The sequence below is a fragment of the Theobroma cacao genome, chromosome 2 (assembly GCF_053813885.1).
Source record: "Theobroma cacao isolate CCN51 chromosome 2, ASM5381388v1, whole genome shotgun sequence".
NCBI lineage: Eukaryota > Viridiplantae > Streptophyta > Magnoliopsida > Malvales > Malvaceae > Theobroma > Theobroma cacao.
The window spans coordinates 49,060,970-49,188,480 of record NC_142640.1 but is presented as its reverse complement, the minus strand read 5'-3'; the positions used below and the strand labels follow the sequence as shown (position 1 = coordinate 49,188,480).

General features: G+C 35.4%; 17 protein-coding genes, 1 long non-coding RNA gene, 2 other non-coding genes and 1 pseudogene across 30 annotated transcripts; 14 read left to right on the top strand and 7 right to left on the bottom strand.

Annotated features, from left to right (window-relative positions):
* The first annotated feature begins 4,524 nt into the window (after window positions 1-4,524).
* LOC18610257 (ureide permease 1-like) lies at window positions 4,525-7,561 on the top strand. Of its 2 annotated transcripts, none has more exons than XM_018114504.2 (8): window positions 4,525-4,644; window positions 4,899-5,203; window positions 5,749-5,887; window positions 5,984-6,158; window positions 6,372-6,415; window positions 6,497-6,594; window positions 6,727-7,101; window positions 7,236-7,561. In XM_018114504.2, the coding sequence occupies exons 2-8, from the start codon at window positions 4,967-4,969 to the stop codon at window positions 7,386-7,388; spliced, it is 1,221 nt and encodes a 406-aa protein (XP_017969993.2). In that variant the 5' UTR covers window positions 4,525-4,644; window positions 4,899-4,966; the 3' UTR covers window positions 7,389-7,561. The 2 variants fall into 2 exon arrangements, with proteins under 2 accessions (XP_017969993.2, XP_007045871.3); XM_007045809.3 differs by having other exon boundaries at window positions 4,534-4,644; window positions 4,783-5,203.
* A 13,419-nt stretch (window positions 7,562-20,980) lies between these two features.
* Window positions 20,981-26,934, bottom strand: RUS3 (root UVB sensitive protein (Protein of unknown function, DUF647)). 2 transcript variants are annotated; one of them, XM_088804037.1, is made up of 16 exons: window positions 26,713-26,934; window positions 26,570-26,627; window positions 26,329-26,388; window positions 26,195-26,233; window positions 26,021-26,083; window positions 25,810-25,866; window positions 25,646-25,709; window positions 25,098-25,181; window positions 24,761-24,843; window positions 24,520-24,649; window positions 23,577-23,669; window positions 22,982-23,120; window positions 22,653-22,693; window positions 22,375-22,562; window positions 21,641-21,739; window positions 20,981-21,246 (listed from the first exon to the last, which is right to left on the bottom strand). In XM_088804037.1, exons 1-15 carry the CDS (start codon window positions 26,826-26,828, stop codon window positions 21,641-21,643), a joined length of 1,314 nt encoding a protein of 437 aa, XP_088660163.1. In that variant the 5' UTR covers window positions 26,829-26,934; the 3' UTR covers window positions 20,981-21,246. The 2 variants fall into 2 exon arrangements, with proteins under 2 accessions (XP_088660163.1, XP_007045867.3); XM_007045805.3 differs by having other exon boundaries at window positions 20,981-21,739; window positions 25,098-25,142; window positions 26,713-26,933.
* Window positions 26,935-27,690: 756 nt separating this feature from the next.
* On the bottom strand, window positions 27,691-27,764 carry TRNAN-GUU (transfer RNA asparagine (anticodon GUU)). Its single transcript has one exon. It is a non-coding gene; the product is annotated as a tRNA-Asn (tRNA).
* Window positions 27,765-27,829: 65 nt separating this feature from the next.
* On the top strand, window positions 27,830-39,476 carry LOC18610251 (putative inactive purple acid phosphatase 1). Of its 2 annotated transcripts, none has more exons than XM_088803392.1 (13): window positions 27,830-29,563; window positions 33,616-33,801; window positions 33,974-34,065; window positions 34,218-34,284; window positions 34,398-34,520; window positions 35,458-35,550; window positions 35,787-35,916; window positions 36,430-36,511; window positions 36,888-37,020; window positions 37,444-37,649; window positions 37,746-37,871; window positions 38,275-38,584; window positions 38,769-39,476. In XM_088803392.1, exons 1-13 carry the CDS (start codon window positions 27,878-27,880, stop codon window positions 39,072-39,074), a joined length of 3,540 nt encoding a protein of 1,179 aa, XP_088659518.1. In that variant the 5' UTR covers window positions 27,830-27,877; the 3' UTR covers window positions 39,075-39,476. The 2 variants fall into 2 exon arrangements, with proteins under 2 accessions (XP_088659518.1, XP_007045863.3); XM_007045801.3 differs by lacking the exon at window positions 27,830-29,563 and adding an exon at window positions 33,020-33,372.
* On the top strand, window positions 29,847-32,647 carry LOC18610252 (uncharacterized). Its single transcript, XM_007045802.3, has 3 exons — window positions 29,847-31,727; window positions 31,835-31,891; window positions 32,303-32,647. The coding sequence occupies exons 1-3, from the start codon at window positions 30,746-30,748 to the stop codon at window positions 32,335-32,337; spliced, it is 1,074 nt and encodes a 357-aa protein (XP_007045864.3). The 5' UTR covers window positions 29,847-30,745; the 3' UTR covers window positions 32,338-32,647.
* Window positions 39,477-39,962: 486 nt separating the features above from the next.
* Window positions 39,963-46,401, top strand: LOC18610250 (putative inactive purple acid phosphatase 1). 2 transcript variants are annotated; one of them, XM_007045797.3, is made up of 13 exons: window positions 39,963-40,257; window positions 40,632-40,814; window positions 40,984-41,075; window positions 41,224-41,296; window positions 41,407-41,529; window positions 41,930-42,022; window positions 42,259-42,388; window positions 42,818-42,899; window positions 43,744-43,876; window positions 44,181-44,386; window positions 44,481-44,606; window positions 45,062-45,371; window positions 45,969-46,401. In XM_007045797.3, exons 2-13 carry the CDS (start codon window positions 40,644-40,646, stop codon window positions 46,272-46,274), a joined length of 1,845 nt encoding a protein of 614 aa, XP_007045859.3. In that variant the 5' UTR covers window positions 39,963-40,257; window positions 40,632-40,643; the 3' UTR covers window positions 46,275-46,401. The 2 variants fall into 2 exon arrangements, with proteins under 2 accessions (XP_007045859.3, XP_007045860.3); XM_007045798.3 differs by lacking the exon at window positions 39,963-40,257 and adding an exon at window positions 40,358-40,515.
* Window positions 46,402-46,961: 560 nt separating this feature from the next.
* On the bottom strand, window positions 46,962-51,842 carry MGT3 (magnesium transporter 3). 3 transcript variants are annotated; one of them, XM_007045792.3, is made up of 7 exons: window positions 51,525-51,842; window positions 50,354-50,972; window positions 49,838-49,908; window positions 48,302-48,430; window positions 47,868-48,212; window positions 47,380-47,427; window positions 46,962-47,239 (listed from the first exon to the last, which is right to left on the bottom strand). In XM_007045792.3, exons 2-7 carry the CDS (start codon window positions 50,784-50,786, stop codon window positions 47,009-47,011), a joined length of 1,257 nt encoding a protein of 418 aa, XP_007045854.1. In that variant the 5' UTR covers window positions 50,787-50,972; window positions 51,525-51,842; the 3' UTR covers window positions 46,962-47,008. The 3 variants fall into 3 exon arrangements, with proteins under 3 accessions (XP_007045854.1, XP_088659519.1, XP_007045855.1); XM_088803393.1 differs by having other exon boundaries at window positions 50,354-50,965; XM_007045793.3 differs by having other exon boundaries at window positions 50,354-50,841.
* A 2,044-nt stretch (window positions 51,843-53,886) lies between these two features.
* Window positions 53,887-57,539, top strand: LOC18610248 (suppressor SRP40-like protein). Of its 2 annotated transcripts, XM_018114785.2 has the most exons (4): window positions 53,887-53,969; window positions 54,790-56,174; window positions 56,429-56,629; window positions 56,859-57,539. In XM_018114785.2, exons 2-4 carry the CDS (start codon window positions 54,877-54,879, stop codon window positions 57,046-57,048), a joined length of 1,689 nt encoding a protein of 562 aa, XP_017970274.2. In that variant the 5' UTR covers window positions 53,887-53,969; window positions 54,790-54,876; the 3' UTR covers window positions 57,049-57,539. The 2 variants fall into 2 exon arrangements, with proteins under 2 accessions (XP_017970274.2, XP_017970276.2); XM_018114787.2 differs by lacking the exon at window positions 56,429-56,629.
* A 1,331-nt stretch (window positions 57,540-58,870) lies between these two features.
* On the top strand, window positions 58,871-62,824 carry LOC18610247 (LRR receptor-like serine/threonine-protein kinase RPK2 pseudogene; annotated as a pseudogene).
* A 523-nt stretch (window positions 62,825-63,347) lies between these two features.
* On the bottom strand, window positions 63,348-67,661 carry LOC18610246 (glycerophosphodiester phosphodiesterase GDPD6-like). 2 transcript variants are annotated; one of them, XM_007045789.3, is made up of 8 exons: window positions 67,547-67,661; window positions 66,414-66,592; window positions 65,802-65,985; window positions 65,488-65,562; window positions 65,274-65,383; window positions 64,854-65,072; window positions 63,862-64,017; window positions 63,348-63,765 (listed from the first exon to the last, which is right to left on the bottom strand). In XM_007045789.3, exons 1-8 carry the CDS (start codon window positions 67,557-67,559, stop codon window positions 63,511-63,513), a joined length of 1,191 nt encoding a protein of 396 aa, XP_007045851.3. In that variant the 5' UTR covers window positions 67,560-67,661; the 3' UTR covers window positions 63,348-63,510. The 2 variants fall into 2 exon arrangements, with proteins under 2 accessions (XP_007045851.3, XP_088660021.1); XM_088803895.1 differs by lacking the exon at window positions 67,547-67,661 and adding an exon at window positions 67,257-67,512.
* A 608-nt stretch (window positions 67,662-68,269) lies between these two features.
* LOC18610245 (ninja-family protein AFP2) lies at window positions 68,270-73,133 on the bottom strand. Its single transcript, XM_007045788.3, has 2 exons — window positions 71,980-73,133; window positions 68,270-68,937 (listed from the first exon to the last, which is right to left on the bottom strand). The coding sequence occupies exons 1-2, from the start codon at window positions 72,713-72,715 to the stop codon at window positions 68,531-68,533; spliced, it is 1,143 nt and encodes a 380-aa protein (XP_007045850.3). The 5' UTR covers window positions 72,716-73,133; the 3' UTR covers window positions 68,270-68,530.
* Window positions 73,134-77,158: 4,025 nt separating this feature from the next.
* LOC18610244 (Nuclear transport factor 2 (NTF2) family protein with RNA binding (RRM-RBD-RNP motifs) domain-containing protein) lies at window positions 77,159-81,033 on the bottom strand. The gene is made up of 9 exons (XM_088803894.1): window positions 80,888-81,033; window positions 80,189-80,368; window positions 79,796-80,087; window positions 79,471-79,718; window positions 79,179-79,329; window positions 78,941-79,062; window positions 78,782-78,847; window positions 78,504-78,555; window positions 77,159-78,189 (listed from the first exon to the last, which is right to left on the bottom strand). The coding sequence occupies exons 2-9, from the start codon at window positions 80,366-80,368 to the stop codon at window positions 77,954-77,956; spliced, it is 1,347 nt and encodes a 448-aa protein (XP_088660020.1). The 5' UTR covers window positions 80,888-81,033; the 3' UTR covers window positions 77,159-77,953.
* A 374-nt stretch (window positions 81,034-81,407) lies between these two features.
* On the top strand, window positions 81,408-86,770 carry LOC18610243 (Asparagine synthase family protein). Of its 2 annotated transcripts, none has more exons than XR_001926656.2 (13): window positions 81,408-82,187; window positions 82,328-82,521; window positions 82,631-82,766; window positions 82,911-83,168; window positions 83,422-83,501; window positions 83,789-83,903; window positions 84,333-84,438; window positions 84,556-84,649; window positions 84,874-85,067; window positions 85,172-85,271; window positions 85,342-85,469; window positions 85,738-85,794; window positions 86,273-86,770. XR_001926656.2 is itself a non-coding variant. In XM_007045784.3 (13 exons), exons 1-13 carry the CDS (start codon window positions 81,818-81,820, stop codon window positions 86,384-86,386), a joined length of 1,935 nt encoding a protein of 644 aa, XP_007045846.3. In that variant the 5' UTR covers window positions 81,418-81,817; the 3' UTR covers window positions 86,387-86,770. The 2 variants fall into 2 exon arrangements, 1 of the variants encoding a protein (XP_007045846.3); XM_007045784.3 differs by having other exon boundaries at window positions 81,418-82,187; window positions 85,353-85,469.
* Window positions 81,629-81,700, bottom strand: TRNAT-CGU (transfer RNA threonine (anticodon CGU)). The gene has a single exon. It is a non-coding gene; the product is annotated as a tRNA-Thr (tRNA).
* Window positions 86,771-86,939: 169 nt separating the features above from the next.
* On the top strand, window positions 86,940-92,446 carry CDC48B (cell division cycle 48B). The gene is made up of 12 exons (XM_007045783.3): window positions 86,940-87,452; window positions 87,540-87,584; window positions 87,753-87,808; window positions 87,943-88,092; window positions 88,487-88,594; window positions 89,069-89,168; window positions 89,351-89,635; window positions 89,701-89,870; window positions 90,576-90,704; window positions 91,315-91,402; window positions 91,560-91,637; window positions 91,961-92,446. Exons 1-12 carry the CDS (start codon window positions 87,267-87,269, stop codon window positions 92,420-92,422), a joined length of 1,857 nt encoding a protein of 618 aa, XP_007045845.3. The 5' UTR covers window positions 86,940-87,266; the 3' UTR covers window positions 92,423-92,446.
* Window positions 92,447-98,705: 6,259 nt separating this feature from the next.
* On the top strand, window positions 98,706-105,027 carry LOC18610240 (RNA helicase family protein). Of its 2 annotated transcripts, XM_018115600.2 has the most exons (13): window positions 98,706-98,842; window positions 98,944-98,990; window positions 99,083-99,163; window positions 99,268-99,484; window positions 99,681-100,098; window positions 100,497-100,700; window positions 101,202-101,362; window positions 101,660-101,845; window positions 102,705-102,936; window positions 103,065-103,264; window positions 103,475-103,609; window positions 103,841-104,046; window positions 104,298-105,027. In XM_018115600.2, exons 1-12 carry the CDS (start codon window positions 98,745-98,747, stop codon window positions 104,022-104,024), a joined length of 2,163 nt encoding a protein of 720 aa, XP_017971089.2. In that variant the 5' UTR covers window positions 98,706-98,744; the 3' UTR covers window positions 104,025-104,046; window positions 104,298-105,027. The 2 variants fall into 2 exon arrangements, with proteins under 2 accessions (XP_017971089.2, XP_088660170.1); XM_088804044.1 differs by lacking the exon at window positions 99,083-99,163.
* A 635-nt stretch (window positions 105,028-105,662) lies between these two features.
* Window positions 105,663-108,960, top strand: MES15 (methyl esterase 15). Its single transcript, XM_007045777.3, has 5 exons — window positions 105,663-106,299; window positions 107,376-107,612; window positions 107,732-107,875; window positions 108,242-108,373; window positions 108,497-108,960. Exons 1-5 carry the CDS (start codon window positions 105,847-105,849, stop codon window positions 108,827-108,829), a joined length of 1,299 nt encoding a protein of 432 aa, XP_007045839.3. The 5' UTR covers window positions 105,663-105,846; the 3' UTR covers window positions 108,830-108,960.
* Window positions 108,961-110,116: 1,156 nt separating this feature from the next.
* Window positions 110,117-113,234, top strand: LOC18610238 (protein SPIRAL1-like 1). Its single transcript, XM_007045776.3, has 3 exons — window positions 110,117-110,477; window positions 111,768-112,065; window positions 112,891-113,234. The coding sequence occupies exons 2-3, from the start codon at window positions 111,802-111,804 to the stop codon at window positions 112,978-112,980; spliced, it is 354 nt and encodes a 117-aa protein (XP_007045838.1). The 5' UTR covers window positions 110,117-110,477; window positions 111,768-111,801; the 3' UTR covers window positions 112,981-113,234.
* Window positions 113,235-115,340: 2,106 nt separating this feature from the next.
* Window positions 115,341-117,632, top strand: LOC18610237 (coenzyme Q biosynthesis Coq4 family protein / ubiquinone biosynthesis Coq4 family protein). The gene is made up of 3 exons (XM_007045774.3): window positions 115,341-115,498; window positions 115,601-115,785; window positions 116,767-117,632. The coding sequence occupies exons 2-3, from the start codon at window positions 115,603-115,605 to the stop codon at window positions 117,259-117,261; spliced, it is 678 nt and encodes a 225-aa protein (XP_007045836.1). The 5' UTR covers window positions 115,341-115,498; window positions 115,601-115,602; the 3' UTR covers window positions 117,262-117,632.
* A 591-nt stretch (window positions 117,633-118,223) lies between these two features.
* LOC148764380 (uncharacterized) lies at window positions 118,224-119,809 on the top strand. The gene is made up of 2 exons (XR_016024803.1): window positions 118,224-118,918; window positions 119,157-119,809. It is a non-coding gene; the product is annotated as an uncharacterized LOC148764380 (long non-coding RNA).
* A 1,187-nt stretch (window positions 119,810-120,996) lies between these two features.
* On the top strand, window positions 120,997-123,195 carry LOC18610234 (cytochrome P450 78A5-like). Its single transcript, XM_007045771.3, has 2 exons — window positions 120,997-122,089; window positions 122,189-123,195. The coding sequence occupies exons 1-2, from the start codon at window positions 121,139-121,141 to the stop codon at window positions 122,792-122,794; spliced, it is 1,557 nt and encodes a 518-aa protein (XP_007045833.3). The 5' UTR covers window positions 120,997-121,138; the 3' UTR covers window positions 122,795-123,195.
* The last annotated feature ends 4,316 nt before the right edge of the window (window positions 123,196-127,511 follow it).

Here is a 127,511-nt window from a genome sequence, read left to right as displayed (position 1 = left end):
CTCCTCATGTAAGTGAATCAATGAATTCATCATAATAGTCTTATAGCATTCCAGAAAAGTTGTTTGTACCCTTGGGTGTGATATTTCTTAAAGAAAGCAAATTTCTTTCAGTTGAAAGTGTGTGTAGAGGAATATAATTCTTTCCGTTTTAGAGGTTCTGCGAAACAAAATCGAGATGCTGCAGCCCCTGATCTCTCCTCCTAGTTCTTCAGTTAAAATGACTTTATATATTCTTTTATATATAATCATGAATTTACAATGCAGTAGCCATGCTTAGGTGATGGATGGCTATGAATCAGTGCCTAGTAGATCAGTTTAGTGATAGAATAAAGTGGGGCAGAGAGCAGAAATCTGGAGGTTGAACTTAGCTATCATGTAATGCTTTGTTATGGTAAACTTAACAGTTGGAATTGTAGATATCTTCCTCGGTCTAAATTGCAGACCTCCTAGTCTCATTTGGCCTTTTACAGAAAGTTGGTTACTTGCTCCCTAGAGCTGTCAAACCATGGTTCCAATTTGGTGGTGATTCTTGGCTTGCAGGAAAGATGCTTTCAAGTAAAGCCTGTAGGACCAATTATCATACATTTATTATTGCACATACTGATTTTATGCACTACACGGTTATCAGCTTCTAAAGTGATGGATGTAGCATTCTGTTAAAGGCATAGTATCAGTACTTTCAACTTGTTTCATATTTTCATGGTAAATGATGCAGGACAGTAGGCTGGTCCTCTGTTATGTGCAACTTTTTAAACAATAACATCAATTTGTCCCATGATGTTGACTTGTAAAGTCAAACCAACCAATCAACCAAAAAATATAGGTGTAAGGTTCTGGAACAAAGTTTTATTCAAAAAGAATCTCTTTTTCCTTTTCCAAGATTTCCAATAAGGACATCATTGACAACTATCAGTTCAACTGCTCTAAAAATTGATACAGCGGATTACTGGAGGCCTCCCCTTTACATTGTTATGTATTGTTTACACTTTGTTAAGGCCTCTCTCAATCCGCAAATGATGCACCTCTATTTTTTAAGGCAATCTGAAATATTCCAAGTTCGAACATTAAACTGTGTATACTTAAAAAAATTCATGTATGCTGTGAATTTTTTTGTTCAGTTGACTTTTTAACTTTGTTCTGGATTTGTGTTGACTCAGGCCATGCTTTCTTTACTGTCCTTTTGGCTTGCATGCTCTATACAGTCTCCTTATCTATATTGGCTTTTCTTTTCTGAGAATTTTGTTGCCTAATCTTTTTGAAATGTGAGCTATCAACCAGTGATTTCTTATGTGGCCACTCTACTTAAATGCTTCTTGTAATCCAATAATGATGTCACTTACAAATTCAGTAGTGTAGTTAAGGTGGTTGATGGCCCATAGTTGAATACTTAGTGGGTACTTGGAAAGATATCATAAAGTTTATGCAAAGAATAAGTTGCAGGTATGTTACTATCTCATAGGATCATGAAGCAGAGAGGTGGAGTGGAATAAGATGTTATTGTTTGAATAAGATGAAAGCCAGCATAAATTTTAAGTACAGAGTAATTTGCATTTATGTTACTATTACATTGAATTCACGTAATGCCAGGGTCAGAAAAGTACACCCTGGCAGACAAGGGTTGGAGCAGGATCCCAAATGCCATTTTGACAGATAGAGATCAAGCTGAGGTTCTTTGTCTTGGCTGCTAGAATGATCGGCATTCATGATATAAACCATAGGGTGCACTTTGTTAGCCCTTTCTATGGAGGTTTGGTGTTCTAGCAGATGTATATAAACTAGTTCTATAGCTTGTGTCTTGCAAATGCTAGCCTTCTGCCGGTCAAGTCCATCTCCAGATGCCTGTAAATACTCTGTGATGCGCAAACGAGAGATACTTCATTAACCCTCCTGTCACCACTCTATACCTCCCTAAATCACTTCAGCTTCACTCCAAGAAGAATTTACTCTTGTACATCTTTCCAATTTATAACACCAAAGAACGACAATAGAATACGGTATCACGTTTAACACCTTTATTGCCTATGTATACATTATTCATTAGATTCTTTTTGCTTCCACAGAGAAAAATGCCTATGTATACATTATTCATTTTATTCTTTTTGCTTCCACAAAATTTCTTTCTTTCTCCAGGGCTGGATATTCCTCCACATCCAAAGATACACTTCGAAATCAAGGTATGAAGTATCTTACCTTGTTAGTTACTGCTCACTTCACTTTTTAAGACCCCTTTTGTTACTGAACAGGATTATAGGATCTGTTAAATGGGAATGGCATTGAGAGAAGGCAAATGCAGGAACCGCTGACTTCCTTGTACAGCTAAATAACAGAAGAGCAAACTAAGGTTGGAGGTTCTTCTTCGTGGTTCCAGGGTCTTGGATGCGTATGTCCTTTCCGCCTGCATTTTTATACAGTAATGTCGGCAAAACTATACAATTTCATGGCTGTTAAAGATAATTCCATTGACAGTCCATTATGCCATGTTATGGCTGTATCTTAATTTTTTTTTGTTAAACTGTAAACGCCAATATAAGAACTGTAACACCATATTTTGATAAGAAAACAAAAAAAATTCTTTCTTTTTTGAAAGGCAAAATTATATTGAGCATTGTCTCATAAAAGAGACTTGAACAGCAGAGCCACTTAAGGCTTAAAGCTACAAAAGGTCCTCCAGATGAGGACTGGCAAAACATCAGAAGTACTTGATGTGCCAATAGAACAGAAAGGATAAAAAAACCAACACAATAACCCCATAAACAGTCCATCAAAAGGTTTGCTCAACATGACGGTCAACCCCATAACCGCTTATAAAAGATCTTCAGGAGGTTCCAAATTTTCATCCCTTTGGTGAAGAACAAGTAGGCATTGAAATTAACATCCCTTAAGACTCCAGCTTTGGCCAGACCGTCTGCTAGTGAGTTCATTTCTCTTCTGATGTGGCTGAAAGTAACCTTTTTAATGGTTTTAAAGAGAGCTTCCATAGCGTTGGAGATGAGTTTCATACACCAAGGATCCTTACTGTGATCGTTTACCCAGAGGATGGCACTGGAAGTATCCCTTTCAACTTCCAAATTGTGAGTGGCAGCCCATGGGGAAGCAAGGAAATATCTAATTCCTTGGAGGATAGCTTAAAGCTCTGCAAAGTTGGAATCTTCGATGCCAATTCTTTGACTTGGCCATAATTTATAGTATGTGAAGATGGTGTTAATTTGTCTTTGAAAATGCAAAGAGCAATATACATCCAAGATGAGCTCTTCTCTCTTCCGTCTCAAGTTCAGTCCAATATCGGTGCAAATTCATTAGTTTGGTGTCAGGATCCATATTAATCTGTTTTGATTTATTCGGTTTCACGGTTTTATTTTTACAAAAGATATTTCACAGATTGAAATATAAACACTTAATTACTTAGTGACCCCTAGGAAAGCTGCATTCATGAATCTGGTTTTTCGACCTCTGCAGTCTTACTTGCAAGTACTAACATTTAAGAATGGCGGACTGTCCTCTTCTTGCAGCACTTTCTGATAGTCGGCTAATGATATTGATAACCTTAAAACAACTTGCCGTATCTGCTTTGTCATGTTTGACTTAGGTGTAATAAACTATTTGGACCGCTACCTTCTCAGCCTTTGCCTATAAAATTACTAGTGAGCTTTCAAGTTGACGATGGAGCACCTTTTTTTTTGTTTATTTTATTTAGTAATTGATTTAGTATTTATTATCATCAAAGGGTGATAAAAAAAAGTTTAGCTTCTTTTAAACTAAGGGTATTTTGAAAATTAAAAAATAATAAAGATTTTCATTTATTATCAATTAATTTTAAATTGAATGTATATCTTAAAAATTCAATAGAGTATTATAGTAAACATCGTTTCTATTTATTAATCTCTCTATTTCTTCCCAAGTTTGGTTTTGAGTAGGTTCAATGTACATCCATCGGCCACGGCAGAAAAATCCATTTTTCTTTGGCTGTTTTTGATATTCTACTATATATGGCCATCATCAGATAAACTATGAACTGTCATGTCTCTTTCTTTCCCACTTTGGTCCTATTTTTAGATTATAGTCAGCAGCGTAAGAAGTAGAAATGCAGTAATTAATGCAAAGGCAAATCGCAAATCATTGTTTCATAAACTCTTTGGTTGGTTTCAGCTTCAATGGGGAACTTTTTCATCAGTCAAATGTGATTATGGAAGCTATCATGACTAATATAAGGTTCCCAGCTGAACCCGACTCCCTAAGAAAAATTTCCCATCTCAATCATGACCTGTTCCTCCAATTATGAAGCATGATGTAGCTATCCAGGCAATATTGTTGTTTGTATGGACTTGGATTGCCGTAGGCCAATAAGTTTGGATTGATCAATGTATGGACACACGTACACGTATACGCACATGTACATATTGACTTGCAAAGCATTGAATTTGTTGACTTTTCAACACTATGGATGGTGACAAGAAAGAAGAAACGTGCAAATATTTGGAACAAGTTGCACTCAAATGAATCTGCGTTCACCAAGTAAGCTATAAACCTGATCATTGGGAAGTTGGAACCATCGTATATTGTTTTGAAGAAGCTGTTCAACACATACTTTGGAGCAGCCGCCTGAAATATTCCGTAAATTCTTTTGCAGTAGCTCCTGTGCTTGAGGTAAACCTTGAAAGATACCATGGGATATACAGTTTTTGGACTTTTTTAAGGGTTTCTTTCAAAGATTCCAAACTTCTTGCTTTGAAATTTAAAGTAGTAGTGGGGTCTCTTAAAGGGTTCTCTGTTCTCTTTTTTCAGCATTAGCCATCTCAGAAGACTTTATCGTTTCTTTGAGATCAGCACTCTAGTGGGATTTGGTGAACTTTGTGAGGGACAATACCAGCTTTTAGACTAACATGTTTTCATGGTTGTAGGACTTTCAGACATTTCTTCTTCAATTACCCTTCCAACTTAGAGGATTGTACTTTTTGATAAATTGAAGATGTATCTAGTGGAGAGTAAAGGAGGTGCCATAGCTTGCATGCTGCTTGCTCTTTTCTTCTTGGGCACCTGGCCTGCTATTATCACTCTGCTAGAAAGACGAGGACGCCTTCCTCAGCACACTTACCTTGATTATACAATGACAAATCTCTTGGCTGCAGTCATTATAGCTTTAACGTTTGGTCAGATAGGGGAGAGCACGGTCGAAAGACCCAATTTTTTTACTCAACTTTCTCAGGTGAGTTTCCCCTTTGGCTTTTGAGTTTTGAGTTAGGCCTTGGACTTTTATTTTTAAATATCATCATACTATTCTCATAGTTATAGCAGTGCAGGAAAAGTTTTAGTTTTTAGAATTTACAGCATCAAGTATCGATTCAGTACTAGAATGAAATGGGATTTGTCAGAGAGCAGAAATCCTGAGATTGAACTTGGATGTCATGTAGCATTTTGTTATGCTATCTTCCTCTATCTCACTTGGAGGTCCTCTAGTTTAGTTTTCTCTTTTATGAACATAGAAAGTTTCTTACCTGCTCCAAGTTGACTGTCAAACTATATTCTGAATCCTGGTGGGTGATTCTTAGCTTGCTGGAAAAGTTCTTACAACTAAGCTTTGCAGGAACCTTGTATCATTCCACATATCTGAGTTTATGTAATGAACTAAATTGGATATATTTTTCAAAAGTGATTGATGTAGCATTCTTGTCTCTATATATATTTTTGTTTAAAATGGCATAATATTACCACTTCCAACTGGTTTAATATTTTCCATGGGAATTGATGCAGGAGAATTGGCCCTCTGTTCTGTTTGCAATGGCTGGTGGGGTGGTTCTCAGCCTGGGAAATCTTTCCACACAATATGCTTGGGCTTTCGTTGGTTTATCAGTTGTACAAGTGATTTCATCAAGCATGACTGTTGTCATAGGTTACCCATTGAACACTCTAAAAGAACTTGAGTTTTTGGATCTCTTTGTAGACTGCAACATTTCTGACTTTTGGTTTCTTTTTTTGATTGTAACAGGCACAACCTTGAATTACTTCTTAGATGACAAAATCAATAGAGCTGAGATCCTTTTCCCAGGTGTTGGTTGCTTCCTGGTAGCTGTTTGTCTTGCATCAGCTGTTCACTCATCCAACGCAGCTGATGATAAAGCAAAGCTTAGCAGTTGGTCAAATGAGAACAAAACTGGGACGGGGTAATGCTTCTTTCCTTCACATACATGGCTAAACATATCATCTGATCTTTTCATATTGATTTGATTAATTTTCATGTTACTGTTCATTGGTTTGTTTCTGTGTACGATTGCTGGAAAACTGTTCAACTGCGTTGATACCTTCCAAATACCGCCTTCCTATTTATTGTTTATCGAACAACTTCACCTGCTTCACAAAATCAACCATTTTGCCAGGGCTGTGCTTTCCTCGGTGCCCGAAGAAGCAATTCCAAACAAGGGTAAGAAACATTCGGATCTCTTGCAGAGCACCTCATATTTGTCTGTCTTTTGTTGATTTACTAAGCCTCCTTATATAACAGTAACAAAGGATCTAGAGAATGGGAACGGTCCTGTACACAAGGCAAAAGCAGGAACAGCAACTTTCCTGATAGAGCTTGAGAAAAGAAGGTCAATCAAGGTTAGGAAGTTTTCACTTCACCAATTTACTTGGTCTTCACATCACCAATTTACTTGGTCTTCACAACCCAAGAAGCAAATGGTATTGTTCTCTGCGCAACTAGTCTTTGGCTTGATTAACTCTTCTTTGCAGGTGTTTGGAAAGAGCACTTTCATTGGACTGGCCTTAACTTTCTTCGCCGGTGTTTGCTTCTCCCTCTTCTCCCCAGCAATTAACTTGGCAACAAACGATCAGTGGCACACTCTGAAGGAAGGGGTTCCTAAGTTGGTTGTCTACACAGCATTTTTCTACTTCTCGCTCTCTTGCTTTGTGATTGCTCTCATCCTAAACATCAGCTTCCTTTACCATCCAGCTCTGGGAGTACCCAGATCAACCTTTAAGGCCTATCTGAAAGACTGGAATGGCCGAGGCTGGGCCTTCCTGGCTGGCCTTCTCTGTGGCTTTGGGAATGGTCTCCAGTTCATGGGAGGTCAAGCTGCAGGCTATGCAGCAGCAGACGCTGTTCAGGTTTGATTTCATCCACAAAAAGCACATTGGTTTACCATCACATTTGAATTCAAAAGCTTAAATTTTCAATTCCCCATCATATCTAAATTCCTTAACATCAAACACATTCCATATGTTTGCTGTGATGGGATCAGGCACTTCCTCTGGTGAGCACATTCTGGGGAGTAATTCTGTTTGGAGAGTACCGAAGATCATCCCGAAGAACATATGTGTTACTATTCAGCATGTTGTTCATGTTCATTGCGGCTGTCGGAGTACTCATGGCATCAGCCGGGCGTAGGAAATGAAGATGCAGCTTTCCAAGGATTGGAGTACATATACCTGCAGGAAGATGACTATCATATACTCTTGCATGTATTTATGTGGTTGCGATTTGAATGTCAAAGATATAAACCTATTTAATTATCCAATGATCAATGTATAATCAAATATATGAAAATTAGAGATATTCATTAGTCAAGTAGAGATTTTTTTATTAAAAAAGTCGAGTTTAAGTTATAAGAAAAGTTCATTAAAATTACAGAACTGGACGAGTACATGTATTTATTTTAAAATAACTAAAGTCACAATTACATTGATATAGAAATAATACTAATATTTATAACATCTTAAGTAGTACTAATTCGATTTTACTTTTTACTAATTAACATATTAAATCTAATAATATACTCGTACTAATTGAGTGTTTAACTCAAAGATAAAAGTGTATGTATTTTTTATTCAAAAAGTTAAACTCGAATCCTCTTGTTAAAAAATTGTATCTTATATTACACTTACACTCATGAGTTTCAAAATCATTTTCAAATTTATATCAATTTCTTCAAAATAGTACTTTGTATACACTTTTTTTTATCTATATCTATGCTAAATCAATACAAATCCGAGTCTAATATACAATAAAAGGCCTTAGTAATAGCATAACTCTCAGAGGTAGATTGAGTGAGAGAAATGAAATACCGAGAGTCATGTGTATGTAATTTGTATATATGTATAATATATATAAAAGTACCAATACTGAAAAATTTTTAAATGATGAAAATGATCATATATGTTAATAGTATTTTTATATATAAAATGGATTTAAAAAAATTACTAAATATTTCAATAATATATCATTAACAAAGTCCAAAATGCCTTTAGCTTAACCTTGTGTATATATGTATTTAAAATATTAATAATATTTTCTATATAAAATATATTTAAAAAATATATTATTAATGATTAATTTGGTTATAAATTTTGGATATAAAAAACCAACCGGAGGAAACTATTTTTCTTACCGAAATAAAAAGAGCAAACCAAATTAACTAATTCCCTAGGATTTAGTCAATTATTTTGATTTACGTCAATTAATGCTCACTCAAGTAACAGTTTCAAAAGGGATTTATCTTTATTTCACTTCATTTATTGACCGGTTTTTAAAAGTCGAGTTTGAGTTAAAAGAGAGCTCACTCAAATAATAGAACTAAATGAGTGCATGTACCTATGTTAAAATAGCTAAGGTCAAAATTACATTGATGTAGAAATAGTACTAAATATTTATAAACATCTTAAATAGTATTAATTCAATTTTAGTTTTTACTAGTTAACATATTAAATCTAATAATATGCTTGCACTAATTGCGTATTCAACTCAATCATAAGTGTGCATGTATTTCTGATTCAAAAAAATTAAATTCGAATCCTCTTGTTAAAATATTGTATCTTATATTATATTTATGCTTGTAAGTTTCAAATCCTTTTCAAATTCATAACAATGTCCTCAAAATATTACTTCGTATACACTTTTTTAATCTATATTTATGCTAAATCAAAACAAAATTAGAGTTTAGTATACTATGATCTTATGTAAAGGCTTTGGTAATAATAAAACTCTGAGAGGTAGATCGAGTGAGAGAAATGAGAGATTGAAAATCTAGAATGTTGAAAAATTTTATATTATTAATGATTGATTTGGTTATAAATTTTAAACGTAAAGATTCAACTGATATAACGAAATAAACCATTTTTCTTATCATAAAAAAAAAAATCATACCGAATTAACTGAATTCAATAAATTCTGAACGGTTATTTCGGTTTACGTCAATTAATGCTCACCTATAGTATTAATCGAAGCTTGGATAGCATAAAATGATATGGAAATTTCACAAGTAGAGTTTGTTATTCAAAAGGGTTCTATCTTCAGTCCACTTCACTTGTTGATCAGTGATGGGTCTTTCTTGGTTTTGCTTGTGATGTTCATTTTAAAATAGTACATAAGTTGCAGGTTTAAGGTGGCTTTTGAACATTTTGTGAACAATAATTATATCAATACATTATTTCTTAACACATCAATATATATTTATATATGGGGTCTCTCTTAACACATCAAGAACTGCCTTAACTCTTTCTTTTGCTCTTGGACGATCTATCTTAGTGCTATCCCCAGATTTTTCTGGAACATTCTGCTGTCTTGTCTTAATCGGCTCATCTGTGTTTTGCACTTGGTCTGAACGAATACATGCATGCATGAGGTATCCCTACCTGCATATCTAATGTAGATATAGAATTCTTCTCCTTGATGGTAATAGCATCGTTGATTACCATAAACAGGTCTTTCCTAAATTGTTCTCCTGGTGTGTGTGCGCAAATGTTTAAGTAAAAAAGGAAAGATGAAGAATAGAAAATGAGCAAACAAGGTATCCAGACAGAATATGGTCTAGATTCTTGCCATAAGTGCTCCATATCACACTCTAGCAGGTTCCTGTGCTTTTTGAATTCTTATCAAGTTCTTTCAAATAAAAGGATAGGTCACTCCTATCCATCTTCACAAACCCAGCAGGTTCCTTTGCTTCAGAATTCTATAGCAAGTTCTTTCAAAAGGATAGGTCCTCTCTGGTATGCAATTACCTTTCAACAGGCATTTTATGTTGTTTTCCTTTGCTTTTGCCACTTGTTTTTCCTTGATTTTTTGTTTTGTTGCAGACCTGACGTTGGACCATTTGCCTGTTTGTGTAATGAATCGATAGAAATACATTCAAGCCTTTCAAAAAATATAAAATAAAATAAAGATGTTGGTCCAAATTTGGTACTTCATAGATTTATCTTCTTTTAGCCTTGAAATTGTCTCGCCATCTTTTTGTTTTTTGTGTGTATGCTTGGCGTGCTAGGTGTTTATACCATGTAATCAGGTATGCATATTCCATAATTCCTTCAGTCCAATTTGTTTCTATTATTGATATTTTAATATCAATATCGTACGTAGCACCCGACCTTTTGACTCAATAATAATTACATGTATTTTTTATTCAAAAAATTAAATCGAAATTCTCTCTCCTATCTTAATAAATTGTATTTTAATAAATACCATATGTTTCCTTACAACTTGTTGGTCCTCTTGTTATCAGATATTGTTTGCAAGCTCGTTCAATGGAGGTCCCAAGAGAAACGTAAGATGAGTAAAAAATAGTTTAATTAAGACCTGGTGCAAAGACGAAACTTTTTAAGACTCCAATATTGTCCTAATCATCTACGTACAATGACAAATAAGGAAGGCATAGATTCTAGTGCTGTACATTCTCCAGGACCTAGGAGATTCAGTAAATATAGAGCCTGGCAAGATCCTTTAAAAGTTAAAAAAAATTCAAGGCAGTCTAAAGTGAAGTTTCTTGCCGCAGACGAAGTCGTGACCCTAAGCTCTGGCACTCCAACAACAAAATATGTCGGACGGATTAATCTGTGTTGTAACAGGAGTCAAGCTCTGACTAAACCTGCCGATTCCAAGTGTCTCCCCACAGCAGAAAATGCAAATGCTTCCTCTCCTGCTCCGCCAACACACTCAGTTCATGTAGCAGATAGTGAGAAGTTGCATTTGACTTCTAAAATTAAAAAAACCCAAAGTACAACTGAGAAAGGAGATGGCCCTGGAAGTAATTTTGCTCTTGCTGTCAATGCTGCATCAAGTTCCAACTTGGTTTTGTCTCCAAAAAAGGACTTTGGGGTTTCCTCAAAACAAATAAAACAAAAGAATACAAGTGATGGTAGGTCTAAGCAGAAGGAGAATTCAGGATCTACTCAGGGAGAAGCAGGTACGGATGCCTCATCTCTGAGAGTATCACTACAATGTTATGTTGTGTATTTTCTTTTCTTTTTTATAATTTCTCCTTTGTTGCTCTTATGCTGTTAACTTACGATGTATCTCAGTTATTGTGCCAGGGAAAGAAATTGTGAGCCTAAAAGGTCTTTTTTCCTCGGGTACTCTACTCAACAAACTAAACTGCGGCACTCAAACAGCAAAACAGATTGGACGGGGTAATCTGGGTTCTGAGAGAAGTCAAGCTCTGACAAAGCCTGCCGATTTCAAGTGTCTCCCCACAACAGAAAATGCAAATTCTTCCTCTCCTGCTCCACCTGAACAGGCAGCTCATGTTGCAGATAGTGAGAAGTTTCGTTTGACTTCTAAAATTAAAAAAACCCAAAGTTCAACTGAGGAAGGAGATGGCCTTGGAAGTAATTTAGCTCTTGCTGTCAATGCTGCATCAAGTTCCAACTTGGTTTTGCCTCGAAAAAAGATCAAAGTTTGTAACTCTGACTTTGGGGTTTCCTCAAAAGATATAAAACAAAAGAATACAAGTGATTGCAAGTCTAAGCAGAAGGTGAATTCGGGATCCACTCAGGGAGAAGCAGGTAACGGATGCCTCATTTCTGAGAGTATCATTGCAATGTTATGTTGTGTGTTGTGTATTTTTTCTTCTTTATAATCTCTCCCTTTGTTGCTCTTATGCTGTTAACTTACGATACATCTCAGCTATTGTGCCAAGGAAAGAAATTGTGAGCCTGAAAGGTCGTTTTTCCTCGGGTACTCTACTCAACAAACTAAACTCTGGCACTCTAACTGCAAAACAGGTTAGACGGGGTAATCTGGGTTCTACGAAGAGTCAAGCTCTGACAAATCCTGCCAGTTCCAAGTGTCTGCCGCCAACAGAAAATGCAAATTCGTCCTCTCCTGCTCCACCAAAACTGGCAGTTCACGTAAAAGGTAGTAAGAAGTTCCATTTGACTTCTAAAATACAGTCTCTAAAAAAAACCCGGAGAGCAACTACAAAAGGAGATGGCCCTGGAAGTAATTCAACTCTTGCTGTGAAAGCTGCATCTCGTTCGAAATTGGTTTTGCCTCGGAAAAAAAGGAAAGTCAGTAACCCTGACTATGGCATTTCCCTAAAAGATTTAGAACAAATGAATACAAGTGATGGTTGGTCTAAGCAGGGTGATGGTTGGTCTAAGCAGGAAGCGAATTCGGGATCCACTCAGGCAAAAGGTACGATTACCTCATCTCTGAGAGTATCACTGCAATGTTATGTTGTGTGTTGTGTATCCTTTCTTTTTATAATTTCTCCTTTGCGCTCATATGCTGTAACTTACGATTCTCACCTATTGTGCCAGGGAAAGAAACTATGTTCCTAAAAGGTCCTTTTTCCTTGGGTACTCTACTGGGCCTGGAGAAATTCAAAGCTTCAAATGCTGGTGAAGACCTGGTACATAAATGTGGACCTTCAGAACCCAGTAGTCCTCCACTGATCCACTCTTCAGGCAAGAAAAATTTCTTCATTTTAGTCTGTATGATTGGATAAGTTGATTGTGACATGAATTTCTTTACCTACATTTCCTTTGTGGTTCTTTTTCGTTTGTTACCATACATTGGTTTTGATACAAGTTAGAAGTTACATATCATTTCTTGGTGGTTGCGAATGCATGCCGTGCCTATCTGCTTGACAACTTGTAATGCTCTTTGTCAACCAAAGATTCGTTTCGTTTATATCATGTGCCTCAAACGTAAATAATGTTTGCTCTTTTCTGTGCAAAACAAAGGACAAAGGGTAAAGGGAATTGTTTTTTAGCTGAAAATTATCAAAACAAAGTGAACCCCAATGCATCAAGAATCCAACTTAACTTTGGTACACAGTTTTTTTTTTTTTTGGTATTTCACTTAATTGTAATAATGGTAATTGCTTTGAATATTCATATTTTTTATTTGTAATTAATTAAATTCTTGATTGATTTATTGATATTTTTTAAGTTATCTTGGAGAACTTTATCCACCCCTCCTAAGTAAATTGGTGTTTTAGTTCATAAATTGCATTTTAATGATCTAATGCAAATTTGCTTTCGTTAATTTTTTTATTGGAAGGCGGAATATCAGCTTTCATTACTAAATAGGGTCATTACAAAAGACTACCCATTTGAGGTAATGATGCAGTAAACACAGCAAAAGGGACAAGATCCCCACCTTGGTGTGAACCGCGTAAAGGAAACAGAAACAATTCAATCTGGTTGCACTTGGGATCAAACTTAAGAAAAAACTACAACCCACCCCAGACATACAATCCGAAATCTCAAGAGAACCCTGTAGAATCATGCCATAACAACTAGAAATCCCACAAGATTTCTATACACAGAAGCAGCAAAAAACAAAATCTGCACTTCTGTAGGAATTCAGGTTAAGCTATACCGCCCACAAACCCTGCACACAACCTCCTCACTAATCGTCTAACTCATAGTTTAGGCAAGTTTTGTTGGAAAATAGTATATTTGATAAGGTTCAAACATCCCACGTAGCTAAGGTACAAAAGAGGTGAGTGCTTTATATATGAAAACTCATTATGAACTTATTGCAAGTAAGAAAAAAAGAGTGGGTTCACGTGTATACAAGATTAGATTAGGTTTTGAGAAAATGTAGATTTTTTCTTTTGCGGGTTAAGCTCAAGTGAACTTTTTGTATCTTGATTTAATTTTTTTCTTCTCACTGAAATATTTTTTAAACATTATCTAACTAAGTCTGTTTCTTCTCACTAAGATATTTCTTAAACGTTATCTGACTAAATTTATTTCTTCTCACTAACATATTTCTTAAATGTTATCGGACTAATGTCTTCTCACTGAGATATTTCTTAAACGTTATCTGATTAAGTCTGTTTCTTCTCACTAAGATATTTCTTAAACGTTATTTGATTAAGTCTGTTGCCTGAGTTGAAATAGTTTTAATGATTGAGTTTTTACGCTTATATGACTTAAATCTTATTCTTAAACGTTAGAATCTTTAAGCTTATCTGATTCTCACTGAGATATTTCTTAAACGTTATCTGACTAAGTTTGTTACTTGAGTTGAAATAGTCTTAATGACTGAGTCTTTAAGCTTATCTGACTTAGTCTTATTCTTAAACGTTATAATATTTAAGCTTATCTAACTTAGTCTTATTCTTAAGATATTTCTTAAACGTTATCTGACTAAGTGTATTGCTTGATATTTTTAAACGTTATCTGACTCAAAAATTTGTTAAACGTTATTTGACTCAGCAACTTGATTTCTTCTGATTTTATGTTGATTTTATGTAACGTTAGCTCTCTACTCTACTTTGCCTAGCATTCGAACATTTGGCTAATTGGTTGATGCATTATCCCCTACCTAAAGCAGGGTTCGAATCTCCCCTCCCCTAATTAAAAAAAAAAAAACCTCTATGCTTCTAAGCTTCTCTGCATACTCTTTCTTTACTTATCTGACATAGTCTTATTCTTAAACATTAGAATATTTAAGCTTATTTGACTTAGTCTTATAGTCTTATTCTTAAGATATTTCTTAAACTTTATTTGACCAAGTCTATTGCTTGATATTTTTAAACGTTATCTAATTCAAAAATTTGTTAAACATTATTTGACTTAGCAACTTGATTTCCTTTGATTTTACTTTGATTTTATGCTGATTTAATGTAATGTTAATTCTCTGCTCTGCCTATAAATAGAGTCTACTTGCCTCAGTCACAAACACACTAATCCTTTCATCTCCTCTGAAGATTCCTCTAAGCTTCTCTGCATACTTTTTTCTCTGTTTTCCTTTCTTTTCTTGATGGGTTTTATTTTTCTTGTAAAATCTTTTTGCTGTTCTTGTTATTTCTTAATAGTTTGTGCAAACTATAAGGAAATGGTCTATTGAATCTTGGAGGATAACCGCTACAATACTTTTGCATTGAGTTTTGTACTCTGAAGAGACGAAAATTATCTTTAAAGATAGTAATATCATGCCTCAGACTTTTTACTATTTTACTTACTTTATTAAATTTTTAATTCTTTCTCAGTTTTTTTCTAACAAGTTTTACCTTACTATCAACCACATTCCCATTTGTATGTTCTGTCAACCCTCTTGCTGTAGCTAGCTAGATTGGTGCTAACTTGCTTTAGAAGACCAAGTACCCATCACCAGTGACATGCAGCAAATAACATCATATCAAACATTTTTTTCTTGATCAGTCTTGCCTCAAGCCAATGCCTTTAACCTTTAATACACGATGTTTACTATTGTTATGCCCTCAAATTTTTGTAGCTTTTCCAAAATCAAGCTTTTACAGAATTTGTTGTGAAAGCAAGGCTTTTACCTAGCTTCCATGTCTCCTTAGCTTCCTCTTAAATCACCTTTTGAAAGTGACTCGTTCATATCTCAACTTTCAAATTTTCTTTCATTTTCCACAATTCACTTCTGTTTCTTGCCTTTCTTGCTTTTATTCTTACTTTTTTGTATTTTGTTTTCCCATAGCTTATCCTACACCTCCTCAGTAATCTAAATTATTTTCTTTTTTTTGGTGTGGTGTTTTTACTCACTAAGTCTAGTAAGTTTAGTGGAGATGTCTTGCTGAGTTGAATTTCTTAAGGATGTGCTCATACCAAGAAACTTGAAAGTCAAGAAAAATTTTCACCGAACATTATATCTAATGAGCTTCACTTTGGTACACAACTTTTTTTTTCTATGTCATTTACTGCAATAATGATTATTTGCTCTGAATATCAATATTTTTTATTTATAGTTAATTAAATTCTCTATTGATTGATATCTTGAAAGTTATCTCAGAGATCTTTATCAAATCTTCTTAAGTAATCTATTCATGTAGTAGATAAATTACATTTTGATAACTTAATACGAGTATTGCTTCAATTTAAGTAGGTGTTGATCTCAAGAATCTTGAACGTCAAGAAAAATTTTCACAGAAGATTATATATGATCAGCTTAACTTTGGTATACAATTTTCTTTTTTATATCTCACTTATTGCAATAGTGGTAATTTGTTCGAAATATTAATATTTTCTATTTATAATTAATTAAATTCTTGATAGATTGATATTTTAAAAGTTATCTTATAGACTTTTATCTAATCTTTTTAAGTAAACTAGTGTTGTAGTAGATAAATTTTTCTAATATAAATATTACTTCCATTTGAGCAAGTGCTGATCACAGCAATCTTGAGAGTCATGAAAAAGTTTCATTAAAGATTGTAGCTGATCAACTTAACTTAGATATATATATATATATATTTTATATTTCACTTATTGCAATTTTTTTTTGTCCAAAATATCAATATTTTTTATATAGAATTAATTAAATTCTCAATTAATTGATATTTTAGAGGTTATCTTGGAGACCTTTATCCACTGTTTCTAGGTAAACTGATTATATAGTAGATAAATTGTATTTTGATGGCCTAATACAAAATTTGTTTCTATTTGAATAGGTGTTGATCTCAACAATCTTGAGAGTCAAGAAAAATTTTCACCAAAGATTATATATGATCAACTTAACTTTGGTACATAATTTTTTTTTTAATCTCACTTACTATAAAAATGGTTATTTACTCAGAATATCAATATTTTTAATTTATAATTAATTAAATTGTTCACTGATTGATATTTTAGAGGTGAAATTGGAGAACTTTATTCAATTTTCTTAAGTAAATTGGTGTTTAATAGATAAATTATATTTTGATGACTTAATTTAAATGTTACTTCTATTTGAATAAGTGTTGATCTCAGGTGTTTTGAGAGTCAAGAAAAATCTTCATCAAAGATTGTATTTGATCAACTTAACTTGGATATGCAATTTTCTTTATTATATCTCACTTGTAGTAATAATAGTTATTTACTTGAAATATCAATATTTTAAATTTATAGTTAATTAAATTCTTGATTGATTGATATTTTAAAGATTATCTTGGAAACCTCTTTTTAATTCAAATGTTGTTTTCATTTGAGCAGATACTGATCTTAAGAGTTTTGAGAGTCAAGAAAAATCTTCATCAAATATTGTATCTGATCAACTTAACATCGGTATAAAATTTTCTTTTTTTATATTTCACTCACTACAATAATGTTTATTTTTTAAAATATTAGTATTTTTTATTTATAATTAACTAAATTCTCAATTGATTAATATTTTAAAGATTATCTTAGAGGCCTTTATGTGCTTCTCGTAAATAAACTAGTCATGTAATAAATAAATAACATTTTGATGACTTAATGCAAATGTTGCTTCCATTTGAGCATATGCTGATACCAGCAATTTTAAGAGTCATGAAAAATTTTCACCAAACATGATATTTAATCAACTAAATTTTGATACACAACTTCTTGTTCTATATTACTTACTGGAACAATAGTTATTTGCTTGAAATATCAATATATTCTGTTTATAGTTAATTAAATTCTTAATTGTTTGATATTTTAGGTGTTATCTTGGAGATCTTTATCTGCTTTTCCTATGTGAATTGGTGATGTAGTAGATAAATTATATTTTGATAACCTAATGCAAATGTTAATTCAATTTGAGCAGGTGTTGATCTCAACAATTCTAAGAGTTACAAAAAATCTTCACCAAAAATTGTATATGATCAACTTAACTTTGGTACATAACTTTTTTTTTTGGTATCTCACTTATTGTAATAATATGGTTATTTACCTAGAATATCAATATTTTTTTATTTATAGTTAATTAAATTCTCGATTAATTGATATTTTAGAAATTATACTTTTATCCACTCTTTCTAAGTAAACTGTTACTGTAGTAGATAAATTATATTGATAACATAATGCAAATGTTACTTTCATTTGAGTAGGTGCTGATATCAACAATCTTGAGAGTCAAAAAAAATTTTCACCAAAGATTGTATATGATCAGTTTAATTTCGGTAGACAATTTTCCTTTTTATATCTCACTTACTATAATAATATGGTTATTTACCTTGAATATCTATTTTTCTCATTTATAGTTAATTAAATTCTCAATTGATTGATATTTTAAAGGTTATGTATAGATCATTATCCATTCCTCCTAAGTAAACTAGTGTTATAGTAGATAAATTGCATGTTGATAAACTAATGCAAATGTTGTTTTCATTTGAGCAGGTATTGATCTTAGCAGTCCTGAGAGTCGAGAAAGATTTTCTCTAAAAATTGTATCTAGTCCTAATGCTCCTACTTTGGAAAAAATATGGAAGTAAGTATCCCTACCCTCCTTAAGGGTGTGATGTATTTGTGTACTTTAAACATGTCATTAACATTTGATGTTCATGTTTGCTTTGAAGATAAAATTTAATCTATCTAGCCATGGCTGAAAACAACAACAAACCATTATTTAACCATCACCCACATTTATTTATAACCAATCTAAGAAGTAGTATGCTCCATTTATGCTTTCCAGTGACTACACTTGATTTCTGAATTAACATTTCAACCAATAAGGTAGAATTAAACATTCATCTCTCTTTACTTCTAATGAAGGATGCAATTTATCATTTGTGGAAGCCTTATGATTATGTAGAGTTTCCCGGGAGCAAGTCCTATTTCTTGGAAACTGTTTAATCTTGTTGAAGTTTTTTCAATATTTCACATAGTTCTTGCATACTCTCTCTCTCTCTCTCACACACACACGCACACTCTCTCTCTCTCTACATATATATTGCATTGTTTTCAGGGATTCCCTGAATGTTTGTAGAAATGTGCAGGTAAGGGACTTACTACATGTATACGCATGTCTGCATGGGCATAAATCTCTCGTAGAAAAGCGTACCATTTAAGCATATAAAACATTCAAATAAAGATTTGTGTTACAATTGAACAGTAGCATTGGCATTTCCCTCTTCCTATACTGTCAATGCTCTCTTGCTAGCTCTTTTACACAATTATGGTCTGTCAAATATATATCTGCTTACCTATCAAGCTCGAATGTCTCAATTGTTAGTAATTCATTGGTGGTTCTTTTGACACTAATTCATCCACTTTGGTCTGTGATGATAAACTGAATTTGGGAGTGGTCTGGCCCCAGGACACCCTACATTTTATGTATATTTCATTAGTTTACATTTAAGCTTTATGTTGTTATTTTCACTGTTACTGTTACTGCTGACTGTAGGGGTTTCTTTGAGATCCTTGATATAGATACGCTTCAGGGCATCACCGAAGAAATCAGATTCTGTGAAGGTTTTTCTGCTCATCCTGCAGCAACTGCGAACCCTAAAGCTTATGAGTTCACCAAACAGATCGCTGGTCTCATGCAGTTCAAACTGTATCCTCGCAGTGATGTATGGCATGAGATTTTCAAAACCGATATTGCTGATCCCAATAATGTAGCTTTGTATTTCTACCCCTCAGGCATTGAGAGGTTTGTTCTCATATTTTATCAATCTTACCAGAACACTGTTAACAGGTTATAATATTAGTCTCAAGGATGCTTTTTTGGTTGTAGCTCCAAGAGGAAGTATTCCACCCTTTTAAAGTACATGGTGAAGAATGATATGGTGATGAAGAGTCGCATGGGATCTGTGGAGCTGATGGTTTTAACATCTAAACTGTTGCCTAGTGATTTTCAGAGTGAGAAACCTGTTCTTGCTGTTTTGCATATCTAATTATGCTGATCATCAAGTCTAGTATCCTTGCTATTAGTTTTTCTGAAGGAGATTAGCCGAGAATGAACTTATATCAGTAGTTGGTCTGAACTTATACGTACTTTTATGCTATTAATTCATGCAATTAATAGGTTGAATCACCCATTATATATACAATTAATAGCCTGAAAATTTTCCATTTGCTTTCAATAAATGTTAGCAGAAGTATTTATCATGCGCAATGACCTGATTGTTTTTTGAAAAATATTGCAACAGAAATGAGAGGCAGTTTCTTCATGTGGGGAACTTTTCGCGTTTTACGTGCTGATTACGAGCAATCAAGCATCATAGCCCTCTCGCCAGACGGCCAGATGCTCTGGCACTCTATGATCTAAGGAGAACTAGCAACTTACACGTAAAAAGAAGGTAGAAAATCACCAAGAGATTGAAGAGAACTCCACTGATGAGCTTTTCTTATAGGAACCACTGTAAATATAAAGTCTGTTTCCAGGCTAGTATGGAGTTTACTTGTTAACGAAATAATTCCTCAAAACCCTTTTCTCTTTTCAATGCAAAATAGCTCAAGTAGTAATGTGAGGTTAGTTTTATGCTTTTGTAAAACCCTTTTGGAATGGAATGTTTCTCCATGGTTCCCCGACAACATGAAAATACTCATCGACCCTGAACCTTTGCCAAGAGATCTTGAATGGTGTTAGCCATTCAACGAAACCACAGGATTCTCTTCAAGTCACAAAGGATGCTCTTAATCCAGGTATCCTCTCTGGACTTTTACAAGAGCCAGAAGCAAGCTTTATGAGAAGTATGGCCTGTGGCAGAAGTGGCTTACCCTTGCCCTTGCCCTTGAGTAATAACTGGTTTAAGCTGCAATGCAGCTACCATCCTCGTAAATCTGAAGAAGAAGCGTGTTGAACAGGACAACAAGTAGTTATGTGATGGCAAATTTGCCAATACACTTGCTTTTGTTACCCTGGAGAATCAGTCACCTGAAGAGATCCTACTAGGTTCATGTCTCCTTTACAAGTCGGTATAATTCAGGAGCCCACTCTTGCCTCTTTTTCAAAGATAATATTGAAACTGGCCCAGTTCTCTTCTTTCTCAGGCCTTTTGCGTCAAGAGGGGCTCTGTTGTAGTCAATTGCCATTGACTACAAGCTTAAAAGATACTACTGGAAGAGTTAAGAGTGTGTAATTAAATATAAATTTACATACATTTAGCTACATGTTTCAAAGCAGCTAAAAGGGAGATATTACACTCATAATGCACTTTTTCTCTCATCATATGCTTCCTATAGATCACTGGCGTCCATCATGTGTGCTTCTATTCAGTTTCCACATAACAGTGAATAATATTTTACGATAAAGACAAAAGGAAAGAAATACCTGATGAGAGTACATTTTGAGTTTACCAAGCACTCAGAAAAAGTGCATCCAATGAATCTAATCCTTGCCTGTAGTTTCACAAAGGACTTAGCTTATTGAGTGATTCAAAAGTGATAATATGTTCAACCATAAGCAAAACCAAAATAAGTTTCAAATAAATGGTTGAACTTTGGTAATATCTACTTAATACACAAAGCATAATAATTAAGTGATTTCTGTGTCTCCAACTTGTACCCTCAACCTCCTGTGATTGGACCTGAAACTTCCTCTGCTGGATTCCATATCCTGAACTCAGTTTAAACCTGTTTCTTTAATTTGCACCACAGAAGCAGTGGATGAGAAAGTGATGTAATTATTTCTCAAACTGAGTTCAGTCTACTTCATTTTTCTCTAACTTATTCCAATAGGACAGCCATCAATGACATGTACTCTAACCATTCTCGAGAGAGAGACTGAAGATACCTAGTCAGTTTTTTCACCCAATGACTCACTGTACCAGTGTGCCTTCCAGATGATTGAGGGAGAAAGAAGCCTTTGTGTTTTCCAACCTGATGACTTTAGCTGCAAAATGGAAACAAATTAAAAGAGAGTTGATGTATCTTGACCGGAAAAAACAAAGAGCCCACCAGAAAGAGAAGCAAAGCAGCCCAACTATCACAAAGGAAACACTAGTCTCCAGATGAGTTTAAATCCTCTAATAATTGTGGTCATAATACAACATTGATAAGCATTATATTTTGCCATTTAATGAAAAAAAATTTCATCTCCAATGGCTGGAGCATGTGGTACACCAGGTATAGATGCTGATGCATCTGAGATAGAGCCCAATATACAATGCAAGGGTGTATTGCATTGTCCCAAGTACTGAAGATGCTTTTCAAACAACGCACAAAGAGCTGATATTTCATAAAAGTTTGGTTCCCCAATTAAGGTGAATTGCTGCTGTGATAATTCTAAACAAAAGCCAGAGTTAAACTTTGCTTACTGCATTTCAATATCATTCAATCTTTGCAAAGTCTACCAAATTTCTGTTTCTATAGTTTGGCTAATACAGGCTCAGGGAGACTGAAAAAACATTTGGGGTATTTAACTTAGCAGCTAATAAAGTTGGAAAAAGTATATCCTACAGTCAGATCCATGTAGGTGTTCCTTGGAAAACTATTTAAAGTTGAGGACAAACTTCATGGAAATAATACCTTCTGAACAAAATTTTCATACTGCTTATCCATCCATGATTGGCTCTCCAAATGTAGAGATCTTTTTTCATCCATAAGATTGGCCATAACAAGTGCATGAATATATGACTTCAAGATATCTGCAGCTGCTGAATCTTTGTGCATGATGACACTGATGATTCCCTTCCTCTCCACCAGGAAATACTTAGCTAGATAGACCAACGAGAATATAGCTAGAATGAGTGAAAACGTTAATATGAATAAAAGTTGAGTATTACAATGGATGAGTATAGTTCAACCTTTCTTATAAAATGATCCAGCTGAATTCAGAAGGTTGGCCCTGTTTGAGATTATCATTAAACTTTTCAGTTTCATACAGAATCATAAAACGGACTAAGAGCAGTAATCTTGAAGGAGCAAGTTGAAAGCTGATTTTTATCAAGATGCATCATGATCAAGTTATCATGATAACTCATGAACTCTAGAGATATGCAAAGCAGCAATATAAATTTTTTCATGTTGCCTAAAGTAGTTACAGCTCAAGCACTATTAAAACATCATTGCTATCAAGACAATGCAGATGGTAGGCAACCCTTGTTCCCCAACAAAAATAAACATAAATACTCACATTTCTGGATGATCAAGAGAGGAAACCCTTAACCCTAGTTTTACACGTGTGTGCAGGAACTTAGTACTCTTCGACGACCTTAAAGTGGTACATAAGGGCAAAACATGCTCCATAGTTGAGACCTGTTTAGGAGAGAGAACTGAAAATGTTTTCAGGAATAGGCATTAACATCTATTTTTAAATAAAATGATGGTGCATGAAATCATTCAAAACTTGGAAATATGAGGGAAAAATAAAAGAAAAAATAAATCATATTAAGCTTGCAGAAGCAATAAAATTGGATGTGTATTCTTGCCAAATAGCCCATGGACATTGTTAACTATCAAGTTATTGCAAGATTAATTTGGATGATATCATTAATAATTTTTAAGATTATGGTTCTTATGCAAAGTAAACTGTTTTTCCAGTAAGAAAAATCACATAGAATTTACTCAAGACACCTTGAAATTGCCTCCAAATATATGAAGTAGCCTGATCTTTATTGTTTATGACTGGCAGACAATGACAGCCAGCTTTTTACAACAGTTGAATCCAGGACAAAAATTTACTAAATATTGGCCTAAAGGGAATAATAGTGGCAGGTTGTAGTTATTACCTTGGCCAGTTTCTATGAAATGTTGTAGAAGAATTGAGCTCCTCTCAAAGTTCAGTGAATCTAAAGCAAGGCACCGGACAGCTTTGTAATTTGCTAAGCAAAGGGGAAAAGAACAGGAATTGCATGTAAGCTTAACAATGAAATGGGCAAATCATCAGTTAGTTATGCAATTCGAGAAAAGGAAATAAAAGATCAGTTATATCAGCATAAAATTTTGGTCTCTATTGCACTTGTTTCAATATACCATATAATCCAAATAAAATAGGTCTTGATATGCCTGATAATATTATACCTTTTGATAATAAAATCTTGAGACTGTTTTAAGGGGTGGAAACCTAGCATTTTCTACTTGGTCCTGTGCGCAAGATGCTTTGACTTTTAAGTCTCACTTGAAGTCACTGAAGGTCATGAGATGCCTGTTGCTCTTGGACCAACAGCCGTAGATCACTATGCTAAGGCAGAGTTGTGGGCAGGTTATTACTCGAGCCCATCTTGAGTAAGTGTCTACGGGTCTCCTGCATTTGCAAGCCCACCAAGATCCTCTTAATTGATTTCCTAGCTAGAAGAGACTATTATAGTCAAAGTCCAGGCAAAGTTCTACAAATGGGCTTTCACCTCCCACCTTTTTGTTTTAATAAGGAAATATTATAACCTTCAGAACGAAGAGGTGGGGCACTAAAGAAGCAACTAGCATCATTAATTTATTTTGGATTCAGCCTCAATCCCAAGGTTTCCTTCCCCTCCATTCTCCTTTACATCTTTCCCTCTACAAGGTGCAAAGGTCAAAGAACAAGAAATATTATTTCTAGCCTTCCTCTTTGGGATGGACATTACAATGGATATTATCTCTTTAGTGGTTATTAAGAGCAAAGTTTCTCCAGGACCCATATAAATTGTAACTGTATTTAACTGCTACAGAGAGACTCTATGTCACCAAACTTACCATACATATGAAACATGGTCAGAGAGAGAAAAGAAAACCAAATAGCTAGTGGATTTTCCGTAGTAATGCGCGCAACAAGCATTCCCAATGCCATGCCAATCATTGTTGCCATTGTCTCTTGGCTTCCTTCCTGCAAATATTTTTGAAAAAAATGAATAATCAGTCCTCAAAAGTCAAAACCAGCTCTTTACACAATAGCTCTTGCCATTGTCATCCAACATTGGAAACACTTTTGAGATACCTTGGCAGATATATCTGCTGCATTATTTTGGAGGGCAAAATGCTGTGTCAAAGCAGCTCTGGTTGCTCCACTGGCAACACCAGCTGGGTTGGGAAACAATGTCAGAAAACACAGAATTAGAAGTTCAAATTGAGCCTCCTCCACAACAGAAATAGTTTCACTTTTTACACAATAAGAAGAAACTTCATTGGTAGTAAATGATTATTGCAAAAACCAAATATGTCACATAGAAATTGTATTTTGCAATGTACAAATGGCTCAAAAGACCTAATAAGTAGCATGTCTCAGTAGACTTAGTGGTTATAAGATCTTAGCTGCAAGGAATTTAGAAACTTACTGAATGATCTTGACAAGCTCCCTAAGCAAACAATGAAAACAAAAGCTGAAGGAAACAAAGGAGAAAGAAGATCCATCAACATTCCTGCAACGAATACAGAAGCCTAGTTTTTAATTGAAGTTAAGAATTCAAGAGATGATAAAACCAGCAACACTCTCAGCAACCAAATATATAATCAGAACTGGCTTCATTTAAAAGTATATGGAAACTGAATTCTATCATGTAGGTCCTTCCAAGAGTTTAGAATAAGGCAAATCAAGGCATCATCCATAGAGGGGGAGAGTTTAATATAATTCACCTTAAGACGGGATTTCTAGCTCTAATTTGGAATATAAGAGCCATTATACAACAAACTTATAGCCCACGCTACATCTCAGAGCACAAGAATCAGAGAGGTCTCCACATTATGTGTGTACTACGCTCTGTCAATGAGCATATATTTGCACCCACGTAAATGCACACATATAGGCGGAAGAGAGAGAGGTCAAAGATATGCAGTCATTCATTTGTGCTACAAGGCGAATTCTGTAGAAGAAACAGTGACATACCTAAATCATTCATGAGATCTGCAGCCAAACGCCACATTTTAGCATTGCTGTCAAGATTTGAGCCCTAAAGAAAAGCATTACAGTGTTACATTCTCCACGTGAACTTGAAAAGCCATTTTCAGTAGAGAAGAAAAAAGAAATCAAGGAAGCATAAAAGAGCAAACCTGATAAAATGTAAATAAGATGCCTCCAAGCATTCCTGTTAGATCTCTCAAGAACCACTGCAAGAATTACGATAATCAAAACTTACTATCAGCAAGGCTTAAACTCACTTCCAACTCATTTAGGACTCCATAAAAGTCCCAACAATTAGAAATCAGGTAAAATAATAGGGGAAAAATTGATATAGAAATGTATACTGGATGCCACTTCTACCTGAAAAGTTGCACCAATAATAGTTGCTGATTTCTCACCAACTCCAATTGCACTCAAAAGTGCCTGAGAAAGAAGTTAAAGTAAACAACAGCAACTACAGAAATCATCAGCATAGGGTCTGTATTCTATACACAATTCAGAAGAAATACAATACCAATTGAATTTAATCCTTACTTGGGTAGAAAGCATTGTTCTTATGTATGTTGAAAGTCCCTACAAATGTAATGTAAACAAAAAATTGAAACTTTAGTCAGTAAGGATTAATAACTTAAGTACTGCCCATCAATGTTTTCCTTTGTTTTTTTTACCTGCAAAGAGTCCCATACTTGAAAAGGGACATAATCTGGAGTCACACTGCCTGGGAAACCCTGCATTTCAAGCTGACTTTAAGACTTCAAACGAAAACAAACAAAAGTAAACTCGTTTTCCTTGTTTGGGTATCCAAGAATATGTAAAAGAAAAGAGACCCAACAAACAAAAAAATGGATTTTTACATTTGTAATTATATAACACCAAACGATGGAAACAAGCAGAAAGAAGAAAACTTGCCTCGGGAACAAATGCATCCAGGAATCGTCTCCAGACATGGTTGAAACTATCAGCCGATCTGTTTCCACCAAATAAAAAACGTAAAACTTGGTAAGGGAAGAGAAAGAGAGAAAGATGGGGAAATTCAATGGAAAGTGACAGACCTGGTAATGGATATAGAAGAGGAGGCAGTAATAGTGGCAGTTTTGAAAAGCTTGGTAGAAGAATATCCGCTCCATTCTTCGATTATCAGTTGCTGCTGGGTCTTGGAGGCTTCCATGGCCAACTACTTGTTATGTTATGTGTTTTTCCTTATCAAACATAAGTTGTTCAGTTGTAATCTGGGTCGGCTTTTGTCTTCAAACTGATCCACTTCGTTCTGTTCCCAGGTCAATTAAACTTGGTCGTTGACCTCTTTTTCTTTTAAGAAAAATTATTAAACCCAAAAATTGAAAAAACAATATTCCTTCTAAAAAAATACAGAAAAATTAGTAAACCCAAAAATTGGAAAAAAATGATTTTAGAGAATGAAAGAAAAATTCCCAAAAAATAAAGAAAAATAATCAAAGGAAAATTAGTAAACCCAAAAACTGAAAAAAAAAATGGAAAAAAATTATTTTTAGAAAATTAAAGAAAAATTCCCAAAAAAGGAAAAAATCTTTTTAGAAAAACCAAAAATTAGAATTCTTTTTAGAAATTAAAATATTTAGTAAACCCAAAGATTGAAAAAAATTGGAAAAAAATTCTTTTCTAACAAACCAAAAATTAGTAATATTTTTAGAAATTAATATATTAAAATCTTTTCAAAAATATAAAAATAGAAATTACAATATTAATATTTTTATAATTAGTATTCTTTTTAGAAATTAAAATATTAAAAATTTTTAAAAAATATGAAAATATTTCTTTTTAGAAATTAAAATATTAAAATTTTTTAAAATATATAAAAATATTTCTTTTTAGAAATTAAAATATTTTGTAAACCCAAAATTTGAAAAAAAATGGAAAAAAATTCTTTACTAAAAAAATAAAAAATTATTAATCTTTTTAGAAACTAAAATATTAAAATCTAAAATAGAAAATACAATATTAATATTTTATGATTAGTATTCTTTTTAGAAATTAAAATATGAAAATATTAACGCTAGAAGGAGGGCTTGAACCTCCGACCTTGTGGTTAACAGCCACACGCTCTAACCAACTGAGCTATTCCAGCGACTTGCTCGATAAAAGTACACAATGCTTTATATCAAAACTATATAAAAAACCAGACGCGAATCAATCTATCAACAGCAGTTGAGCTCTGCAATCTTTGCTGTTTACACAGAGATGTGGAGCAAATCACTGTATTCACTTACCCATAGACCTTTCTCTTCTTCCTCCACAACTGAAATCCCAACTCTTTACTCTTTCCTCCAACCTACTGTTTTTGCCTTAAAGCCAAACCAACAACCAAAACAAGCCCAAGACTCCACAAATTCTCAAACAAAAACCCTAACCCAAGACCAAAAAACCACTCTAGAAACCACCCTTGAGAAATCCCTTCTCGCCCAAAACACTGATGAAGCCTGGAAGTCCTTCAAGGCCCTCACCACCAACTCCATTTTTCCCAATAAGCCGCTCACTAACTCCCTTATTACCTACTTGTCTTCCTTGAAAGACACCCATAATCTCAAAAGGGCATTTGCCTCTGTGGTTTTTGTCATTGAAAAGAATCCAAAGTCGCTATCTTTTGAAACTGTGACTTCTGTTCTGCGTTCCATGAAAATTGCCAACACTGCAGCCCCTGCTTTTGCTCTTATAAAATGCATGCTCAAAAACAGGTATTTTATGCCTTTTGTCTTGTGGGGTGATATGCTTGTTGATATTAGTAGGAAAAATGGTAGCTTTGTTGCATTCTTAAGGGTTTTCGAGGAATGTTGTAGGATAGCAATTGATGAAAAGCTGGATTATATGAAACCTGATTTGGCTGCTTGTAATGCTGCACTAGAGTGTTGTTGTTATGAACTTAAATCAGTTTCTGATGCTGAAAAAGTCGTGGAAACTATGTCGGTTTTGGGGGTTCGGCCTGATGAATCGAGTTTTGGGTTTCTCTCTTATTTGTATGCATTGAAAGGGCTTGAAGAGAAAATAGATGAGTTAAAAAATTTGATGCTTGAGTTTGGTTTGTCGAATAAAAAGATGGTTTATAGTAGTTTGATTGGAGGGTATGCTAAGTCTGGCAAAATAGACTTAGTTTCAGCAACCATTTTGCGTAGTTTGAGAGAAGGTAATGGGAATGATTTGGATTTCAGTGATGAAACTTATTGTGAAGTGGTTAAAGGGTATCTTCAAAATGGGGTTATAAAGAGTTTAGCTTGTTTGATAATTGAAGCTCAAAAGTTGCAGTCTTCCGTGGTTGAGGTTGACAAGTCTATTGGATATGGCATCATTAGCGCTTGTATTAATCTTGGGTTATCAGATAAGGCACACAGCATTCTTGACGAAATGAATGCTCAGGGAGGTTCTGTGGGGCTTGGAGTTTATGTGCCCATCTTAAAGGCTTACTGCAAGGAGCATAGAACTGCTGAAGCTACTCAATTAGTTATGGATATTAGTAGTTTAGCACTTCAGCTGGATGCAGAAATGTATGATGCACTGATAGAAGCATCCATGACAAGTCAGGATTTCCAGTCGGCATTTACATTATTTAGAGATATGAGAGAGGCAAGAATACCTGATCTGAAAGGGAGTTACCTTACTATAATGACTGGTCTGATGGAGAATCAACGACCTGAGTTGATGGCTGCATTTTTAGATGAAGTTGTTGAAGACCCTCGCGTTGAAGTGAAAACTCATGACTGGAACTCAATTATTCATGCTTTCTGTAAAGCTGGGCGGTTGGAAGATGCTAGGAGGACTTTCAGAAGGATGACTTTCCTGCAGTTTGAGCCGAATGATCAAACATATTTGTCACTGATTAATGGGTATGTGACTGCAGAGAAATATTTCAGTGTTTTGATGCTATGGAATGAGGTTAAATGGAAAATTTCAGGTGATGGAGAGAAAGGCATCAAGTTTGACCACAACTTAGTTGATGCATTCCTATACGCTCTTGTTAAAGGGGGTTTCTTTGATGCAGTGATGCAAGTTGTGGAGAAGTCTCAAGAGATGAAAATTTTTGTGGATAAGTGGAGGTACAAGCAAGCATTCATGGAGAAGCATAAGAAGCTTAAAGTGTCAAAGTTGAGGAGAAGGAGCTTCAGGAAAATGGAGGCACTTATTGCTTTCAAGAATTGGGCTGGTCTGAATGCTTAAATATCGGCAATAGTCCTGAGAAATAGAGGAACTTCAACTGTCAAAGATTTTTACTTGTCTTGAGGTATCAACACCAAGAACTTTGTGCTACTTTGGGTTCACTTGAAATATGGAGATGTCTAGGAAATTGAAAGCCTCTAGCCTTGTATTTGACTACGTGAATGCATCATTTCATTGGTGATTCCTAGTTGCCCTTGGCCTCTGCATGTAATAACAGGCCCACTGCAATTCAGGTGGATGTGCTGTGGTTGTTTTGATTAAGAAGAGCTGGAATCTGGTGCAAGTTCAATGGTTGATCAGAGGGGGTTAGTCAGGTTTTCTCGGCTGCTTGGTGCTCGCACTTGAGAGGAAATATTTCCTTGTCTGTTACACATCTATTAAATACCATTAACCATTAGGTGAACTACATATCTATCTTTAAGGATTTGAAAGACCACTTTTTTGCCCAATAGTGACAGAGGATTTAGGAGCTCTGACTCTGCGTGTAAGCAGTTTGAAACAGTATACATCTTGTAAAAGGCAACTAAAATTAAATTTACAAGACATGCTCCATGAATGGAATGACAAATTTTTCTTCCCTGTTCGCAGGAATGAATGCAACTAAACGTATTTCTATTCGGAAAAACGACCTTCTTTTTATAAGTTCTTTTCATTTTCCCTGTTTTGTATTGTCTCCTCCACAGGTCTCTTGTTTCATTTTTCGCAGGCTGGAATAGTGTAGGGAAGTTTGGACACTAGAAGCTAAGGGGGTCACAAGAGGTTGTAAAATTTACGGGTTCAGTGGCATATGTTTAATCTTCCTTTCCATTCTTCGGTGAAGAGGGGATTTGATATATTCTCACCGTAACTTAGTGCTGTGACCAAAATGGTCATGAAAGTACATGGTGCTTTATAGCTAGAATGCACATGATGGATAGGCTCTCCTTTTTAGGAAGGAAAAGGGGAACATTGTTGAAAGTTGATTACTTCCACCGAAAGGAATACCATTACACCCTCTCATTTCTTTTCAAGTATCAATTGCACATTAATTCTCTCCCCACGCAGAACCCTTTAACCATGTCACCTCTCTCAGGTGCATGCCTCTTCATCAACATTCTGATCTTGTTTTCCCAACTCCACAAAGCGTCTGCTGCCAGCCATGCTGCTGGCCGTTCCATCCCAACCTATGGTAGATGTACCGACACTTGTGGTTCAATCCCGGTTAAGTTTCCCTTTGGTACTGGATTTGGATGTGGACACCCTTACTTTGCTAGATATGTAAAATGCAGTGGTGGTGCTCTACAATTCTCTACTGGCACTGGCATTTACACTGTTTCTTCCATTGACTACCCAACCAGCTCTATTGTTGTTGCAGACCCTTTCATGTCAACTTGCTCTTCAATGCAGAATTCTGGAAGCTTTAGCTTGGATCGAGCCAGTCCGTTCACTCTAACAGGTGACAATATCTTCGTACTGCTTGGTTGCTCAACTACATCACCTGTGTTTGATCCAAGTGAGGATTTGTGTGATACCGGGTCAGGTTCTCGTGTTTGTAGTGGTTTGTATTCTTGCAAAGGGGTAACTGGAATTGGGTTGCCACAAAATGCACCCACATCCACCTGTTGTGTTTATGATTCACTGATGGGAGTTGGATCAGGTTATTCTTTAGACCTTCCAAAACTCCAGTGCTCATCATACACATCAATATACGAGTTTGGAGATGAAGGGGATCCCATGAAGTGGAAATTTGGAATTTCTTTGCAGTATAATGATTCATACTACACACCTGCATGTACGGACTGTGAAACCAGTGGTGGTTTGTGTGGATTTTCTGGGCTGGATGAGTCATTTTCTTGCATTTGCCGAGATGGTGTGAACACTACCACAACTTGCGTTGGACATGGTTAGTTCAAGAGAGCTACAAACTCTAATTGCACATACGATTTGTTTATAATCCTTTTTCTTTTCATTACTGAATTTATCTGTTTTACTGGTTTTTGATATGAATAGGGTATTCCTGGAGTGGGGCGTGGGAACCCAAAATTCAAACCAAGACTTTTATTGGAGGTATGTAAATGGCACTGCCTTGTCTTTTCACTTTATTTTCATTAACTTTTTACCCCAAAAGTCTTCCCTTTGTAGGACTTTTTGCAGTGTCATACTGCTTTTCAATTCTTTTCTTCTCTTTCTCCGTAAATGCCATTATATGCTTTCCAACATGCATGTTTACCAACTTCCTCTGTCTCTTCTCCATGTTTATTTTGGTTAAAGCAGGAAATTACTCTTTAATTTAGCTAATTATTGCATGAATATGAGACATACTCTTCCAAAGCTGGCAGTGGACGTTATCACATGGTCACTGGCCCATTCTTAGGAACCCTTTTCTGTACATTTTCTTGATTCTACTATTCTAAGTCATAAACATTTTTCTATATTGGCTTACCTTTTGGTTTCTCTCTTTCCTCTTCTTCATTGTAGTCATTCTGCTGCTGTGGATTTTCCTTCTTGTTTGAAGAAGAAGGTATCATCATCAGAAATTTCGATTCAGAAAATGGGTTTGGAAGTGTTCGAGGAGTTGCTGGAAAGGGAAAGCCTCTCTATGAAGATCATGCTGTTAACAGGAAATTTTACCTTAAATATCTCATCCAATCTAAGGTTTTTCCAAAAATTATTGAAGATTCATTCCATCAATATAACAAATCGTCATTAGAGAGAGATTTACAATGGAACTATAGTTGATATTTGTCGGATGACAGCTGTAATAACTACATTTGGATGTATTATCGGATTGTATTTATATATGCAGTGACATTTTGATGGACATCTGACTTGTTTCCTTTGCGTTTTTGTTGGCAATGCCATTTGCTCAGAAGGGTAATTTCCAAATACCATAATAATTCTAGAGAAACTGTGCTTTCAACAAAATCCGCCACTGGATAACTTGTCGACACGCCTTGTTTCGTTTGATGGGGTGATTTTATTTGGCTGAGCCAACTTTTACGAATGGTTCATATTCAAGGAGAAAGCAAGTTCCTGTATGAATAGAAATTCACTTTGAAGTTGTTAATGGCAGCAGAAAACATGGGATTTTTCTAGCTTATCCAAATTCATTACATTTTGCCAAGCAAGCAGTTATAAGTTGGCCTAGAAAGTAATTAACCGGCGCTTCCCAGTTCCCACTTCCTAATCACTTGCCTGTTGATGATGTCTGGGCAGCAAGTTAACATTTCACAAGTTGACTTTTCCCTTTAAAAACATAAGTATGAGACTTTGAATAATATGAATATGATCCAAAAGGAATCTTCCTTCAGCACATACCACTACTTCGTTTACCGTCCAAAACTTGGTTAACAAGCCACAACGTTTCCCGACCCTTCAAACTACTGATCAGTGTTACATCCTCTCGTTCGGTTGCTCATCATCTTGTTTCTTTTTCCTAGTGCCCATATTGTTATCTTCATTCATATTCCTTTTGGGGTATGCTTGGAAAAAATTTTGACTTTCGACTCTATTCACTGTGGCAGATAAGTGTTACTATATAAATCAAGGTGAACACCTTGCATCTCTTGTATATTCATCTCCTTAAAATTTAGTCTACGTTTTGAACTGAGAGCAGTAGCTTAGCTTAAACTGCTTTTCACCTTGCTTTTGGCATTGAGAAACTGTGGTTATCGTATATTTTACTGGGCTGTTATGTACAAGCATAGGCTTTTATTCTTGTAGTAGTTCTCTGTTGAAGTTGGAAGCTATTCTTTTTTTTCGGTCAGATGACTTCCTATGAGTGATTTCAGATGTTTGTCGTGGGGATGACGGGGCTGAGATTGATCTTCTGGACCATTCTATTGGTTCTTGCAATACTTCAGAACGCAAATTCACATGGAGTCCAACCTCTTTCAAGAATTGGTGTTCACAAAGCAACATTTGCTCTTGACAATCGTGCTTATGTCAAAGCCTCTCCTGATGTTCTAGGATTGAATGTAAGCTTAACTAGCAGCTCCTTTGTAATTTCTCTTTCTTCATATTTAGTTCTCCTGGTTCTTTAAAGTTCATGCTTTCTGGGTTATATGCTAGTTTTCGAACCCTTCCACTCTGTATTGGGTCATTGTATCAAAAGTGTTGGGACTAATGCAAAAATCTTCACCATGTTAGGGTCAAAATACAGAATGGGTTACAGTGGAGTATAGTTCCCAGAACCCATCAATCGATGACTGGATTGGAGTATTTTCTCCTGCCAATTTCAGGTAGAACATTTCTATTAATATGGTTGAATTCTGCTGCTGTGACCTGTCAACTGATTTTGATGTACAAACATTTTTGTATATTGTTTTGTATTAATCAATTGAGCTTAGGAGTACTATTCTGACAGTAAACATGGCTATTTCAAAACTTTCAGTGCTTCAACCTGCCTTGCAGAAAATCCAAGGGTTACTCCACCATTGTTGTGCTCTGCACCTATTAAGGTTCGTGTGGCAGTACTTCTTTGCCATGATATTTTCAAGTTTTGTTCCTTAGCCTGTTTTCTATTATAAATGGAATATAAGTTACAATTAGTATGGTTTCCTTCTTTCAACAGTATCAGTACGCGAACTACTCTAGTCCTGACTACAAAGTTACAGGAAAAGGGTCCTTGAAGCTTCTGCTGATTAATCAGAGATCAGACTTCTCTTTTGCACTATTTTCAAGTGGTTTGTTGAATGTATGTTCTCAACATTTCTTACCTTGTATTCTGCCTCTCATATCATAAATAGTTTGGCTCACACAATAATCTTCCAGAAAAACAATATCTTTGCTTCATTTTATTACAATTTTTCCCTTGATAGAAAGACTAGTCCACAGAGAAGCCATCATTAAGTAATGATTCTCGCAACTGGTTAGGATTATATGAACTTTGGACGGCAAATTCTACTCCAGCTATGCCAGCTACATGTATCTGTCCATTTAGCACTATCTATTTTTGCTCCTTCCGCAGTTGTCTTCTTTAACCCCACATTTATCAATGTCAGAATTCTACATCCTTTCAGTACCTTGATTTTGAATTTTGAGCCAATTTGCTCTTTATACTGGCCAATATGTCTTATATCATTTTCTTTCCTTTCGGTCAAACTACTGAAGATGAAATATCCATCAGAAAATGTTTTTGGTTCAAAGTGACTCTGCTGCAATTCGCTGAGTTCAACTTTACCTGTCTCTCAAATTTGTTTGGTGGCTTACCAAGGATATCTATAAAACCATCCTTTCTAATTATCCCACGTGAATGTACAAGCTTATTTAATTAAATTGCCAATATGCTTTAATGAAGTTCTCTAAATGTTAGCACTAGAATCAGTTTTGGTAGTTTTTTCTGGTTATCGTTAAGCCATTCTAATTCCCTCACATGGTTGTTTCTTGTTGCTCTATATAGGAGCCTGATTTTGTATTAATCTTCCTATCTTCCGGTTTTAGACCTTGTTCTGACCAGGGCTTGGAAATTATATTTTTCTTCTTCCTTTCTTTTTCTTTTCTTTTCAATCTTACGTGTTTGTGATTGTCTTAACATTTATCATATGAAAATTATGATTGTTTTCTGAAAGTAATGTTGGTTAATCCTTTCTGCAGTTATTTATTGCTGTATTCTTTCTGTTGTGTTATCATAGCCAAAGCTTGTGGCACTGTCAAACACAGTATCTTTCACAAATCCAAATGCCCCAGTTTACCCACGCTTAGCAGAAGGAAAAGAATGGAATGAAGTAAGTAAAGTTTCTCCTCTGTAATGAGAGCCTGCATAATGAGGGCATATATGTTCTTCTTGACTTGTAGGGAAATGAGCAACTTCATGTCTTGTTGCAGTGTTTCCCCTCACATTAGGCTTGTGCAGCACTAGGCTTCCTGGACCTTCTATATTGTTGCCTGGATGAACTTTCATTGTTATTGTAATTTTGATCTGACCTTCAGCAGATAATATAATCTTGAACTCGTTGCTCAGATGACAGTAACATGGACTAGTGGATATGGGATCGATGAAGCAGAACCATTTGTTCAGTGGGGTCCAAAAGGAGAACATCGACAACATTCCCCAGCTGTTACTCTGACTTTTGGACGTAACAGCATGTGCGGTGCGTAGCTCATTGGATTTAAATTTTACTTCCATGAGATTTATCTTGAAATGTCTAAGAATTTGCAACTTTAGGATGGATATATCTTTGTAATAGAACCCTACACAACCTTCAAAACAGGGTACTGGACAATATATCTTTGTAATAACATAATGTAGTAAATCGGTTACTATACTGCTAGTGAAATTGTTGAGATGGTTAACTCTCTTTAAATCCTATCAATATAGACAATTGGTTGTTCTCCAATATGGTGTTAATCATGCCAGCTGGGGTTATCTCATGCAGTTTAAGGAGTGGAATTTGGTTAGAGATTTAGTTTCAATTTGCAGTGTGGTTTTCTTGTTCCCCAATAAGGTAGAGCAGTAGTCTAATTTCTTCCCTGCATACTTGCCAGGCTCTTTTACAGAATCAAAGTAGATTCATTTGTTGGTTTAAACTTTCCTGTCCTTACAGTTATGGTTTTTTTTATTTTTCCTTTCCTTCTGTAGATGCACCATCTTACTATATGTGCAGGTGCGCCAGCAAGGACAGTTGGATGGCGAGATCCTGGATATATTCATACCAGCTTTTTAAAAGAGTTGTGGCCAAACAGAGTGTATGTTCTTTACTGAATTCTGATTAAGTCCAGAATTGCTCTTCAACTTTCTTTAGACTGAGTATCCTTATATATGAGCACAACTACAGATTCATATTTTACACATGAAAGACCTGGCAAATAATGTTAATACAAGCATAACCACAAATTCTGTATGTTTTCCTCCCTTTATGTGGTTAATAAATTTATATAGGAGCAATCCAATAACATTTCCTAGTAAAATTATTAGATTTGACTTGTCAGATTCTTGAGATGACTTAAATTTAAATAGAAATCATCATTTACTGGGCTGAGCTCCTCTATTACAATCTTTTTTCTCAGCTTTCTAAGTTTCTATGCAACTCATATTTAAAATAATTTTCCATTTACCATGTAGGTATACCTACAAACTGGGGCATAGATTGTTCAACAGTACATATATTTGGAGTCGAGAATACCAGTTTAAAGCATCTCCATTTCCTGGTCAAAATTCTTTGCAGCATGTAGTCATTTTCGGAGATATGGGAAAGGTTTGAATTTGATTTCCAACTTCTATATACATATAAAGCATGACACTAAATTTCCCTCAGTCTTACTGTAAGCTTTGCTAGCATTTTACTGCAGCACTTTGTTCCTGTCATCACTCAATCTGTCCTGCATCTTCTATCTTGACAGTTACACATGAATTGTCATGATGTTTTCACTCTACCATCTATTCTCGCTTCTAGGCATACATTCCTGATTCATGAACAATTATATCACAGCATTCTTTACTCTAGTACTTGGTAAAGTCATTGTTTAAGTATGCATAAATTATCAAAAAGTGCATTCTTTCCTTTTTGCTTCACAAATTTGATTCCCATGCTTTGCCATTACTCTATATTAGAAGTGCTTCCGTAGTTCAATTACATCCCGACCTGCAGTATCTTGAAGTTAGATCTTTCACCTTGCAGGATGAAGTTGATGGCTCTAATGAATACAACAATTTCCAACGTGGCTCTCTAAACACTACTAACCAGTTAATTAAAGATTTGAACAACATTGATATAGTGTTCCACATTGGAGATATATGTTACGCTAATGGATACCTTTCACAGTGGGACCAATTTACTGCACAGATTGAGCCCATTGCATCCGCTGTGCCTTATATGCTTGCAAGGTTCTCTATAATTTACTAGTATCCCCTGCTTGAGTTTATATTTCTCCTCTGATTCTTACCTTATCTGGCACTTGGTGTTGGTTTTTGGTTTCTTAGTGGTAACCATGAGCGTGACTGGCCGGGAACAGGATCCTTTTATGAGAACATGGATTCTGGAGGAGAATGTGGTGTCTTGGCTGAGACAATGTTTTTTGTCCCGGCTGAGAACAGGGCTAAGTTTTGGTATGAGTCTTTCTTATATTGACAGCTTTGAATAAACAGCTTGATACTAATATCACCATTTGCAGCTTGTCACTTCCAACTTTAAAATTAGGTGCATTCTGTTGTTTTCTCCAAATTGTTGAGGACTCATAAAAGTTATGTATAACTTAAACCGAATCAAACCATATTTTAATCTTAATGGCATAGTTTCTGTCACTTACAAATTCTATAAATCCATTCACGGAATTATTCCCAGCCTACCAATTATTTAAATTGTTAATCTTAGATTTGTTGCTATTGCTGACTATTGTGCTTTACTTTGACTACATGGAACCGCAGTCCCTGCATGATAAGTCCTGCAAAACCATTATCTTGTTCTACATTTTCTACTCTAACTTGCTTGCATTGAATTTCTTGTTGCTAGGTACTCCACTGACTATGGCATGTTCCGGTTCTGCATAGCTGATACAGAACATGATTGGAGAGAGGGGACAGAGCAGTACAAGTTCATTGAGCGCTGTCTAGCATCAGTTGATAGACAAAAGCAACCATGGCTGATCTTTCTTGCACATAGGGTACTTGGCTATTCTTCTGGCATTAGTTACGCCATAGAAGGATCATTTGCAGAACCAATGGCAAGGGAGAGCCTTCAAAAACTCTGGCAGAAGTACAAGGTTGACATCAGCATCTATGGCCATGTGCATAATTATGAAAGAACATGTCCCATATACGAGGTACTCCTAAAACTTTCAGTATCGAAGCTTTCTTTGCTGCCTTTTGTCTTTGTACTAATAAGGTTGATTTTAAACTGACTTGGGGGAAAGATGCAACCATAATTTTCCTCCCCAAATAACTACATTAGCAACCAGTGAACCTTTTTTAGCTAACAGTTGTATTGTGAAATGGTCCTTGGTACAGAATAGATGCACTGACTATGAGAAGCATTACTATAAAGGCACACCGAAGGGCACGATACATGTTGTTGCAGGAGGCGGAGGAGCAAGCCTTTCAACATTCACCACCCTCAAGACCAATTGGAGTTTATACAGAGACTATGATTATGGATTTGTAAAACTTACTGCATTTGACCATTCCAACCTGTTATTTGAATACAAGAAGAGCAGTGATGGAAAGGTTTACGACACTTTTAGAATATCTCGGGATTATAGAGACATCTTGGCCTGCACTGTGGATAGTTGCCCTAGTACAACACTTGCATCCTGATTATGTGAGGAAGGGAAAAAAATCTATTGTTAATCTATTGTCAAAACTGTTAGTTGAATCAATACAAGAAGAGAGGAGCAGCGATGGCAAAGTTTACAACTTCAGAATATCCATGGATTATTACCAAGGCATCTTGGCTTGCACTGAGGATAGTTGCCCAAGTACAACATTAGCATGCCGATTGTTTGAAGGGAAAATCTTTGTCGACAAATACTTCATGCTTAATAATATTTAGTTTGTAGCATGTGGTTTGGTAACTAGCTTGGTCTATGGAAATAACACATGCAAGTATGACCAAAACTACAAACAGACAGGATCAAGCGCATATTTTGTAGCATTGGGTGCCACTAAATCTTGTAAATGAAGTGGAAACAAATCGAGTTCTTGGTTTTTTTTTTTCCATTTCTTTTTCTAATCATTTTGGCCTACATACAGTTTCTCTTACAGCCAATGTCTTGTTACATTAAATCCATAAGTTCATTTCTGTAAAACCCTTTTTTGTCTTCTAGGGGCAGCAATGCTCTGTTTCAGCTCTTCTTCACTCGTAGCATTAATTCCTCGTTGTGAAAATGAATGATTTCTACTGTTGGTGCTGGCGAAGAAGGAAAGAGAGAAGAGGGAGGATTACATTGGTTCAAAAATCTTGCAATGAAACTGACATGAATCGAGTTTCAGGATTCTACAAACACAAAAACACCGCAATGAATCTTTCCATGCTAGTAACGGTTTCGAGTTCATGTCCCTTCCCTTTCAGGAGTGAACTTCCAACTTGGCAAATGCTCCTGTCAGGCAAACGGCTTTGAAAAGACCCGTTTGTAGCAACAAAACAGAATCGTTAGAGCTCATTAATCCTCATCTTATGTGCCTTGCCTGCCACATCGCGTTTAACGTTAAACGTAGACAGGTTGACTTGTTTAATGTAATCTTTAAAATTCGAATTCTTGCCGGGGACAGGTTCGATGTTTCTTTCTCAAAAGAGTGTGCTACCCCAGCCATGTTCAAACATCATTTACCCTTCCACTTGCTTCCTCCTTTTGCTCGGAAAACTCCCAAAGTCCATATTCTTTTAACTCTTCTTTGATTTCTGCTTCTGTACCAATCCATCTTATCCTCTGCTTTGTCCAATCTTTGCTTCTTTTCTCCCTTTTCTTGTCTTCTCTTGCACTTTAAGACAGCCTTTAAGGTATCCAACTACTTATTTTAATCAAACTTCTAGACGTAGGACTCTGGTTTATCTTTGTTTCGGATTTTAGTTAGTATAATAATGCAAGAGCAACCCATGACTTATTATTTAATTCATTTGGTGGGTCTGTTTATGTTGTGCCTTTTAAAGGATCTGGTTCATTATAGTGGATAAGTTTCTTTTGAAAATAGCAAAGCCCTGCTGGTTTTTCTGATGTTGTCTTTTGAAACCGCCTTTTGAGTTCGCTTTCCATTAATGGTAGAGTTGGTTGATTTTCTTGTCAATTATATTTTCAAGCAAGTTTTCTTCTTCCATTTTCATTTTTGTTTTCAAAGATTTTCATTAGATAACGACCCTTTGGTGATTGGTTTCAGATATTCAGTGGGATGAGGGAATTGAGATTGATTTTCTTGCCAAGTCTATTAATTCTTGCAACGCTTGAAGAGGCTGCTTCACATGGAGATCAGCCTCTTTCGAAGATTGCTGTTCAAAAGGCAACTTTTTCTCTCAATCATCAAGCTTACATAAAAGTCTCTCCTACAGTTCTTGGGTTGAAGGTAAGCTTTTGTAGTTGCCAAGCTATCACATTTTTTTGGAAGGAAAAGATTAGTTCTGTTGATATTTGATGATACATCTCATCAATTAAGAAAAAGAATGAACACCCAATAGACATGAAGGATTTTGTTTTGTTACAAAACTGTTTATAAACATTCGTGAGTGTTGCAGGGGCAAAATGCAGATTGGGTGACAGTGGAGTTTAGTTCTCCTAATCCATCAGTTGATGATTGGATTGGAGTGTTTTCTCCTTCGAATTTCAGGTAAAACTTGTGTCTTTCTCTCACATTTCCAAGTTGCTGGGACGTGGGATCTCATCATAATCAACATCCAGAACCTTTTGAATCATGCTTCCATGTGAGTACATGCAATGATCAATCTTAGAAACTAATCTGTTCCAAAATTTTCCAGCGCTTCTTCCTGCCCTGCTCCAGCAGATAATCCATGGGTATCCCCTCCACTGTTGTGTTCAGCACCTATTAAGGTTCGTCCACCACTGCTTGCCCACGATTTTGCTTTTTACTTTGCAGAAATACCTGCTCATTGTAAACTGGTGAAATATCTAAATGATGTGAAATTGAGCTCCTCTTGCAGTATCAGTATGCAAACTACAGTACTCCCAAGTACAAAGATACCGGAAAAGGGTCATTGAAGCTTCAGTTGATTAACCAGAGATCTGACTTCTCTTTGGTGCTATTTTCAGGCGGTTTGTTAAATGTATGCTTCTAATTGTCTTTTCTATATAATATGCATATTCATTTGAAGAACAATTTGTCTCATTATCACACAGACCAAATAGTAGGGATTTTATGATAATGTAGAGTTGGCTGCTAGTGTTCAATAGGTTGTGGAGCTAAATAGAATAGTTGTGATTATTCCCATGTTTCACAAGTAGCGGCTAATGTATATATACATGGGCTGCCTGATCATAATTATACCTGGAAAAAACCTTCATATTGATCAGTCTAACTATTCTATGTCATCATCTTTCCTTATTGACAGTATATCTTTTTTCTCATCAATTCTACATGAGAACTAGGACTGCTGGTTGGATTCTAATCTTGATCATCCTATCAGCGGTTTATTTACATATCTCCATTTTTCTTGATTATAACAGCCAAAGGTAGTGGCGGTGTCGGCTAAAGTTGCTTTCTCAAATCCAAATGCACCAGTTTACCCACGATTAGCTCAAGGAAAAGTATGGAATGAAGTAAGTCCAATTTCTCCTTGACTTTCATCCCAATTTCGTAAGCGAAACATAAAAGAACATGAAGGCTCTTTTGCTGAGTTTATCAGATACCAACATAAAATTTTTTTTATTACATTGCATTGCACCTTTCTTTCTTCTATTGACAAGATATTATGAGCAATTCATTAGATATTATAAAACTTTATGATGTTGTCTTGTATATTACAATTTTAATACAATTGAAAGTTGATACTCAGATGACTGTTACCTGGACCAGTGGATATGGGATCGGTGAAGCTGTACCTTTTGTTGAATGGAGTTGGAAAGGAGGACTGCCAATACATTCACCAGCTGGAACACTTACTTTTGATAGTAACAGCATGTGTGGTGTGTAACTCATTTATCCCTGAATTCTACTTTTATGTGATCTTAAAATGAATGTTATGTGTTATCTTGGAAGTAGATTCCCATGCAGCATTTAAAAGTAGATATTAAGTGGGTTAAAAGAATTGCGATGTGAACCAGTTTTAATTGATTTTAGTGTTTGTATTAAATCTATGTTTTCCAAGTTCTAGCAAGTAGTGCTAGTAAATTATTCTTTCTTATACCCTAGAATTCAGGGATGTCACAAATGATTGCTTATTTGTTTCTTCTGTGTATCCTTTTGGTTGATAAGGCTTCTTGATGAAATTCTTATACAATAAGCTAAGTTGTGCTAATCTATTTTCTTATTTGCTGAAAATCCCCAAAAACCTTGCCTTAGTTGTTTCTCAAGTCAAAGGTGTGTGATTGGTGTTATCATATTAATGTGCTCAGGTGAGCCAGCAATGACAGTAGGATGGCGAGATCCTGGGTTTATACACACCAGTTTTCTGAAGGAGTTGTGGCCCAACACATTGTATGTTACATTTTCTTCTAGCTTATAATATAAGATCCTGGCTGTGCTACAATCAAGTTCAAAAATCTTAGTAATGCTTTGTTGTTGGAGTAGGATTTTTGTATATATATGTATGCTGATAACCTGCAATCTTTTGAGATTCTGCTTGAATCCCATTTCACATATATTTTTTGGGCAAAAACATTTTATCCAATAATCTCAATAGTTCTGCTTTGTCTTTCCTCTTTTTCTTTTGGTGTTCTTGCTTAATCCAGTATAAGCTTGGCTACTTAAACTTAGCTAACAAATCAATGTCACTGTTTTCTGAAAAAACCATAACTTAAAAGGATAATTGTGCAAATATGCATTAAAAATACGGCACACTTGCAAGAATTATTTACCAGAACCCGCTTATGGTATGAAATATTAAATGCCTGCATTTTATATGCCATAACTTCCATTGATAATCCAGCTTTTTGGTCATCATCCAGTGAAAAGGGAAAAAGTATGCATGTATTACCTGTTTCTTGTACATAAGTTTACTTGACAATATGGAATTTCTTCAAGCTGCATTGCTGGAAGAAGCATGAGAATATGAGGATGGTAGGGGAAATAGAGGCTTTGAGGGGGTGAGGTTGATCGTAGGCTGCTAAGACTTTGAACCTTGTCATTACTGTGCCCTATTGAAAAGTCTGATGATTCTTGTATATAAAGTATGGTTCTCTTCAAATGATTATGCTTGATGTGTTTAGTTATATTTACTTCATGATTTCTAGAGTAACCTGGATCAGTTTAGAAAAGAGGCAAGAGATGCATAGTCAGCTTGTGTTCTACATGTTGCTGAACTAGATTATTGAACTTGCAGGTACACCTACAGGCTTGGACATGTTCTGTCCGATGGTACATATGTTTGGAGTCAACAATACAGCTTTAAAGCACCTCCTTATCCTGGTCAAAATTCTTTGCAACGTGTTGTCATTTTCGGAGACATGGGAAAGGTTTGAACTTTTGTTGGAAACTCTAAGAGCATGTAAAGAAAACTGTTTTTGTCAATTACATGAACCTATGACTTCAATAACATTCATTATGCATGTTCTTGCTCTGATAGTTTTTTGTCCTTAGATATTGATATGCAAGCATATGTAAGCTTTAGATTCTACCTTTTCTTTTTTTTTTTTTTTTCTTCCTAATAGACTTAGCCTATACTAAGATTCTAGTCAATGACATAACATTGCAATATTATAAATGAAGAAAAAAGAGGAAGACTATTCACCAATAAACAATTACCATGATATACTGCAGGATGAAGCTGATGGTTCCAATGAGTACAATGATTTCCAGCATGGTGCTCTTAACACAACAAAGCAGCTTATTAGAGACTTAAATAACATTGATATAGTCTTCCACATTGGAGACATATGTTATGCAAATGGATACCTTTCACAGTGGGACCAGTTTACTGCACAGGTTGAGCCAATTGCATCAACTGTTCCTTACATGATTGCAAGGTCTGCCATAACTTACCCGGCTGCTTGTTTTGAGCATGTATATATTTTCTGCTCCATCTCATCTTAAATGGAAATTGCTGGTTTATTTACTCAGTGGTAACCATGAGCGTGACTGGCCGGGATCAGGATCCTTCTATGGGACCAAGGACTCTGGGGGAGAATGTGGCGTTTTGGCGGAGACAATGTTTTACATTCCTGCTGAGAACAGGGCAAAGTTCTGGTACAAGAATTTTGAAAACAATATCATATATGTTTAGTTGTCCTCTTTCTTAAGCAATTATGAGCTTATATTTTCTGATATTCACAACTTTGACCTTTGTGCATTATTACAAGTATATGAAACATATAGCCAGTGAAAATGTCTTCCCTTAATAATTAATCTTTATTCAACTAAAATAGAGTTCAGATATAATATCTTTACTGCAATTTATGGTATTGCCTAGAGTCTATCCTATAAATGCAGAGCAGAAGAAAATTCTAATTCCATCCTTAAAAACATTTCTGTTTAGATACATCGGACATTCTAGCTTATGACCTCAGAGAACCAGCCACCAATGGTTCTGCATAGGATCCTTCCTGAAGAATCGAAAGAGAAGCTTCTTAATAATTCTGTTGTGTTATGTTTGAAGATATGCTGGGGAATTGATCTCGAAAATTACTGTTTGATTCTATCAGGTATTCCACTGATTATGGCATGTTCCGGTTCTGTGTAGCTGACACAGAACAAGATTGGAGGGAGGGGACAGAGCAATACCAATTCATCGAGCACTGCCTTGCATCTGTTGATAGACAGAAGCAGCCATGGCTGATCTTCCTTGCACACAGGGTATTGGGTTACTCTTCTGCTACCTTTTATGCTGATACGGGATCTTTTGGGGAACCCATGGGAAGGGAGAGTCTTCAAAAACTTTGGCAGAAGCACAAGGTTGACATTGCCATCTATGGCCATGCACACCACTATGAAAGGACATGTCCAATTTACCAGGTAAGTCAAGATCTTCATACAGTGATGAAACTGTTTTGCATGCATCTTTATCTTTGTTTTCAGAATCATCTTATTTGAAGGAAACATAACATTTAGGCAGCTTCTTCAATCCCCAAGATGTCGTTCACCTCTTTCAATACACTGTTCATGACTAATTCATGATGAAGTCATTGATCAATGTATGTGAGGCTCTGTCCTACTTCTTGTTACTTGTCAAACACATCTTGCTTTCAGCAAGATATCATCAAGCTGATGCAACTGCACTAACAGCACCTGTCAAACTTTAACTGGCTCTCGATGCTAGTTGCTACTAAGATTCATGCAGAGTCCATCGGGACATGCATCTACGCTGAAACAACTGTGGGTCTATCTGAGATAATTACTTGGTCAGTAACAATGGGAGCATGTAATCAGCCTACTGATTGCATTTACAGCAGCGGATGCAGTTGTCTTTATTATGTTCTTCTGGAGCATTACTAACCCCAAAAATATATGGTCTTAATAATGTATTTCCAACCTTTAGCATGCAAAAATTTGTAACCTGATTCGATTATCAGCTCTTGGATTACTCACCCTTTGAACTGACCACTGCTGCAGAATATATGCACCAACAAGGAGAAAAACCATTACAGAGGCACCTTGAGCGGGACAATTCATGTGGTTGCTGGTGGTGGAGGAGCAGGCCTTGCAGAATTCACCACCCTAAACACCAAATGGAGTTTCTTCAAAGACCTTGATTATGGATTCGTAAAGCTCACAGCGTTCGACCAGTCAAACCTGTTGTTCGAGTATAAGAAGAGCAGTGATGGAAAAGTTTATGATTCTTTCACAATATCCAGGAATTACAGGGACATCTTGGCGTGCACGGTAGATAGCTGCCCAAGTATGACCCTTGCCTCGTGATTTTAAATTAAAGAAAGATTTATTTTATTAACAATTTTTGTAATGGAAGTTTTTCATACTGTAGCCTGTGCATTTCCAATCTAGTAATTCAAGCTCGAAATAGATAAGGCGATGAAATATTCTGTTCTCTAAGTTCTAAAATGGGATTTTCTAGCTGCTTTCATAACCATTGATTATGCCATTGAATGAACAATTGATTCAACTGCAAGCTCATCTATTGAAGTTAGAACCACACTTTTTCTTTTTGTGGCTTTAGTTTGTGGTAGATCCATCTATAAGCCATAATGCAAGTCTGAGAGATTAGATGAAAGGGGGAGACAGGATACTCGGAAGTCCAACTAAGTCTAGGTTCTAACAGTGTATTTGGTTTACGGAATAGAATAGAAAGGAAATGAAATAGTCATTCTGTAGAATAGAATATAAGAGAAATAGGTCCACAAAATAGCTTTTCAACCAACCAAAATATGGTTTTACTGTTCACTAAGAAAAAAGGAGGAATAGAATACCCAATCCCCCCACCAGAGATGCTGTAAGTCATGTTTGTAGCATCAGAAAGCGAGATCACCTTCTCACTTTAAAGTTCCTAAACAAGTGTCTCGGGTTTTAAAGGGTGAAAGATAATTGGTAAAAATGTTCTCAAGGAGCACTGCAAATGTAATACATAAATATATGCTAAGGATGCCAATAGACCAATAATAATTTCATCTTTAATCGAACAGTTTAAGCTCAACAATTTACAATGGGAATACTTTCTTGTACCTGAAATATAACAAGAAAGAAAAGTACAATAACACACATCCAGCACCTGTTATAAGCAGAACCCAACTAAATCCAGATGGGTAATCAAAAACTGAGGCTGCAAAGTTCATTCCAAAGACTCCCGCTACAGCAGCAAATAACGTAGCCACAAAAGTTGCCGCAGTGAGAAGTAACTCAAATTGTATCAGATGGTTTTGAACATTGCCCTGTTTAAGTAAAGAGGAAGAAAATAATCTTTAATTAGTACTTAATGACTTTCCTGGTTCCCATTGACTTCTTCCCCATCTCCCACTTCAAATTGCAAGTTAAAGAGAAGGCATCATTAAATCAGTCAATCAATCCTCACCAATTTAATGTTGATCAGATCCTCAGTATCATCAATATACTCTTTGAGCTGCATCACCAATAAGATTCAGTGTCAGTGGATTACATGAGAGTGATATTATTCTCAAGTCTCAACGATCTTCAGAAGAGTATATTTTAATTTTAGGTTCCTACAGTACCGGAAGAAAAGCTACTAGTTGCTTCGCTTAAAGTGAATGCACTATCTATATGTTAAACTTGGAGATGGTTCCACCAGAAAATTAGGGGGCAGTGTGGTGAAAAGCCCCTCCCACTGCACTGCCCCGTTGTACCAAACAGTCCTTTAGGGGTGGCAAAAACAGATCAATCTTCTACGTCAGCTGATTAGTTGTAGATCTGTAGGATGTAGGGTACATACATCCCAAGCCAAGAATTATATAACCAAAGCATCTTAATAATTTTCCACTATATTTATAAATCATTATAAAAAGATTCTAAAATATCTATAGTAGGAAGTCACAGGTCTCTTACCGAGAACAACTTGCTGAGAGTATGATCAATAACAACAAAGTATGCTTCAAGTAACATTTCAAGTTGTTCAATATTTTCCCCACCATTTGATGAACTGATTAAGCTTCCATGTTTACTTGAACTCACAATACTGCTAAATGCCCTTTGCAATCTGTGGGATCCATTGGTTGAAGCTACTGGTGAAACAGGAGCAGATTTTGAAACTACTTTGGTCCCACCAGAAAAATTGGTTATGGCATTTAGTTCACTTGGGGTGTTACCCTCTGACTTTAGCCTTTTCTCCGTGAGGTACATCTCAGCCATGTCACCATCATCATCCATAAGATGCTCTAACTCATCTCGGACCTAACAATTTCAATCTAAAATCAATTATATAAGAAGCAAAGCTACAGCAGGTACAAATTCCAAAAGGTATTGTATATAAGTGGCTGCACCTTCTGAACTCGCTGGGTTAATGCAAGGAGATTGCCTTTTAATCTACGAACACGTTCCAGGTTAACAGTATTAATAGACGATGCTAGTTCGTCTAGCACTGGATATATCTCAATTTCCAGTTCTTTCACCTATAAAAAAGAAATTTTCTGAAATGAGAGGGAGTTTCAGCTTAATATCTGTATCAACATGAACACTAAATCTCCAATATTTTACTTTGGTTTTAACCAGGCTAATGGCCTTACCACTTCTAGAACCTACATTCATCAGACCAATCCATTTGGCTTCATGAGATAACCATGCATGCCAAATACAAATATTAGACCTTGGGGGCAAAGCCCATCCTACCTATCAATCCCAATAATAGTAATAATGTTGTTGCTTCAGTAAAAAAGGACCCACTAATCATTGAAAAACAGTACATAAATCTTAGCAGAGTTGTTGACCAGAAAAGATTAAACACAGTCTGCAACAAAAGTAGCTGATTAAAACTTTATTGAGATAAGTATGTAAGAGAAAATAGATAATAGATGGGCACTACCAGTACTGAATCAACATGATGTCAACAGGCAGCAAATCCACTCCAATTGTGCAAATGGCGGAACTTTCAACATAAGTTTATTAAGTAGCATATGAATAGCAAGGCTTATATGCATTAGAAAATTGAAAACAGAATTTTATGCCATTAAAGGAATCTGCAGAGTTTATCTAGCTATGTCTTTGCACATAGTAGGAAAGCCTCTAGCAAGCAAAGGTGTGATAGGCCTGTTTGTTTATCAGGCTTTTTTGACAGAAATTTAAACCTACAAACAGGAGCAGGATAGAAAACCTGCAACCTCAACCCCCACCATACTTAACAGAAGAGGAGAAGCCATGACTACAACTCAATTCTGTAGCAACTTCTTTTTCTTTGGCCAACAAAAAAAAATCTGTAGCCACTTTCAACTCATTTTCCATTAGGAAGATATGTTGCCTATATCCTATGATTTGATTGGAGTGTCAGAACCAGTAATACAAATTGACCAGAATTGAGACTGACATCAACCCTACAGCATTCAGACTCTTAAGCTGGACAAGACTTGATTCATATATAGTCAAATGACACAAAATTCTCTCTCACTCTATAGAGAGAGAAAGGAGAGAAAGAGAGAGAAAAGAGGAAAGGGAGAAGAGGAGAGTCTCTGATTCATAATCCTTAACAAAAATGAAATGTAATGAATCCCTTAGCACAGTCTTCTGGCAAGGAGGCTGGGCAAGTTGGATGAACCTTCCAACTGTGTTGCAGAGCACCTATCCATGTTAACATGAACAGAATATCTGTAACCTGAGCATTGATGTTAGTGTGCCATTGCCACCTCAAAGTATTAATATTTCCAGTGAATATTATTAATATAAGGAGCCTAAACATGATACAGGTTGTGCCTCTAGGTTATCCCCTCAATGTTGACTGTTGAGTAAAAGAAGTTCAATTGATTACGTATTTGAAATGGAACTCAAGCAGTTCCAACAATTAGCTAGTGATAGAGGTTATGGCATACCTGTGCATCCAGGGACATGCAGGTTAGTTCCAATGCCAGTTCCAGAGCCCTAAATTCAAATGGCAGGTCATCTGAATCAAACCAGTAAATAATGTAAGCAACTTATGTGACAATTATATAAACCATAAGAGTTCCAAACTGACAATAAGTTAAGACAAGTGACACAAATAAGAACTGCCATAAAAACTCCTTGGCGCTAACAAAGATTTTAGAAGCAACAGTTGAACCCAAATGGTAATTTTCATCTTCCTTAACTGAGGAAGATGCTCTGCTTTTCAGGAACAGCACAGCAGTCAAATTCAGTGGCATTACAGTTTTTCTCCATATGCTTCTCCATACGGGCTAACATGTTAATAGATATTGAGGGCAGGACAATATAACAGCCATTTTTGTATGGATAAATAATGATTTCAACAGCAAGTTGCAGTAAAAACTGTTAGTTAGAACTCCTCAGGTCATCCACTAGTGACCAAATTAACCTACAGGCTATCAATAACATGTAAGTACACATTTTACCAGCTTGGTCTTTGTTTGTCTGAAGACGCTTGCATAATTCTGACTTGTATTGAACAACATTTTTCTCCAAAGAATTCATCAAGAAAACCTCCTCGGCTGTGATTATACATCTTATTTGCTCAAGACTAACCACAATAGCCTTCTCCCTTCCTAGTATTGTTGAAGGATAAATAAACAAAGGGTCCAAAAGCCTGAGGTCCCTGGATGGCAAAGAACAATGTCTCATTATTCTAGCCTTATCAAGCTCCAAAATCTTCACATTGCCATCTTGATCAATCTTTATCCATGAACGGCTGCTGTGACCTCTCTTCTTCACCCCCGGAAACCCAGAACCACAATTTGCATGTGCACCCGAATTAAGCCTTTCACTGTTATAGGAAGAGGTAGATTCAGGAATATCAGAGGGAAGAAAATGGCCCTGTGATTCTTCCATTGAATTTTAGTCTTTCCTTCTTTGATTCCAGGCAACAATTTCGCAAAAAGGTGACCTATCAGTGCACATTGCAACAGCAGCAGCCTCACTCATTTGAGCTGGTAATCAGAAGCATTTGAACTCACAGTTCTTGATACCTTTTTTATCCATGTTACCTTATCATGCATGAAGCGAGATTCCTGAAAACTTTTGGTACGTATGTAGGAAAGCAGGCAAGGAATCACTTTAAAAGAATACCGTTTTCAGTGGAGAAAGCACAAAATTACTTACTAAGCAGCCTCAAATAATAAATCAACCTAACAAAACAAAAACTCTGCCCATTTTGGTAGCTGAAAATTTACAAGCAGAAAAAAGAAGAGGAATCCACCCTGAATCTCATGTTTCATTATTCAACAAGGGACAAAAACCAGCAATTGCCCATATTTGGTGAGTTGAAGACCAATACGTACACTATACACCAAGAATTTGAGAAATCTAAAATTTGATTCAATGATTAAATCCCAGTATGAAATTGACTCAAACAGTTATAGTCCCCTACTGAAAACACAACCCCAACACTCAAAAGCCCTCAAATAGCAACTAAATACTAAAAATAGGAATTTATCTAAAGACCCAAATGACAAAAACAACCCAATTCTGTTTAGGAGATTAAACGTGAAAGCAAGCAAATTATATGACCAAGAAATAGAAAATAAAAGAAACCCAGATTAACAAACGATGGAAGATCAATGAATATACCACTTTAAAAGAAACTTCCAGAAAAATCAGCAAAGCCGTGGAAGGAATCTGGGATTGCGTTGGTTCATTTAATGGGAGTGAAGAGAGATAGTGACACAGTCGACGCAAACTAGAAGCCCCAACCATTAACTAACTTCTCGACGCCTTTCCTTCCTCGTTGGCTGTCGAGTTTCGTAATGAAACATCTTAAACTTACATTTTTTAACGTTTTTTCTCTGTTTTTTTTTTTTTTTTTCTCTCTGTGATTTGGAAGATGTGGGAGATATTTTTGATCACTTAGAGCCATTAATGTGTAATTCGACAAATATTAGGTTGCCTTGGCCTTGCATCGAAATAAAAGGGAAAATAAGGGGAAATTTTTTTGAATCTATGTTTTTTTTTCTTTAATTTTTAATATCTTTATGATAAAAAGAGATTCAAATTTTATTTTCAAAAATCAAAAAATAAGAAGTTTGTGATGAGAAATAAATAGTATTAAAATTTAAAATTCAAAATGGTAGGCTTCTATCTTTTTATGATTCATGTTACTATTTTCTTTAATTCGTTAAAAATAGAAAACATATAATGATTGAAAAAAAATTAAATTATTTAAAAAAATTCAACTAAATTTTTATTTTTCTATTATATTCAATCGGATCATATATTTTTATTTTAAATTAAATAGACCTTTATGATTAATGGTGATTTATATGTTATATATCAAAATGTCATTTATTATTTAATATTCATATGACAATAACGTTGTAAAAAATGTCAAATTATCATATCATTATACTACGTCAATGTCATATAATATAAAATAATAAATAATATTTTGATTAATAATAATTAATTAATTATTTTTATTTGATTCAAAAAATATAAAAATTTAATTAAATGTAATAAAAGAATAAAAAATTATTTGAATTAGTCTAAATAGGTCAAGAGTATGTTTAAATATTATGTCAATAAGAAACTATGTAAACAATAGAGGAACGTATCATCTATAATTATTTTTACTACAAGTTTTTATTATTTAATCACAACAAAGAATTATAGTGAAAAAATTTGAATTTGGAGAAAAGCATAAGAAAATAAAAAGATATAAGTATTATAATAAAAGAGCTTTTCATATTCGAAATTTATATATATTTTAATTAATTGAATTATTTTTATATGTATATATATTTTTTGAATATCCTCAAGATTATAAAAAATATTAATTTTCAAATCTTAAATCTATCCCAACAAAAGATTTCAAAATTCAATTTAAGAACTAAGACAAATTAAATCCAAATTCAAGCCAAAACCTTAAAAATTTATACATTTTTTTTACAAAATAAAATACCAAATATAAAACACAATAATTCAAAATATCAAATGATTCAAAATAAAATACAGTTTTACAACTGTATTTTAATTTTACTATTATACTTCAATTTTATTGATTTTTAGACAATATATAACGAAATTAAAATAATTAACAACATATCTTTTTAATATAAATGATAAATATCTTTCAGTCAAGTATTTTTTATTTAAAAATCAACAAAATTAAAAGTACGATGACAAAAATTATTGAAATTAAAATATAGAGATAAAATCCAACATTGACTCGTAATATAATAATAAATTTGACCTTAATTTTTTTTTAAATGTTCAATGTTTTAAATAAAAAAAATTATAATCATTGACGAATCTATTAACATAAGAAAGCCATAAAAGGCATTCGTTTTATATTAGTTTTTGTTCAACTTATTAATCTCTTCATGACTTTGTTAATTCAATAAATTTAATTTTAATTATTATTTTAAAAAATAAATTTTGAAAATTTTAAAGCTTAAACTTTTCCTTTTTTTACTTTTAATAAAATACCAATCACAACGCGCCACGTCAATAATCATTGCTTCCAAAAAAACTAAAAGGACCAAAAATTACACATTCAAAACACGTGGCAGCACAGGATACGCAAGTGGAAGAAAAATGAAAAGCATGGCAATCCCCCTCTACATTTCAAGCCAATGGAGAGGAGTTCAAAAGATGGCGCGAAACTGCAGATATAGTGAAAGTTAGTTACAAAAATGGAACCGGAAATTCAGAAAATGTCGCTACTCCATCCGCACCAAATCCTAACACCCCATTTTCCCTTTCTTCCTTTCTTTTCTTTTTTTTTTTTAAATTTTAATTTATTTCTGTTTTATTCAAAACATTAATCGAATATTTGGATTTTTTTTTGTCGATTAACCGTTTCTAATTTCTGGTAATTTTTCTATCTCTATATCCGCTGAAAATCCGGGGTCAAATATTCATGACTTTGTTTTTTCGTTAGTCCCAAGTTTTCTGTTTTGTTTTTGTTTTTTTTAATTTGGTGATGTGAACTTCAGATACTATTTTTCAACGTACGAAGGCAGCTTTGGATCGCCGGAGATTCTTCCGGCGAGTTTGATTTCTGCGGCTGCTACCGTAGTGAGTTTGTGTTCATTTCATTTCTTGAGTGGATGAATCTGTTTAGTGTAATTCTGAACAATGCAGCTGTTAATTGTTTTTCCTTTTTTTTTTTTGTTCATTTTAATTCTGAAGAATCAAACATGATGGAAATTGTTTTACGGAAATGGAAATGGAAAGAATTATATAATCTAGAGGACGGCATTGATTCAGAAATTTGAGAATCGTAGCTTTTTCTTTATGATAACGATGCTAGGTTTACCTGAGAATTGAAATTTTGGTTGGAATAAAAGGTAGCTTCTTATGAAAAATCAGAGATATATTTATCCTTTTTTTCGTTCTCGGATCGAATTAAAGAAGAAATGCAGTGAAATTCCAACGGGCTTCCATTTTCTAACTAATCTAGCTTTTAGGAAAATTTGTTGAGGGTTTTAATGTTAATGTCTTATCCTTCTCATATATATGGTTATATGGGCAAGAGTTTTTTTGTGTAGTTAATGTTTTTCCCCCTCTTCCTCAAAGAAAGATTTTAACAGTTTTAATGTGAAGAATGGAATCATATTTTTTGCTGAATTAATCTTGCAGAATGGTGTAGAAGTGAGAAGTTAAGCTATCATGAATTGCATTGCTTAGGCTGTATGTGAGTGTTTCCTTTGGGATTTCCACCTTATTAGTTATCAAATACTATTACACATTCATTCATGTATGGCTATGGCTATCAATGTTGAAAGGGTGGTTTTTATTTTCTTAGACAGTGTTTGAACTTTGACTAACCCTCTTTAACTCCTCATGAATATGCCTACCTAATTTGGGAAGTTTTCCTTTTGTTTTCATTTTCCAGGTAGATTGTTTTCATTTTCCAGGTAGACCTATAGGGAGATGATGTAAACGCACATATGAATCCTGGGTCCAACAATTACTTTAAGTTATGGACTTTGATCATATGAATGGAAGCAGTAAGCATTCAAGAGTAGACGTAGATGAAAGTGATGGGAGTGGAAGTGGTAAGCATTCAGGAAGACGTCTGGAACTTGTCGTTGGAAGCAGAAGCAGTAGGCATTCGAGTGAGGGAAGTGGAAGCAGTAAGCATTCAAGTGAGGAGAGTGGAAGCAGTGAGCATTCAAGAAGACATCTAGAACTTGATGATGAAACTGAAAGACGTAATCGTTCATGCGAGGGTAGTGGAAGCAGTGAGCGTTTAAGTGAGGGCAGTGGTAGCAGTGGGCATTCAAGAAGACATCTAGAACTTGATCATGAAACTGGAAGCAGTAAGCATTCAAGTGAGGGTAGTGGAAGCAGTAAACAATATCCAGAGGTATTGAACAGGAGCGGAGAAAATGAAAGTAATCATTTTGAGCTTAATCCAGAGATTATTAAGGGATGGGGAAACAATAATAGCTCTGAAATGCACCCAGAGGTAATTGATGGGAGTGAAAGTAGTAAACGATCGGAAGTAATTCAAGAGGAGGGCGATAGGAATGAAGGTGATATACTTTTCTCAACTGAAAAGCTGAGGTTGTCGTCCTCTTCATCCCCATCTTCGTCTGGCTCATCAACAGATGATCAGTTTCAAGTGGATAAAAAGTCCAGACCAGGCAACACTTCAACTTCCTCCCCTAAATTTGATGAGGATACTGAACCGTCATCAAAAGACAAAAGTAATGTTTCTGGTAACAACTTTCCTAAATCAGAAGGATGGCAAAATGGATCTGCAGGTCCCAAATCGACATCTCAACAAGTTTCTAGTGTCAGCCACGAATCAACATCAACACAATCCCCTCCGATCCAAGTGATGGACCGACAAGAAGAATATGATCCTTATAGGATTCCCTCTGCTGTCTTTGCAAGAAGTAAATCAACAACACCTGTGGATTGGAGTATTGCTTCTAATGAGTCATTATTTAGCATTCAAGTAGGAAACAATAGTTTTTCCAGAGATCATATTCTAAACCTAAAATCTGGAGAACTTTTCAAGTCAGGTGAGTTTATTGCGTTCAGTCCATCCCCTGTTGCTTTAACGGTGGACACTGAGAAAAAGAGTGTTCAATTGGACAAGAGCAAAGCAACTGTAGTATCAGATGACGCTGTCAAGGATAAAACAGGCCTGTGTGTTGAAGATCCAATTCAGGAAAAGCCAACACATCCCACGGTAACTTGGAATTCATCCACCATTTCTAACCATTCTGATGATAGTGGAACCAGTGGACACTCCTTTGCGTTTCAAATGTAAGTTAACGGCATTCTCTATCAGCAAATAATTCTACTATTGGCTTGCATGTGCTAACTTGTTATTTATGCTTGTGCACAACTTAACTTTTTCTCTGTGCAAAACAAGATGCCTCTATATAGTTGTTCATGTGAACCTAATATAATCAGTTACTCCACATGCATACATGTAGGTTATACATGTATGCATAATCATAACGAAATTTCAAACCTTACGCTTGCTCGATGAGGAATATACGCCTTTTGTGTTGCAGAAGAAAGAAGAAGAAAAAGAAGCAGAAGAAGTGTGCATGGCCATCATGCTACTGTTCTAATTGTAGCTGGGCGTTCTGCTACTGTACATGGCCAAGCTGCTGCTTTAGGTGGCCAAGCTGCTGCTGTTCTAATTGTAGCTGGGCGTTCTGCTGCTGTTGGAACTGTAGCATAAAAAGATGGTGCTGTCACTTTTCTACCGTGTATGCTTCTCTTTCTCCCTACCGATATTGTAACCATGTATCAAGCATTAGATATAAGCAGATCTTTGAGAATTAAAAACTTTGTTTTTAGATTTTAGTGCTATATATTGCATTTAATGTGCCTCTATTTGCTCATGATGTATATTTTCGGGCTGTCACAAACAATGTAAAATGATTTCAAGATGTGTTGCAGGAACTCATCGACTTAATTTATTTTGGATCATTGCAGTTTGACAGACGGAAGAAATGATGGTGTGAAAGAAAACGTGAAGCAACAACAAGAACAACAGACCTTAGACTCTGCAGTACCCTCAAAATCAGGTTGCTGCAGCTGTTGCACTTGGTTTCCTTCCTGTCAATGCGGATGGCACTGGCGTTGGTGTTACTCTTGTAACTGTTGTCGAGGAAACAGCTGTTGAAGCCTCAAGCCGCCCTCTCCCTTCCACAAAGACCCGTCTATATCTATCCGTTTTTGGGATGTTTGCACAGATCTCTTGCTATTTAATCATCATCATGACTTCCGCATAAATGCAAAGGTTCTCATCAAAGGACTTGCTCTTTCATTTTTCCATGGAACTGACATACTTCAATCGAGTCTAAAGTTAACATATCTTCTCTTCTCATGTACATAATCATGTCAGAGTCGGGTCCTTTGTCAGTGAGAAGAAAGGGAAAATGCCTAGGGAGGCAATGGCTGGGAAGGGGAAACTCATCTCGCCCCTACATGTTTTTGAAGATATGGGGAGGAAATTAACTTTTAGGTCGTTTCCTTCATGTTACTTTCTAGTTTATTAAGTGATACATTAGAGTTTCATTAGATTTGTTCACTGGTTTCTCCCAGCTTTAAAGTAATGGTGGAGGTCAGAAGCTTTCTTGTGCAGTAAATGGTGTCTTAGCCAGTCATTGTCTACTTCTTAGTACCCTTGATATATTCATTCATAAGTCATAACATGCCAATCACCCAAAAAACAAAAAGGGAATCTGATGAAAGCATAACTTGAATAAGTTTTGCCCTCCCCAAATGTCACTCAAGTAGAATGTCACCCCAGAAAGCCGCTTATGGGGCTGAGCTTTTCTTTGGTATTAATTTCTCTTTTGCATTCACATAACCAAAGCTTATTATTAAATGGAGATTCTGCTACATTTTAATGGAAATGTTTTTCCTTAACTTGAACCAATTGGGAATGGAGGAGAGTTAATGTGACCTCTCAACGACCACCAAGGCTTTTCTTTAACTTCCCCAATCAAAAGATGATCCACATTAATTGTCTAACTAGACTGCTACCCCTGCATGTCAAGAGTTTGTGGTCCAAACTTCCTAAAGTATTAATCAACAGACAAGATATTTAATTCCCCCCCCACCCCCCCATTTATTATAAGATTTTAAGTTTGTGTTTGGCCATTCCATCTTCACATGGTTACAGCCAAACTTGCTGCACAGCACATCATTCCTTCAAAATAAATAATTGGGAGACTCAAACAAAGTATCCAGTTTTCACAAAAGAAAAATGGGGAAATTAAGGAATTTTATTTGACAAAATCTACCCATTTCTTGGTCACTATCTATTAAACAACAAATAAAAGTAACATGAACTTAATCCAATGACTGCAGACTTAGACAGAGTCAAAACTTTCCCTCACCAAATTTTGAATAATCTAATTTTATTATTCTTGTTATTATCATTATTATCTCTTAAATCTAATTGTATTTGATTTAAAATAAAAATATTAAAATATAGTAAAAAAATTTAATATAAAAGCAAAATAAAAGAATAAACAATTCAACGAATTTTTTTGGATATTATCTTTAATTTTTTTCCCTTAAAAAAGGAAAAAAAAAACTTTAAACTCGTGCGTCACGCTGGCAATAGGATGACGTCAGCATTTCTTTTAAATTCCCACTCAGTTTCTTTTGTAGTTTTCCAGTTTCACTTTTTCCTCGTGGAAAACGACACCGTTTTATTTTTCTTTATTTATTTATGTGAGTGACAAGGTAAAAGATATTCCACGTAGACCGCAGAGACCAAGAAGGGACGAAAAACAATTTTTTCTAAAAAGGAGGGTGGGACCCACAATCCTCCTGGTCATTCCAGGAGCCGCCGAGTGTTGACGGCTCTGATGTATTAATTGACCGGCCGTTTGGACCCCACCTTCCCCCACCGGTTAGTCCACGTGGGCCCCTCCCTCCCCTTCACTCTGTCTGTCTATGAAGGGAAAAAAGAAAAAAAGGAAGTTGAAATAGAGAAACCAAAAAGTTTTAAAAAAGGAAACAGAGCAAAGCTCAAGACCCAGACTTTCCACAACCCCATCAAAGGAGAAGCAAGAAAGAAACGCGTTTTCTCATCCAAAGACTCTCCCTCTCCTCCCAAAATTTTAATTTATCACTAAAAATTATCAAAAAATTTTCTCCCTATAGGGAACACAGAGAGAGAGAGGTTTTTGGGTCCTTTTGGTGGACTCTTTCAAGAACAGAGAGGTCTTTTTTGTTGGGTGGTTTTTGTTTTCCTTAGGAAAAATGAAATGCTATCTGTTCTGTAAAGCTTTGATCTTGTTTTCGTTTGAACTGTTTGTTGTCTTCACCTTAGTTTCAGGGAAGTTGGTATCTGAGAAAAGGATTCTTTTGGAGTTCAAAAGCTCTGTTTTTGATCCTTCAGGGATTCTTTCAAGCTGGAACTCTACAAAGAACCCAAATCACTGCTCCTGGTTTGGAGTTTCATGCAATTTAAGGTCTCAGGTCATCTCCATCAGCATCCCTGGTGGTTGTGGAGAAGGTTATAAAGGTAACTTAACTCGAGCTTGTTCTTGTTCTTCAAAGCTGCCTCAGTTTCCATTTTATGGTTTTGGATTGAGAAGAAGAGCATGTTCAAATGGGAAACTTGTGGGAAACTTGTCACCTTTAATTGGGAAACTTACTGAGCTTAGAGTTTTATCTCTTGCTTTTAATGATATGGGTGGTGAAATTCCTTTAGAGCTATGGGGTTTAGTGAAATTAGAAGAACTTGATCTTGAAGGGAATTTATTTACTGGGAAGTTGCCTAATGAATTTGTGGGGTTGAGAAATCTGCGGGTTTTGAATCTTGGGTTTAATGAACTTGAAGGGGAGATTTCAAGGTCTTTGTCAAAATGTGTGAATTTGGAGGTTTTGAGTTTAGCTGGGAATAAGCTGGAGGGTTCTGTGCCTGATTATTTTGGCAGTTTCTATAAGTTGAAGGGGCTTTATTTGTCTAATAATCGGCTAAATGGGCGTATTCTTGATAATTTTGGAAGTAATTGTCGGTATCTTGAACATCTTGATCTGTCTGGGAATTTCCTAGATGGGAGGATTCCTGGTAGTTTGGGGCATTGTCGGCAGTTACGGACTCTTTTGTTGTTTTCTAACATGTTTGATGGTGTTATTCCTAATGAGCTCGGCCAGCTGTATAAGCTTGAGATTCTTGATGTTTCTAGAAACAACCTTAGCAGTTTGATCCCCCATGGGCTTGGAAATTGTGTTCATTTGTCGGCTCTTGTCCTTTCTAATCTCTTTGATCCAGTGCTGACTAGGCAGAGTTCAAGTAAAGAGCTGTCATTGGGATTGCCGCTTGCTACTACTTATGAGTATAATCGTTTTCAAGGCTCCATTCCAATGGAAATTACAACCCTTCCAAAGCTTAAAATACTTTGGGTGCCCAGGGCGAATCTTGAGGGGAAGTTACCAAGCAACTGGAGTGGTTGTGAGAACTTGGAAATGGTGGACTTAGCTCAGAACCACTTCAGTGGAGAAATTTTTGGAGCGTTCAATGGATGCAAGAAACTACAGCATCTAGATTTGAGCTCAAACAGGCTAACTGGCAACCTTGATGAGAAACTTCCCGTTCCGTGTATGACACTTTTTGATATTAGTGGAAACGTCATGTCAGGATCAATCCCCAGGTTTAATTACAGTGTATGCCCCGGTTTTTTCTCCTTGAGTTCTGAACTTCCCCAAACCCATGATCCAGCATCCGCGTATCTGTCATTCTTCACATATAAAACACGCCTTGCAATGCTTTTGCCATTTTCTGGTTCAAAAGCTGTGTTGATTCACAATTTCAGTGGAAACAACTTCTCTGGTTCACTCCCATGGCTACCAATTGCACCAACAAGATTGGGTAAGCAGACTGATTATGCATTTCTTGCTGGTGGAAACAAGCTCACTGGATCATTTCCTGGAAGTTTATTTGGAAACTGTAATAAGCTACATGGGATGATTGCTAACGTTAGCAAGAACAGACTGTCTGGTGATATTCCATCAGGAATTGGTGCAATCTGCAGATCCCTTAGATTTTTGGATGTATCTGAGAATGAGATTGGAGGGGTAATTCCCCAAAGTCTCAGGGAATTGGAATCTCTTGTTTTCCTTGACCTAAGTGGAAACAAACTTAGAGGTCCAATTCCTGAAGGGCTCCATCAGTTGAAGCATCTCAAACATCTCTCCTTGGTAAGAAACAACCTGACTGGTGCCGTTCCTTCTAGCTTTGGGCGCTTTCGTTCCCTTGAGGTGTTAGAACTTTCATCAAATTCTCTATCTGGTAAGATTCCAAAAAGACTTGTCAATCTGAGAAACAATGGTAGTGGAGTGAATTCTACCAGCGTTTATCGAAAGCCATTCCTTCTTTCACACCATGTATTCTCACTATCTGTGAGACCTGCTGATTTGACAACCAACACTGAAGATTCACAAAATGATGTTTCTCCTTCACACAACGCAGTCGATAAAAGTTTAGATTCCATTGAGATTGCATCGATAGCATCAGCCTCAGCCATTGTTTCAGTTCTTCTAGTTCTACTTGTCCTATTCTTTTACACCAGGAAATGGGTTCCAACATCCAGGGTTCAGGTTTCTGAATCAAGGGAAATTACAGCTTTTGTTGATATTGGGGTTCCATTGACATATGAAAGTATTGTCCAGGCAACAGGGAATTTTAGTGCTGGCAAATGCATTGGAAATGGAGGTTTTGGTGCCACTTACAAGGCTGAAATAGCTCCAGGAACCCTGGTGGCAGTGAAGAGGCTTGCTGTTGGAAGGTTCCAAGGTGTTCAGCAGTTCCATGCAGAGATAAAGATCCTTGAAAGGATGAGGCACTCTAATCTCGTAACTTTAATAGGATACCATGCCAGTGAAACAGAGATGTTTCTCATATATAATTATTTGTCTGGTGGTAATTTAGAAAATTTTATTAAGGAAAGGTCCACAAGAGCTGTAGATTGGAAGATTATTCACAAGATTGCTCTGAATATAGCCCATGCACTTGCATATCTACATGACCAATGTGCTCCAAAGGTTCTGCACCGTGATGTCAAGCCAAGTAACATATTGTTGGACAATGATTGTAATGCTTATCTGTCTGACTTTGGATTATCAAGGCTTTTGGGTACCTCTGAAACCCATGCAACAACCGGTGTAGCTGGCACATTTGGATATGTTGCACCAGAGTATGCAATGACCTGCCGTGTATCTGAGAAGGCTGATGTTTACAGCTATGGTGTTGTGCTGCTTGAGTTGATATCAGATAAGAAAGCTTTGGATCCTTCATTCTCCTCGCAAGCAGATGGTTTTAATATTGTCTCTTGGGCCTGCATGCTGCTTCGACAGGGTCAGGCAAAGGATGTGTTCACTACAAGGTTATGGGATACAGCTCCTCATGATGAACTGGTAGAATTGCTGCACTTAGCCATCACATGTACAGTGGATAGCCTCTCAACCAGGCCAACTATGAGGCAAGTTGTCCAAAGGTTGAAGCAAATTCAACCTTCTTCAATGAGATAATGAGGTTTCTGGGTGCATGCTGTGATCTTTAAGGAACAGCTCAAGTGTAGAAATCATAACAAACTTGTAATTTGTACATTCGCACCTAAAATGGGAATTGGAACATCACTTGGGTTAAGTTCAGGGGTTCTTGTTTTGCTTTTAATATGGTTCCTGTTCCCCTGGCCGAGGACAACCCTTGTTGAATCTGCAGAAAATAGCAGATGTGAATTTTGGGCAGAAAATGTTTTGGAGGCTGCTTTATACATGTATTCCAGGTTCACTTTGCATTTGTAATGTAGACCAAGGCAGGTCTGATATTGTAATTTAATGTTTTCCCTATTTTGCAATTTTGAGCTTTGTCCATGATTTGCTATAACCAAGGAAACTAATGCTTGATCTGAATAAATATTGGATTTTTACCTTCATGGATCCTAATCTTTTGCTTCATTTTGATGGTCTCAAGATTTTTTCTTTTTGGGTAAAAATTTGGCCAGAAACTCCTGTCAACAATCATTGGAGGATTTACTACATTGGAAATGATGATACTTTCTGTTCACATTTCTATGGTAGAACTAACTGTAGCAGATTGCATGGTTGGTACGATCTTAGGTGTTTGTATACTAGACATGCTTCTGATGAAATCACCAAATGGTGTCTAGGATGACCAATTCCTCTTGCCTAGAGGAAGGTATGCCGTTCATTACAAGCAGTCAAAAGCACATCCTGGAATTTATTATATACATTTTGAAAGGAAACTTTTAATGGTTAATAACTAGTCTAAGAGCTAACATTGCCATAATAGTGTTCGGCCTGCCATTAAACTTCTTGATCTTCTTGGTCATAATTAAATGGCAATTGCTTCATTTAGTGCAATTAAAATGGCCCCTGCCTGCTAGCCCCTGATCATCTCTGCTTGTTTAGACATATAGATATTACTAAAGAAGCATCGATCCCAGAATATCGTTCAGTATTTCCTAAGAAAACCAATGACAATGGTTCCAAAGATAATGAAAATGGAGATCTGAAATCGTTTTTCCCTCCACAAATCTGTTGTCTATATTGGATACAGCAAGAAACTACTTGGTAGCTTGTACATACGGAAGTGTGGCAGTCAATGAAGTTTTTCATTGGCTTTGTATGAGGAAATCATTTTTGCAATCTTATGAAGTAGCTTCGATGCGCCACCTTCTCTACCTTCTCTTTGGTGAGAGGTCCATTCTTGGAAATTATGGAGGCTACCTGCAAAGTCTGTGAAGAGTCCATCTACTTTTATTTTGTTTATCCAGTAATGGTACTCCTCATATGGATCTTGGCTAAAGTTGAAGTGCAAGAACAAGTTTTCATTTCGGAAGGTATATGGATGGACCTGAAAGGGAAAAACCAGGAGGCAGTAAAGAATCAGAGAATGGATTAATAAAACTCTCCTTTGGATTTCCAAGCCAATATGGAGAAAAATATGCACCTGGAGGCCATGAGCATGAGCTCTGGCAACAAGATCAGTAGCTTCACTTAAGTAATTATTGATTGAGGGTACAATTGTCTCCTTCCAAGGTCCAATTCCAACCACATAGTTCTTGATGAAATTGAAATAACTATCTGAAGTAATCTCCAAGAATGACTGCAGAAAGCATTTATTCGCTCTGTCAGGAATGCAGTAACCAAAAGAGATTTCTTGCCTGGAATAGACACCAAAAACAGTGGTTACATCTGCCTGGAATGATTATTAACAACTTAATTTAAGTATGAAAATCCATAGGAATTTCTTCTTGAACTTGCTGTGTTATTCTTTCTTCGCAAAGGAAAGAATTTCGCCTTAAACCATTAATTGTTTGAGTCTAGACAGAGCTACAAAGTTAGAAAACAAATATCTAAGATTGTTTTCATAACTGAATGAAAGGAATGTCATTTAAACTAATACCCTTTGGCACACTGCTCAACTGTGATATCTAGGACAGATACATACCAAATACAATTAAAAGAGGGTTCCTTTTTCTTTCCTCCTGACCAAGCAGGTTATGAATGAGGTTTAGTCAAATGTGCAGATCACTTTCTCCATGAGGCCATAACTAGATAATGGCCCTTGTGATTAGTTAATCGTCCACATCGACTTTGTACAGATAATCTACTACTGTTCTCGCTTAATCTAAATGAAAACAGGGTTGTGGTCAAGGATTATCCTTTTGAGTAATTAATCTCCCTGCAGTTGCATGGACAATTACGTTTAATGAATTGAACAGGCACAGATTAAATAACCACACTGTTGTTACTATGCATCTCTGTCCATGCAAATTTGTCTCAGTAGCACACAGGCTAACATATTCATAACTTTCCATGGTTATTATTTATGCAGGTGAGCTTTACATATCTCTTTGTATCATTTTATACTAAATAGTAGTAGTTGAGAGAGAGAGATGGTAGTCAATGAGACGTTTAAAATGATAATAATGCGTAAACCTGGTTAGTGTCCTCAGTTCTTGTTGTTAGATCACCTATCAACAAAACTTTTGGCAAGTCTGTGAGGTTCGAAATATATGTGAGAGAAGTAGGAGCAAATGACTGGATAAACACCGGTTGCCTCAGCCATTCTTTTGACATATAAGACCCTTTATATCCATATTTCTTCAGTGTCTGCACAAATTTGTCCTCAAACTTTTTTCCATCTGACCATTTCACCTGGAATAACAGCTTAAAGATGAGAATTTACAGAAGTTATAAATAATAACAACATATGCTTTTAATAATCAAGTTACTTAGTCCCTGATCAAAAAACCATATCATTCTGGCCTTAATTGAATTAAGAAGCACTAGTTATTGAATTAGCAGGTGTAATTTATGAACTTCCACAGAAGTCTCACCACAAGGGAAACCACTTACATGCTGGTTGATGAAAACCGGATTCTTTATCTCTGGATAAATTCCAACAATTCTTTTTGCATCCAATGCAAGTGAGATGAACTCTTCAAACGTAATCAATGGGAATTTCCCTGCATAACCATTTTTAGCAAACCAAAAATTATTCCTAACTATCTGATATATAAGTTTGCTACATTCATGCTGGGTAAAACCAACAGAATAGAACAAAACAGACCATTATATTGTTGATCCCGGAAACCATAGCGTTGCTTCACACGTAATAGCTTCAGTTCTTCTAGTGTGAAATCAACTGCACATAATCAGTCATTGTCAGTAAAATGGTTGAATGAGTAACTTTATACTTCTTGGTATTCCAAAAATAAGCACGCACAAGAGAGCCTTGCAAAGACAGATGCTGACAGGGAGACACTGTGATCTTATTACAGAATAAATGGAAAGAACATCTAGTGGCGATAGCAGCATAAAATTTAAGAAGAAAAGTGGATAACGAAAGGCAGAACATAAAAGGAAAAGGAATTGCTTTGGTACCAACAAACCATCCAGTGATGTTTATTCCTTGGACCTCATATGATCTTTTTCGATTAGCAAATTGCTTATGATTTGCAACATCAGTAGTATTATCAAGTGTTACATCATGAAAGCATATTAGGATGCCATCTTTGGAGGCAAGGATATCTGTTTCAATGAAATCTGCACCCTCTTCAATAGCTCTCTGGAAGAAACAGCCAGTGGCCATAATAAACAGTCAAGAGTTTGAAACAAGATCCTTCACCAGAAGCAATAAAGAGATAAACATGTAAAATAATAGAGGTCAAGATACAATGTGAATATATATCAGGGTTGAATGCAAATCAGTGATGGTTTCCAGATAACTCGAACTCGATGGTCGTTCATTGATTACAGCCAACTTTTTGCTTTGCCATTAACAAAAATATTTGGGTTCTAAACAGGGTTTAATCCCTTACATTTTATGCTGTAATGTTTTCCAGATCAGACAATGAAAGGATTAGACTCACTGAGTCAATGATCCAACAATTATACAGCTATTTACAACATGCTGAATTACATTTTTCCAAACTGAAAGTAAATATGAAATAAATCATCATGTAGATTGAAATCTGAAGTGGCACAAAAAGATACCTTGTATGCTGCAACAGTTTCTTCAGGAAACTCCCCATTTGAGCCTCGATGAGCAAAATTATACGGGCAAATTGATTGTAGGGGCTTTACATGTCTCCCAGCTGCTTTACTTGGAAGTGGATGTAGTTGTCTTCCAGCACACTCCCCAATCACTATAAGAACTATCAAAGGGACAAAGCCTGCCAAGAATAAACATCATATTTCTCCAGCAAATTAGTTTGTCTTCATGCATGACAGGATTATATATAGCTTCAACTTATCTTAGCTAATTCTGGAATATGATAAGGAATGTTATATGTAAACACAAGTTTTCTCGACTCCTGTGCGTAAGTATAGGTATATTCAATGGTCGTATATGACTGTAAGTTCCTAAATCGCTCTGGATCAGCACTGAAAACTTACCCCCACTGTTAAACCAAGGAAATATTACAGGTCAGACCAACCGGGTTTATTAAAAATCACAAAGATACCAAATTCTACAGCAAAAGAGGCATATGATACAGGAAAAAGAGTCTCAGATTTAGATGCTTTCATGCAGACTTGAAAAAAGGACGAGCGAAAGGCAAACTAAATTATATCAAAATTAGCATCTTTGATAAGCATGTGTATTGATAGCAGTATATGTTCATACAACAGGTTACATAAATTAGATTTGTTTTTTATTAAATAAACACTGTATTATAGTGCCACATGGCATGAATAAACGAAATCTTGACTGACCAATCTATGTTCATACAACAGGTTACGTGAATTAGTTTAGCATATAAGAGTTGACTGACCATAAATTGCCAGTCAACCCACCCCCCCACCTTTAACTCGCTTGGGGGGAAACTTCAGAGATACCTTGAATTGTCTGCAGAGTTGCAAACCAACCTCTCAGAAAACTGACACCTCCCCCACACCCCAAAAGAAAAAAAATTAGGGAAAGCAGGTGAACAAGCCAGCATATTCCTAACAAACTATAAGAACAATCCAATCTGCTATTGTACATTCCATTGAAAAGGAAAAAAGAAATAACCCAACTTGGAAACTGCAGTTTTTAATCCAATGACAACCGCAAAGTCACATGACATGCAGAGATAGCATTAAAACGAAGAAAAGTAGAAAAAAAAAAAAAAAGTAATGCTGAATACCAAACCAAGTCATTGTGCCTTCTTCTCCCTTAGACTGCTCCTCTGTTGACTTCTATTCTGTGCCTGCCTACCTCTTTAGAGTCTTTGGGTTAATCTGTAGCGTTTTTGTAGCTAATGAACGTTGACTGCTTTGTTGCTAAGCTACAAATTTCCATAGCTGTCCTTGTCTGACTAATTCTTGCTCCTTTCCGGATCTTTTGACCAATCATTATTTTATTATAGCATCATGTTATGGAAAATGTATTGTTTTTTTCTTCTCAATCAATCTGACTTCGAAGTTTCATAATGTAAATGTCATGATTCTTACACTAGTTATACAAGATTGCATCAGTCACGTTATATAGTGCTAGGAGTAACAGATTCAACTGCAGGGTCATAAGATTGAATTATTTCTTTCTTTTTTGTTGTTGTTGAGTTAATATTCTAATGTGCTAGGCATTAGCCAAGAGTTGCAAGGATGCTCAACCAAAAGAACATATGGTTTTGTTCAAGTTGTAATGTACATATATCGATATCCTTTCTTAGGAGTACGGAGATTTAATGTTCAAATCCTTCTTCCATGGATTTTCCATGTATATACGACGAAGAGAATACATATAAAGGCATTTAGTCATGGTACTGTCAGTCTAAGCAAAAAAAAAAAAAAAATTGAAAAGCATTGCAGCTTTCATGTAAAGATTACAAGGGCAGTGCTATGAGGATCAGAAAGTGATTGCAAGAAGAGAAAAAAAGACCATATCAATGATTCTTGCCCAAACACACAAAGGTTCTGAGACATACAGCAGGCATGAGAAAAAGAAACCACATGATCCAAAGAGAGGCATCCGAAAATCTCTCCTAGGAGACTTCAACAAAAGTAAATTAGATATTGCAAACTTTGCAATGGAAAAAAAATAATAAAAAACTGTTTTCTAAAATTTTTACCTTTCAATTTATCCCCATTTTCACATCCCCATTTTTTGAGGGGTGCCATCAAACTGCAAATTACAAAAGGGAAGCAGAGGAAGGGTTTACAACTATATGCCTAAGAGGGTGATCTACATCACCACCACCTGCATGCTTGACAAACTCTGCTGGAGAGAGAAAATTGCCATGGCATACACACATTATCCTCACTTCCTCTCCCTTCCCATACTTGTACAGAATGCCTTCTACTCTTTTCCCATTAGGACCTTCTCCCTTTGTGAAAACACAAGGCATATCTTCCATTGCATCCCCTCTTTCTTTCCCCCTATTTTCAGCTGCCTTACACAGAGTTTCAACCTCCAGTCTGGAAGTTCTGCATGTTTCACTTGTCTTTGTCCCTGAAGAACCGGTAGCCTCTTGATTCCCTTGATCTTGTAAGGATTGGGTGCTACCAGAGCTTCTTGCTTCACCACAACTGCTTGCTCCTGCAATGCATGAGATCATAAGAGGATGAAACCAGCTGCTCCCTGTAGGGGGGAGGATCAACCAAAGGCATAATCAAGCTTGATCATAAATTCACAACACCAATGTCAAACATGCCAGAGGTTAGGTAGCAACCTATTAACATAGGAGCATTTAAACCAGTTCAGCACTTGTGAGGTTAAATTTAAAAATTATTCCACATGTTACCAAAGAACAATCAAACAGGCTAAACCTGTAAAGTAAAAAAGTAGAAAGTGAAACTACCTGGAAATAGCAGGAGAAACCAATATGGTTCTCCTCCAAGTAAGCTGCAAAATATTTGCTGACTAGCGCAAGTGTCATTCAGGGCATGTAAAACCATGCAATCACTCTTAAGGAATTCACCCAGCAAATCCAAGGAGGTGAAAGCAACTTCAATCAAGGATGATTTCATCTGTAAGTAGACTCTTATTTAAATATCCAGTTATTCTTAATCATGTTTCCACATTGCAAATTACAAGTTCTATCAAGAAACTATCCATGATTTTTAAGTTCAGTGACTGCAAATATGCATCCGGTTATAGTGCGAGACTCCTATGTCAAATTGCCTCTAATACCTGACAAAACAGTAGGATTCTGGTCTATCTTTAAATATGACAGAAAAAGAAAGTCTGATTTGTCTTTTCTTAATCAACCCCGGTATTATCTAAAGCAAAAGTAACCCTGAAATTTTCCAATGTTTGACAATTTTGAATTAATTCACATAAAAACACACCTTTCTGCATCTACAAACTAGGACCATCATATGTAGTGGCATGGATACGTAATTACATATTCAGTTGGAACATAACTGCTGTTTAAAACACATAATAATCGATCCACCTATACCTCTACTGATTTTACATGGCAATTATTCTCCCACAACATCAAACAAACCTTAGCCCCATCTACTGCACCAATCTATTAATGATGATACTTGGAGTGTTAACTAGCAACCACTAATTTGTGCTCAAAACTCTCTAACAGGAAAACAACTGCATCTACCTATCTCTGTACAGCACCCACAACCATTCCTACAGTACTATAGCACAAAAAGCAGACAAGAAAACATACATACAGTATGATATTTTAACTGGGTGATTCATGGTTTTCTAAATGGTCACAAAAGTTGGCAAAAGAGATGGCACACGGTAAGACCTTACAGAAAACTTGAACTACGAATTTTGGGTTTGGGGGTTCCAAGCTATAATGCTGAAGTGGCCAGGAAGAACGAATTCTCATACTAAGGTAAACTATAGAAACAACTGGAAACCAACATCCAATAGATAGGCTAGATGAACTTGAATGAGGATTTTGTTTCCTTAACTAGAAACCATATGTCCAACACTAGAATCCATTGGTCCTATTACACATCCAATCTTAGTGCATAATTCAAAAACTAAAACAGAGCTAACAGATTACGTCCTCTGCCCAGGTTCACACTTATGGATAGGAGAGCGCTTTTGGCCAAATCTTTCATGGAAATGGATATGTAAGTTGGGAGCAGAGACTGATTGGCCTAAGAGAGAAATGCTTACCTTGATCTGAAGATGTTAACTGCCTCGCAGAAAATTCATGAAAGTCAGTCACAAGTGAGGAAGCCCAACCAACCCTGACTAGATGATAAATAAAGGACCCAACTAAACCTATCAAAATTCAACTGGCCTTTCCACGATTGCCACTTCTGCCCGTCCACACCCAAATAAACTAAGGAAACTGGGGGTGAGCCTACTTCTGAAGATCTATGAAGGAATGTCAAAACCAAAGCCTGCTTTCTGGGTCCATCCCATGCTGGGTTGCATATCTGTTTATCATAACATGCATGTAAACCAAGGACATTGAAATGTAGGTGAATTGAAGAAGTTTACTATAACTGATACCCAGCTTAAAACTTTATTATCTGTGCAGGAATTTCAGACATAGATACTTTCCTATGACTGCAGATAAGGACTAACTCAAAGAATTCCTAAGAGAATCTATGACTGATTTTACGCCTTTAAGTGCCCATGGAACTAAGCCAAAAACCATAAAGCATTCATCTTTGAATTGTTGCACCTTTAATTAACAAAATATATAACTTATTCTGTGAAAAATCAAATGCAAAAACCTGTTTCCAACTAGGGACCACCCTTTCTGGTAAAAAAGACACTAAGGTCAACAAATCAACTCTTTTTGTGCTTAAATTGAAGGTTTCCATTTCATGTGCTGTTAATTCAGAGCAATAAAGTCGGAGCAATTTCTAAATCCAAGTACCAAAATAACTTTGGGTAGCTTATTCACCAAGTTTAGCAGATATTTATGAACATCAAACAAATTTATTGTATATAGTGAAAATCTGGCAATGTTTTTTTTTTTCTTATAGAGGAAGGAGAGCAGACTTAAATCCTTAGTCTGCACCGGGATCTGTATTTATATATTAGTAGTACTCATTCATAAAAATTATAGCATGATTCATTTTAGTCAAAGCTTAGAAATGCAGCAATGCATTTCTACTTTGGAGAGTAATTTCAAAATGTCAACTGTTCAAATTACCATCTACAAGCACACCACTATCAATGTGTTCAGTTACAAGGACAACCCTTCCAAGACTGGTAGATTTTACCAACTACAGTTCATTAAACTCCAATTCAATAATTTTCTCCAACTTTCAAGGAAATCCAAAGCAACCTAGCCCAGCTACTTAGAGTAGCTAAGATGAGTGAATCCTTCAAGACTAAAAATATAGTATCCTTCCCAGCAACAAAATGTTATCAAATCCTCAACTTCAAAATCTAATTGAAAAACGAGGAGAAAATAATAAAATAATAATGTGACTGCAAAATGTAGGAGGTAATGCCAGTCTCCCAGCTGAAGTTAATCCCTGATTCCAATATGGAACTGCAATATCTAACAAAAAATTATAACCCAATTGACAATACCACTATCTACACCAAAGTTACTTATATAGAAAACTTTCAAACAAGAAGAATCTCAGAATTGAAACCAAATGCACATACAATCCCCTATAAATAATGTTGCAGAAATACCTTGAAGGGCTTTATTTTCCATTTCTGACATACTAGAAGAACTTCCGCCTTGTGATTCCACAGACCCTTGAGAACAAGGCTGCATAAAACCTTGTGAAAACCCAGCTGCACCACCACCTATCCCTTTCACCCCCACCACTTCACTCCCTCCTGCTAAAATCACCTGCCTTGCAGCTGCGGCCCAACTCTGCAACCCAAAAGGTGGTCCTACGCCCACCCCAATATTATTGGCCCTTCCAGTTTGCTTCTCTTCCTCTAACAAAGTCACCTCCATTTTCTCTCTTGAGCTCCTTTGCTTCTCACTTCTTCTCCTTTTAGCTGCCATTCTGCGTAGTGTCTGCAACTCTTTTCTCTTCCTCCACTCTTCCTCAGTCTCAGTAGGCAAAGAAGATGTTCTTATGAGAGTTGGGTAAGGGACTGGCGGCGGAGTATTGGCATCACCTTCTCTTAATATTGGTATTGAACCAGCAATCGATGATGACCTTGTCAACTTCTTTGCATTCTTATCAACCCCAAATCTACCTCCTAATGACAACCCAAGATTCAGCTCCACTTCTTCATCTTCTTCCTCTCCTTCACTTCTTGTTGAAGCTTGTGCTTCACTTGACATGAATCTTTGTAACAGATCTCTTGGGTACTTTTCTATCCGCAAAGAAAGATTGCTCATTCCCCTGCTGCTGCTGCTACTACTTCTTCTTCTGTTTTCATTCGCTTCTCCCGTTTTTGATGGAAGCATTAGACCAAAAATAAATAAAAGAATATAAATATAGCTAGTGTCTTTGCCTATGTAACAAAACCAGAAACCAGTCTTTGATCTGAGTTAGCCTTACCCATATGCATAAACTTGGATTATTAACATCAAAGATTGGTTTTTTTATTCATTTAATACAAATAAAAGTTAAGATTAAACAAAAACTCCTACTTGAAAACAATAGCTCAAACAAGAACGCCTCTAGTTCCTATCATTACACCAAAAACAATGAAAAAAAAAACAAATATTTGTAATTTTATTGATTATTTTTTACAAAAATAAAAAGGGTCAGAGGGAAACACTGGATTGGGTGTTTTACTGAATAGAGAAAAAGAATTGAGGAGAATCAGAAAAAATTAAGAGGGAGAGCACAGAGAGAGAAAGAAAGAGAGTTTTTTTGGAGGGGTTGGGTACTGGAAAATGGGGAAAAGGAAAGAAAGTATTTATTGAGTGACGAAAATACCCTCGGGTAATGACAAGGAAAAGTATCTGGGAGGATCCAAGTGGCGATCAGGAGAAGCGCCAAAACGACACGTGGTATGCGACTGACATAGTATTTGAAGGATGGCCTTTTTGGCGTGTCTTAAAACAAGTTAGGGAGCCGTACACACGTGTCATTATATTAATAAGGCAGGGAGCTGTGGCCACGTGTCTGTTTTGGTTTCGGTGTCTGGGAACTCGCCACGTGTGTTCCCATTTTTTCTCTTGCTCCCCTCTCTCTCCCCCACCGGCGACACCTCCAAAAACTCGTACAAGATGCGCCGTTGCTTTTGCTATCATGCGCCGCTTCTCTTAGACTTAGTTTGGTATTGTTCTCGTAACGTTGATATATTATCGTTTATAGTTTTTATATATTATTAATAAATAAGATATTGACTTCTCATTAATGAGTAAATTTAAAAATTTTAAATTCTTTAAAAAATAACAAATATTTAGAAGATATTAAAAAAGGCACAATAGTTACAAAAACTTCAAAAATATTAAAAAATTTTAAATAAATTTTTATATTCTTTTAAATCAAATAAACTTGACTAATTAATTATTATTAATTAAAATACTATTAGTTATTTTATACTCACGTGACATTAACGTAAGAAATAAAAAATATTACGTGATTATATAATCAAGTCATATCAACATTTATTATGATATACCAACATGACATATCAACGTCTTTATGTTATTAAAAAACTTAAAAGATAATGCTATATTTTTCAATTATTGTAAAACCTCTAGAAATTAATATCATTGGATTATGAAAATTTAATAATTAATCAAAATATTATTTAATTGATAAATTAATATTTTTTTGAAATTAGTAGTAGGAGACCTTGTCTTTAAAAAAAAATCATGTACCAACCACTAAACTAAATATTCATATACAATAAATTAATTATTTATTAATTTATATATTAATTAATAAACAATTAATTTATTAATATATTTTTATTTTTTAAAACATTTAATTTAATATATGCATTGTATATTATGATTCTATAACTATTACATAATTACTGAATTATGAATTATCATTATTCGTGGCGAGTAAATTATTGAAAACGTCATGCATGAATTTTATCATAGATGTGCCGAATCAATTTAACATGCATTAATTAATTTAAAAAAAATTCTCAAATAGCTAATGCATCTATTTTTATGATTCATCACACGTTAAGCTCTATCACTATTTATTTTAGGGTAAAATACCCCACTTTTTAAGTTTTAATCAAAATTTTAAATGGATCCGTTAATTTTCGAAATGAATACTTCATCTAAAAAATATATTTTATTGGATATATAAATTCAGACGTTAGTCAACCGTTATTTTAATGCATGGTAATATTAAAAAGAAAATTTTACCTTTTATGTTTTTAGTGCTCATAAGGGAAGGGAGCACCAATTTGTGTTCTTTGATTTTTATAAAATTATATAATAATTTTTTAAATTAATAAAAAAGATATTTTATTTTTTTATATTTTTCATAAATATTGTTTATATTTTTAAGATGAAATGTTTATTTTAAAAATTAATAAATTTATTTAAAATTTAGATTAAAATTTAAAAATATAAAAAATACTACCCTTTGTACTCTCTTCTTTCTTTTGAATTGAATCGTTTTACCTTGAATTGCTTTTCTAAATAATATGATTATATTCTTACTAAAGGGGCGAAACATAGCCGCAATTGTAGTGCCTGCCAAACGGAACTCATGTCTCCAAAGGGGCAAAATAAGCGGACGAAGCACCAACAGCCGCTGATCTGTAAGACAACCAAGTAAACGAGGAAATCAATCACCTACGACAAAAAAAAAAATGGGGCGAGGAAATGGGGAGTGATGCACGTGGTCCCCCCAAGGGAAGTGGGGCCCACAAAGGGGGGGTGGTGCAGAGGGGCTGGGGATGCCAAGTTGGGCCTTTTCTTTTTTCATTTTTTATATTGAAGAAAGTGAGAGTAAGGTGCTTGATGAGGAAGCCACGTGTCAATGAGTGAAAGAAGTTAACTATCGTAGAAGTGGGTAGGGGTCCCCACCCCTTCCTCTTTTTTTTTGTTGGGAATGGTTGGGCAAATGAGTGATTGGGACTATTCGACTCTGTTTTTGATCATCTTGGGTGACATCACAGTTTGCAGTCTGTCAGACAATAATAATTTTTAAGATACTCTCTGCTTTTCTTTTCTTTTCTTTTTTAATTCTTTAATATATAAAAAATTAAACATCTATATTATAAAAAAGTTCAAATTTTTATACAAAATATATCAAAATCTAAACTTTTATCTTAATCTTCAATTAAATAAGAAAAGCAGAACAAAAAAAAAAAAGGCGATCAAAGGATTAATGGTTACATTTTTATTTGTCTAAATCCAATTGACATTCAAAAAGGGAGTTAATTCATGTTAATTGAAAGTTTTATTTTTATTTTTTTCCAATTGGAAGAGTTGCAATCATGTGAAACCCACCACCAATTAACTTATGACAAAGACAAGTATAAAAAATATAATTTTATTACTAGTTTCTCAAGCTTTCTTTCTCCTTTAAAACAATTTATTTATTTTTTAAATTAGTCTATCTTAACTTCAAGCAACCCTTTTGTGATATTAAAGTAGAGAAAACAAATCCTTTTTCATTTTGATGAAAGATATTATGACATTTCATTTTTTACAAATTTTTTCGCAATGAACTCTTTATGAAAAACTTATATTTTATTAAAAAGTTAGGTTTTAATTTTATTTAAATTAATTTTGATTTGAAAACTTTTGATAATTTTATTAAATAAAGTTAATAACATAATCTTGATGAAAACAGAAATTTTTCTCGAGAATTTTTTGAAAAGCACAAAATATTGAAAATTTTATAATTTAGAAAAGATGTAAATAGATTGAGTTTGGAAGGAAGATGGGGTATTAGGGTATTGTGGGGGGCAAAAAGAAAATGCAAGAAAGGTTAGCGAACTATTCAATGAACTGACCAAAGGGACCGAAGAGAGAAGGACCACGTTCGAGCCACGTGTAAGGATAATAATTTTGACCCAAAAATAAATAAAATATATTCCCACATTTTCTTCCTTTTTCTTTTCTTTTCTTTTATTTTCTTTCCGGCTTCCAGTCCCATAATAAAAAATTGGTGTCAGAGAGGGCGGTAAAAAGAAAGACAGATGTTTCGTAGGAGGAAAGGGATGATCAGGGAGGACACGTCAGTGATGTAGACAAGGTATTAGAAAGATTCTCCGACATAAAAGTCTGACACGTGTTGGTTAGTTAAAGGCTAAACGACACTTGAAGGGTGGGACATGTTTGGCAATGTTTGAACGCGACAAAGGGGAGGTTTGATGACGCTTAGGTGGCACCTCCTAGCTTTCAGTCAGCCTCGCCCAACTCACCAGAACCCAGGTTGCTGATCATTTTCGCCATAACTTGACAGCTGTTTTCGTAAGGCTAATGATTTCCGTAACGAACGATTTTTTGTTTTTGTTTTTGCTTTTTTTTTTTTTTTCGTTTTATCGAACTTAGTTTTTTAAGCAAGAAATATGTATATTTATTATTAAATTAAATGTTTCGATATGAAAATTTTGATCATAAAATTAAACTAGTTAATATGTTAAAATTTGAATAGTTTTATTTTTAATGGATATTTTAAATTAAGATAAGGCTACCTATGTTGCTATTTAAAAATAATAGAGTCAAATTAGTTTCTGAACTATTATTTTATATATTTTTGTTTTTACTTATTAATTTTGAATTTTTTAATTGAACTTTGAATAAATGGTTTTTTCCATCAATAACTTGATGAATTTCACTTGAGTTTGGAACATTTTGTCAATAATTTGTACTCAAAAGTTTAGTCCACAATAATTGCTTTGTGTCACATTCTGTACGGAATGACACCGACACTCCTTTCCATATCAGTCCCCAACAGAAGAACACAACAATAACTTAGGAAATCAGAAATTGTATTTAGAGATTTTCGAGTTTTAATATGGAAAAAGGAAAAGTAAAATTTATGAGACGAGAAACAGTTACTATTCATAAGAGTAATCTAGAAACAGTTATGTAGAGTAGTAGTAGAAGAGCCTGCCAACCGTGGAAGTCAATAGGAACTAGGATAATAACAATCTGATGATGTATCCGGCAGGGTTTGATCTGCTCCAAGCGTCTCAAAGGGTGTATCAATTTCCCACAGCACTGATGGGAGGGTATCCATACTTTCATCAGGCTCATGAGCCCATTGCTAGGATAACTCCTGCTAATCCAATCCTTGTTCCAGATTTGGATGACCCAAAGGAAACAAGACAAGGTCAATTCTGTTTTTCTTACTGATACCGAATTGGTAGTAATCAACCCAGTTCTTTGTAAACACTACAAACACCCTGTTTCGATATCTGAAACTTTCAGCAATTTCCTCTATCTTTTCACAATTGAGCAAGAAGGTGGTCAGTTAACTCAGATAATCTTAATGAATCCTAGCAATGGGCTCCTTCTGCCTAATGAATCCAAATAGCATAACGAAACCCAACTTTCCAAGAAAATCTTATCAGCGTTGACTCGGATAAAGAAAAAAGAGAAAATTCCACATAATATTTTTCCAAAAACCAAAACTCAGAAGGCCTCCTTCTGCCTACCTAATATAACTTTCTAACAACTCAATGTGAAAATGGTAAAAAGAAATAATAGGTAAAGGCTATTTGTTTTTGGGTGCTGAAAGTAAAGGCTAGTCTAAATCTTCACACCTTAACTGTCAGTTTGAGTCTGGTGAGCAACTCTTTGACCCCCGTTTTGATAAATTTTCCTGTTAGTATCTCCATTTCGCCCAGCACTACCACGAGTTTGACCTGAGAACTCGCCCCTTTCAGTTTTTCCAAAGTTACGGCCACCACTGAAGTTCCTGCGGCCCCTGAAGTTGTCATTTTGGTAACCATTTTCATCTCTATAAGCACCTCGACCTGGTTTCACACCATTATTGGATCCTGCACATAACAAGGTAGTCATATTTAGACACAAATCATTAAATAACTGATATCATTGACCTCTAGTTGGATATTAGTTCCTTTATTTAAACTAGGGTAAACCATAATTATGTTCTTTCGGTTTGTTTAATGTAGTTTTCTAGTTTAATTGTGATACTTTACTCAGTTTATAGTTCTGAAAAGAGAGAAAATCCTTTTGTACATTTGTCTATGCGTTTTATATAAATTCTACTATGTTGTGAACATATTTAGGATAAGAAATGTTGCCTTTGATGCAATAAAGAGATAGTTACACAGAAGATGTGTTAACTTGCCTCGTTTTTCCTCAATATTAGCTTTTCTGTTGCCAATTGTAATAGGAGAAGCCTGAAATGATGAGAATTTGAAAATTTAGAGACACAGAGTGCCAACATTCAACACAAAACTAAATTTTATCTAATTATATATGTAAGATGCAACAAATTTATGAAACAACAGGTGACTAACAGCACCAACAAATGTCTGAACTATTCATTGTTTTGTCCAAAAATATTATTTTTCAAAACTGTCGGTAAACTTTTAAGCCAATGATAAGAAAAGGCAAGACAAATACCATAACAGCACTTTGCACGGAAGTAGCAGATTCAAATTCTACAAAGCCAAAGCAGTTTTTGTTGTCCTGAAATCATAAGATCCAAGTGAAGCTTGCAAGTGTTATGCCAAAAACATAGAAAACTCACAAAGGTTGAAACAGCTCTAAAACAGAACAGACCTTAAAGCTTCTGACTTGAATACCATTGGGTTTAATTGGTCCAAATTTTGTGAAAATCTCGCCAAGCAATTCCTCTGTTGCATTCATGGGCAAGTTTGCAACAAATATAGAAGTATTCATGCCTGAAACAAGTAAAAATGAAGAATATGAATGCATAAAAGAGAAGGTAAGGAATTTGTGCAATATATCATTTTTAAACCACTGGGTAGTCGTCAATAGAAGAATAATAAACAAAAACCTGAAACGTCATTGTTCTTTTCCAAGGCCTTATTGCTCTTAGGAGCAGATGCCTCAGGTGCTGCAGCTCTACGTGACTGCTCCATTGGTTTAGGTTTTGGAGGTGGAGCTCTCACAATAAATGGAGCAGAATTCTTTGTCAATGCATGTACCTGAAACAATTGAAAAAGAAAAGCATCAAAATCTACCTAAACAATGCTTCCAAATCACCCTATGCATTCTTATAGATAAAATTTTATTTCTTTGTTTCATATATGTGGTTTATAAATGCTTGCATGCATGTATGAACTCACAACAGATAGATACGACTTCTTTGGAGCATCATCCTGAATTTTAGGGGAAGCAGTCTGACTGGCAGGATGAGAATCATACTGACTTTCTTCACTTGAAGACACTATCTGCTCAGCAACAACCTCATTCTCCGAAACAGAAACCTTGCCGTTCTCCAGTGGATGACTGACTTCTTTGCCACTGTTACCACTATTATCTGAAGGAACAGTAGTGTGATTTGCCACTGCATTCTTTGGCACGTGAGTTAGCTCTGCAATCAAGAGCTAAAAATTATATATTGCCCCTATTAAGAATCAAACTCCATCTAAACTGGTGCATAAAACTCACCAGGTTCTGGGGACAAAGCAGCTTGAGTGCTCTCATCGACATCATTATTTGCCACACCCACTTGTTCATTGTCATCAACATACCTAAAAACATCATTTGAGACATAATAGCCTCCCTCTTGTGGAGCTAGAAAGAATGACTGTGTAAATTTCCTCCTCACATCATTCTTTCCAATCAAAAAGCCAGTAACTAATACAATCAGACCGTTTGCATATGAAAATTGAGCATCAGCGAAAGATATCTCAGCCCTATAACTCTGGTAGTCCAATGAGAGAAGCAACTCGTTTATCTCCTGTTTCAATAGTTACCGAAAAGTTCTGTAAATTGTTGTAAACAAGAACCAAATAAAATGCAGTGATTCCTGGTGTATGGTTTGTGTAAATAGAAACTTACTTTAAGGCTAGTCACAGTCTTCATCACACCATCGGGACCAGGGCGGCTTAACACACTCAAGTCCAGATAAAACTTATAAGCCTGTGCTGGTTCCTTATGAAGAATAGTGTAGAACTGCTTCACAAAGGCATTCCCAATCATTTGGGGGTCAGAAGCAGAAGGGTCTGAGTGCGTAGTCATCTACCAACAGAAAACACATACCGTAAGTGCAAAATATGTAAGAACCTAACACAATGTACAACATACAAGAAATCCAGGAATCAAAATCCCAAATATTGAAACATGAGAGAATAGGAACTGTCAAATATCTTTACAAAAATTTGGCAATTCACATAGCAAATGTTCAAAACCCTAAAAAGTCCAGACCTTTGGAATCTATCTATTCCAAGAAATCGATTCATTAATCATCAAAAGCAAATCTTGCAATATCTCTATACATAAGATCAATTCACAACGTTCCAGATTCTAAAAAGAGGAAAAAAATTAATGGAAAAATCAGATTAAAGATTAAAACTTTGCCTGATTCAGGCTACGTTTACAATACCAGAAAAAACAATTTCAATCCTTACAACCAAAAAATCAATAAACTGATTTCAGCAAAACATTCATGTAAAGCCCAGATCTAAAAATAATAAATTTCAAAGAATAATGCAACGGAAAAAGATAAAAAAAAATTAAAAAATTATGGGGAAGAATTACCTAGAATTGAGAGAAACAGTGCCCTGGCGGCACTGGGAAGAACAGAGAGAGTAGGGAGAGAGTAAGAAGAAGCAAGTGATCAGCGAGATTTTATAGAGAGATTTTTTTTTTAATTTGTTTCCTTAATATATTGGAGGGAAATTCTCGTATCCTCGGTGAGGGTTGTTGTTTTTGAAAATGGGTCCCTAGCATAGCCCTGTCGTTGATTCTGTGGACCCAGGAATTTTGGACGGTCGTGATCTACTCATGATCGGGTGCATGGGTTGGGGTTGGAGTCAAAAGACGCGCTTAAATTGGTAGGTAAAAACTGCCAATTCTGGATTTAGCTGTAGTTGGAGACCGTGTACAGGACGCGCTGAGGGAGTGCGGTGTTGATTGTTTTTAACTCCGTATACTCACAAAATGCCTGAAATCCAGGCTAGCATTAAGCTGTTTACCGAAACTGTAACCCCTAAAAAACCAATTAATTGATGACACGCAAGCACTCCAGCGCCACGCACGGCTGAAGAGTGGAGTTCGAAATCGATTGGGTGACGGCAGTCTGCTGCTGTTAAAGATGATGGTCGAATCAAAAGCGTCCGCACAGAAAAGGAAGGATCTTTCACGTCAAGTTTTGACTTTTGCAGATAATTGAAAGCTGGCAATCTACCTCCCAATCCAACGTGGAGTCCACCGGTCAACGATCTCAAGATTTTCTAGAAATTCCGTCTGAACGATGTCTGATCGGATGAAACGGAAAAAAGCCCCCGGCGAGGATCGAACTCGCGACCTTTCGCTTACGAAGCGAACGCACTACCACTATGCTACGGAGGCAACTCATACATGCTCTCGCAGATGAAAATACTAAACTTTAACTCTCTATCGACTTCAAAACCCTGAGAAAACAGTAAGACCACTCCGTAATCTCTCTGTCGAGAGCGCGGCAGCAAGATGTGTGGAATCGCTTTGCTTGTCTCCGGCATTCGCGTCGACTTATCATCCCTACATCTCGATTCCACATCTCCTTCCTCTAAAACCCACCTGGTTTTTTCTGTAGATGATCTTAAAGCAGCTTTACAAAGACGAGGACCCGACAGCTTGGGCACCAAGAAGCTTCTGCTCCTTCATTCGAACACTTCAAGTACTGGGAACTTTTGTGTTTCTTCTGTTAACGAGGAAACGCATGCCGTAGACAACGGTTCGAACGTGGCTGAATCTTTTGCAGAGCTTGTTTTTCTTGGTGCTACGTTGCAGTTAAGGGGAGTGGCTCCTGTTAGTCAGCCATTAGTGGATTCTTCTGGGAACATTCTTGTTTATAATGGTAAAGTTTGTTCCTTTATAGTGATTGGATTGTTGGGTATTATTTCTTTTGCTGTCAGATTTTTGCTCCTTTGTTTTCATAAGGTTCTATTTTTCCGCAATTCCACTGCTTAATTTTCTTTTCTTGTTGTGTGGTAAAAGGTGAAATATTTGGAGGAATTGAGGTTGGTGGTGACAGCAATGACACTGAAGTTCTTTTGCAATCTTTGGGAAAGTGCTGTTCCTGCCTTTCCCAGGAACATACAACAACATGCAATTTTAAAGGACAAGGGAAAGGTTCTGTTCCTGATGTTCTTTCCGTGATTAAAGGACCATGGACTATCATTTACTGGCAGGTAACCCTCAGTGGTAAGTCACTGTTGGTCATGATTTTAATTTGGTTGAGAATTTTTATTTTCTTCAGGCATTCTGTTTCTGAAGTTTTACTTAATTTATTATGCACAGGAAAGTTCAAAAACCTTGTGGTTTGGTCGAGATGCTTTTGGTCGGCGAAGCCTCCTTGTGCACTGGCCAACTATGGAGGATTCCCGTTTTCTGTTATCATCCGTGTCGTCAACTTCTTCTAGTTTACAATATTCTGGTATATAATTGGGCGTCACCATTTATCCTATTGAGCCCTTCTATCTATGGCACTGTGATGCTTAACTTTCTTATATGTTGTAGACTCTGCATGTATGAGCCTTTTTTACTGCATATTATATGAAATAATTTCAATCTGTTTCAGGCTTTGAAGTTGAAAGTGGGACTGATGGCAACAAATTTTGGGAAGAGCTTTCATGCGGGATATACAGTATGTCAGTGGATGCTACAAAATTAGATGGGAGATTTTTTGGTGATATCAAGAAACATGAATGGACTAATGTTATGCTGAAACAATTGATTGAATGGGAAAGAGTTTCCGTTGAACCCAAACCTGAAGAGTTGTATTTTTCCTGTTCTAAGACTCTTGGTGCTGAACATGACATAAATTCAGCTTCTTCAGGTATGTTGCTGCTGAACTACAATTGTTATTATGCTTTTAAGTGTATGAGTGGCTCTTAATATGGAATATTCTTGGAAAAAAAGGGAGAGGGTGCATGTCAAAGTTTTCAAATTTTAGGTAGTGTTATTTTGCGGTCTTATTCCTTTTTTATTGTTGAAAACATGTTCCAATTTGGTTAATTGATTTTAATTCCTTGATGATTTGTCATTGTTGATCTTTTATTCTGACTGATTAGGGCCTAATCATGCTTCAGGTTCAGTAGCAGCGCAGAATGTGCTGACAGCTTTGAGGGAATCGATGATGCGACGTATATCACTGCATAAAATTTATCAGGTCTAAACTTTGATTGAGCTGTTTGCAATTTCTGTTTTTACATGTGGAAAGGTCTCTTGGTTTAAATTCTTCTTGTTTTTAAATATAGGATACTCTAATCATTTAAATCAAATTAACCCGCTTATCCAGGTCTTAACATGCTAGCTTTACTAGGATAAACCTTTTGTATGCTTATGATTCATGAGGAACATAGTTTGAATTGTTAAATCTTGAACAGACCTTCTGTTGGTGGTTAGAGCTGTGATTCTGTTTCAAATTTGTAAAATTGTTTGGATTTGGATGCATAGGCAATTATATGTGGTGCTAGACAAAAAGAAAATGTTCCTGTGGCTGTTCTCTTCTCTGGTGGATTAGATTCTATGATTCTTGCAGCATTATTGGATGAATGCCTAGATCCTAATTGTAAGTGTTGCTATCTATCTATTTATCTATCTATATTTTTAGTTATTCATTTCTAGGAATTTAACATGTTGAAAACTATATTCTCAGTAATTTATTTATGAGGAAATTTTCATGATGCAATAAAATTTAGTGGTCGTTTGGGTACTAAAAGCAAACTTTGGCTTAATGTTGTTTACTGTCGACATGGACCTTTGAGTGTGAAGCTCAAGGTGGGTTTTTCGCAACTCTGGTCTAAGCAACCTTTTTAGTCCTTCACTTTTGTTAAATGCAAAAGAGTGTTTGTAGGAGTTTAATAGAGAAATATGGGATGCAAAACCTACCTCTCTCAGGTGGAGCTGAAAAATCTTTTTTTTTTTTTTTTAAATAATCTAAAATTTTTCAACTCGTCCTTTATCTGAGGTGATCGTTTATTCCAATGTCTCTTTGCAGATGAGATTGATCTCCTTAATGTGAGCTTTGATGGTGAGTCTGCTCCTGATAGAATCAGCGCAAAAGCAGGAATAAAGGAACTTAGAAGGGTTGCACCTTTAAGAAGGTTTGATGTTTGGCTTCCCTTGAAACTGATGTCTATCATGATGAAGATGTTTATCTAAGCATCAAAGTTTCAATTTTGTTCTTGTCCTTACATAAATGCAAATGTGTTGGTACACAGGTGGAGACTTGTTCATATTGATGCTGATTTGTCAAAGTTGACCTGGGAAACAAAGCATGTCTTGTCACTCATTAATCCTGCAAATACCTACATGGTACCCATTTTATTCCATGATCCTATCGACTGCTAGCTTCCACAGTAGCACTTAACTGGCTAGTATTCTTCTGTTGTTCTTTATAAAACATAATGTGGAATTTTCAGAGAAATTGGAATGCAGTACTTTTAAACATTCTGAACCTGCCTTCTTATATCCGGTATAATATTTCTTGGTACATTTTAACTAAATGATGGAACCTCATTTTGCATTTAACATTTCAGGATCTGAATATAGGAATAGCTTTGTGGCTTGCTGCTCGTGGAGAAGGTTGGATGTGTGAAGGAAGTAGTAATGGTATTGATGAAGATAAACGTGTCAGTTACACATCCAGGGCCAGAATTCTTCTTGTTGGTTCTGGTGCTGATGAGCAATGTGCTGGATACGGTAGGCACAAAACAAAGTATAGGCATGAAAGGTCTGCTTCTGTTATTATTTAAATCTCTAAACAGATCATTTGGTGGTCAGTCTGGTATTATATATTAATATACTCATTTTGGTTGCTTGATATGCTGTCATCAGTTGGCTCGGGTTACATGAGGAAATGAAATTGGACATGCAGAGAATTTGGAAAAGAAATCTAGGAAGAGATGATAGATGTATTGCTGATAATGGAAAGGAGGTAGTGCTGCTAATGGCTTTTTTCCTTGGTGTTGCTGCTGGCTATTGATTTCATCTGAACTGTTTCTTAGTCTTTTACTAGGCTAGATTTCCTTTCTTGGATGAAGACGTTATTAGGACTCTTTTGGATATTCCTCTTTGGGAGGTTGCCGATCTTGATCAACCAAGTGGAAAAGGTGATAAGAAGATTTTGAGAGAGGTCAGCATATTTCTTTTGCACATCATGTATCACCTAAAGTTTTTCTTTTGTTTTCAATTTTTCTAATCTCGTGATTTCTTGTAATTTGCAATTTTCTTCTTTCCTATTTGCCTTCTCTAATTCTATGTGTTTTAAATCAATTTGTTTTTCTTCTGTTGTTGATATCAGTGGTTGCATTCATACTTGGTTGTTTTGTACTGCATAATTTTAGCCTCAAAGGTTTAATAATGACAAACATCATACCATTTCTTTGTATTGTTTTGTGAAGGTTGCTGAAATACTTGGTTTGCATAATGCTGCAATTCTGCCAAAGAGAGCAATTCAGGTCCATTTTCTTTCTTTTAAGTTTTGTCACACATTTAGCGATTTTTCTTCTGATTTAATTATTTATTTTTTAGTTTATCTTCTTCTGTTTAACAATAGACATTATGAGAACTCTATATCATTCTTCTTGTTAAAAGAGTACTACTATTTTCAGGGTTTTGCTATTTGATTGAGCTTGATTTTTATTTTAAAATTTTTAAAATTGCTTCAGCAGGTTATTGACAGTTTGTACATGAGAACAAAAGTTGACTAGAATATATCTTTTGCATGAAACTTTATTGAGAAATGAGTTTTATTTTGTATTAACGCATTGTCTACTGTATGAATTTGCAAACGAGTTAGCTTTGAGCTGATGCATGTGGAAATTTGGTGGCATATAATTAGCCAAGCAAACTTGCTTGATATTTGATTTGTAAGATTATATGTTCTTTCTTGTTTGATTTTAAATTGATAAAGTTGTTTGCCATTTGGTTGGTTAGTTTGGATCAAGAATTGCGAGGGAGTCAAATCGTAAGAATTTTGGAAGTAATCGTGCAGCCAACCAGGCATCTGCAGGAAGTGTAGTGATTAATGTACCATCTTACTTCAGTTGATATAGCACCCTGAAGCGTTAAATGCTGGATTCAAGCCGACTGCAGCCTTGTTCTAGTCAGCTAATGTGCATCGCAGCTTTCCCGTTCCAACGGCATCAGAATGCAGGATTGTGTTTTCACATTTCTTCAGAAAATTATGAAGCAGTGGCTGTTTGAGGATGGGTTTAACCCGCAGACAAACTCAGGCAGTGTAATGGATGCTGCCCTGATGTATGTTTTTGGTCCATTTTGAGAGAGAGCTAATTTTATACATTATGTACCATGCTCGATTCCAGAAAAACTTTGTTTATTTCTCTCTTTTCTGATTACGGAAAGAGGTATTTGAACTTTATTTTTTGAACAGGATCATGGCCAAATTATTGAACCAAATCTTTGGGTGCGGAATGTCTTTCTTGTTTTGTTGATTCTTAAAGTTAGTTTAATGGTGTTGAGACAGTCACATGGTATATGTTTATCAGCCTTTGTAACAATCATACCAATAGTTGTGCCTAAATTCCGGTAAGCAGAATACTTGTTGACTCTGTTGAAGTGGTTTTATCCTTTGAACCCTGTCTGTTGTTAGTAAGGTTGGTCGATCTGCCTGGACCATGCTATTTCCTACCCAGAACTCAACTAATACTGTTTAATACCATGAAAGAAGCAACTTCCTGAAGCATTTTCTAGTTTTACAGTGAAAAGGGTAAAAACCCAAAGAAGAAATTCTCATATGATTAAGCCCTCCTTCCATAGCCTTGGGTAACCAGGAGAAACACCTGTGATTAAGTCGACAATAATACCCCTAACGTTGACACGATTTTACTCTTTCCTCTCCACTAAACCTCAAAAACCTCACCTTGTCTCCTATCACTTTCCCCAAACTCCAAAGCTAAACTGGGCTCACATGGATGCTCTTAGCAGCAGCGATGGCGACAGCAGCATCGTTAACGGCGAGAAGAGTAATGAAAACGAGGAGCAGTGGAAAGCAGAAGAAGCGATTGGTGGGAACGCCCAAGCTCTCCAAGCCTTGAGAGAACTCATCGTTTTCCCTGTTCTCTACTCTCGTGAAGCCCGAAAGCTTGGCCTCAAAGTATCCATCTTTACCTTTCTTCAATTCTTCATTTTCTTAATTTTATAAATTTGGTTTTGAGTTATTGATTTCTGGGTTTTCTTTCAGTGGCCACGTGGTTTGCTCCTTTATGGTCCACCAGGCACCGGGAAGGTAACTGCCTTTATCTATCAATTTTATCATCTTCTTTGAAAAGCTAGTTTATAGTAGTATTAAATTTTGTTCTAAAATGGGTGGATTTCAATCTATAGCCAATAGAGGGGGAAAAGGGAGAAATGATCTTTTTTATTAATGGTATTTTGGTTTGGTTTGCGATGGTAGACAAGCTTGGTACGTGCAATTGTTCATGAATCCGGTGCCCATTTAATAGTTCTCAGGTACTGCATTATTTTCATTGATCTTTGTAATGATATAGAATTGCATATGTATGATGCAAAAGTAATGTATTTGAATAGTTGTTTTGTCAATTTTTACTTTCCATTAAGTTTTATTGTTTTCGGTTGTCTTGCAGTCCACATTCTGTTCACAGAGCACATGCTGGAGAAAGTGAGAAAATTTTACGGGAAGCTTTTTCAGAGGCATCATCCCATGCAAATTCTGGCAAACCATCTGTTATTTTTATTGATGAAATAGATGCACTCTGCCCTCGCCGTGATTCAAGGTGTGGTCAGAACATATGAAATAATTTTTCGATAAAATTGGTCATCTTCACGTCACCCTTTTTTTTGTTTTTTTTGGTAACTAAGTTTATATTAGAACGTTATTCAGAAGCAAGTTGAGAATTTATGGAATTCAAGATGTAGCAAATGTATGATAGTTTGATCTTTAGAACTTGGTTAATGAGGGGAACAAAATGTATAACTAAAGTTCTATGTGCCATTTTTTTTAGTTACTGTGCCCTATAAATTGTTAATTGATGGCTCTCCTGGCCCAAAAAATGCATATTTTGATAATTGGAATCGTACATAATAATGTTTGTGAGTACATGTGATACACTTGGCTAATGTTCTAAAGAACACTTCAGTTTCATGGAACTAAATATGCTTCAAATGCAGGCGAGAGCAGGATGTTCGTCTAGCTTCTCAACTCTTTACACTGATGGACTCCAATAAACCCTCACCAACTTCTATACCCCGAGTTGTTGTGGTTGCATCGACGAACAGGTTGTTTCACTAATTCAAGTATGAGGCTCCATTCTATTGTATGGATTATGAAATACTCAGCCCTGTTATTGGAACTTAGTATTAAGGTTGTGGAGATTTTATATAATGATTCAAAGGTTGTTGATGTTGTTTGTCTGCTTATTTTATTATATATTAAAGCCTAGTAATACTGTATTAAATACTTACTGCCATTGAAATTTTTTGTAACTATTTCTCCTAGTGGCTTACTTAGGGTTTCTGCTTTTTATTTGTTTTTTATTGACTAGTGTCCTTTATTTGGCATGGGCTATGATGATATGCTTTCCATTGCACAGTCAAATGATCTCATTCTTATTTCAATTCCTAATTTTTGCTTAAATTCTCAGGCTTATAATGTCTTAACTGATGGTCACAAAAGGCTAGTTGCATTTAGTTGTAAATTTTTAGGTTGAACTTTGTAAGAAGAATTACTAACTTGTATTTTTTTGCATCTAGAGTGGATGCAATTGACCCAGCCCTAAGAAGGTCAGGACGTTTTGATGCTGAAGTTGAAGTTACCACACCTAATGAAGAGGAGAGATTTCAAATTCTCAAGGTAAGACTAAATTCCATTGCATTTCTGTGTTATATTGGGTTATTGGGTTCCTTTGCTTACTTTCATCTATCAGACACTTTAAATGTATGAGCATTTGGAATGTTGAATTGGACAGTGCTAGTTGCTTTATTTCTAGACTTGCTCAGATTAATTCTTGAAGCATTTATTATGATTGTTTACAGCTTTACACAAAGAAGGTTCCTTTGGATCCCAATGTTGACTTACAAGCTGTAGCTGCATCTTGCAATGGATATGTTGGGGCTGATTTGGAAGCTTTATGTCGTGAAGCAACCATGCTCGCAGTTAAAAGATCTACAGATATAGGTGAAAATCCAGGTGCGCTTATCTTAACCATGGAAGACTGGAAACATGCTAAGTCTGTGGTTGGCCCAAGCATAACAAGAGGTGTTACTGTGGAAATTCCGAAGGTGTCTTGGGAAGATGTTGGAGGACTCAAAGATTTGAAGGTGAGCATTGCATGCTTATTTAGTGTTGAGAATCTTGGATTTGAATTTACTTAATTCATGCACAGAAAAAGCTCCGGCAAGCTGTTGAGTGGCCTATCAAACATTTAGCTGCATTTGCAAGGCTTGGTATATCACCTATGCGTGGAATACTTCTGCATGGACCTCCGGGATGCTCAAAAACAACTCTTGCTAAAGCTGCTGCTCATGCTGCCCAAGCTTCATTTTTCTCTTTGAGGTTAGATTATTATTTATTGTCCAGCGCTTTATAATTCATAGAAGCTGTATGGAAGACCTTAGCCGTCGAGGGTTATTCACAAACTCAATTTTTTGGTTGTTAATTTATGTTGACTGCCCACCTTTCACAGGTCACCTGTTCTTAGAAGTCCTTTAGGGTGTTAGACTTGGAACTAGCCGTCATATGGTGGCAATATGATTGTTCTAGGTTTAGGGTGTAAGATTTTAGTTTGCAAATCAATCAGTAGGAAGAGGTAAAATGTGACATAAATAAGATCTTCAGACTAGGCTAGGTTAACCTTATGGCCTTTCTTTAATTTAAGCTATTGACACTCTGGAGGCCCTATAGAGAAGAAGAAACAATGTAATCATGGCAAGAAATGACTGGTACTAGTACAAAGGCAGGCAAGCCGTGCTAATAAAACTGACTTTGCATACATTAGTTAGCCTAATAGACCTATTGAAGTACAAATTATTCCAAATGATTATCATACATTACTATGGTAGCAATATGCTTCAGAGTTCAGAGCAGACATGCTTATCTGGGGAAAACTTAGCAGATGATGGAAACTTCCATATACGGCCTACCAATCTGTAGAGTTAGTATTTAATCTATTCAATATGTTCACATTTGGCCTGTTATCTGCATTATTGTGCCTGTTCTAAGATTCATATAGTGCTGGTCTATTCATAATTTATGATTCAGTGGTGCAGAGTTATATTCAATGTATGTTGGAGAGGGTGAAGCTTTGTTACGGAATACATTTCGTAGAGCACGTCTGGCGGCACCAAGCATAATATTCTTTGATGAAGCTGATGTTGTTGCTGCCAAACGGTTAGTACGTTGCATTTTACTTGGATAGGGTCTTTCTTTGGATCATGATTTTCTTTTATGCTAGGTTTTTTATGTGCACATCCTAGCTCAAAATTTTGAAATGTTTGTCATGTGTTATTTTGTTCTTAGAATTAGAGTCCACATCATTGACTTGGTGTTACTTGGTATTGCTTTTGGCAAGATAATCAATTATACAGTGGACTTGAGATCATGGCCATGTATATACTTAAGCTTGGTTATCTTTCTGATGATTTTGTGGCAGATTCTCTGGATATTCTTCTCATCATTTTGTTGTTGGACTGATCTTGTAGTTGGAAATTATATTGTACTTTGCTTATATCTTTGAAGATGTCAGGAAACTGGAGGAATTTTCAATGATCCTTTTGGGTGTATATTTGTGAAAATTCTTTGTGTATTTTGCTTTTGACAATATCTAATATGGAAAGTGGAGTCGCTTATCCAGAGATAAGAAGAGTGTTAGTATAAACATTCATCATGAACAGCCTGATTCATTAAAGATTCTGCATAACAAACATCATTCTGGATACGTCAATTTGAATGGGCACAAATCTTCAAACTGATTTCTTATTTCTTCTCCCTCAAATTGCAGGGGTGGGAGTTCAAGGAGCAATGCTGCAGTTGGAGAGAGGCTTCTATCCACTTTACTGACTGAAATGGATGGTTTAGAACAGGCAAAAGTCAGTCAGAGTCCCATAAGCCTAATTTTCTGTTTGTTAAATAATTATCTATCTGAGAACTGAGGGATGTCATTCAAGAATTCTTTGTATGATTAGAATCCCTTTTTTATTGAAAAAAAATTAAATATGAGTCTAAATTGAATTTACTCTTTTTCAGGGGATTCTTGTTTTAGCTGCTACCAATCGTCCTCATGCAATTGATGCTGCACTCATGCGCCCTGGACGATTTGATCTGGTAAACAACTCTGTACTATCATTTGTCTAACTTGTGACTTTGCTGTTTCCCATTTCCATTGCAATCATATGGTTTCTCAATCCTTGCTAGCCTTTGAAAGGTAAAGCAATTGGAGTTACACATTTAAATTTGTTATTTCTTCATCGAATTCCAGTTTAAATATTCCAAAGTCTCTAGCTGTGTCATGCATTAGAAAATACCTGAGCTCATGAAGAACTTGACTGTTGTTTGGGTGGTCTTTTATCAGAACCTTAAAACAGCGAAGCCAGAAAACCTTTTGAGACGATATATCATCTCTAACTTTTATTATCACGAAAATATAGGTGCTCTATGTACCGCCGCCAGATTTAGAAGCTCGGTATGAGATCCTTCGTGTACATACGCGAAACATGAAAATCGGAGATGATGTTGATTTGAGAAGAATAGCAGAAGATACAGAGCTCTTCACAGGGGCCGAATTGGAGGGCTTGTGCAGGGAAGCCGGAATAGTAGCTCTAAGGGAAAACATATCCGCCACTATGGTCGAGAAGCATCATTTCCAGACAGTGAAGGAGTCACTAAAACCAGCATTAACAAGAGAGGAGATTGAATCCTATTCGTCATTCATGAAGGACCAAGCTTTGATGTCCCCTGCTGGCCAGCAACAAGGCATGAGGCACAAAAGTAGTTCATTGGGTGTAGCATTTCCAATTAAAGTTGGTGTTCTAAGTGTCATATTGCTTGCTGCAGGAAAATATATATTCATGCAAACTGGACAAACTCCACATGAATTAGTGGTTACATGAAATTTAGTCATCTTTTCTAACTAATTTTGTAGTATTATTCTTTGTAACAATTGTTTGTTCATGGAGCCTTTTCTTTCTTCTTTTTTGTTTTCAATTTTTCCTTCTTTTCATAGAATTGTATCAAAAAATTATTTTTGAAGAAACAGAATTGCTACATCATTAATGTAAGTGTATAATATTTATATATTATTATTGAATTCAATATGATGATTTATTAATAATTAAAATTTTAAAAAAATATATTTATAATTTTAAAAAAAATTGAATTTTTATCTAGACATATTTATAAATTTAAATATAATAATTAATATATTTAACTGATTAATTGGAGACCTGATCGGCTTCGAGTACTCATTATAAAAGAGACGGAAAGAATCGATCCAAGGTATAAACGAAGGAGAAGGAGAAGGAGATGGAGATGGCGCTTTCAGAAGATGGTGATGATGATGAAGCCTGACCAGCTACTATTTGATATGTTGGACATATTTTCACGACTACCAGTGAAGAGCCTTTCCAGATTCAGGTGTGTCTAAAGGGTTTTGCCGCTTTGTTTCTACTCCTGATTTCCACCGATTGCATTATCAACGATCATCTAAGATGACATTACTAAATGAGGGTGATTATCTAACTCCTCCGCAAGTTGATTATCGAATTGCGGAAGTAGACGAGAAACTTCTTTTGTGTACAGCTGATCATGAGGGTCGAATAATCAGCCAGTTCACCCCAGAAATCAAAATCGGTTCGCACAGACAAATCTTCTTTGTGCCTTCTCACTACAATCTTGTATGTGTTGTCGCTGAAAACCACATCTATGTTTGCAACCCAAGCAAGCAAGAATTCATGGAGCTCACACTGTTGGTTCAGGTGCTCACACTGTTGGTTTCGGTTACATGCCCTCTAAGAACGAGTACAAGGTTGTTCGATGTTTCTATCGCAAAAACGATTACGATAACCCCAACAACTTCGAGCTTGGATGTGAGATCTTAACCATAAGTAACTACGGCACAGACAATTCGATTGCTGATTGTTGTTCTGCATGGAGGATGTTGGAAGAAGGGTGTCCTCATCTCATGGACGCAAATCCAGCCTTGGTTAATGGATCACTGCATTGGAAGATTGATCTCGTATGGGAAAGACGGGAAGATGAACAAATCTTGTCATTCGATTTGGATGCTGAGAAATTCTGGATCTTGCCAATCCCTCCATGTGTCATAAGAAACCCTGAAACATTAAACCTGGCAGAATTAAGACAAGATCTTTGGTTGAGTCATTATGACTATAGTATCCCTCATGTTATGGACATGTGGGTTCTGAAAGATTTTGAGAAGTTCACATGGGTTAAGGTTTATAGCATTGATTTTAGTCCAATTAATACCTCCACAGGAAAATATGAGCTTACCTTTGTTTTGAACGTTAGGAATGAGGAATTGTTGATTCTGATGAATAGTGGTAGACTAATTTATTACAATCTTAAAACTAAAAGTTTCACCGACTTGGGAGCCCCAAGAAATGGCTTTAACTTTTGTTATTATACAGATGTTGTTTCTTTCCATTAGGAATTAAGGACAGTCATTTTCCAGAATGACAAAGGATTTCAATTAGTTTTTGTACTGGATTTATGGTTTTTTAATAATACTAGCTTCCTATTCAATGTTTGCTGCTATCTATTTCTGAATACTTTCTTTCATCGACCCTTGAGGCTCGGCCAGCTGTAACCAAATCATCTTCAAGCCCTCTAAACTTCCCTCCATGGGTCTGGTTGTCCAAGGGGGAAGCTTCACCCATGACTCGAGAATCTGCATACTCAAAGGCAGCAACATCTGGCCCACCTGATTTTATCACCGTCAAAGTCAAAATTCCAGGCATAGAGACCTCTGGCCGGTGGGCAACCTTCTCCAACCTTGTTCTTGCCACGGTAACCGGCACAATGCAGTAGTAAGCTCACAAATTCATGATTAGTTTTTCCATGTTTGGGTGATTTCTTTGATTGGCTTAGGCTTAGTGCAGCTTTGTAACCATGGCGAAAAGCTGAAGTTTTCAATCCATAGAGAGCGTTGTGTATCCAACTTACAGTTTCACAACCTAACCAGAATGCGGAACTCTGACTTAATTTAATGTATCTTTAATTTTTAATCCCCTCCTTTGGAGTTCTGTGCAGTTTGTGGATTGTTGCTGTTTCTGCAGCCTGTGATCCTGTTTCCATTTTACATGCATGTTGACAGCCGTTTGGTACTTCACTTCATTTCGTTTTACTCATTGTATGTTTCTAGTCAAAGCATGATTGGTTAGACTTGACTTGTTATACCTTCCTCTAGTCTTGGATAGTTTTGGATATAGCTCCAGCATCACCATTATCTGAGTTTTTTGTCTCCTGGGAACGTAATTGTTTCATTGGATGGTGTACGGATCCATGATGTACAAGATTGGGTGGAGATGACTGCTCTACTAGATAGAAAAGATACGTCAAAATTCTAGTGATTCACTTTGTTGAAAAGGTTTTGGTACTGTAGATAACAGAGGGATACTGTGTGCCTAACGCCTTGTTGGAAGACAGGAAGAAGGTTCAATTGGCTGAGAGCCGGTCTATTGTCCTAATGGTCTTGTGGCGTTTGTGAGAATTCACTGCTTTGATCCAAGTAAGTTGGAAGACGTGGGTGATGAAGATGGTCAACAGGGAAGAAGAGAAAATGAGCTCTGTTTGAATGTTAGGGATATTGTCAAGCTTGAAAAATGTGGTGATGGATTGGGAACAGCAATGACAAAAGGAAGCAGTTCCTAGGTAGAAGTTTTATTTTTAAAAGCATAATAAAAGTATAGCATTTTTCCTTTCTCTCTTACTTGCTTTTAACTTTATCTGATGCAAGTAATCTATCATTACTTTTTTTGTATTCTATTTGGATGTCATGAGTCTTGCTTAAGTCCAGTTCTGTTGCTAGGTTTAATGTGGGTTGAGATTACATGTTCAACAGAATGCTTTCAACTTAGAAGTTCCCTTCTAGATTCCAATACGTAGTACAGAAAGATTTGTTTTCCTTGGTGATATGATATCTAAGACGCCTTTTACAAAGGGCCATCATTTTGATATTCCAAGGCAGCTTCTTGATGAAAATTAGAGGCTCAGCAGCAGAATATTTGGGTAATAAAAATGAGGTAAAACGTGTCTTAATCAATTTGTTTAGATGTTTCTTCTATCTAACTTGGATGCAAAAGACAGAGTGCAAACAAAATCTCTTACATATAGACTTATAAAGTTAAACTTATGAACAAATTAACACTACATAGATTCTGTAAACTGAATCGATAAATTAAAACACTAATAAATTGAACTTGAAATACTAATAAATTGAACCGATTCATAAGGTTTACTATCTTCTTTTGATCCAATCCATTTGAATCAAGCCTGTTTAGAAAAACAAATTTAATTAAGAAATAGAGATTAAAAAATTGAACTAATTAAAAAAGTGATAACTATAATTTTTACCCTTTCAACAAAAAGAGACACAATTCCACCGTTGTACATGCCCTAACAGTGAATGGCATCTCCAACCACGAATTCATTATGATGAGCGAATTCAGCCTATTCATTTTTGAGTAAACGATAATTTTCACTTCCTCCCAATCGAATCTGTACCTGATTAAAATGATTTGGTGTGTGTAAGTTCGCAACCCCATTCAATATATTGTTAAAAAGATAAAGACTAGTTTCTCCTACAAATATCAACTGATCATATACAGTATGTGTCAAATTCTTTGTAAATAAAAATGTTAACTCCCCATCAGGAATGTTTGGTATCTGATTAGGTTGAGGGTCAGCCATTTACTGATTTTACTAATGGGAGTTGAAACGAAATCCCAATTTATTTAACTTATATAGTTAAATATCATAAAAATAATGTGCTCTCTACATCAACAACTTGATCACTCATGGCTCACGCTAATGCTAATTTGTTATGATGAATGAAGCATTCAGATCATGTGAAAATCATAATTTCATGCCAACAACTTGGCAAATCATAGCTCATGATATGATATGATGACTCATGCTATATGTATTATTTCGATCACGTAAAAAGTATAGTTGAAAATTGATACCAATAAGCATTTTATTCATATCAATGAAAATCTAAAGTTTAGATTTGACATGGTAAAAGATTTCTTTTATAATTTTTTCTTTTTAAATTTTTAATTTGATGAAATTTTGAAAAACAACAAAAAAAAACTCAAAATGATAATTATTACAAGCAAGAGTTGGTTTTTGTTATAGTCACTATGGTTAAAACACACATATAATTAAATTATAAGTAGCTTTTTTTTGCAGTGCTTGTTAAAAGGGAATAAACACAATAATTCTAATAATTCAAATTTTTAAGTCAAGAAAGAATATAATTCTTAAGAAAATATGTAAATTAATTAAAATAAATAAATCTCGACAAATTACATTGGAAATATTGTTATATCTTCAAGTTAATAACAAATCAAAATCCTCAAAATTTAATTATTAATTGAATTTCCAATTGAAAAAATAAACATCTCTCAAATTTGGGGACAGATTTTTTTTTTTTTCAAAAAAAAATCTGTCCCCAAATTTGAGGACAGATGTTAACCTTATATTAACTACAATAGATTGATCGAGGACTTAGTGATAGCATTTTCATTGTGTAATGGGCTTAGGTGAATGACCAAGAGTCATTAATACCCTCATTAAACTATCTATCCAAAAGCCTACAAAATTAAAATGGTCAAAGTAAATTTTATATTTAGATAATTTATAAATTAATAAATAATTTATTAATTATAAGTAATACATATATTCTAAAAATTAATATATATTAAAAATAAATATAAAAAATTTATTATTTATAATTGGATTCGAATAACGGATACCTTAAAGTTACTACCGAGATCTTACCTGAACTTGTTTATAAGTATTTTATATTTAAACCGGTCAAATAATATTATATACCCATTTACATACTATTTATTATCATTTCTAGTTATATGACCATTCTCTTTGAGAAATCCTCCTTATGTATTTCAAAATTGATCTATAAGATTCATGATTTATAAATGAATTTAATATGTTTATACTATAAATAGAGTTACATGACAATGTCACTTAATTATAAATGAGGTTTATTAAAAAGCATTAAATATATTTTTTTCAAAATTTAATTAAAATCAAAATTTTTATTTTAATTTTTTGTGAAAGTCATTTGGAGACAGAATGAATAATATTTGTAAAATATATATTTGTTGATCAACAATTGAAAGGATAATTATCTATTTCAAAACAAAAAAAAAACCTTAGAAAGTTGCAATTTTTTGAAAAAGAGAAAAGTTCTTATGGCAATGGAACAAGAGAGTAAAAACATAAACAATTAATGGTCAAAAAAATGTAAATGTAATTATTTAATTGTATATTTTAACTTAAATTGAGAATTGTAAAAAAAAAAAAAGAAAATCAGTTATCTAAAGTTTGAACTAGACTTGGTAATTCGTGTATTTATATCTTAACTGTGTTATGTAAACATATAGTATTAATAGTTATACAGATAAATATAAACACGATACAATTAATTAATCGTGTCTTAAACACGTACATGGATATATTTAATAAACGTGTAATGGTAAGGTAAATTTTATACGATATGACACTATAAATACGATTAAAATTTATACAATTTATGACTTGTTTATATGATTGATATGATTAATACACGACATATATAATTAACACGATTAAAACGATTAAATTAAAATATGTGCTAAAATATAATTCTATTATTCAAATTTATAACAAAAAATTTTAAATATCATAATCTATACAAAATATAATAAAATTTAATATCAATAAATCTTAATCATTATAAAAATATTATTATTTATATAAATCAATAAATGATTCTTAACGGTGTACTAAACGCATCTACATGACACGTAAACATGATTAAATAAATAAGTAATAATTGTAGGAATACACGATAATACGATTAATTAATTATATCTTAAATGTTTTAAGTGGATTTAACATATTAATATACGAAATACGATTATCTTAAATCCCAACCTGCTTAAACTCGTGTCATATTGCGTATAAAATTGCGAAGTCTAATTAATATATTAAGTTTTATTTTAAAAATTTAGATATAATAATTAATATATTTAACTTTCAAAAAATAATTAATATATTTATTTCATCTAACAAATAAATTTTTTTAAAAAATAGTTTTTGTTACAGCAAAAACAGGGTTTTAAATTGAAGTACGTATTCGTTTGGGTCAAAGTAAAAAGGTTGTCTCTCTTCTTCTCTTGTAGAGCAAAGATGCCATCAATGGCGCAAACCCCAAACCCCAGCGCCAACGGCAACCTCTCCTTTAACCACAACAACAACAACAACAATAAACCCAACTTCTTTGCCAGGTCCTTTCTTCAGTTTTCTTTCCTTTCTTTTCTGAGAAAATTGGGGAGAAAAACTAAATAAAAATCCAATTTTGAATCTAATTATTATTTTAATTTTGCAGGAGTCGGAAGATTTTAGAGCAGCGGAAGTCTCTTCCTATTGCTTCAGGTTTGTTTGATTACTAAAAATCTCTTCCTTTTAAAGGTTATCGCGTTTATGATTTTATGGTAAAGAAAGGTTGTTCCTTTTTACTCTTCTAGTTGAGAGAAGACTTATTGAGGAGGTTCGGAAACATGATATCTTAATCATTGTTGGTGAAACTGGAAGTGGGAAAACAACCCGTGAGTAGTAGTATTCTTTCTTTCTTTCTTTCTTTTGCTGTTTTAATTTGTTTGTTGAATTTGATAATGTGGTGATATTTATAGGGTGGTATGTTTCTATGCAGAGATACCTCAGTTTTTATTCAATGCTGGGTTCTGCCGTGGTGGGAAAACTGTTGGGATAACGCAGCCTAGGCGTGTTGCTGCTGTTACTGTTGCGAAAAGGGTAGCTGAGGAATGTGGTGTTGAGTTGGGGCAGAAAGTTGGGTATTCTATTAGGTTTGAGGATGTCACTTCTAGCTCAACAAGTATCAAGTACATGACTGATGGATTACTTCTTAGGTAATCTTCTTTTTCTTTTTAAAAGTATTTTTCATGATGATACACCTTAGTTTTATTTGGATTTATATTGATGAAATTGCTAATGAACATTAGAATTAATGCATAACTGTAATATGATGGGTTAACAACCATTTGAAGTGTTACCTTGGATTATTTGGTTAGATGTGAGCTGATATGAGGTTTTCTGCTCTTTCAGGGAGGCATTATTGGATCCATATCTCTCTAGGTATTCAGTGATTGTTGTTGACGAAGCTCATGAGAGAACTGTCCACACTGATGTATTGTTGGGTTTGCTGAAAAAGGTACACAATGTGAGGTCCAAATATATAAGAGACCATACTAGTGTAGGTCATAAGAGGACAAGTGATGGTGCAATCTTGGAGAAAGAAAACGCTGATCCATGCATCAGTGTTTTAAAGCAATGCGAGGGGAGGAAATTACCTCCTTTGAAATTAATCATCATGTCTGCCAGCTTGGATGCACGTGTGTTCTCTGAATACTTTGGTGGTGCAAGAGCAGTTCACATTCAAGGTCGACAGTTTCCAGTGGATATATTTTATACTGTCAATCCTCAGACTGATTATTTAGATTCAGCAATTATCACCATTTTCCAGGTAGTTATCAGTGCTCTTTAGAATTGTCTTTATTGGTTCTGCATCTTTGCCCTGGTTCTGGGGTTCAGAGTTCAAGTTGAATGGCAATTGATTTATGTTTACGCAAATTCTTTTCTGCTTATCAAAGAAAGAAACTTTTAATCAGCCATGCATGTGTCCACATTTATTCTGTCTGAATCTCTGTATTGTGTTCTTGAATTGATAAATTATTTTGTTTATTGTAATTTTTGTTCTTCTGTGTGGTAAATGTTGAAAGTATTTCCATATACATTTTTATATATTTGTTGGACTCTATCTTCTTGTTTTTGCCTAAAAAATGCTCCTTCTGGGAGCATTAAAATATTTTGGTTAAATATAATCATAAGGGTCCTGATCTGTACCTTTCTTTACTTTATTAGATTCATTTAGAGGAGGCCCCTGGTGACATTCTTGTATTTTTGACTGGGCAAGAAGAGATCGAATCTGTTGAAAAGCAAATCCAGGACAATTTACGACAATTACCTGAAGATAGTCGAAAAATGTCAACAGCTCCTATATTTTCGTCTCTTCCTTCAGAACAGCAAATGCGAGTTTTTGCACCTGCTCCTGCAGGTTTCCGTAAGGTAGCTTCGTAATTATCTTTTACCATGTGTATAAACTGGTGTTCTTTGTGTATATAATTAATGTAGTAAATACCCACTCTGTATAATAAGTTGCCAGTTCGAGAATTAACTTCAATGTAATGAGTGTACACTATTAAATTTATTTTTAACCAGATTGTTCTTAATGTTAAATGAAATAGAGATAGCAAGTGCATATATTCTCCAAATGCAATCTCTGTAAATCATACCAGTAAATCTTATGTTACAGCATGATGCAATTTTACCTTAAAGCTGCCTTTAGCTTCAAAAATACTCCTAGCTTTGAGGTGCACCTGGAGAACTTGTGGTCTTATAGGCCATTTTTTTGTTCTCTGGCACTACTCCAACATCTCTTGTTTTGCTTCCCTCCCTTTTTTCATTTTAGTCTGTCATTTAAAACTCTCAACTGTTAGTGAAAAATGTATTAAATGAAACTTTCAATTGGGTGATCAGTTAATCCTGTCAATATATGGTTCTGTTTAGGTTATATTAGCAACCAATATTGCTGAGACATCAGTGACAATACCTGGAGTTAAGTATGTTATAGATCCTGGAGTTGTAAAAGCACGGTGCTATGATCCGATCAAAGGGATGGAATCATTGATTGTTGTTCCAACTTCAAAAGCACAAGCACTCCAAAGAAGGTAGGATATGAACAATAAACATTCTTTTTACATTTAAGCCTTGATTGATCTCAGTTTATTGACTTGTTTTCAAGAAGAGTTGAGGGAGTCTTAAGTCTTAACTTGTTGCATATTGCTAGTATTTTGTCTTAAACTGTGTTTTTCTGCTTTATGCTTCAACATTGTAGCCTGCATTTAATTTTTTCTTTGTGGTTTACTTCTCTTGTTGTTATAATCGAAGATACTTGGCAAACGTGGATAGATAAGATGATGGCTTTTAAAAAATAATCCATAATGACAATAATTTTCTTCCTATAGTGGACGTGCAGGGCGTGACGGACGTGGAAAGTGTTTCCGTCTCTACCCAGAGAGCGAGTTTGAGAAGCTTGAGGATTCAACCAAGCCCGAGATTAAAAGGTGCAACCTCTCAAATGTCATTTTGCAGCTCAAGGCTCTGGGTGTTGATGATATTTTTGGATTTGACTTCATAGAAAAACCCTCAAGGTGAACACCTTTACGTTTTCTTTAATTTAGTTGCATATTTGTGCATTTTTGTGGATGAATTATTACTCAAGCATCAATATGAAATCATATTAGGTTAATTTCAGCTAATTGTGTTGATGTCTTTTGCTTTATCTATCATCTTTTACATATCATATGTGATAAATTGATCTACCCAATTTTATCTGTCTGTTCTTCCTCTTTCCTTGTAGTGGCTTCTAGTGTCCCCAACTTGAAAGCTACTCATCCACTATGGACAAAACCAGATGGCAGGCCCCTTATTGTTGTTTTTAGTAATATTATTAATGAAGAAAACATTGCATCGAAACTCTTAGTAGTTAAAAATTATGTCAATGTGTTGTTGCAGTTGGTTGGTTCTTGAAGTTGGCTTTGGGCTGTTTGTAATTTGGTAAAACCCGTACAACCTGGGGATCTTAACATAAGTAATACAGATTATTGCATGCTCAGGATCTTGCCAAATCATGGTCATGAGAGAGGTGATGTAGATGTCTAATAAATTAACATTCTTGTACAAGCATCTGGTTTGAAGACTTGAACTCCTCTTCCACTTATTTAGTCACACCAGAAAATAGGCCTTATCTCAAAATGTACTTTCTCTCTGTTAGTTCGTATATGTTATTGGCTTCTTGTGTATTCATCAATTTGGTGTCTAGTGTTTGAGCTTTATGGCACTGATTTGAGAGATAATGTTTGGTAGTTCTGAATAAATTTGTAACTTTCTTTTCCAATGTGGTTAGCCATTCAACAAATTTAGATAAAGTGGATTTTTTTTAATGCTGCTTAAATTGCCCTTTATTATGTGGTGAATAATGATGAATGATTCTATTTCACATTTGGACAGGGCTGCTATTAAAAGATCAGTGGAGGAGTTGATCTTGCTAGGTGCTTTAACAGATGACTGCAAACTGTCAGATCCAGTTGGTCATCAAATGGCTCGTCTCCCATTAGATCCCATTTATTCTAAAGCTCTCATCCTAGCTAGCCAGTTCAACTGCCTAGAAGAAATGTTGATTGCTGTTGCAATGCTCTCAGTAGAATCTATTTTTTATGAGCCGCGTGAGAAGAAAAATGAGGCATGTGTTTGTGTATTGCAAAGTTTTATCATCATCATGCATGTGGTCTTATTTGTTTTGCTCCATTGCTGTGTTCCTCTTTTCCTATTAATGATAAAAACCATAACATACTTTTTCTTATTGGCCAGGCAAGAACTGCAAAGAATTGCTTTGCAAGTCCTGAGGGAGACCATCTCACTTTGATAAATGTATACCGAGCATCTAATGATTTATTGGAGAAGAGAAAGTCAGAGGTTGGCAAAGACAAGCATGAAAAAATTCTTAGAAAATGGTGCAAGGAAAACTTTATCAGTAGCCGTTCTTTGAGACATGCTCGCGACATCCACAGGTTGGACTCACAGAAACTCATATTTAATTTTTTGGACTTTCACATTCAATAAACATGCTCCTGTTAAATAAGGGTCCAGGGTATTCTTTTAAAAGATCCTAGATATATAATAATTTGGTAATTAGTAATTCTTATGTTGTTTTATTTGGGAAGTTGTATCCAAAGACCTATAAGTAAGCATCTCTAAGTTAATTAGGTGGTTTACTGCAGTCAAATCCAACAACATGTTGAACAAATGGGCCTTTGTATTTCTTCTTGTGGAGATGACACACTTCAGTTCCGTAGATGCCTTGCTGCTGCTTTTTTCCTTAATGCAGCTTTGAAGCAGCCCAACAAAACATACAGGTTTCAAATACACTTTGATTGGTTTTGATATTTCTTTGGCAAGCTTGTCGAGTTCATCTAATAGTAACTCTTTCTAGACAAGCATTCCTTTTTAAGGATGTACTCATGTTTTCTAGCTTGTTATCTCCATGTTTTATCTTCACTTTGCTCTTAGATTTTCAGGTTTTGTTAGTTTGGTTATTCAGTATGTCCTTACAAGCTACCTCTCACATTTACATATTCAAATGGCAGGGCTTTGGCAAGTGGTGAGGTGGTGCACATCCACCCTACTTCTGTATTATTCCACACTAAAGCTGACTGCATTATTTTCAACGAGTTTGTCAAAACTTCTAAGGAGTACATCCGCAATGTAACAATAATTGATGGCTTTTGGTTGACTGAGTTAGCCCCCCACTATTATGCCAGGCAGGAGTAATGTCTCTTATGAGTATTAACAGGTAATTTACTTGCAGTATTGTTTTGGTTCATGATTTGATCATCTGCGTTGATGCCCTAAATCATTGGCTTTAGACTTTTCCTTTGGAACTGGTTAATTTGAGGTGAATATGTTCCCTGCCTTGGGTACCTATAGTTTAAATGGGACACATTAAGTATTTGAATTGGCATGTATTAGTCCTGACGCCTTACCCTTTGATTATAATAATTCCTAGAGCTGCTCTTTGATTATTCAATTTCTGTCGTGCAACAGCAAAAGATGTTGGTTGGAGGATTGGCATTCTTGGGTTGATATCTATATTTTGCCTTTGGGAGAAGTGGCCATGATGATATCATTTGGACAATGGAATTCAGTTATGCTCTCCCAGATAGCTGAGAATTTTGAAATTTTCTCAACCCTTGAATAGCTATAGCTTTCGGATAGAGTTCCATGGGATTTCCGATATGAGTGTTGACGAAGGGAGTCCTTGCAAAGGGTTTTCCCATCTACATTCTTGGGACAGAGTTATGAATTTTGGCATCTCCAGCTGAAGGAATCCAAGCTGTTGGATTTTGAGAAGTTGAGAACTCAACTTACTCTTCATCCGGATAGGCTCGTGGCGACATTGTAAGTCAGTCATGGTACCAACTAACTCCTCACATCACGGACTAATTCTTTTACAACTTTCATTTGTTTGTAATGATATCTCCAGTTAGCCACTACTCCTTTGTATTTTCTTCAGGAGTGCTACCTGTAAAGTTACAAAGGCCAATTGGCTTCCTTGCCCCTGTAGTAGATATCACCCCCATTTTAGAACCAAAGAATACCTGTAAAGGCTTAGAATATTTTTGAAACCCAGTTTGCTTCAATCATGAATATTCCCATTACTTTTAACAGATTGTAATATTTAGTATTTGAATCTCTAAATTATGTATCTTCATGCAGCTTTCTTGTCATTTAACTCATTGGCATATAATGATGATGTTAGAACAATGAGGGGACATACTTGCAGCTTCTTTAAAGAAAATTATACCAAAAATCTATTGAAAATTCTTTGGAAACAAAGCCCTACTATTGAGCCTTTTGCTGTTCTTTGAGGGTACTCAACCACAGAATGTTTAGTTTGATCGATCCTTTTATTATTTATTTTTTTATTATTCTTTAAATAAATATATATATTTTTTATAATTGAAGAAGGGGATTCGAATTTTGTTCTTTAAACAGGTGGTTATGCACTCATCAATGAGTTAAATGTTTAGGTGTTAAATAAATATATATAAAATATAAAATATTCAAAATGAAAAAATAAATAAATAATAAAAAAAGTTGTGAGTCGAAGAATAAAATCTTGAATTTTTCAAAGCAATTTAAGTTTTTTACAAAGAGAGGATAATTATCTCGATAATGTGTTAATTAAAATTTATATCTTCAAATTAGACGATTTTTGAAGATTAAAAAATATAATCATTATCTTAATTTACTATCTCGATAAAGACAACAAATTTTATCACGAAATAAATTCAATTTTTTAAATAATTTCAATATTTGAATATTTTTAATTTCATTTAAATTTTTTTGACGTATTAATAAGTTAGAAAAATTAAGCCAATAATATAACTCCGGCCAGTTTGTCTCATTCATAAATTGCATTCTTCGCCCTTCTCTCATTTCTGCACCACATGCAAAGAGAACTTAATAAAGAAACAAAACAACGCCACGATCTCAGCTCCAACACTTCCCTTCCTCTTCTGTCTTCTCTTTGGATTAACAAGAACAGCAGACATATATATATATATATAGTAATTTGAAAGGAATTTTGAATATGGGAAATACGTTCGGTTGTATATATCCTGATGATCGAAAAGCGTCCCCGAGGAGAGCTTCAAGGTATCCTCCGCCACGCCCTCTACCCTCCCGCCCCGCCACTTCCTCCTCCGCCGCCTTCACACCTTCGTTTAATGCAAGGCCGAGCTTTTTGTCTTCGTTTACTTCTTCTTCCTCGAGGAAGGAGAGGGACAAGAGGAGAGCATCATCAGCAGGGAGTCTTGACCTTGACCAACATGAGTCTGCTGTCATCCAAGAACAAGCTATTGCCGCTGCGTTGCTGTTCCGGCATCATCAGAGCAACAACTCTCTTCCTTTTATCCGATCAACTTCGGTCGTTCATCCCTCGCCGGGTTCGAAGAAGCATCGTTTTCCGAGGAGTTCAAGCACTAGGCAACCTTCACCATCCGATCCTACGTTAAGGCCTCAACAACTTGTCAACAGCCAGCAGGTTTGACTATTTTTCTCATTTTTTTTTCATACCTTTTTTTTCTAATTATATTTCAATTAACTTTTTTATTTATGAATATAAATTCTCATGTTTATTAATCATAGTTAAAGTACCATAGTAATTTTTCGGACCGTAATTTTCAGAAAGTTTAAATTTAATTTGTTAATAGTAATCGACTTAAACCCATTTTAACAATCATACTCATATCCATTCTTATTAATTGAAAAATATGAAAAATATCGAGATTGTTTGAAAAATAAAATATAAAAATTTAAATTGAGATTTAATTAACACGTTAAATTTTTAAATCTCAATAATTTTTAAAAGTTAGGAAATCGCTAATTAATTAAAAGAAAAATCTTGGCATGCACCTTAGAGAATGAGGAAGGTTATTAAATCATTTGAGTTTCTTAGTCAAATTAATACTAGAAGAAAATAAATATATCCTTGTTGAGATAGTAAAATAATTCAAAATTCTTGACAACATGTGCACCATTGTATAATAGACTTTTATTTCTATTTTTGAAAAGAAACATTATATTTATTTGGTGTTATTTAGAGGGCTTCCAATCCTATTTCCCTTCAAAATTTAGTTAGTCTTTTTTTTTTTTTTTGTCCCTTTATGCTAAGATCTTAAAATAGAGGATATGGGGATTTATGTGGTGGATTACTTTCTTTAATTTGAATAAAATTTGCCTTCAATCATTCTTATATAGCCATAACACTTGACTCAAGTTGGTCAAAGTGTTGATTCTTTGATTCAAACCTGTTCTAGTAGTAACCTGGTAGTGGTGGCGTTATTGCTGAATTTTTAGCCATGGGACAGTTTTTCTATATTTATGTCTAATTTACATCTATTTTCCATCTTGGGTGTTGTCATCAGATGGTTGAAATGTTCAACAAAGAACGGTGGATCATTCACATTCAAATGGGTATAGGTCACCTTTGAATTTTGCAAAGAGAAAATCAAGTCTCCTGAAGCATATAATATGCTTCATTGAATCTAATTTCTCATTCTTATTATATATAAAATTTAAGATCTTACCTAGCTAGTTAATAAAAAATTCTTCCTCCAGGGAGTCAAGATTGATGGTCTTGAAACCAACCATCTTGTGCTTGTCCATGGAGGTGGTTTTGGTGCTTGGTGTTGGTACAAAACAATGACACTTTTGGAGGAAAGTGGGTTCAAAGTCGATGCTGTTGACTTGACTGGTTCTGGAGTTAGTTCTTTTGATACAAACAGCATCACTTCTTTGGCACAGTATGTAAAGCCACTCACTGATATCTTTGACAAGCTAGAAGATGGGAAGAAGGTTTGGTGATTTCAATATTTTCAAAGTGAATTTAAAAGAAATATGCGTATGCATCAGCTAGCAGATTAATCTGTATGTTTGATTGATCATACCAGTCTTGATTTCAAAATAAACTGCAGGTCCTTTTGGTGGGACATGATTTTGGTGGTGCTTGTATCTCCTTTGTGATGGAGTTGTATCCATCTAAGATTGCAAAAGCTATTTTTGTTGCTGCAGCAATGTTGACTAGTGGCCAGAGTACCCTGGATATGTTCTCCCAACAGGTTTGGCTCATGGCATTTTATACATTCAACTCGAAATCATCTAGCTATCGAAACTGCCTCAGATTATCTTAATAATCAGACTGACACAACTCAAGTTAATGATGAACTAAACTGTTGACCGTAACTAGTTCTTATTAATTCACCAAGCTATCATCTGCAAATGTCCAATTTCTGGGGCACTGAAACCTTTTGCTTGAGATGTGGTTTTTTTCAGTATGATCAAAAGTTATGGTAGAATAAGGTTGAGTAGTATTTCTGTTACTTAAAAGTGGTAGGACTCCATGGTTAAGTTCCTGATCCTGAAAACAAAGTTCTTTGAACTGCTTTCTGCATCAATGTATGCTGATACTTCACTTTATATACCAGACGGGCTCGAATGATCTGATGCGACAGGCTCAGATATTTTTGTATGCCAACGGTAATAACAACCCTCCAACTGCTGTTGATCTCAACAAAACATCATTGAGAGACTTGTTCTTCAATCAAAGTTCAGCTAAGGTACCGTCTCCAAAAATTACCATTGCTGTTGGGAAAGTGACTGCTTGTGTACTTGCTTGCAACATTTCTACATCGAGTTTGTAATGTCATTGCTAAGGATGCTAAATCTTTTGTCTTCCCCAGGATGTTGCCCTGGCATCAGTATCAATGAGACCAATCCCTTTCGCGCCGGTTTTAGAGAAGCTTTCACTTTCTGATATGAACTATGGCTCCATCCGACGCTTCTATGTAAAAACTCAGGAAGATCGTGCCATTGCTATCCCTTTACAGGAAGCCATGATAAAATCCAATCCACCAGAACAAGTCTTCCAACTTAAGGGTTCTGATCATGCCCCTTTCTTCTCAAGGCCTCAAGGTTTGCACAAGATACTTATAGAAATAGCACAGCTTCCAGCAAAGCAGGCCTGCAGCAGTGCACCTGAGCTGAGGCATCTTTTGGAATATGGCACATTCTGATCCTGCATCTGCTGCATTTTGTGACACTGCAAGCAGAAACAATTAAATTATTCATAACCATGTGCATGCCTATGCTGTTGTATTCCTATCTGTAATGTACAAATTCTATCAATCAAGGATTTTTACTTGTATTTCTGTCTTATAGGTACCAATCAGGGCAATGTAAATGATTTACTACATATTTTTTTGACTTTATCGTAAGTTAAAAAGTACGGACAAAATGCAATCTTTTAACTCAACCATAGGTTTACGGATCCCTACTTAAAGGGCCAGGTTCGAATTCTTTGAAGTCACTCATAACATACCTTGATGTCCCTCGTAACATAATTCAATTAGAGAAAATCAAATGACTTGTCCTCTTCATTAGTCAGCTGACCCCCTCTTTGGTGCCATAATTGGTATCTAAATCCATTGCCTACCAAAGGAACTTGCTAACAAGAATCCACACCAACCACAAATGCCAAATGATAAAAAGGGTAGAATCCAAAACCTATAGCTCAGATTGTTTTAGCCTTTTGAATTGGAAATTTGAAAGTAGCAATGTACCTAACTACCAGATAATACATAGATGTTTAGCCTAGCAAAACCTTTTAACACCATTGTTTGGTGATGTGGCAAATGCATGCCACCACTAATTTTTTTGAGTTTGACAAAAAGGCGAGAAATTATAAAATTATCGTATTCGGTTAACTAAATAGTATAATATTTAATTTTTTTTGAATTATTTAAAAAAATAAATATATTTTATTATTTTATTATATTTAATCAAATATTTTATTATTATTTTTTACTTAAATAGTCTCGATTATCAATTAATCAATTATCGTTAATCAAAATAATATTTTTCATTTTGTGCATATGCACAACATTGACGTCGAATGTGAAAAATGTCACATAATTATATTATCATGTTGCATCAACATAATAAGTTAAGTATTTATGATTGCATGTCAACATGTCACGAGAGTGATATTTTTACTAACAACAATTAGTCAATTGTTAATAAAAAAAATTATTTAATTTAAAATAAAAATATAAAAATTTGATTAAATATAATAAAAAATAAAAATTTATTTAAAATTGTATCAATATTATGTCCAAAAAAATAATATAATTTTTTCAGAAAAGGGAGTTTATGTTAAAATCACCTTATTGTTCCAAAAATGCCCAAAAAAGATTTGAAAAGAATATGATTCCACCACACACAAGTTGAGACCAAAAAGGGACAAAAAGTAATATAAGAAGCAGACAAAACGACAGCGTTTGGCATCATTGCGGTTTCGCAGATTGCCGGTTGCACATGTCATGCCAGATAATCTCCCCACACCTGATCCATCGCTTATAAGCTAAGCTAAGAATTCCACTCCACTTCCGCCACTACATTTGTGTTGCTAATTCCTCAAAATTTCACTTCGCACTCTCCAATTTAAGGCAAAGTAGGAAGCTTGGAATTAGCAAAAAGAAAATTGTAGTGAATTTATCACATTTCATTTTTATTACAAGGAAAAGTCGTTTTCAATCCTTGCTATTAAAAAAAAAAAAAAAAGAAACGCTCGCATTTCACTTTCTCTTCCAGTAGGCAGCTGCTGTTACTCTCTCACTGCTCTCCACTTTCTCTCTTCTCCAGATCTGATCTCAAAATTATCAGGTAAACCCTAACCCTAGATCTCCTCCTCTTCGTCGTTGTCGTCTTTTAAAGGTTTAGTGTTTCATTCACTGAGTTCAGCCGTCAATTTCTTCTTTCTTAATTACCATTTTTTACTGTACCTGATTTGATGTTTTTTTCCTTTGGCTACTCGTTTTTATGCCTCAATTGAGTTGTTTAATGTATTTAATTTTTTGGATGCGAAGTAGAAAGTCAAAGGTTTTTGAAAGAGACTTTCTTCTTGCTCTAATTTGTTGACTGTGTCGATGTTGTAATCATATTGTTTGATTTTTTTTGTAATGATAAGGTTTTCCCCCTTCTCTTTCCTTTTTTATTTTGTTCGATTTTATGCTTATTATATGGGAAATTCAGTGAAATTCTGAGTTCCTCATTTGTAAAGAGTAATTTTGGTTTATGATTGAAGTAGATAAATCTGCATTGCCGTAGATGGTATTCGATAGTTTGGTTAGTGAAGAAATTTTGGAACAAAAATCGGGAGTGTGGTGAGTTATGAAGGACCTTTCAAAAAAAAAAAAAAAGAAAGAGAGAAAGATTTTGGGTTTCATTTTGATTTAATTGAGTAAGTATATGTTAGTTCTTTAGTTTCATCGCTCATTTTGGAACACCTGTGCGGAAAGGTAACACTTTCTTTTGCTTCTACCAGCTTGCCTCAAAAAAGAAGAAAAAAAAAAACAATTGATATTTAGGTTTCTAACTTTTGTACAGTACTGGGTCTCATTGGAATACTTTTACCATTTCTATGATGTAATTTAGGCTATATTCAAAATAAAACTATGAAAGGAAAAGGAGAAGGCTTAAAAAGGAGGAGTAAAACCAATGTGTTATAATGGAACAAATGTTCATAGGACCTCACTATGTTTGTGCGGTAGTTTCTTCCGATGGTAAGAGCCATGGTGTTTCTAGGAGAGGTGACTTGTCCAAGCAAGGTAGCATTTGTTCCCCCTTCCCCACCTTTCACCCCTCCCTACAACTACTCTACAAAAGTCAATAAATAAATTAATAAATAATGCACAACAGTTCTCAGAATAGAGATATTAAGACAAGTTCTAATGAAATTGTAGCAGAATGATGGAAGTTCTCTCTATGTGCTTATTTTACTTCCTGTCTTCTACTTGTACTGAAAAATGTTGTTCTAAAAGTCCTTTATTAGTATAATGTCAGTTGATTTATATTCATTCCATCTCTCCCTGCCCCCATTGCTTCCTGCTTGCTCATAATTGGATTATAAATTCTCACTTTGTGCTATTTGTTTCTTCGCTGCATCTGTGATAGGTTTTCTTAACTTCATTTCCTAGTAAGTGTAAAGATGGGTCGTGGAGTTAGCAGTGGTGGTGGGCAGAGCTCATTGGGCTACCTGTTTGGAAGTGGAGAAGCTCCAAAACCAGGCACAAACAAGCCCCAAGCTGCCCCAACTGAAGCACCAGCTGTCTCCAAATCTGCTCCTGCTCCTGCTCCTGCTCCTGCCCCTGAACCAGTAGATATTACTAAGCAAACCCCTGCTGGTATTAACAGTACTTCCACAAACAATTATCTTCGTGCTGATGGTCAGAACACTGGAAATTTCATTACGGTACAACCCCACCATTTCTGATAGCTTTATGATTTCTTTTCCAATTTGTATGATTTTTGAATGACTTGCCTGTTTGGTGTATTAAGTAGTTGTACTTTACTGAAGTTCCTGACATTTTTTTTCCACCAATCTTTCAATGAACAACGGGAAACATGATAAAGGCATTGTTGCAGAATAGGTGGATAGTTCAGAAGGAGCTAAAGGTGTTCTTTTGATAAATGCGTTGCAAGTATGACTTGTACTTCTTAGAAACTTGAATTATATTGAGGAGAAACTATTAGAGAGGCAATGTCATACTTGGGTGCATCTTTTATTAATGTGTATCAAAATTCTGGGAAGTTGAATGGAAGCTGTGAGTCCTTTTTTTTTTTTGACATTTTTCATTAATTACTCTTAGAAGATAGATGAAATGTATAAGCTTTAATCCGAAGTGTCCATCTCTCCTTCATTGACTCTAGTAGCAAATGACATAGTAAGTTTGGAATGTTAGCTGTTTTCTAAGGGATTCAGCTTGGAAAACAGATGATTGAACATACATACAGGGAGGATGTCATGCCACTGCATGCTGGAAGCTTCTTCAAAACACTACTATATTATGCTTGTAAAATCTTTTATAAGATAAACACTTTCTGTGGTGTCATTTATAATTGGTTATTGCTGTTTAAACCAAGCATTTACGACCTTTTTTTATGGTAGCAGTGTCTGTATTCACCCACGACAGCATATCAAGGGTATTTTGAAAATTAAGTGTAGGGGAGTTATTTCTTCTTGAGCTCCTATAATAACTTTTTGTGTAATTGCTCCCATTTTTTTTCCTGGATGCAGGACCGACCTTCTACCAAGGTTCATGCTGCCCCTGGAGGTGGATCTTCTCTGGGCTACCTATTTGGCGGGGCACCTGGGAGCGGTAAATGAGATTGTACCTGGGAGTATTGATTGTTGATTTTTGGGGAAGCCGTAGATTCTGGATGATGCTGTTTAATGATGTTTTTGTATAAGCAATGAAAAACTTGATGTCTCGTGGTGTAATATACAGGTCTCGTGGTTGTTGTTTGGTTTTATTCAATCAAAGAGTTCTCCAGGTTAGATGCATAAACATCTACTGCAGAGCTCAGTGACTGTGAAAAAACAATGTTATTATTCATAAGCATAGTTCTGCTATTCTTACCCTTTTCTTGCTTTTTTTTTTCCCCTATTTTATCAAGTCTACAATTTTGGCAGAGTTCTTCTTGCGGTATATAATGCATCTCGTTCTTATCCTTTTATTGGAGTGAGTTAAGCCCCTGTACTGTGATTTTTGAAGGATTTAAGTTCCTCTGTGGACGGAATCAGATTACATAGGCTACCTGCCTCTAACGCCCGTTAACCCAGTGACAGCATGTAATTCATTCGGCATGTGGTGAGATGATGCGGCGACAATGATCACGTGACGTGGTAGGTTTAGAAAAATCAGAAAAAAATGAGTCATTTGCAAAATAATAATGAAATAAAAATAAATAAATATTTTTTTAAAAAAAAATCAAATGAATATTTGTTTCTTAGCATTGAAACCTTTCATTATTTAGACAAAAAAAAAAAGAAAAAATTTAAAATCCTCGCTCTTGGATAAAAAAACCTAAATCAACATATATCAATTTGAATCTTACAATAAATACTCATTTTTTATAAAAAAAAGCCTAAATCAATTCGAATATTAAGTAAAAATTCATAATGGATTGGGGAATTTTTCTCCGTCTAAATGAAAACTTAATAAATATTTAGATAATGCAAGAGATATATTATATTTTTATTATAAAATTATATATTCATGTAAAAGTTAACGTAATAATAACGATGTTTTCTTTTTCATATTATAAGAGAGAATTTTTTTGTTATTTGATTTGTTATAATTTTTTAATTTCTAATTCTTTTCTTTTCATTATTTTATCATTGGTTGCTTTTTTGTGCTTTTTTCTAAAAAATTTGTCGTGTGAGCGTTTAATGCCACATCATTTCACCGTATATGCATTGAAACCCCTTTTTTCATTAATAGCATGCTTGGTTGGGGGAATAGCTAAGACATTCTCTTTTATTCTCAAAGAATTTTAATTCTTTTATTTAGTTGAAAAATAGTCCAAGGAATAGCCATTTCATAGAAATGATTATTCTTCAAAATCCTCCAAAACTAAGGAATAGTTAATACCACTCTTCCCATGGTATTAGCTATTCCATGGTTGAGAAATAAAATTAAAAACTATAAAGACAAAAATACCCCTTACAAGTTTAAAAAATTACAATTTTTTTATGTAAAATATTATTTTTTTCTCTCTCATCCTCTCTCTTGATTCCAACTTTTAATAAAATATTAATATTAAATTATAAATAAAATATAAATATTTAAATTATAAATTATTTCTATTTAAAAACAAAATAAATTAAAAATAAATTAGCATAATATCATTTAAATTATATAAAAATATTAATAATTAAATAATCAATTATTAAATATTTTAAATAAATTATCAATTATTAATATTTAAAAAATAAAATAAAATAAAATAAAAAACTAATCATAATAATATTTAAATTAAATAAAAATATTAATGACTAATTATAAATAAAATATTAATATTTAAATTATCTATTATTAATATTTTAAATAAATAATCAATTATTAATTTTTAAAAATAAAAAATAAAATAATGGATCATAATAATATTAAATTAAATAAAATACTAATATTGTAAATTATAAATAATTAAATTAAAAATAAAATATTAATATTTAAATTATCAATTATTAATATTTTAAAAAATAAAATAAAATAAAAATTAATCATCATAATATTTAAATTAAATAAAATATTAATATTTAAATTATTAGTTATTAATATTTTAATTAAATTCTAGATTATTAATATTTAAAAATTTTACTAAAAACAAATAATCATATAAATAATAAAAAGTATTTTTATCTTTTTATTTTTTATTTTTTCATTCTAAAATTATTGTTACCAATCAAATACTGTAATAAATAATAATAATTATTTCTGTCATATTTTCTTCATTATATCAAATTAAATAATAATTATTTTATTTTATTTTCACATGATAATTATTCTATTTCATTTCTATCTATTACGTCAACCAAACGTAACTTAAGAGTTAGTGACGCCACGGGCACATGGCCAATGTGATTTAATTTTGTCCAAGGGAGTTAATCTATTCAAATTCATAGCACAGGGACTTAATTATAAATTTTCAAATAATACAGGGCTTTTCCCATATTTTACCCAAGAAAAACCTTTAAATAAGTCTTCCAGCCTTCTCCCGGCGTTGTTGCAGCCTATCTGGCCACCTTAACCGCCTCTTTTTCCATTCTCCCTTTTCTAATTCTTTTTCGCTCCTGTCCCAATTTCGAAACCCTAAGCTGAACGCAGAGGATTCAAACTCCGGTAACGCACACACTTCTTTGATTAAGTTTTTTAGATTAAAATTGTGCATACATTTATCAAAACACTTAACTCTGTTCATTTTATGCCTTAATTTTTAATTAGAAATGATAGAAAGGGCTCGAATTAAGCTGAGCCCATGGCAGCAGGCGGCTGTCGCGGTAGGTTCAGCGGTGGGTGCGTTGTTCAATCCACGAAGGGCAGATTTAATAGCAGCTCTTGGAGAGACAACTGGAAAGCCTGCTTTCGAAAGAGTTCTTGAGAGAATGAAAAGGAGCCCAGAAGGCAGAGTCAGTCTCTTTTACTTTACTCCTATGTAATTGATGCTTTAAAATCTATGATAATGAATCAAGTGATCGAAAAAAAAAAACAGGTTTAATGGTTATAAAAATACTTGCTCGAGTGATATTCATGTTAGAAATAGTTTTTTTTTTTGTTCTGATTGAGCAGGGGGATTTGACTTGAGAATTCGTAATGTTGAATTAGAAACTCAAATGGGTGAAAGAAAAAACAGTTCGTTTAGGATTATGGAAGTTGTATAAGATGCCATCAATGTAGAACTTTTTATGTGATCTTTTGCATTGGATTATCAAAAAATTTATCTTTCATGCCTTGAAAAAGATTCGACAAAAAGACACAAATAAACCCCACTATTGGGGTATATGATGCCTGTTTTTATTGTTTTAGCAAGATGATTTTAGCTTTGTAAGTGTCCTTGTTATAAGAATGCAGTGAAAATGCTCAATGCATGCTTTTTCTCTCTTGGTTGGTTTTTGAGAAATGGACTGCAAGTAGAGTCAACCTTACTGGCTTAATAAATTAGTAGTATTCAGTTTAGCGACATTTTTGGCAATCAAAGACTGCAATAACATCATGAAAAAGGAGCTGAAGCATGTTTTCGTTTTTATGTATACTACTGCATTGATGTTAATACACATGGTTATTCCTTTTACCTCTGCTGGTTCGTTGTAAAAGAGAACCTCCTAGTAGATGTGCCTTACTTGTGCATTGCTGTGTTTTGCAACATATTCAATGCAATGTCCAATTCGGAAATTCGGGGCCTAGGTATTACATATCATTATTTGGAATTTGGAGTCTGCCTGTGTTATTAATCCATTGCATTCTTTTAGGTCAATAAGCAGCTTGATAGTTCAAGCATCTTCTTTTCATAGGTCATCCATGATGTTCTTTCCACATTTGACTAATATCCATAGCTGATTATTAACACGTTTTGACCTTCACATCCATAACCAAGGTGTTTTCTTTAACAGGCAGTGCTCCATGAGCGACCGCGTGTTATATCTGCAAAAGTGGGTCAGGCATGGGACCTACCAGAAAACACTTTTGGTGCTGCCTATGCAAGGTTTATGGGATCCAGGAACTTTTCCCCGGATGATAGGCCACCAGTTCGGTTTATGGACACGGATGAACTGGCATATGTGGCTATGCGGGCTCGTGAGGTGCATGACTTCTGGCATACCCTTTTTGGCCTTCCTACTAACTTGATTGGTGAATCTGCATTGAAGGTTATTGAATTTGAGCAAATGTATCTCCCAATGTGCCTCCTTTCAGTAGTAGGTGGAACAGCAAGATTTAATGAAAAACAAAGAACATTGTTCTTCCAGCATTACTTCCCATGGGCTGTCAAGGCTGGTATGCAATGCACAGATCTCATGTGTGTATATTATGAGCAGCACTTTCATGAAGATTTGGAGGATGTTCGAAGGAAATGGGGGATAATACCAGCTCCTACTGCCCCTAAATAAAGTATCAGCCAAAATCCATATAGTGCTGGTTTGGGTATACTTAAGCTCTAGCCCCTCACTCCTGGTTCCTTTCTGGATTAGATGCACAGACTGCAATTTGTCTAAGATCTCATTGAATGGCATAAAAAAAAATTGTCTAGTATTACAATTTTCCATATGTGATTGGCAAGAAATTTTGGGATTGGTGGCTAGCAAAGGAGAAAATGAATTTTGTGGGTGTCATATCCATTGATTCAAATGTAACTGGTAAACTATTTTGCTTTCAACTGTTGATTGACCACACTCAGTAAAAACGGCTTTGTTGTAATAGTTTTGATGCTACAGTGTTTTTATGCATATGCACACGGAGCTATCCTCTCTTCAAGGGTTAACTCGACTAATATCTGTCTACTTCTTTTAAAGCGTTTGACATGACACGAACTCAGGAGTTGAGCTTAATTCTTCAGAATTCTTTTGACAATCAAACTATCTTTGAACAGGATTCTGCATCTTTTTCAGTTAATTTTGTCTTGCAGGGACTAAGAACTAGGTTACAATCTATACCGGCTTCAAGACATAAGGGGTACAATTCTCTAATGGTTTGTTGGCCCCAAGAATGAGGGAAAGCGCTTGGGACAACCTCCTCCCCTTCTTGGGCTTTTTCCAAATGAAAGGGCCTTAAACACTAACATTTTGCAAGGTACTCTATTAACCTTTTGGTAACCCTTCTTACTTCATGAACACTATTTTAGACACTTTGTCTTTGATTAAAAAATTAAAATGAAAAATAGAAATGTTATTGTAGTAACTATTATTTACTAAATAGTCCAAAATTTACTTTTGGGGGATATAGAAAAAGATTTCAACAGAATCAAGCAGGTGAAGGACACCAAAGAAATCGTTCCAGGAACCCACCAACTGGCCAGATGCAGTACCAAGTTCCAACATCCAAGCCACATTAACCTAGTTGGAAACAGGTTAGTAAAAAACAGTACCCTCTTTCATTGGTTCTTGGAAATATGGTTGATGCCCTGTACATATGTTATGATCGGTTGTTTTGTGACCTGAGTCCTATCTGTTTCCCCCCTTTCCTCTTCAATCGATGCTGATTGGCCAGCGCTTCCAAAAGGCCGAATCAAGGACAGATTGGCTGCATGCGAGCACAGACGAGAATCCAAAACCAAAAAAGAAGAAATGTTGTTCAGATCAGATCAGAAGCGATATCAATCCTCTTTTTTGGGAAGATAAAAGTCAACGTGGATGGCCTGAAACTCTACAGCTGGAGCCTGAGGAAGGGTTTTGCAGCAAAAAGTGAGAGAGGGATCAATGTCTTACGTGTTATAGGCGATAGCAGAGAAGGGGGGCGGGACCCAGCAGAACAGAGATAGGAACGGGGAGAAAGGAAAGGTTGGGAGGCAGGAGTAGAGTAAAGCAATGAACAAAACAATTAATCCGCTGTACAACTGACAAAGGAACGTAGGGCGGCGCCTGGCGCAGTAGCTGTACGAGAGATGCCACCGTTCCTGATGAAACTGCATGCTGGTGCCTGTTGCTACTGCCCTAGTAGCTACTCCCCATTGCTCCACCTGCACCACCACTATCCTTTTTGCATGCAGATGGAGGAGGTACCCTTGTTAACACAGCTCATTCATGTACTCTTCGATGTGAACCGTTTCAGGTAAAAGATTTTTTATCATTTCTGGACCCTTGTCCTTACTGTTATTCACGTGATTATTGTACTATTTTGTTGATAAATCTTTCAAATGGCAAGCACCCGAGGTCATTGTTTACAGTTTGATGTCATGGTAATCATTTGCTAATAAGATTCTAGTCAGAATTCTGTGAATACTAACACCGTCCGCCATAATTCCATGGAAAATGGACTAATGGTTGAGAAAATTTATTCCTGGTCTCAGGATTGTTGACTCCATATCCGGTGACAATATGGTTTAACTTCTGAAGCTACATTTTCGTAAGGCATCCAACCCTTTTTTTTCTCTCATGCAGTTGACAATATATAAACCAACACTGACTCTATCAGAATTTGACTTGCTAACCCATCAAAGAGTTCAGTTTTAGTTTAGGTATATTGTGGAAGAGGAGGATTCCACCTCTACCAGCCAGGCTTTGTTGAATGAGATGGTTCATCTTAACAAGTTATTCGAGGCTCCACAGATAACATTATCCTCGCTCTGAGTGAAACCAGATCTTGGACTGAACCAAGTCATCCACCTTCAGAAACTAGTTTGTTGTGTACCATCCAAGTAGTGAAATTTCAGTACAGAGACACGTCCAAGGCATAAGAATAACAACTATGCTTTCGAGAATAACAACTTTTCATATTTCTTCTTTGTTCCAACAGGGCAACCCAAAGTGCTCATTGAAGGAGCAGTGTACACTGTAAATGCATAGGAAAAAATGCATAATTTATTCAAGTATAATTTCTATGTTTCATGAGCTGTATTCATTTATTGCCATGGCATGGGGAACTACACATTCCAACTATGTTATGTGGATCATATGGAAGAAGAATGGGGACTGCAAACGTCTCTTGGGTTGGTTGCCCGCATGGTCATTACTTATTTACATTCTACATTCAAATTCTGAGTAGTTAATGATCATCATAAATCTACCTAGATAACTTCCCAATCACAATCTAATGGTGGTTTTCTTGATGGAAGTAAATGGTAAAAGACCAAATGGGGGAGTGGGTTTCCTAGTTTATCTATCTAGCCAATGAAAAGCCTATCTCACTCGTTTGCAACAACTCTGTCTGTCACAGCCTTCCATAAAGAGTTTCACATGTTGAAATATCTAAAGAATTGTGGGTATTTGAGACTTCAGAAGACTGTAAGCACTCAATCAGATATCGGATAATGGTAAGAAATGATGCAACGATTCCCAAAATCTATAACATATATATAAGGAAGACTTAAAATGATTTTCTCGTTTAATCATGTGAAGTGTATAAAAAAATAAAAATAAATAAAAAGAGATCACGTGCAACGCACGGCCATAGTCTAGTGATTTTAATTTCTTCAGACTTTCATGATCAGTTGCTTAATGATAATTAATGAACCCATCCCATCCATTGGAACTGTTGTTGGTCATCAGAAATCAATTTTCGTGGCCAGGAAACAGAGTGATCAGCATAAAGAAAAAAAAAAAGGACCACAAGACTTTCACCAGTAATCAGGAAAATGGAATCAGTAAATCAATCTATTGATACCACTAAACACCCACGTGAAGACTCTCTTAGCCCCAATGCCCTAGTCTCCTCCCCACCCTGCTACAGTCCTAACAACACATGTTCCAGTACATCCCCATCATCATCTTTGGACAAAATCACACGGCTAAGATTCATCTTATCGAGTATGCCCATGACACTACTGTCAACATTACGTACATACACGTCGCTTCAGATTTCGCTCCCAAAAGCATTTTTGTATAAAGGAGGGAGAAAGAGAGGAGAGCGTGGGCTGGAATCATAATCAGATTGGGGTAAAATACTGCTGCGATACGAAATGGATTCCTTCTTTTAGAAATAAAATGCTGAAATTGTTGTTTTCAGTTTTCACATCCCACAGCAAACCTCTTAAAGTCAAAATATATTTTTCTACTACTGTCATTATAAGAGAGTACTGCAGAAATCTTCATTATCTTTTTTAATCAGGGTTAGTTTATTTTTTACTACCATGGTCAATCAAGTTTCACTTCTTAACTGCCTATCCCACTCCTCTATTTAATCACTTGTCCCTCTCCTCCCTGTCTCTTGCGCTTACCAAGTAACTCTCCATTTCTTCTCCTTCCTAGTTGCTTCCCTGTAAGTCAAAATCTGCTTCTCCATTTGCCAAAGATCAGTTTTTGTTGAATACCCGTCTTAGAGCAAGTATCAAACATGACCCTGGAACATGGTTTTCTGTTGTTTCACTCACCTTCGTTGAGCTTTGAAGCGTTTCTTTGGGCGGTTCTTTTGGTTGGAATCATTGCCTTGTGGGCTTCTCCAGGGGGGCTTGCATGGGCTCGTTTCAGGTCCAAGGCGAGTTTTGCAATCCCTGGTCCACTCGGGTTCCCGCTCCTCGGGTTACTCACTGTGTTTACTGGCTCCACCCCTCATCGAGTTCTTGCTAAACTTGCTAAAACCATTAAGGCAGTGAAATTGATGGCTTTCTCTGTCGGATTCACTCGATTTATCATTTCCAGTGACGCTGAAACTGCAAGGGAGATTCTTAACAACTCAGCTTTTGCTGATAGGCCAGTGAAGGAGTCGGCCTTTGAGCTTTTGTTTCACAGGGCAATGGGTTTTGCTCCATATGGAGAGTATTGGAGGAATTTGAGAAGAATCTCAGCCACCCATTTATTTAGTCCCAAGAGGATTGCTGGCTTTGCAGGATTTAGACAAGAAATTGGTGTCAAGCTGGTGGAAGAGGTGCGGTGTTTAATGGAAGCAAAAGGCGAGGTTTTGGTCAAAAAGGTGCTTCATTTTTCGTCTTTGAACAATGTGATGGCGACTGTGTTTGGTAAAAAGTATGACTTTGAGATGACTGGAGAAGGGTTAGAGCTTGAGGATCTTGTGAGTGAGGGGTACGAGTTGTTGGGGATATTTAACTGGAGTGATCATTTTCCTTTTCTGTGCTGGCTAGACTTGCAAGGAGTAAGGACAAGATGTAGGAAATTGGTTGCAAAAGTTAACGTCTTTGTCGGGAAGATAATAGAAGAGCATAGGCTGAAAAGGGTTAATGGGGACTTGGAAGATGATGGTAGTGAAGTTGGTGACTTTGTTGATGTGTTACTTGATTGGGAGAAGCATGAGAAACTCAATGACTCCGATATGATTGCTGTTTTATGGGTATGCTACTTCATTCTATACTTAACTTTTAACTGCTTAGTTTTTGTGCTTTATTTTGTTGCTTTACCTATTTAATACTTATATTGCATGGTTTCGCAGGAGATGATATTCAGGGGTACTGATACTGTGGCAATCTTGATAGAATGGATTCTAGCTAGAATGGTTTTGCACCCAGAAATCCAATCAAAGGTTCAAGCTGAGATTGATACTGTTGTTGGCAACACAAAGCAGGTGTCAGATTCTGACGTTCCAAATCTGCCTTATCTTCAAGCCATTGTGAAGGAAACTCTTAGGATGCATCCACCAGGGCCCCTTCTCTCATGGGCTCGCCTGGCCATCCATGATGTTCACGTTGGTGATAATTTTGTTCCAGCAGGCACAACAGCAATGGTGAACATGTGGGCAATAACTCATGATGAAGAAGTGTGGGCAGAGCCAGACAAGTTCAAGCCAGAGCGTTTCCTGGAAGCAGATGTGAGCATCATGGGGTCTGATCTTAGGTTGGCTCCTTTTGGTTCCGGTAGGAGGGTTTGCCCAGGGAAAGCCATGGGTTTGGTGACTGTTCATCTCTGGTTGGCTCAGTTACTTCAAGCTTTCAAATGGGTTCCCTGTCAGGATGGGGATGTGGACTTGACTGAACATTTGAAACTCTCCATGGAGATGAAGAACCCTCTGGTTTGCAAGGCTGTACCTAGGGTTGCTTGAAACTCTTTCTAGGTGGCTGGTTGGTTTTGGCTTGGTTTAAATTCTATGTTCGTTTTCAGTTAGGAATAGGGTTTTTCTTTGTGGCTCTGATAGTTTCTGGTGAACGGAACTTTTGAAAAAATATGTGGTAGGATTTTGGGTGCATGGTTTAAGATTGCAGCAACATCAGTAGTCTTAGCCAGCATGTTATCCTTTGTGAGATGTTGTCATGACTCTTAGCTTGTGTTTGTGTTATTATATATATGTTCTGAAAAGAAACAATGGATGCAGTAATGAACATCTTATGCCATTGTTCAAAGCTTGTCGATCGTTGCCCTTGTTCACAGCCTTATGTACATATACTTTCTATGTTACTATTTCATGTTCCCAGAAGTTCCATATGATGATAGCCATTGAATGTATACCCACTTCAATCTGTTTAATTTTCGAGAAAGATTACTTAAAAGATATGATGATACCCCCATTGCTTCTGCTTGCATAACTAGCAAAAAGTAACCAGTATAACCAGTTTTGTGGGAATCTTGGCAGAGCCAATAAGGAAGTGGTTTAACTTTCAAGCAAATTGTGGAAAAGGAGAGGAGAAAAACTTGCATTTCAAGCCATGCAAACAAAATTAAGTATATTATTCCTGTTGGAAGCATGCAACAGACAGTGGTAATCTGTCACCTTGGTCATGACCATTTCTGGCGCTTACTATACATGGTTGCTAAAACAAATGAATGAGTTCTGACTCTTGAGTATAAAAGATACATTAACTCATAATATAATTAGTGTTGAGAGACTCCAATTTAACTCTTTGATTATTGAAGAATCACGAGTTAGAGTTAATTTAATTCTTTATTAATGAAAATGCTCGAGGTTTTAGTTTTGTAATTTGTCATTTTCTTCTTGCTGTTTTTGCTTCCTACAAACAAAAAATATAAGTAGGATTAAAAATAAGGACTTAATTAATCAACCATGATATAATAACAGAAGACTATGCTTAGGCAAACAAAGACCTTTTCTTCGTAATAACCAAATTATTATGTTTTAAGGCTTTAAGCTAATGGCTTCAAACTAGGGTCATGATCGAGAGAGTAGTCTATTTTATAGGTGAGTATTAATTTGATTTAATCAATTAGGAAGGATAATCTATTTGATTATTTCGCTCGGGTTTTTGCATTCAAAATTTATAATTGAATCGATTGAAAATTTGCTATTTTTAATATATTTTATATTTATAAAATATATTTCAAAAATATCGTTCATTCAAACCAAAATATCTATCGAAATAAGTGGGTTTCGATCAAACCGACCAATAAATATCTATCTTGGATGGATGCATTCCTTTTCTCAAAGAAAAAGAAGAGATGAAGGTAGCAAAGTGTTAATATGATCTCCCTATCCCTGTCCCTTCCTGTCTACATATTACAATTGTTACTACAAAGCATATGTATCATACCTTTAGGGTTCCCTTTAAGATTTACTATACAAAAATACGGATACCTTATATATTCCCACTTATGGAATGTGCTTCCACAGATTGCATTCCCTCATCAGATCTTAACCATATATATCAAACCCTTGTTCAACACAACAAATCACTTCCTTCATTGGCTATATATCATCATTAATATATAAAAAAAAAACACCCATATCTCTTCCATCCCATGGTGCCCCCTCCACCTTTATTCCATTTTTGTCTTGTTTTTGTGCATCTTTTGTCCCATACATGCTCAAAAGCCATTGTTATATACAGGCAGATCCATTTGAATGAGACACTGACCATTCAAGATATCTTTTAGTTGCTATTTTGGAGATTTCCAGGCCATTCCTTGACTCTCTCAACCTTGCTTTTAACAAGCATTAAACAAGAAAAAATAAATAACCCAACAAAAGAAATGGGATTCCTTTGCAAGTGGGCTAAGAATTAAAATTGTATCGGCTAATAATTAATTTGAGAAAATATTTTTGGGTTTTTTGTTTTTGTTTTTATGGGAGCTTTACTTTAGAGTACTACTCTTTCATATGATTGAAGAATAAGAACCCCAAGGCCTAACATTAACAGTGAGAGATGGGGACCATTATTGGTTCACAGGGGGGTTTATATTCTTTAAAAGGAATATATCTTCCACAGGTTTTTATGCCTTGTAAAAAAAGCTTCCTGCCTTTCTTTTCTGTCTGTGTGTGTGTAAAGGAGATGCAATTGGGATTTGGATATCCAAACCAACACTTTCTATATTGCCAAAGCAGTCATGCAAGTTGCCCTCTTTTTATCATTTTTTATTGATTCCTCATCTCTATTTTATTCCCCTCTTTGCATTTGCTCTTCAGAAAACATTCACCAATTATCATTGGGAATTTTGTTTTTCACAGTTTTGTGGATTGCTAGCTAGCTATGATGACATTCTGATGGCCTATGTATCTTTCCACCTTACTTTACATATAGTCATTCCATATCTGTCATTTAAGAAGAAAAAAACCCTCTTGCTGGCTCCTATTGATTGATGCATGCATGCAAACATTCCATCAATCATTTGTCATCAACTATCATCAGTTTATCAGTACAGCCTATTAGTATGCATAGATTATGATTAACGCATGACATGATGCTGTTTGGAAAGAAGGAAAAAAAAAAATCTTTCATAAGTGTGCATGTCGTGGCATATGTTGGTTGATACATGCATCCCCATCAATCATTTGTTCTAGAAAAAATGCATCATTATCATCATCAGACCCTGTGTTTCTACTCTCTATAGCAATAATTTGGACCAGAACCAGCAGCATGAGGGGCATGAACAAGGGCTTTGGCATGGATAAATCTAGGCATCCGTATTGAAAGTGGACCCCTCGAAGCAACTCCTTGTGCCGAAAGTTTCACACCCCAGCTGTGCTAGATCATTTCATTCTTTCTAAATCATACCAGAAAAAAAAACATTAAGAAACTGTGGGCTACTGCAGATGATAATCACTAGCTAGCTACCTGCTTAGGGCTTTAGAATTTAGCCATAGCTAGCCAGCCTAGCTTAACACCATGAAACCCGAAAGCATTCGGCTGGGTAATCACTGCTGCAGCAGCATATCATCGAGAGAGCTTTAACAACCTAAGCTTAGGGCATATCAGTATCAAGTAATGGGGCTAAGTTGCCTTTTGGAACTGCAAAGTATTGATTCTGGTTGGTTTGAAAATGGAATTGAGTTCAAAATGAGGCTCAAAGTTTATGGTATTCCTTGACCCATCATCATCATTTTTCTATACGAGTGATTCCATAATCTTGGGGTAGAGAGAATGTAGGCTTTTCTTTTTGGTGGCATATAATCATCCATTACTAAAAGGTACTTAACTTTTCGGTTTTGGTTGGATGAAAAGGATGGAAAGTTGACGAATGATCATGCTCCGTTCGGAAAGCATGAAAATATTTTTCGAAAAAGTTTTTTAATATTCTTTTATGTTTAAAAGGGAAAAATATATAAAAAATTTTAATATGAAGGAAATTAAACTTGTTGATCTAAGAAAATTATCTTACATTTTCTAAGACCGTAAGACAATTTTCTAAATATAAACCCTACATCTTTTTTCGCATAATTAATAAATATTGATATTTTTATTTCGTTTTTTTCTCATTTGCATTGTTTTGGTAAAGGGCAGGGAATCCAATCATTTCAAAGTCAAGGTCACACTGGGGCTTGGAGCAAGGTGTAGGTAAGAGCCACTTCCCCATCGTGTTCTCAAATTCTTTTGGTTTTGTCTTACTTGTAAAATTTTGTGGACAAAGAACCAACCAACAGCCTTCTTAAATTCCTTTGGTTTTTTTTTTTTTTATCTTGTTGATGAAGTGATCAAAAGAGTAGTAGTAACATGAAAACCCCTTGGATTATCAGTGGGATTCTTCCAATATCACCTTTTTTTTTTAATTTATTTGTCTTTTAATAATGGAATTTGGACTTTTTGTTCAAAACCCAAATCTTCAAACCAAAGTGGAGCAATATGCATAATGAGAGAACATTTTTCAGTCAAAAGGTTTTCAACTTTCCCCTTGACCCCTTTCTTCTTGAATCACTTAGAATTGGAAGCATATATTTCTCAAAGATCCTTTCTTTGGCGACAATAATTACTGTGTAGCTTGAAATTTCCCAACTTAATAATAAGTATATGTCTCTTTTGTTTAAAAGATAAGATCAAAATTTTTTTTTTATTTCGAATTGTATTTTAATGGTTATTTAATTATCCCATGGGGAGTCACCAATGTTTCAAGGGTTTAGATGGATTTTTTTGTTAAAAATTTGTTAAAGTGGATAAAGTGTTCAAATCTCTCTCGTTAAGACATAATATCTCGAATTCACATGAGCATTTATTCGAATTCTAAACTTGGTCCATCTGTTATGAGGTAAAGTTATCATTTTCATTTTATATACATATACACATTTATATATACGTACATGTACATAGAGTACGAGTGTGCATGTGAACATGGTATTAGTCAGACAAATAATCCTAGAATTAGTAGAATCTATGTTAAGAAAATTGTTCGAATTGGTGTTAAATTAATTAAGTACATTAAAAATTATAACTAATTTGGTGTTTTTTCAATTTAAACTTCATTTCTTTTAAAAAGTTTTTCTTTCCTAAATAATCTTGCTCTTTTACATGCCTTACTTTTTTCTCTCTAAAAAAATAGTACTATTTTTTAAATTGAAATTAAATTATTTTTAATTTTTTAATATATTTATGTCTAAT

Bases quoted from the DNA above. Each gene is read 5' to 3' on its own strand.
- LOC18610257 (XM_018114504.2), top strand. From the start codon at position 4,967: ATGTATCTAGTGGAGAGTAAAGGAGGTGCCATAGCTTGCATGCTGCTT. The intron at 5,204-5,748 runs GTGAGTTTCCCC...GAATTGATGCAG, and splicing joins TTTTTACTCAACTTTCTCAG to GAGAATTGGCCCTCTGTTCT. The intron at 7,102-7,235 runs GTTTGATTTCAT...TGATGGGATCAG, and splicing joins CAGCAGCAGACGCTGTTCAG to GCACTTCCTCTGGTGAGCAC.
- RUS3 (XM_088804037.1), bottom strand. From the start codon at position 26,828: ATGGAAGCCTCCAAGACCCAGCAGCAACTGATAATCGAAGAATGGAGC. The intron at 25,710-25,809 runs GTTTGCTCTTTT...GCTTTTCTTTAG, and splicing joins TCTTATTTACATTTTATCAG to GGCTCAAATCTTGACAGCAA. The intron at 23,670-24,519 runs GTAAGTTTGGTG...CCCTTTGCTTAG, and splicing joins GACCATGTTTCATATGTATG to CAAATTACAAAGCTGTCCGG.
- LOC18610251 (XM_088803392.1), top strand. From the start codon at position 27,878: ATGTGGAGCAAATCACTGTATTCACTTACCCATAGACCTTTCTCTTCT. The intron at 33,802-33,973 runs GTAAGCTTAACT...TCACCATGTTAG, and splicing joins CTGATGTTCTAGGATTGAAT to GGTCAAAATACAGAATGGGT. The intron at 37,872-38,274 runs GTATGAGTCTTT...TCTTGTTGCTAG, and splicing joins GAGAACAGGGCTAAGTTTTG to GTACTCCACTGACTATGGCA.
- LOC18610252 (XM_007045802.3), top strand. From the start codon at position 30,746: ATGCACATGATGGATAGGCTCTCCTTTTTAGGAAGGAAAAGGGGAACA. The intron at 31,728-31,834 runs GTTAGTTCAAGA...TGATATGAATAG, and splicing joins CACAACTTGCGTTGGACATG to GGTATTCCTGGAGTGGGGCG. The intron at 31,892-32,302 runs GTATGTAAATGG...TCTTCATTGTAG, and splicing joins AACCAAGACTTTTATTGGAG to TCATTCTGCTGCTGTGGATT.
- LOC18610250 (XM_007045798.3), top strand. The intron at 41,530-41,929 runs GTATGCTTCTAA...TGATTATAACAG, and splicing joins TTTCAGGCGGTTTGTTAAAT to CCAAAGGTAGTGGCGGTGTC. The intron at 42,900-43,743 runs GTATGTTACATT...TTGAACTTGCAG, and splicing joins GAGTTGTGGCCCAACACATT to GTACACCTACAGGCTTGGAC.
- MGT3 (XM_007045792.3), bottom strand. From the start codon at position 50,786: ATGGAAGAATCACAGGGCCATTTTCTTCCCTCTGATATTCCTGAATCT. The intron at 48,213-48,301 runs GTGCAGCCACTT...TGAAATTGTTAG, and splicing joins TAACCCAGCGAGTTCAGAAG to GTCCGAGATGAGTTAGAGCA. The intron at 47,240-47,379 runs GTGAGGATTGAT...TTACTTAAACAG, and splicing joins ATCTGATCAACATTAAATTG to GGCAATGTTCAAAACCATCT.
- LOC18610248 (XM_018114785.2), top strand. From the start codon at position 54,877: ATGGACTTTGATCATATGAATGGAAGCAGTAAGCATTCAAGAGTAGAC. The intron at 56,175-56,428 runs GTAAGTTAACGG...TTTGTGTTGCAG, and splicing joins CACTCCTTTGCGTTTCAAAT to AAGAAAGAAGAAGAAAAAGA. The intron at 56,630-56,858 runs GTATGCTTCTCT...GGATCATTGCAG, and splicing joins TGCTGTCACTTTTCTACCGT to TTTGACAGACGGAAGAAATG.
- LOC18610246 (XM_088803895.1), bottom strand. From the start codon at position 67,404: ATGTACAATAGCAGATTGGATTGTTCTTATAGTTTGTTAGGAATATGC. The intron at 65,563-65,801 runs GTACCAAAGCAA...GATTATGTGCAG, and splicing joins CATCACTGGATGGTTTGTTG to TTGATTTCACACTAGAAGAA. The intron at 63,766-63,861 runs GTGCATATTTTT...TTTCCCTTTCAG, and splicing joins CTCATGCTCATGGCCTCCAG to GTCCATCCATATACCTTCCG.
- LOC18610245 (XM_007045788.3), bottom strand. From the start codon at position 72,715: ATGCTTCCATCAAAAACGGGAGAAGCGAATGAAAACAGAAGAAGAAGT. The intron at 68,938-71,979 runs GTATTTCTGCAA...CATGCATTGCAG, and splicing joins GGAAAATAAAGCCCTTCAAG to GAGCAAGCAGTTGTGGTGAA.
- LOC18610244 (XM_088803894.1), bottom strand. From the start codon at position 80,368: ATGACTACGCACTCAGACCCTTCTGCTTCTGACCCCCAAATGATTGGG. The intron at 78,848-78,940 runs GTCTGTTCTGTT...TTATGATTTCAG, and splicing joins TTCAAGTCAGAAGCTTTAAG to GACAACAAAAACTGCTTTGG. The intron at 78,190-78,503 runs GCAAGTTAACAC...TGTTATGTGCAG, and splicing joins TAATATTGAGGAAAAACGAG to GATCCAATAATGGTGTGAAA.
- LOC18610243 (XM_007045784.3), top strand. From the start codon at position 81,818: ATGTGTGGAATCGCTTTGCTTGTCTCCGGCATTCGCGTCGACTTATCA. The intron at 82,188-82,327 runs GTAAAGTTTGTT...GTGTGGTAAAAG, and splicing joins GAACATTCTTGTTTATAATG to GTGAAATATTTGGAGGAATT. The intron at 82,522-82,630 runs GTAACCCTCAGT...TATTATGCACAG, and splicing joins GGACTATCATTTACTGGCAG to GAAAGTTCAAAAACCTTGTG.
- CDC48B (XM_007045783.3), top strand. From the start codon at position 87,267: ATGGATGCTCTTAGCAGCAGCGATGGCGACAGCAGCATCGTTAACGGC. The intron at 87,809-87,942 runs GTACTGCATTAT...GTTGTCTTGCAG, and splicing joins GCCCATTTAATAGTTCTCAG to TCCACATTCTGTTCACAGAG. The intron at 89,871-90,575 runs GTTAGATTATTA...TTTATGATTCAG, and splicing joins GCTTCATTTTTCTCTTTGAG to TGGTGCAGAGTTATATTCAA.
- LOC18610240 (XM_018115600.2), top strand. From the start codon at position 98,745: ATGCCATCAATGGCGCAAACCCCAAACCCCAGCGCCAACGGCAACCTC. The intron at 98,991-99,082 runs GTTTGTTTGATT...TTACTCTTCTAG, and splicing joins GTCTCTTCCTATTGCTTCAG to TTGAGAGAAGACTTATTGAG. The intron at 100,099-100,496 runs GTAGTTATCAGT...TTACTTTATTAG, and splicing joins CAATTATCACCATTTTCCAG to ATTCATTTAGAGGAGGCCCC.
- MES15 (XM_007045777.3), top strand. From the start codon at position 105,847: ATGGGAAATACGTTCGGTTGTATATATCCTGATGATCGAAAAGCGTCC. The intron at 107,613-107,731 runs GTTTGGTGATTT...AATAAACTGCAG, and splicing joins AGCTAGAAGATGGGAAGAAG to GTCCTTTTGGTGGGACATGA. The intron at 108,374-108,496 runs GTACCGTCTCCA...TGTCTTCCCCAG, and splicing joins TCAATCAAAGTTCAGCTAAG to GATGTTGCCCTGGCATCAGT.
- LOC18610238 (XM_007045776.3), top strand. From the start codon at position 111,802: ATGGGTCGTGGAGTTAGCAGTGGTGGTGGGCAGAGCTCATTGGGCTAC. The intron at 112,066-112,890 runs GTACAACCCCAC...TCCTGGATGCAG, and splicing joins ACACTGGAAATTTCATTACG to GACCGACCTTCTACCAAGGT.
- LOC18610237 (XM_007045774.3), top strand. From the start codon at position 115,603: ATGATAGAAAGGGCTCGAATTAAGCTGAGCCCATGGCAGCAGGCGGCT. The intron at 115,786-116,766 runs GTCAGTCTCTTT...TTTCTTTAACAG, and splicing joins AAAGGAGCCCAGAAGGCAGA to GCAGTGCTCCATGAGCGACC.
- LOC18610234 (XM_007045771.3), top strand. From the start codon at position 121,139: ATGACCCTGGAACATGGTTTTCTGTTGTTTCACTCACCTTCGTTGAGC. The intron at 122,090-122,188 runs GTATGCTACTTC...ATGGTTTCGCAG, and splicing joins ATATGATTGCTGTTTTATGG to GAGATGATATTCAGGGGTAC.